The 109,541-nt window shown below is 46.7% G+C and overlaps 1 protein-coding gene across 1 annotated transcript; it reads right to left on the reverse strand.

Annotated features, from left to right (window-relative positions):
* Nucleotides 1–18,015: 18,015 nt before the first annotated feature.
* HEG1 (heart development protein with EGF like domains 1) lies at nucleotides 18,016–101,676 on the reverse strand. Its single transcript, XM_052645155.1, has 17 exons — nucleotides 101,400–101,676; nucleotides 79,617–79,904; nucleotides 77,599–77,898; nucleotides 71,352–71,705; nucleotides 70,066–70,413; nucleotides 63,683–65,041; nucleotides 61,589–61,708; nucleotides 60,845–60,964; nucleotides 55,568–55,671; nucleotides 52,641–52,699; nucleotides 52,159–52,319; nucleotides 48,037–48,171; nucleotides 41,999–42,041; nucleotides 41,826–41,863; nucleotides 30,520–30,607; nucleotides 26,419–26,593; nucleotides 18,016–23,019 (listed from the first exon to the last, which is right to left on the reverse strand). The coding sequence occupies exons 1-17, from the start codon at nucleotides 101,674–101,676 to the stop codon at nucleotides 22,870–22,872; spliced, it is 4,119 nt and encodes a 1,372-aa protein (XP_052501115.1). The 3' UTR covers nucleotides 18,016–22,869.
* Nucleotides 101,677–109,541: the final 7,865 nt, after the last annotated feature.

A 109,541-nucleotide genomic window follows, 5' to 3' on the forward strand; every position in this document is an offset into this window, starting at 1 on the left:
GGCTAATGCAATCTCTATATTGTGCCCCTTACCTTTCATTACTTCTCAAACAATTGGACAATGAGTGTATCTTGCTGGAGCTCTTTAAGTCTAAGGGTCTAAAATTATTTTTTTAGATGTTTACTAATGGCAAATCAAGTTCTGATACGGAGGTTCAAGATTCTCAGATGACCAGTCTTGCACTGGTTGTTGCAATGACCAACATTTTTGTAGGAAAGGCACTCAGGCCAGCTTGTAGGTGGACAGCAGGAAGTCGTGCCACTTTTAGTCCTAAACAGTTCCCAGGGGTGAGTGGGTATGGAAATGCAATGCTGTTTGCAGCATTATTTACAATAGAGAAAATATGGAAGCAACTTAAGTGTCCAATTGATATATGGATAAAGAAGATGTGGGGTGTATATACAGTGTATTATTATTCAGCCATAAAAAAGAAATACTGACATTTGTGACAACGTGGCTGGATCTAGAGGAAATTATGCTAAGTGAAATTAGCAATACAAAGACAAATATCACATCATCTCACTTATATATGGAATCAAAACAGCAATCACGCAAATAAAATGAAAAGAGACTCATATATACAGAGACTGAATAGGTGGTTGACAGAAAGGAATAGGGTGGAAGATGAAGGATACAAGTAAAAGGGATTAAGAGTTGCAAAACTCCAGTCACATAATGAGTAAGTCACAAAATAAGTAAGTCACAAGGATATAAGATACAGCATAAGGAATATGGTTAATAACATTGCATTAATAACTTTGTATGAGGACAAAGGATTGCTAGACTTACGGTTATCATTTTACCATGACTTAGCTAAGTCATTTCAGCTGTGTCTGACTTTTTGCAACCCCATGGACTGTAGCTTGCCAGGCTCCACTGTGCATGGGATTCTCCAGGTAAGAATATTGAAGTGGGTTGCCATGCCCTCCTCCAGGGGATCTTTCCAATCCAGGGATCAAACCCACATCTTCTGTGAATCCTGCATTGCAGGCAGATTCTTTACTGCAGAGCCACTGGGGAATGCAAATGTCAAATCATTATGAGGTACACCTGAAACTAACATAAGGTTGTACATCAATTATATTTCACAAAATGTCATAGTATTACTACATATGGCGTCTGAAATACTATTGGGTTATACCTGTATCACTATGGTGTTTAGTGTGCTGAGTAGCAGTGTGAAGTGATCAGAGTGTTGTCATGTCACCATAACCTCTTCGAGTAATCAACCCTGCAACTGTAGAGGTAAGCAGCTACAGACAACATACAAACAGATGAAGCTGGCTCTGTTCCAATAAGACCCTGTGACACTGAAATTTGGATTCCACATAATCTTTACATTTCACAAAATACGATTCTTCTTTTAATTTTTTCCAGTTTAAAAAAAATGTAAAAATCACTCTTAGCTTGTGGGTCCTACAAAATAGGCAGCTGACTGACTTCAGCCTAGGGCTGTAGTTGGCCAACCCGTGCTCATGAGTGCAGTCAGCCCACTGGGGACAGGTCCTCCCTCACAAGGTAGGAACATGACATATCCAAAAGCATTCTGAAGACGGACAGAGGGACGAGAGCTCGCTTTCAACCTCCTGGAAGGACCATGAGACCTGACCTCGATGAGGAGGGCACCAACCACCATCTTCCGGAGCTCTTTCCTGGTGCTGAGCTGAAATTACCTCCATTGCCTCTCTTAATTTGATTCTGTGAAGTCAAGTCTGTGGGCAAGTTTCTACAGACCAAACACTTGTATCTTAGAGAAGTTACATAACAAAGGGATATTTGGCAGTCCAGAGATTGAATTCCAAGTTTTAAAGGTCATGCTCAACTCACCTTACCACACTGTTTTTATTTCATCCAGATATTTGTCCAGCCTCGCCCCTTCACCCACCCATGCTTTCCAACTAGGCACCTCACAGAATCCCTGCTGGCTCTGCTACCACTGTGGAGCTCGGCCTTGTCAGTCACCATGGCTGGGCTCACTGTCCTCCCTGTCCCCCATACACTTCTGCAGTTCACACGCTCTGCTGACACACACTTTTGAAGACAACAAGTGCCCTGGAAATCTTAACGAGCTGCCTAGACCTTGGACCCTTATCCCAAGACCTGGCTGTTCCACTTTGGGAAAATTTTCTCCCTCTGGTCTTCAGTTTCCTGATACATAAAATCAGAGTGGAGCATGAGTGATACCACCATTTCCTGAGCTCCTTTCCAGTTGTAACTTTCTGTGAGTCAGCTGGCTTTCCATCATGCTTTTTTTACCCACATACTACCACATCCCTCTGTTAGCAATAGTTACGGAAAGCAATTACTGTTGATAGGCCCGGAGAGGCATGGACTCTGAACCTTGCTTTAAGGTACATGACACAAGAGCCCTTTAATAAACATAGCACTCCTGAAATGCACACTGGTTGGCACATACACGAGGATATCTACGAATAAATCAACTGAACAGAGACACCACTTCAGCCAAATGCACAGACAGACGAGGGTAGAGAATGGGGCATTATGGAGTGGGAAGCGGCTGAAATGACAGCCAATTTTATAAATATCTATGAGGCGTCTACTGTGTGAGTGTTCGCCATACGGAGTAGAGGAGGCTGTAAATCAGAGATAAGTAAAGCTGAAGTCCCTGCCCTTGGAGGTCACAATCCAGCGGGTGATAACTGAAGTGCTAATAATAGAAACTTAGGCTAATAGAAAAGTAGAAATCAATGGCAGTGAAGTCAGGGGGCCTTTGATCCGCCTGCCTCTGTAGAGAAGTGGGCTGAGAAAACTTCCTTTATTGTGATACCTATTAATCAAAGGACAGAGAGCTTCAGGGGACATTAATGGCCTCAAAGTTCCACTTTTCCTGAAGGTTAACTAGCTTAGTTCTTTGGATACAAGAACTAAGGGGTGACAAGGGAGCAAGAAGGATGTGCCTTTCTCCTCTTTTTGTCTTTGTATTGTATTGTTTTCTTGGTATAAATTACGAGGAATAAAATGACGAATTTAAGAGTAAAAATTTTAAGGCTCCTTGAAATCATTGGCCAAATTATGTTCTTAAAGATTTATATTAATTTACTGTCCAGTAGTTTTCTTTTCACCCAAGAGCACAAAATATTTTCAGTAGTAAAAAGTAGGCTTTATTCCTACCATGGTAGGTGAGAAATGCTATCTCAGTATTTAAATTCTCATTTCTTTGACCACTAATGAGATTGAACATTCTCCATATATTTGTTAGGTTATGTGTCGTTCCTGTCTATGATTTTTGTCTATTATTTCAGGGGGAGGGTTATTCATGATGTTCTAATAAAAATATGAATTTTTTACATATTTTTGTGGGTTAAAGATATTCACTGTTATCAGCCCTTCATTTTCACCCAGTCCTTCCTTCTTCTAAGTCCAGACCCACAGACATCATTTTTGGTAAAGTCCTCCAGCTGATATTCTCTCCTCTGGAGCCACCTGCCCAAACCTCAATTCTGGGTCCACTTGTTGGCCCCTTCTCTGCTCTAATACCTATTGCTGAGTTCTGCTAGAGAAAAAATTATTGTCAGGGTTGCTACTACCACAAGCTTATTGTTCTGCCTCTCTGTCCAGTGCTACCCCATGTCCTGAATCATCTTCCTGTCATTTCCCAAACAGCCACTTCAGATGGTTTTTCAGTTCCCATCACACACTTTTGTTCTTTTACAGGAGAAGACCTGGTTTTCTTTCCAACCAAGATATAATTGACAAATAACACTGTCTTTGTTTTAGGTGTACAATATAATGATTTGATATACGCCAAATTTAGTTAATATCCATCACCACACATAATTACAAAATAACTATTTTTCTTGCAGTGAGAACTTAAACTTACTCTCTTAGCAACTTTTGTTAGAATACCTCTCTCATTATAATGTGATTCTCAACTAGTTTCACTGTTTAGGAGGTTGTCAGGAATATAGTAATAAAAAAGTGACCTGGCAGTGTATGAAATCAGCTATATAAATCATGAAATCCAAGTCATAGTTTCATAAATTTGTTCTCCAGTTTGAACTCCAAAATGTTTTATGTTTAGCAAACATATAAGACTTACTACACATAAAATACTGGTGTAAATGTTTTATAGATAAAGACCCATTTCATCCTTAAGACAACTCTACGGGGTAGATTCCATTATGATTTTACCTGAGGAGCTGAGGCACAGAATGATTAAAAACAGCTTGCCCAGGACCTGAAACTAACACATTGTAAATCAACCATCCTTCAGTTAAAAAATAATAAGAACATAAATTGCAGCAAGATCTTTTCCCAATCACCTCCTAGAGTAATGAAAATTAAAAAAAAAATAAACAAATGGGACTTAATTTAAAGCTTTTTATAGCAAAGGAAACCATAAACAAAATGACGACAATCTCAGGGAGGGTTGTCTGGGAGGAAATATTTGCAAATGAAGCAACTGACAAGCGATTAATCTCCAAAATATACAAACAGCTCATGTAACTCAATGTAAAAAAAAACCAAACAACCCAATCAAAAAATGAGTGAAAGATCAAAATAGACATATCTCCAAAGAAGACATCGGTGGCCAAAAAGCATAAGAAAAGATGCTCAGCATCACTCATTGTTCAGTTCAGTTGCTTGGTCGTGTCCAACTCTTTGCGACCCCATGAATCACAGCACACCAGGCCTCCCTGTCCATCACCAACTCCTGGAGTTCACTCAGACTCATGTCCATCGAGTCAGTGATGCCATCCAGCCATCTCATCCTCTGTTGTCCCCTTCTCCTCCTGCCCACAATCCCTCCCAGAATCAGGGTCTTTTCCAATGAGTCAACTCTTCACATGAAGTGGCCAAAGTATTGGAGTTTCAGCTTTAGCATCAGTCCTTTCAAAGAACTCCCAGGACTGATCTCCTTTAGGATGGACTGGTTGGATCTCCTTGCAGTCCAAGGGAGTCTCAAGAGTCTTCTCCAATACCACAGTTCAAAAGCATCAATTCTTTGGTGCTCAGCCATTATTAGATTATTAATAATAATCACTCATTATTAGAGAAATGCAAATCAAAACTACAATGACGTTATCACAGGTCAGAATGACCATCATCAAAAAAATCTACAAACAATAGATGCTGGAGAGGGTGTGGAGAAAAGGGAATCCTCCTACACCGTTGGTGGGAATGTAAATTAGTATAGCTACTATGGCGAATAGTATGGAAGTTCTTTAAAAAACTAAAAAGAGAACTACCACATGATCCAGCAACCCTACTCTTGGGCATATATCCAGAGAAAGCCATAATTTGAAAAGATACAGGCACCCCAATGTTCATTGCAGCACTGTTTATAACAGCCAGGCCATGGAAGCAACTTAAATGTCCATCAACAGATGAATGGATAAAGAGGATATGGTACATATATACATGGGCTATTTCTCAATTAGAAAAAATAATGAAATAATGCCATTTGCAGTAACATGAACTTAGAGATTGTCATAGTGAGTGAAGTAAGTCAGATGAAGATGAATATCATATATCGCTTGCATGTGGAATCTAAAAAAATGGTACAAATGAACTTATCTACAAAATAGAAATAGAGTTACAGATGTAGAAAATAAACTTATGGTTACCAAGGGGAAAGAGAGCTAGGGGTAAACTGGAAAACTGGGATTGACATATACACACTACTATGTATATAAAATAGACAACTAATTAAGACCTATTAAACAGTAAAGGACGGAGAAGGCAATGGCACCCCACTCCGGTACGCTTGCCTGGAAAATCCCATGGGCAGAGGAGCCTGGTAGGCTTCAGTCTATGGGGTCGCTGAGGGTCAGACACGACGGAGGGACTTCACTTTCACTTTTCACTTTCATGCACTGGAGAAGGAAATGGCAACCCACTCCAGTGTTCTTGCCTGGAGAATCCCAGGGACAGCAGAGCCTGGTGGGCTGCCATCTATGGGGTCGCACAGAGTCGGACACAACTGAAGTGACTTAGCAGCAAACAGCAAAGGAAACTCTACTCAATACTCCATAATGGTCTATATGGGAAAAGATTCTAAAAAAACTATGTATATATATATAACAGATTCACTTTGCTATATAACAGAAACTAACATTGTAAATCAACTATACTCCAATAAAAATAAAAAAAAACAAGAGTATGTCCAGGGTCATAGAGCAAGTAAGTGAGGATGTGATCCCAGGAAGTGTGCATGAGTGGCCAGGGTCATCTCCCCTGTCTTACTATCTTGTCAACCTTTACCCTCCCCCTCCACATCTGCAAGGATGGCTAGAGAAAAGTTTGCAGAGACGAGCAAGAACCTCTTTCTCCTCACATTTTTTCCAAGAACTCCTGGGAGGTTGGTTGTGTCTCACCCAGAGCAGAGGACCCTGTGTCCCCAGTCACTGGTGTCTCTCTGTACCTAAGTGCACCCTGCCGTCATGCAGACCCTCCTCCTTAGCCTCAACCCCTCATCTCTCCTGCTTAGCTCTGCTCAAATCTATTCCTATACAGCCCTAACCTAAATCCAGTTCCTCCACCCTCCAAATTCCTTGCCACTCCCCAAATTATTCTTATCCAAGAAGAATGAAATAACTGGGTTGAAAATAGGGAGGAACTTTCCAGCAACTGGAGTTATTGAGATATGCAGGGGGCTTCCTCCAAGCAAATGAGCTCCCTGTTTCTGGGACATCTACTCAGATGAACAGGACTTCCCTGGTGGCTCAGATGGTAAAGTGTCTGCCTACAATGTGGGAGACCTGGGTTCAATCCCTGGGTTGGGAAGATCTCCTGGAGAAGGAAATGGCAACCCACTCCAGTATTCTTGTCTGGAAAATCCCATGGATGGAGGAACCTGGTAGGCTACAGTCCATGGGGTCTCAAAGAGTTGGACATGACTGAGCAACTTCACTCAGATGAGACAAATGGAAGTTTTGTTATCTTTTTTAAGAGTAGTTGTAATAAACAATGGCTAAAATAATTTCCAAACCTGAGATTCTGGGTTTCCATATTTTATGTTTTCTAGCACTGTTTTCGGAGAAGGCAATGGCACCCCACTCCAGTACTCTTGCCTGCAAAATTCCATGGACGGAGGAGCCTGGTAGGCTGCAGTCCATGGGGTCGTGAAGAGTTGGACACAGCTAAGCGACTTCACTTTCACTTTTCACTTTCATGCATTGGAGAAGGAAATGGCAACCCACTCCAGTGTTCTTGCCTGGAGAATCCCAGGGATGGGGGAGCCCGGTGGGCTGCCGTCTATGGGGTTGCACAGAGTTGGACACGACTGATACGACTTAGCAGCAGCAGCAGCACTGTTTTAATTTGTCTTTAATATTTATTAAAGCAAAAGGTCTCCACTCTGATGTCCTGAACCATCTCTCTTCTCCGACTGTATTAGTTCTACCTTTAATACTGATGCTTATCCCAAAGACACATGCACTTCACTTGGAGAGGGGTCTCTATATCTACCTTCCCCCATAACCACCGTCTTCAAAAATCCTGAACCCAATTTCCTCTCAGGCTAAGGCTTATTTTGGACATCTTTTTCTTATTATGTCCAGGTTAATACCAACTGTTGATAGCTCTGCCTCAGACACTGAATGCCACTGATTTCTAAGAAGCTGAATTCATAGACCTTTGTCATTCAAGGTCTTCCTTTAGGTCCAGGGCTTCAATTGACATAGTTCCTGAGGGCAGATTGAAGGCACACAAAGGCAGGAGTCACACAGGTAAAGGCTTAATTTTCAGTTCAGTTGCTCAGTCGTGTCCGACTCCTTGTGACCCCAAGAACTGCAGCACACCAGGCCTCCCTGTCCATCACCAACTCCTGGAGCTTGCTCAAACTCATGTCCATCAAGCTGGTGATGCCATCCAGCCATCTCATCCTCTGTCGTCCCCTTCTCCTCCTGCCCCAAATCCCTCCCAGCATCACGCAGGGTCTTTTCCAATAAGTTAGTGTTTTGCATCAGAGGGCCAAAAATTGGAGTTTCAGCTTCAACATCAGTCCTTCCAATGAACACCCAGGACTGATCTCCTTTAGGATGGACTGGTTGGATCTCCTTGCAGTCCAAGGGAATCTCAAGAGTCTTCTCCAACACCACAGTTCAAAAGCATCAGTTCTTCGGTGCTCAGCTTTCTTCACAGTTCAACTCTCACAGCCATACATGACTACTGGAAAAACCATAGCCTTGACTAGACGGACCTTTGTTGGTAACGTCCCTGCTTTTTAATATGCTATCCAGGTTGGTCATAACTTTCCTTTCAAGGAGTAAGCGTCTTTTAATTTCAAGGCTGCAATCACCATCTGCAGTGATTCTGGAGCCCAGAAAAACAAAGTCTGACACTGTTTCCACTGTTTCCCCATCTATTTCCCATGAAGTGATGGGACCAGATGCCATGATCTTCATTTTATGAATGTTGAGCTTTAAGCCAACTTTTTCACTCTCCTCTTTCACTTTCATCAAGAGGCTTTTTAGTTCCTCTTCACTTTCTGCCATAAGGGTGGTATCATCCACATATCTGAGGTTATTGATATTTCTCCCAGAAATCTTGATTCCAGCCCATGTTTCTTCCAGACCAGCGTTTCTCATGATGTACTCTGCATATAAGTTAAATAAGCAGGGTGACAATATGCAGCCTTGACATACTGCTTTTCTTATTTGGAACCAGTCTGTTGTTCCATGTCCAGTTCTAACTGTTGTTTCCTGACCTGCATACAGGTTTCTCAAGAGGCAGGTCAGGTGGTTTGGTATTCCCATCTCTCTCAGAATTTTCCACAGTTTATTGTGATCCACACAGTCACCTAGAGCCAGACATCCTGGAATGTGAAGTCAAGTGGGCCTTAGGAAGCATCACTACGAATAAAGCTAGTGGAGGTGATGGAATTCCAGTTGAGCTATTTCAAATCCTCAAAGATGATGCTGTGAAAGTGCTGCACTCAATACGCCAGAAAATTTGGAAAACTCAGCAGTGGTCACAGGACTGGAAAAGTCAGTTTTCATTCCAATCCCAAAGAAAGGCAATGCCAAAGAATGCTCAAACTACTGCACAATTGCACTCATCTTACACACTAGTAAAGTAATGCTCAAAATTCTCCAAGCCAGGCTTCAGGAATATGTGAACCGTGAACTTCCAGATGTTCAAGCTGGTTTTAGAAAAGTCAGAGGAACCAGAGATCAAATTGCCAACATCCGCTGGATCATTGAAAAAGAGAGTTCCAGAAAGCAACCCTCGCCCCCCACCAAAAAAAAGAAAAAACTCTATTCCTTTTTCAGCTAAGAACTGAGAGGTCTCTAATAATACTGTTTACACTGGATAAGGGGAGCCTTCTCTGAGGTTTTGGAATTTTATAGTGGTCCCTTGGTATCTGTAGGGAATTGTTTTAAAGACCCTACCCGCTACAGACACCAAAATCTGAGAATGCTCAAGTTTCTTATATAACAGTATTTTCATGTAACCTATAAGTACCCTCCCATATACTTAAAAAAATTTTTTTTTCTTTTGGCTGCACTGCATGGCTTGTGAGATCTTAATACTCCAACCAGGGAATGAACCAAGGTCCCTAACAGTAAATGCATCAAGTCCAAATCTCTGGAGCACCAGTGAACTTCCCCCTCTGATATACTTCAATTCATGTCTAGATTACTTATAATACCTAATACAATGTGTCAGGATCAAACAGGCGCCATGATAGGCTTCAGGGGGCCAAGGTAGGCCTAAGTCTCCTTCACAGAGGGGCTGAGTTATTGCCAAGGAGGAGCTGAGATCATCCTCTGCCAGCACCAGGACTCGACCAATCAGTGTACTCCCTGTAGCCTGGTTCAAGCTTATCAGGACGAGGATGAAACCCCCCTGAGAAAGCCCGCACACGTGAAAATCTAGCCAATTAGTAGACGCTAAGGAACCCTTGCAACCAATCCGCCCCTGCCAACTCCCTGTCTTTGTCTTAACCCTATAAATACTGCTGTAATTCAGGGCGCGGGGCCCTTGTTCCACTCCACTGCGTTGGATGAAACTTGGGCCCTGGCTTGAGCTAGCAATAAATTCCCTTTTGGCATTTGCATTGCTGTAGATGTCTTGTTCTCTCAGTTCTGGGGATTGGGACCTTGGGCATAACACAATGTAAATGCTATGAAAATAGCTGTGAATAGCATACTCCTCAGGCATATACACATACACACATTTGTCAGTGAACAGCGAATTCAAGTTTTGCTCTTTGGAACTTTCTGGAAATAAAAAATAAAATTTCAATCCATGGTTGGTTGAATTTCTGGATATGAAACCTGTGGATATGAAGGGGCTACTGTACATAAATATATTTTAGTAAATTAGCAGAACCTTTGAACAAGTAAGGAATATACAATAATTTTCAAGTGCTCTTGGAATCCTTTTAGTCTTTGGCTCACCAAGCTTCATAAGGGGTACTTGGGAGGTATGGTTGATAGAATTTACTCCATCTAAGGCTGCTCAGCATCTTTGATCCCCGCTGCCTGTATTTGCTGCTGCTGCTGCTAAGTTGCTTCAGTCGTGTCCGACTCTGTGAGACCCCCATAGACGGCAGCCCACCAGGCTCCCCCGTCCCTGGGATTCTCCAGGCAAGAACACTGGAGTGGGTTGCCATGTCCTTCTCCAATGCATGAAAGTGAAAAGTGAACGTGAAGTCGCTCAGTCAACTCTTCGCGACCCCATGGACTGCGGTCCACCAGGGTCCTCCATCCCTGGGATTTTCCAGGCAAGAGCACTGGAGTGGGGTGCCATCGCCTTCTCTGGCTTGTATTTGCAGATCTCTATCAAGTCCTGCTGCTCCAAGATAGACGCCAAGATCTTGCTTTCATAGCCGTTCTTGTCTTTGGGGTGCAGGCCTAGGACTTAGCACCATACATCAGAGGCTTCCTCACATGACTTATATTTAGAAGAGGAAATAAAAGGTACCAGCACCAGATGGAGGCAGAAACCTAAGGCACCAGCACTGTACCAGGGGGTGGTGGTGTAACCTGTGGCTCTGGGTGGAAGAGTGGTGGCTGGGGGTTGTCTCTGCTGGAGTTCTCACTCCCGCAGGATGGTCTGCTATTGTTCTTCCAAGGCCCTCCTGGAGATTCTGAGAGACACCTAAATTTCTTTAATAAACCAAATGGAGTGAATGCTCATGCCTGCAACCGAGAACCCCAACTAACACTGAAAATTACTACAGTCAGGATTTAAGGTTTTTCTCTTTCCAAGAAAACAATAATAATTGTACCTGGCACCTACTGAGTGCCTACAATATGCCAGGAACTGTTAGGATATCTATATCTAGAACCACACATATACATACACACATATACATTCTTTTGCTAGTTCTGAAAGTTACATATTCTTGTCCTCATTTCCCTTTTTTAATCATGATTTATTTTTGGCTGCGCTGGGCCTTTGTTGCTGCATGGACTTTTCCCTGATGCGGTGAGCAGTGCCACCCTCTAGCTGCAGTACACTGGCTTCTCACTGCTGTGGCTATGATGCACAAGCTCCCACAGTAGGGGCTCCGGGCTCCAGAGCACAGGCTCAATAGTTGTGGCGCACAGGCTTAGCTGTTCCATGGCACGTGGGATCTTCCCAGATTAGGAATTGAACCTGTGTCTCCTGCATTGGCAGGTAGATTCTTTACCACTGAGTTCCCAGGGAAGCCCCTCACTTTCTTTTTTAAATGAATAATTTTATTGTTCTTATTAAAATGACTCATGTTTGTTAAGATAAATTCAAGCAACATGGAAAAGTATAAAGAAGAAAGGAAAGGTACCTCTGATCTATAACCAGCATTAATATTTAGAGGACAACATGTGAGACACCTCTCTCCATGCACGGAGACTGGTAGTGGGGGAGAGAGAATCGCTGGAGAAAGATAGTTGAGTAGGTATAATTTTATAAGCATGATGTTGTAACATAGAAACTCTTTTCAACTGGAACAAGACATTTAGTTTTTCATTTGAATTAACAGAAGAACCAGCTGAAGTGAAAATGAAATAATTATTCAACTTAGAAAAGAAATGTGTCTTTACCATAAGCAATATTAATTCCAAGGATACTCCTCCAAGATTAAGAAAAAAAAATCATGAAAACTCATAATTAGATATGCCATTTTTATAAACTTCTTTAATTTTAAATAGTATTTTTTGATCTATCTGCTATGAAAAATAAGGAAAACAGCATCTTATTCTCCTATACCTCCTGTTTTTGTTACTTCCATTATTTTTACTTTCTATAACCTTTATATTCTATTTCAAAATCTTAATTCTTTCATTTTCTTAATTCCACGTCTTTATTCTCTAACCAGATCCAGTATGTATCCCTCGTAGTTGATCCATTTCCAAATTCAGTGTTTTGGTTTCTCACTTGGTGAGCAGGACTGCACTATGGGGTGCTTTTCTTGGATGATCTCTGTTGCTTTCATGATTAAGAGGATCACCTTGTAGATACTGCTCCATGCCTTCAAGTTTCACATGTTACTGTGAAGAAGTGTGGGACCAGTCCGATTTAACCCTTCTGAAGACGACTTCCTTTACATACCAAACATTAATCTGGTCTTAAAAATGGAAAAAAAAAAAAACCCAAAAACAAAAACGAAGAAACAAAAACCCACCATCCCTCCATGAACGGCATTTGTAAACCACTGCCAAGATGGACGTGCCGACAAGTTTCCCAGGCCTCACAGTCTATGGCACTATGCATGTGCGTTCAGCTGCTCCGTTGTGTCTGGCTCTTTGCAACCCATGGACTGCAGCCCACCGGGCTCCTCTGTCCATGGAATTTTCCAGGTAAGAATGCTGGACTGGGTTGCCATTTCCTCCTCCAGGGGATCTTCCCGACAACCCTGGACCAAACTCGTGTCTCCTGCATTGGCAGGTGGATTCTTTACCACTTGAGTCACCTGGGAAGCCCCTATGATATTATGAGAACCAGTGAAACCTGTCCTTATTTCCCCAGGTAGGATGACTATATCCCAGTTCCTTGGTCTTTAGAAAGGAATCAACCTCAATGTGAAATGGGGACAGCTGATAAGGAAGTGAGAGACAAGATAGATAGTCCACGGTGAGGGTGATGGGTGTGGAGAGTCAGGAAAGCTCAACCTTGTTCCTCAATTAACCTAGTTATCACTGAGCTAAATATAGATCAGGTTCTATGCAGATTATAAAGTTATAGCACATTTCCCCAAACAAGTTCTGTTTTCTTGATGGTATTAGTATCACTATGATAAGAACCTACAATAAAATTTAACTACTGTGAAGTAAGCAGGAGGAAAGGACGGAGGAAAAGATATTCTAGTTCTGTGTGAACAATAGGGTTTCCCAGGTGGCACTGGTGGTAAACAACCGGCCTGCCAACGCAGGAGACATAACCTCGGGTTCAGTCCCTGGGTGGGGAAAATTTCCTGGAGAAGGGAATGGCAATCCACTCCAGTATTCTTGCCTGGAGAACCCCAAGTCCAGAGGAACCTGGCAGGCTACAGCCCATAGTGTCACAAAGAGTTGAACACGACTGAAGTGACTTAGCACCGCACAGCACATCTGAACAACAAGATACCTGCTTCAAGGATGCCCACAACACACAATCAATGCCTGCTTCATCCCACGGTCGGAGCTAAGTGATGTATCCCAACACGGAGATACACTTTAGAGATATCCTACCATTCAATCTCTCAACACACCTCTGAATTAGGAACGAACTCTATTGCTATTTATGGAGGAGTAAACTCTGGATCAGATTAGTTAGGAAACCCATCAAGGGCACACAGCTAATAAACAGTAGTGATGAGTTTCAAATCTAGGTTCAGTTCAGTTCAGTTGCTCAGTCGTGTCCGACTCTTTGCGACCCCATGAATTGTAGCACACCAGGCCTCCCTGTCCATCACCAACTCCCGGAGTTCACTCAGACTCATGTCCATCAAGTTGGTGATGCCATCCAGACATCTTATCCTCTGGCGTCCCCTTCTCCTCCTGCCCCCAATCCCTCCCAGCATCAGAGTCTTTTCCAATGAGTCAACTCTTCGCATGAGGTGGCCAAAGTATTGGAGTTTCAGCTTCAACATCATTCCTTCCAAAGAACACCCAGGACTGATCTCCTTTAGAATGGACTGGTTGGATCTCCTTGCAGTCCAAGGGACTCTCAAGAGTCTTCTCCAACACCACAGTTCAAAACCATCAGTTCTTCGGCACTCAGCTTTCTTCACAGTCCAACTCTCACATCCATACATGACCACTGGGAAAACCACTAGACGGACCTTTGTTGGCAAAGTAATGTCTCTGTATTTGAATATGCTATCCAGGTTGGTCATAACTTTCCTTCCAAGGAGTAAGCGTTTTTTAATTTCATGGCTGCAATCACCATCTGCAGTGATTTTGGAGCCCCCAAAAATAAAGTCTGACACTGTTTCCACTGTTTCCCCATCTATTTCCTATGAAGTGATGGGACCAGATGCCATGATCTTAGTGTTCTGAATGTTGAGCTTTAAGCCAACTTTTTCACTCTCCTCTTTCACTTTCATCAAGAGGCTTTTTAGTTTCTCTTCATTTTCTGCCATAAGGGTGGTATCATCCGCCTATCTGAGGTTATTGATATTTCTCCCAGAAATCTTGATTCCAGCTTGTTCTTCTTCCAGCCCAGCATTTCTCATGATGTACTCTGCATATAAGTTAAATAAGCATGGTGACAATGTACAGCCTTGACATACTCTTTTTCCTATTTGGAATCAGTCTGTTGTTCCATGTCCAGTTCTAACTGTTGTTTCCTGACCTGCATACAGGTTTCTCAAGAGGCAGGTCAGGTGGTTTGGTATTCCCATCTCTTTCAGAATTTTCCACAGTTTATTGTGATCCACACAGTCACCTAGAGCCAGACATCCTGGAATGTGAAGTCAAGTGGGCCTTAGGAAGCATCACTACAAACAAAGCTAGTGGAGGTAATGGAATTCCAGTTGAGCTATTTTAAATCCTCAAAGATGATGCTGTGAAAGTGCTGCACTCAATATGCCAACAAATTTGGAAAACTCAGCAGTGGCCACAGGACTGGAAAAGGTCAGTTTTCATTCCAATCCCAAAGAAAGGCAACACCAAAGAATGTTCAAACTACCGCACAACTGCACTCATCTCACACGCTAGTAAAGTAATGCTCAAAATTCTCCAAGCCAGGCTTCAGCAATACATGAACCGTGAACTTCCAGATGTTCAAGCTGGTTTTAGAAAAGGCAGAGGAACCAGAGATCAAATTGCCAACATCTGCTGGATCATGGAAAAAGCAAGAGAGTTCTAGAAAAACATCTATTTCTGCTTTATTGACTATGCCAAAGCCTTTTTGTGGATCACCACAAACTGTGGAAAATTCTGAAAGAAATCTAGGTTATTCTGGTTCAAAATCTCACTCATATCACAAAGTCTCAATTGACAGTCTTGGGAAATATGAGCCACTCAGTAAGTGTTTCTGATTTGAATTTTTATAAAACAAACCTAAAAAACTTAGTTGAAGAACTGTAATGATAAAAATGTCCCGTGGCATTGAACAAAGAATCACATGAAGGGATTCACATGAAGGGTAGTAACCAGTGTTCCTTTCATTCTCATTAATGTCCAAGCCCAGTAAGCAAGAGGCTATGTTCCTCTTAGTCACTCAGAGTCCCAAGCCAATAGTAGCTGCATCTCAACATGTATTTCCACGACTGCTTAGGCTAGAGAAATGAACACCACACACAGCTCTTAAAGTGTTTTCCCAGACGTGACACATTTCACTTCCCTTCACATTTCTTTGGCCAAAACCAGTCACACAGCCATATTTCAAAGTGGGTGGGAAAGTGCAGTTACCACGTGCCTGGAAGGAAGAAAGCTGGAAGTATCTGGTGAATAGCAGAAAGTCCCTTCTGACCTCTAGGGAACCACTCACCTGTTTTCAGCCCCTTTGATCTTGTCTTTTTCCAGAATGAAACATAAATGGACACATACAGTGGGTAGCCAATTACAGATGGCTCTTTTCGCTCGCAGGATATTTGCGAGACCCATCCATGGTGCTGCCTGTTGAGGCAGTTGGTTCCTTCTATTTGGTGAGTGATATTTCATTGTCCAGTTGTTTCATAATTCATCAGGTGAAGGGCTTTCTAGCAGATCTTTAGTGTTTAGTCCACAAATGCCTGCTTGGGCCTTGTTTACTACCAGAGATTTTTGTTGAGTTCCCGTTCAGTTACATGTTATGGCCACATACTTACCTAACATTAGCTAGTCATCAACCTGCAGCTACTAGAGGGGTAGGTCTCCAGGAATTTTAACTTCCATATACTTCTTCTATTGAATGATTCATCCACCCACTCACCTGTTCTTTGTTTTACTGAATATCTGCTATTTGCCAGGCACTGAGCATATCACGTTGAAAGGTCAGTCTGGGTTCCTACTTGTATAGAACTTATACTTTTTAGCCCACTAATCCCTTCATGATAGGTGAAGCAGGCTGGAGGAGAGAAGGGGAAATGACAAGAACTCTTTGATGGCAAGTCCAAGGTCTTTGAAATGACACATTAATTTTGTAATTGTCTTTCTTTTGGTAACAAGATGGCCCTACTGAAGAGAACCCATCTGTGTATGTTTCTTTGTAGTTTACAGTGTTTTCATATGAATTCTCCCTTTTCATCCTCACAACTCTGGGAGAGGCAATACTTATTATCCCCACTTCCTCAATCAGGTCAAGTAACAGGCTCAGAGAGATGAGCAGACTCTTAGGCCTGACATCACCATCTGGAAAAAAACATCCAGGAAACTATTAGGGAGTATCTCGCACCAGCTTGTTGAGCCTAGGCCTTCTGGTGATGCTGTAAGTTTTTATGAGGTCTATAAATATCTACCTGCATTTCTTTTTCCTGGCATCTCTCTTGTATCTAACCTGAAGTTCATGTTTGTTTTGTCAGGTGGCTTCAGGCCAACACCTTCCAGTTATGAGGGTTTAAAAGTTGTCCTGGCTGATCAATATCAAGGCAGGAGGACTCTGGCTTATATAATCTCTGTATAGTGCCCCTTACCTTTCATTGCTTCCTAAACAATTGGAAAATGAGTGTGCCCTGCTGGAGTCATTTAAGTCTAAGGGTCTAAAAATATTTTCTAGGTTATTACTTACTGGCAAATCAAGTCCTGAGGTGAAGGTTCAACATGGCCACGTCAGAGGTATAGGCAGGACAAGCACTCAGGCTAGCATGTGGGTGGACAGCACCCAGGGGAGAGTGGGTGTGGACATGCCGTGATGTTTACAGTCTGGCTGAGCTGGTTCTGAATGTGAACAGGGTCAGTTAGCAGATTCTGCCAAGGTCTCATGGGGGATTAAATGATGGGACAGAAAGCAGTGTGCTCATTCCATTTAGAGATGTTTGGTGGGCTGCAACCCTGATCTAATCTGCCAAAAGGTCACCTTCATGTCCCAAGCTGCTATTACTGGCATCTCCTAATGCCAAGGTTACTGTCACAAAGCATCTGAAAGGCTCATCCATCCCTGTCATGAAGGGCCCTCAATAAGTAATTAATGAACGAACAATCAGCCAAGCTGCCACACTCATTGGCCATGTAAATATGAGGCCCACATCTCATCATCTTCAAGCTCCAACGTCTCTCCACCATAGAGCACAGATATGCTTACTTTACCTTCTCCTCTGAACCCTGCAGAGTGGGCACCTGGCGGCGGGAGGCATTCAGGAGGAAATTTTCTGTGTCCGAAGACTGGTTACCAACTCTCCAACACACAGAAAGAACAGCAAACAAAAGCAGGTGTTATGCCTGAAGTAGGCTTCTCATCCTTTAGGTCAATCCATCTGCCCATCCATCATCAAGAGCATATTTCCTCACCCACAGCACCGAGCACACAGAAATGACTCAGCCCCTGCTCTGCCGCAGTAGAGTTCATGGTGTAGCTCCATCGTTTAAATGATGCCCTCATGAAAACGAACCTGTTGTACTCTGAGGTGGTGTGTTTGTTATCACCAGAAAAACACAGTGAAAATGATATTGATTTTATTGCAATATTTTACTGACTAGAACGCCAGACTTAATTGTGGGTATAAGTATAAAAATAATCAAATTCTTACAAATAATATTTTGCTGCTACAGTACTGAATAATTAGTGAAGGTTGCAATTATAATACAACTTTAAATAACATTCTTATAATGGATTTAACACAATCAACCAGGGGCTAAGGTTTAAAGGTCTGCAAAGAGAAATTTGGAACAATGTGAAAACTCAAAAAGTTAATTTTCCAGCTACAGGCTTCATTTAACCAAAAACCCAACAACACAAACATTAACAAAACTCACAGCAACCCCTGATGAGAGGTCTTTTAAGAAACAGGCAAAATAATATAGAAACTTGGGTTAGTTTCCCAGGTAGACTGGTTCCATCCCATCCCTGTCTAGTCCCATCCTTCCTACCCAAAAACTCTGCACCTGAAATGCACTATTATGTATCCAAGAGAGAAAAAAGAAAAGATAAAGCCAGAACCTAACATACAATTTCTTTTAAATGTGCTCTTTACAACGCCTAGAATTCAGAGCCAGTATAAGATATGTCTCTTTTTAGACCTCAATTGTCCCCTTGAGTTGCACAGGGTTTTCTGTGAGCACTTTAAATCAAATAGGATGGATTATAACACGCTTGAAGATACTTTAGCACAACAAATTAACTGACATTTAATACTTTAATCTTTCTAGTAGTTTAAGCAATTCCTTTCTCTGGGGATTCAAGAAAAGAAAAAGAGTACATACTCAACAGCTAACTCTACAAAACTATCTGTTTCCAAGAATGCACACGAGAACCTCTGAATGACGCTTTGTCAAGAAGGAAGGAATGGAATGTCCCTTCTAATCCCCACAAAAGTTTCACACTTTCCACAGAGAGAAAAGAATCTCTCTGATATTAAAGGTGGTGTTCAATAAGACACAAAATACTGAGATACTGAACTTTGCATTCTTCCTCTCTCTAAAGAAGTGCTCTAGTTTTGAAATCAGTGTATCGTAGAACCATGGGTCAAAACCCTAATTTGGGGTGTATTTCACTTCACTTTTTTTCCTTCAACTAAACTAAGCCAGGAACAGTTGGCCTGAACACCACTCTCGCTTCTGCCAGCAGCATTCACAGTTAGAGAACCGGATGCCCCGACAGTGGGCAGGATGGCTTAACGGAGGCTCCAAAACATCACATGCGAGGACTGGCCCTGGTGTGTCTACTCTGGGAACTTTTATATCTGAATGAACATCACCCTTCAAAGATGTTTTCATGGGCAGCCGTCCCATCTTAACTTTGCAAAGATGCTGCCCTCTCATTTGGGCCAACATTAAGAACAACCTCTTCAAGAACTTAACAGTTACATCTTAGTTCTTGACCTCAAATGCTGATAAACCAGCTTGATTACATTCTCCACTCAGCAATTTTGGCTCTAAATGACTTAGCTACTTCTGAAAACAAACTTTTGTCAAAGGAGGAAGATTTGTCAGCATCTAAGACATTCAACTGAATACGTTCCAGACTCTGATAATATTCACAAAAACATGCTTCCAATATGTGGGAAACACAGCCTCACCACAGGAACAGGGCAAGGCAGCACTCAGAAGGATGACTAAGTCTGGCCACATCTGTCAAAAACCCAGGTCATCACCATACACTTCCTTCATCCAAAGCCACGTACCAATATGCTCCTTGCTAATAAGCATGAGCCAGCCACTATTAACAATGACCACAAGCATCCAAGCAATACATGTAAGGACCTGAAAGGACTTTTCAACATTTTGTTTTTGCACTTTATGACATTAGTTTAGCTTCTGCTTAACAATATTAAACACAACTTTTAAGCCCATTCTCTCAAGCTCTCTTTGATACTGTATGGTGAGGCATCTGCCAGGGAGATGAGGCAAGAGGTACAGTGGGAAGAGGGAGCCAGGCAGAGGGTATGGGTCCTGGCTCCCTAAGCCAAGGTACTAATCCCCTCTGAAGGTTCCCATGTCCGAGAAATGGGCCCTCTGGTGCCCACCTCACAAGGGTGTGGTGAAGCCAAGTACTCTGCACAGAGCCTGGCTTTGGTGGGAACACGTGAGATGCTCATTGGGACTATTTAGGCTTTCTAAAATGTCTTTAGCAAGGCTGGATCATGGCGCAAAAAATAAAAGACACCAGATTTCAGACCCTCTGGAGCTTCAGCAGACTCCACAGATGATGGTAGGCCCCAGAGAGCACTGCCCTGCTCTGAGAGTCACCACCCTCTGGCACGCCGCATGACACGGGGGTTCCATGCAGCCCCACACTTTCCTGAGGTCTGAGCGTCTTATGGGCAGCTTCCTCAAGTGGGGCCCCACACAGGACCATGGCATTTCTGTGAGCAGGAATCACTCCAGGTGCGTTGACTAACCTGAACCTGTGCCTGGGCTTCTGGTCACCAGGGGTGCATCCAGCCTGTCCCCTCAGTCCCAGGGCCGTTGCCCCACCAGCTGTTTCTCAGCTCAGGGAGGACCTTTCTCAAAGTATTTTAACCCCAGGCAGGAATGAAGCCGGCCTCTCCCTTCCTCACGCAGGCGGGCAGCCAGCACTGGCACCCTAAGCCCCCACCCCTGCGAGCCGCCTAGGAACTGCATATGTGATATGACCTCAGCCTTGCAGGGTGCCTCCCTTTTTCACAGTAAGAGAAAAAACAACACTCTCAATCCACTTCACATGCACAAAACCCACTCCCAGGAAATCCTCTTTGAAACTCACAGCACACTCTGTTCTGGATGTTGGGATTCTGCTTCAGAACACTCTGGGGACAGAACGCTTCATTCGGTGAAGAGTATAGCTTCTGGACCCGGGCACAGGAGATGACCTGCCAGCTGTGATGTCAGCTGCAGGTGGTGGGCTTGTATGCCTGGGGACGGCCCCCACTGCGGCCCTGGGTCCAGGGGGCCGGCAAGGCTCTGCAGCAGGAGCCTGGAAGCAGCAGCCTCCTCGCGGCCCGGCTTGCTGGCTCAGGTGAGCTGAGGCTAGAAGCTCGAGCTCTCCAGTTAGATGAGAGCCCACGAGGCACAGAAAGGCATGTCTGGTTGCACAGATAGAGGCAAGACCCAAGATCTCTAACAGGTGATGCTAAGTTAAGTTCGCACCCACTGACAAAAAGCAGGGTTCTTTCCTTGTGTCTCATGAGATGAATGATCACACCTGAAGAGTAACCTGGCTGCAGTGGGGTGATGGTGACTTGAGCAAACCACAGGACTCAGGAATTTGCACTCAAAACCGTTAGGATGAGGATCACACTAGGATCAGATTCCTTCTGAAGAGATTAGAGAACCCTGAAGGAACAACCATGCCTGGGCTAGAATGGTCTCCAAAGGCTGCACCATTTCCAGAAGTGTGGGTTATCACTGCACTCCAAGCTTTAGGATGGGAACAGTTATTCTACTTCTGTGTTCACTTCATCCCGAACCAGGATGTTCAAAAGAAGATGACAAAGATCATGGGTCCACAGCAGCAGGTAAAGGCGCAGCATTGGATATGCACCCCTGGCAGGACCCACGTCACAGCCTCATACAAATGCGTGGAGCCTCCTCCCCCCAGGAAGATGCTCCATTCCCTAAACAGCCAGCAGTCTTAGTTATCCAATGCTAACTTGAATTACACCCCTGTTTCAGGAGGGAACTCCGTAGTAGTTGAAAGAGTTACAAATTACTGTTTGAGAGAAAATAAGTTATTTCTTCAATGAATAAATAGCTTTGAGTGGTTGGCTGAACCAACCAACCAACACTGAGTTTGTGGACGAGATCAGGGCTTCTAGCAAAGATGCTGCACTGGTGGGTAAGCAGACCCGTGTGTGGTTCCAGCCCAGCTCCCCTTTCTTCCTTGGGAACCGCATACCTGGCTTCCCAAAGCACTGGCATCTCAGAAAATGGACACACCTATTCAGCCCATTTCCTGAACCACATTCAGCTGCTTTTCCATTAGTGGTGAAGTACCTACCAGCTTGGACCCAACCTGCATTCAGACTTCTGCTCCACACACAGCAGCCTCGGCCTCAAGGGTAGAGGTCTGAGCCCACACCCCGTGCAGTGCACCCAGGGCCAGCACCTTCCCCCAGGGTCCTTGCCCAGTGCCCATAGGGCTCACCGTGGGGCAGCTGGATGCCTCGAACTAGAATCAAATGAAACTTGTTTTGCTCTGATTCAGACACGAATGGTGACATGAGAAGTAACCGCAAAGGAATAATCCTAGATAAATGTGTCCCTTTGACTGAAGAAAACAAACTGGAGCTGTGTGCTCTGCCTCACAAGTTTCAGTTCCTCCATCTAGGGGTTTGTTTGGAAAACGTTGCACAAGACGACTTAGGAGCGTGTGAAAACGCTGCATGTTAACCTGCAGCAACTCCAAACACTAGTGGCATGTCCTTCAGCGTCTACTGTTCAGCACGCAGCTACTGGGCAGGGGGACAACGAAAGAGCGTTCCACTGTAATGAGTCACCGAATGGAGTCCTGTGGAAGTGTCTGAGGGGAAGAGGCCTTCTTTCTAGAGCAGTCTTGGAAAGAATCTGAAAGAAGGCCTCCCTCCCTCCTTCTGCATTTACTAAAGTGCAAACTGAGGAAAACCTGGGTTCCCGCACGGATGCCTAGTGATCAGCCCTAACTAACAGCCACTCCAGAGCTGTGGCCATGCTGCGGTCACACGGGGACTCGACTGGATTGGCCCGTGTTCACATTCACAGTAGCAATGAAGGTGCCAGGTGAGCAGCCTGCAGTTCCACCTCCAGGGGCTCCAGCTGTCCCCTCCACTGTGCTCACGTCCCCCCATGCCCATCCCCTTTCTGCTGGCTGCTCAGGGATGGCCCCACTAGTCCTGGGAGCGGCCCCTGGGCGGTGCTCCCCTGGTGCAGTCAGAGCAAGGGGCCCCTCTTTCTTCCGCATTTAGAAGTAGTCTCTCCTCCTGCTCTCGTCACTGATGAAAGAGGGGTTATACTGTCCGGGGAAGATGCAAGAGTGCCGTGACCCTGGGAGTCCAGTGTAGGCCGGGTAGAGTCCATTTCGTTCAAGTTCAGGATTCCTCACACTTGAGGGCTGGTGGCCAAAGAGGAAAGAAGAAAAGTCAATTTAATCTTAGGTTTAAATCTAATAGATAACAAAAAAAGAAACAACGAATGCTATATTTTGATGAATTTAAAATGGAGGCAGCTATACTTAGCATGAGAAACTCTGGGCAGGAAGCAGCAGAAGCTGGAATCAAGATTGCCGGGAGAAATATCAATAACTTCAGATATGCAGATGACACCACCCTTAGGCAGAAAGCAAAGAGGAACTAAAAAGCCTCGTGAAGAAAGTGAAAGAGATGAGCGAAAAATCTGGCTTAAAGCTCAACATTCAGAACACTAATATCATGGCATCTGGTCCCATCACTTCATGGGAAATAGACGGGGAAACAGTGGAAACAGTGTCAGACTTTATTTTTTGGGGCTCCAGAATCACTGCAGATGGTGATTGCAGCCATGAAATTAAACGATGCTTACTCCTTGGAAGGAAAGTTATGACCAACCTGGATAGCATATTCAAATACAGAGACATTACTTTGCCAACAAAGGTCCGTCTAGTCAAGGCTTATGGTTTTTCCAGTGGTCATGGATGGATGTGAGAGTTGGACTGTGAAGAAAGCTGAGTGCCGAAGAATTGATGCTTTTGAACTGTGGTGTTGGAGAAGACTCTTGAGAGTCCCTTGGACTGCAAGGAGATCCAATCAGTCCACCCTAAAGGAGACCAGGCCTGGGTGTTCACTGGAAGGACTGATCCTGAAGCTGAAACTCCAGTACTTTGGCCACCTCATGCGAAGAGTTGACTCATTGGAAAAGACTCTGATGCTGGGAGGGATTGGGGGCAGGAGAAGAAGGGGACACCAGAGGATGAGATGGCTGGATGGCATCACCGATTCGACAGACATGAGTTTGAGTGAACTCTGGGAGTTGGTGATGGACAGGGAGGCCTGGCATGCTGTGATTCATGGGGTCGCAAAGAGTCGGACATGACTGAGCGACTGAACTGAACTGAACTGAACTGATACTTAGCAGAGCAAGGTCTCACCTACAAGTCAGGACCTCCCAGATCGTCTCTTTATGGAACCTGGGATCCTTTGCCCATATTTTAAGGGCAGAGTTTTAGAAACATTATACAATCAAGAGCAGCCCAGCAACCCAGACCTGGGTTAATTATTCTCTTGATTATTATCAAAAGTAATGATTATCTGATTACTATTTTGACTTTCAAAAAGGTGTTTCTCTCTGGAGCACAAAGGCTTTACTTTTTTTCTTTATTTATTTATGGCTGTACTGGGGTCTTCGTTGCTGTGCAGGCTTCTCATTACAGCAGCTTATGTTATTGAAGAGCACGGGCTCTGGGGGCACTTGGGCTTCAGGAGTTGCAGCTCCCAGGCTCTAGAGCACGACAGGCGGAACAGTTGCGGCCTGCAGGCTGAGCCGTTTCTCAGCTTGTGGGGTGCTCCCTGGTCAGGGACTGAACCCAAGTCTCCTGCACTGGCAGGTGGACTCTTTACCACTGGGCCACCAGGGAAGCCCCGGCACAGTGGCTTTAGACCCTCGATGGCCTTTAGTGGTGCACTGCCATCCCAGCTGAGACAGGGGCCTGGCCTTTGCAAGGTTGTCTGGCCACCCATCGGAGGGAGTTAGGACCCCAAAGCAGGAGGCGAGCTGATTCTCAGGTGTCTCTCTGATCAAATCCCAGCTTAGTGGGTCGTGACTACCTACCTAATGCAAAAGGAGCCCCTAAACTTAGACTCTGCCTCTGCAGACTGCTCAGCCTACTGTCTGAAATGAAGACGGGGTTCATTTAAGTTCATGATTGCATCTCTGTAAGACAACTCTTCAGCTAATGGCCTGGGAACATGCAGCAAAGGTGGGTGTTGTGATGCTGCAGACCTGTCAGCTGCTCTGTCCTGGCGCTGCTCTGAGGAGCCTCTAGAGAAGGGTGTGAGGGTGCGGGCACCCCAGGAGAGATACTTGCTTAGTTTCAGCTGCAGTTATCAGAGGAGAAGAACTTGTCTGAAAAACCAAGGGGAAAGCAAAGCCCTTACGTGGAAATAGGGCTTCCCTGGTGACTCAGATGGTAAAGAATTTGCCCACAATGCAGGAGACCCAGGGTTCAATCCCTGGGTCTGGAAGATCCCCTAGAGAAGGGAAATGGCAACCCACTCTGATATTCTTGCCTGGACAATTCCATGGACAGAGGAGCCTGCTGGGATACAGTCCATGGGGTCACAAAGAGTCGGACACAACTGAGTGACTAAACTATGTGGAGATACCAACAGGAACATTTGAACTAGATTGAGCTTCGTATCTACGGTTATCTTTCCCCTTATTTCTTCTTGTTTTTCTTCTACACCAGGTTCAAATTTTTCAGTCTGTTGAAACTACAGCTTCCATAGCATGAATCGCCTCTCCCATCCAAAGTCTAAACCCACAGGTTAATCTCTAATAGCAGCCAGAGCGGTTGTGCTTTTAACAGGATTGCCTAAAGCGATTAAGTCCTCACGAGCAAGGTTTCATTGCTTTACCTCTAACGGCTTTGCACGGCTTTGTATCACCTGATGGCTGTTTATTTTCCAGTTCAGGTATCCCTGCCTGTGTTTGCTTTATGGCTGATGCAGTGTAACACAAAAGAACTGAGCAGGCATGGGAACATGATATGGGTTATTCAATGTGGGACACAAGAAACAAGGGTTCAAGGTGGTCTCTCATCTTTCCAAACGACCCAGTGCAGGGCCAGACATAGCAAATTATTAAAAAAACTATTGAATCTTCTAAATCTTTTGACAAGTGCTGGTTGAGGATGACAGTGAATTATTCTCTTTACACTTTTTCCTAGTCCCTCAGTTTCAACTACTGAACCGCATGACATAAAGCATGGCAGACAAGAGACAAAAATGAAAGGGTCAAAGACTAAATACCATTAAGTTCTTTCTCTATCTTTTAACTTCCAGTCCTGTAACTTAAAATCAAGTTCAGTGACAAGAAGTTTATCGGTACAACCTCATAAAGTACATACTGTGCTCTGTAGAAGTACTCGTCATATCTCAATGTCGAAACTAACAAATACTGTGCAGAGAGATAGTAAGTAAATTGAATATTAAATTGTATGAGTCAAAGGTATAGGCCACCATTCTCTCTTACCCTTAATAAGCTGGAGTCTTTTTACTACAAGAAAACAGAATCCCTTGGAAGTTCCCTGGTGGCCTGCTGGTTAGAACTCAGCGCTTTCACTACCAAGGCTCACATTTAATCCCTGGCCAGGAAACTAAGATTCTGCAAGTTGGAAACTAAGATCCTGCAAGTTGTGCATAGTGACCAAAAAACCAAACCAAAACAAACAGAAAAATCCCCAAACAGAAAAACAGAATCCCTTTAATTCTCCAAGGAAGTTGGAGCTGGGAGGTCACTTGGGCATGGGAATACACACCGAGTAATACACGTCTGTCATCTGGAGGAGGTTTTTGGTACTTCCATTCTCATGCATTTCAATAGCTTCTCGGCCCCATTCTTGTGAGCGAGGGTTCTTGGGGTACTCAGCATATGGGGACATCTGGAAATCCCCACTTTTGAAGATAAGTTTGCTTATGTCATTCTTATTCTTTCTGCATGGTTAAAAAAAAAATTGAAAAAAGTTCTGTGAGGAAATGATATTTGTGAAAATACCATCTAGCTTTTCAACAAGGGAAAATAGACCTAAAGATAACACTATATTCTTTTTGTAATTGCCCACTGAGAAATGTTGTTATTGTTGTTATTATTTTTAGTATTTACCTAAAAAATCCAACTGGATGTAAACAAAATATGCAAAAAGCTTCCAACCCAAATGGTCAGGTTACTGGGGGGAGAGAGGACAAAGACAGCTGCAGTGGAGCAGATTTAGACTCTACTGGGGCACAGAGATCACTGCACTGTGGGGGTGGCCAGGGAAACAGGCGTAAACTCACAAGGTGTTGGAGCTGGAAGGGCTTGATGGTTCTTTAGTCCAGGGGTTCCCAACCTGCTCCAGGAGCTCTGGGGGTGGGGCTTTGTGAAGGATATGACTTATCTTGGGGTAACAGTTTGCCTCTAGCAAAGCTGGGACTAGAATTCAGGCCTCCCAACTCCTCGGCCAGTGCTCTTCCACTTCATGAAGCTGTCAGGGGAAACAATGACAGAAACCGCCACCTGGCCAGGCAAAATAGTAGCCATTTGAGTGAGCTACCTTACAGCAGGAGGTCCTGGTAAGGAACTCAGAACTAATGAGCTACCCAACCGGAAGAACTTGGGAGAGGCCAAAAGGAGAGAGGAGACCCCAGTCCATATGTCCTACCGACCTCCCAGAATCCTCCTTGCTGGAGTCCATCTTGGTTGAGTCATGTGTGCACCACCCGGAAGGACACTGAGTCAGAATGATTGGCCAGAGACAACCTGGAAACTAACCCCCTCACCATAAAACCTGAGACTGCGAGCCACATGGTAGAGCAGTTCTCCTGGGCTCCCTTACCCTGCCCTTCTCTGCCCGAGCACCCCTTGCTTTATCAGCACGTGTGTCTCCTCAGACAGTTCATTTGCACATGTTAGCAAGAGCCCACTCTCAGGCCCTGGAAGGGGTCTCCCTTCCTACAATACAGCTACTTCACAAACCATGAAAATAGTATGTTGTGTTGGCAGAAATGCCCACCCATGTATATATCCGTATAAATCCTCATGTCAGCGGGGCAGGGAAACCCTAGCACAAGTTCCTTACCATTGAGAGTCCTCTGACTGCAAACTGTTGGAGGATGTATTATTCACCTTCTGTAATGGGCCTCAGATCAGACAGTAAGATAACCTGGTAAGTTTCCTCCCTCCACCTCACTTTGCTGTAAATGAACTTTCTAGGGAAGACACCACATCATTCAGAATCTTAAAATGTCCAGCATGGGCCTTAGGTGCTGTCTCTTTTTACAAGCTGAGAACAGATCTGCCTTTGTACTGCTCCCTGTGGGGTGGAGCATCTGGTCTCAAACAATGCCTCAGTGCTTCACAATGACCTTCTCCCAGGGACCAACCGTCACAAACTCTCTTTCCCCAGATGGCTGTATTACCTGACAGGGCACTTAGTAGACAGGCGGCTTCTGTGCCCTGCAGAACTCAAGGTCTGTCTCTCTAGCTCCTAGTCTCATACCCAGAACTTTATTTCTACTCGTGCGGTTTCTCTTGGATGCTCTGATGGCAACTTTGTAAACGACAGGTCAAGACTGAAGCCTGCGTCCCTGGATGGGAGCAGTGGGCCCTCTGCAGCCTTCCTAGGGACAAAGATTATCTTAAAATGCCCTTTGGGTCAATGGTCAAAAAGATGATTTGCTACTTTTGTAGGTCCCCTCCATCAGCCATGTCAGGGTAATTCCTGCCATTTATTACCATCTAAACCAAAGATCTGAGTTTTCCTTTAACTGGATAACCACAGAGAAAGGAACTGACTCCTTTTTCTTCCTTTTCTATTCAAAGCCCAGTCCCACTGCTATCCAGGAAGCCTAGAGCCAAGCTTACTACTGTCTGCTTATCTACATGCCTGCCACTTCTCCACTGCCAAATATTCAGGCAACCCCTTTCATCTTCGTTTGCTTCTTAATTTTCCCATTTAAAGTGTAAAAGTCAATGGCTGTTGGTATACTCAGGGTTATGCAGCCATCGGCTGTGCAATTTTAGAACAATTTCATCACCCCAGAAATAAACCCCACACTCTTAAGCCATTCCTCCCCAATTCTTCCCTTGCCCATCCAGCCCTGGGCAACTGCCAGTCTACTTTGTCTCCCTTTGATTTGCCTATTCTGGACATTCAAATGAATGGAATCATACAGGTGTGGTCTTTCGTGACTGGCTTAATGCACATAGCATACTGTTTTCAAGGTTTATCCATGTTATAGTGTGATGCAGTGTTTCATTCCTTTTTATGGCAAATAACACCCCAATGTATGGATATATCATGTTTTGTTTATCTATCCATCAGCTGATAGATACTGGGTTACTTTCACCTTTTGGCTATCATGAACAACTCTACTATGAAAACTTATGTACGTGTTTCTGTGTGAATACCTGTTTTTATTTCTTTTGATACAGGAGTGGAAATGCTGGGTCAAACGACAACTCTGCTTGACGTTCTGAGGAACTGCGACTTTTTCAGAGTGGCTACACCACTCTACGTTTTCACCAGCAGTGTATGAGTGTTCTACTTTCCCCACATTCTCACCAACACTTGTTATTTTCTGGTTTCTGTTTGTTTTAGTAACCATCTTAATGTTTGTGAAGTGGTATCTGATGCCGTCGGCTTTGATTGCATTTCCCTGCTAAAGACATTGAGCATGCTTCCATAGGTTTATTGGGTATTTGCATATCTTCTTTACAGAAATGACAATTCAAGTTCTCTGCCCAGTTTCAACTGAGTTACCTTTGATAGGGACAGAGCAAAGGAACAAAATAGGTGATTAAATAGTTAATCCCACGGAGGGATCATAAGTAAAGAAAAAAGTATGGGAGACCCCCTATAAGTTAATGGTCACTCTAGAAAGCAGGTTTGCTTAACCACAAAACCAAGCTGCCTTGCTTTGAAACAAAACCACGCCACACAAGCCCAAGACAAGCCCCCAAACAATAAAACAATGGTAAGACAAGACCCACATCCTGCCCAGTAAGGTCAGTAAGTTAATGATTCCCAAGACGTGTTCCCCTGTGCACACTAAAAACAAAACTACAGGGAAAAGAAAACATTATGCTCAAACCTGAGACGGTTTACCGTCTTTAGCAGAGGTCACCACCCTTCTGCTAATTTAAACAGTGCCATGATAGTCCTGGCTTGATCAAGCAGGAGTAAGAAAACTCCCCGCATGACAGGTAGAAGGAGCTGATGACGGAACCCTGACATCTGCTCAACAATGGCTGTCTCCCCTGCCCCATTCTTCCTTTGATTATAGAACTATGGCCCACTAAGTTCTTAGTGCAGCACCCTCCTGCCCACCTGCTTGTAAACCTCAAAAGCATCCTATTCTCATAAAGGACTTTTCATCCGTCACTTTGCTGAATTCTTTCTGCACCAAGACAGAAGAACCTACACGCTACCAAGTCCCAAAATGTGTTCTGTGGTTTCACCTTTTTATTACCCACTTGTAAGGATTCCTTATATATTCTAGATACAAGTCTTTTATTAGGCATATGATTTGCAAATACTTTCTCCCCTTCTGTATGTTGTCTTTTTTCACTTTCTTAATAGTGTTCTTTGAAGCGAAGAAGTTTTAATTTTAATGAAGTCCAATCCCTTTTCTTCTGTTGCTTGTGCTTTTGAATATTCTTTTTTTTGTTTTTTTTTTTAGTGAAAATCCCATTTGCTGTCCTTTTCTTTCCCCAGTGGCAATATCTATCATGAGTTTCCCTTTTCCCTTTTTTTAATGGTTCAGTCACACAATAGGATTTAATACTGTAAGCCACCCCACACATTCTTTTAAAAGGGTAAAAAATCGACCCTGGCTTAGCACAGGCAAACAGAATTAGACTGTGGACCCTTGGCACTCACCTGCAACAGGTAACAATCAGTGCGATGCCCAGGATGAGTAGAAGCCCACCTCCTGCAGCCGCGATCACCACAGTGATAAGCTGATAGGCTAAACAGGTTTAAAAAGGAGAAAAGTGGATTGGGAGCAGACAAAGAACAAACAAAGAAATGCCCCCAAATGGTCCCGTTCCCCAGCCCACGGCTACCCCATGCCTCAGCTGGTGACCACTTTTCATTTTCTGGGCCCCCAGCAAAAGCTACTTGGGCCAGTTCTGCATTTTCTCCATCAAAGAGGGAGGAGAATGAGCCAACCCAAAATATGTCTCTTTGGTATATTTATTATTTTGAGCTGATATTTTTGAGAAACTGCAGCATCGGAGAAGGTCTAAAAACTGAGTATTGATAGTTACCCTTTTGTAAGGGAAATGTACATTAGAAAGAGACTTGTACCAGGAAGAAAGCTAATATCAGAGAGAACTTTTTCACCTGACTTATCTGCTTGGCACACAACCTTTGTTTCCCGAACATTTCCTCTTCTCACTTTCCTATAAACTGCACTTTCCCCTTTGAAACCCTAGACACCTGGCCTTTTCTTCAGCTCAGGAGGGTATGTGAGCCTCAATCATCTGGCTGCCTTTTGAGTCTCACATCTTTGTGGGGTCCCCGTGTGTATTCACAGAATTAAAATAGTTTTTTCTCCTGTTACTCTGGCTTTTAATGGGGGTAGGGATGTCTCAGCCAAGAATCTGGAAGGGTAGAGGGAAAATGACTTTTCCTCCCCCAAACTATTTTGAGAAGAGTTCCCCATTCTTAGCCCCTCCTAGAACAGGGGCTCCCAGATTCTACCTGAAGACCAGCCTAATGGCACTGTTACCAATTCATGGTCAGATGAGAAAAATAAGAGATGCATGCATGTATTTTTCAAAACCTAAACTTTTTTTTTTTCTTAGTTTTAATACTTTCTAAAATTTGGTCCTTCTTACTTTTTTCCCTCACTTAATATAGATGCATTTTTAAATGTGTAAATTATGCCTCTAGTAAAGCTGGTTTTTAAAAAGTAATTGGGAGAAAAAGATAGTATTTTCTTGGTTACTTCCCATTCTTTGGAGTTTTTTGAAATTTTTGAATTTATGGTGATATAAAAAATTTTAAATACAGTTTTAGGTTCTTACTTGGTAAAATTAAAAGAAGGCAACCACAATTTTATAAGCATCACTGCATAACCTTGGATAGGAATTGGATAGTCTCAACACACACATACACATTGAATTTAATTATCAGAAATTAGCAGTCATATAAACAAGCACTTATCATGTATAATAAACAATATAAATTTTAATTAATTGATTTCATACCTGTGTATTTCTGGGAAAATCATATTTTCAATATAATCTATTAAATATTCAGGTTATTTTTTGCTGTGGAAATACGATTATAATTGTGCTTTCAGGCTGTAAGGTCCAGTATGAAAAAAAAAGAGCCAATAACTGGATTTTCTATAGTAAATTAGGATGGAACCATGCTCTCTAGGTATTTAGGTAAAGTCAAAGGATAATGCATAGAGGTGACAATGGGCAGATAGTGAGAGAGGAGCAAATACAAGAGCAATACAAATATCCCCAACCATTCACCTGTCTTTTCTTGAAATAACTAGCACAGAAACCTGATTACTATGAAAAATCATCAGTATTAAGATACCCAGGAAACAAAGTCAAACCAAGAAATGAGTTAATTCTCTCCCTCACCTCCTGACACACGTGGTCAAGCTTCATTTTTTAAAAGTGAGGACAAAAGACAAACCTCATGCATGTGTCGGCTTCTCTTTATCTCCACCAACACAACCTAGGCCCCCGCTTACCCTTGACCCGACAAATGTAATGTAAGCACCTCCCAACTCATCTTTCTGAGCCCAGGGTTGCCCACTCAATTGAAAAACCAGACCTAAGCACACCACTTCCCTGCTTCGAAACACCTTGAGTGGCACCCTCTGCTCCCAAGCAGAGACCCAAGTCTAGCTCCTGCTCTGCTTATCCCTCCACACCAAGTCCATGCTTTCTCACTTCCAGCAAAACAAGCACGCATTTGTCTTGGAAGTGACCCTTGCAAGTGGCTGCGATTGTAGCAGGCTCCCCTTTGCAACAAGCACCCTAAAAGCCCCCTTTGTGTCTGAAAAGAGACAAAGACAGTGGAGACCAGTGCTTCCCAAACCATCCATGGTCAAGGGCCAGTTTTTTTGGCTTGTGCTTTTGGATATTATTTTTAAATGAAGAAAATAAAGTCTCATTTGTTCCTTTGTCTTTTCCCCTGGGCACCAGCTCTCATGGATTGCTTTCTCTCCTTTTTATTTTTAAAGAGTCTACTGCAGACCAATACTAAAATACAATGAGGCTATTCACCTTACAAAGGACCCCACGCTTGGGTGTCCTAGCCGCGCTCCTGTAAAGGACTCTAAGTGCTCACTTATTGTTTCTGTGCCACCTTGTAACTGTCTTGTCTCCATTCACAGCCCCCTCCGCCACTTTGAGGGGCGCTGTGTTATGAGGTGGTTCTATATGACTTCAGGTCCCCTTGACTGTGACAAAAATGAAGTTGTTTTTAAGAATGAAGCTATTGGGGGAGCTCCCTGGAGGTCCAGTGGTTAGCACTCTGTGCTCTGATTGCCAGGGCCCAAGTTCAATCCCTGGTCGGGGAACTAAGACCCTGCGAGGCAGGTGCATGCCAAAACAAAACAACAAAAGAAATTACTGTTTTGCTATAAAAGTGAAAACATGTTTTAGGATGTCATCACCCACATCTACGGCTGCCCACAGCTCTTAATAACACAGCTGGGAGCTTATCAATAGGAGCCTATGAAGAAGCACCATGAGTGAGGGAACACACAGATTCTATACACTCAAGAGTTTGTGAGGCCTCTCTAAAAGCATCCAGTCTGGAGAAGGCTATCCTTTGCTGATCTAAACAGCTTTCTGAAGACCTTGGGACACCAGTTCCTCCCACCTCCCAAGGTAAAGGAGACTCTTCTACCAGCAGTGCTGGAAGTCGTGCAGCAGTTTAGCCCCATGAAGATCATCTTGCTTGCCAACCCAAGTGTTTTGGTTCCCTAGAAACCTGCTCTGGAAACAAGACCTCTGGCTTTTGTGCTGACAACTGGAGATCAGCTGAACCGTCTCTCCTGGGAACCAACTTGTTGAAAGGAAACCTCAGTTAAGTTTAGACTTTACTCCTTTCATCTGCCCTTTCCTGGAACAGCAGTGTAATTAATAAATATGTCATTAGTTTGGACTGTTATCTCCTTATCGACTTACTAAGAAACATTATCCCGTATGCTATAGGCCAGTGCTTCTCCAACTTTTCCTGTCCATCTGAATCACCCAGTTCAGTTCAGTCGCTCAGTTGTGTCCGACTCTGCGACCCCATGAATCGCAGCACGCCAGGCCTCCCTGTCCATCACCAACTCCCGGAGTTCACTCAAACTCACGTCCATTGAGTCAGTGATGCCATCCAGCCATCTCATCCTCTGTCGTCCCCTTCTCCTCCTGCCCCCAATCCCTCCCAGCATCAGTCTTTTCCAATGAGGATATGTGAAATCTCTGGTCCCCACCAGAGGCGGGGGGGGGGCGGGGCCTGGTCCCCACCCCCAAGAGATTTGATTCAGCAGGTCTGGGCAAGGTCCAAGAAGTTGTATCTCTGGTAAGCTTCTGGGGGATGGAAATGCTATCAACCTGCAGGCCAGACCTTGGGTGGCACTGGCTTAAATTATGCAGGAGAGGAAAGAACACAGGACTGAAAGCCAGAAGACCTCTGTGCATGTGAGCTCAGAGAAAGCGTCTGGGAGGGAACTCACAAAAATGTTCAGACATCAGTGCCACCTCGGGTACTGATGGACTGGTACTTTCTTCGTGTTTTTCTGCCTCCCAAACTTTATTCATGTCTTTCTATATACATAGAGACACACACAACCTTCTCTAAATCCAGAAATTAAATGTGTATATGTGTACCTATATAATTTACTTCATACACATACATTTTTAAAAAGTCATTTGATGTTCTCTGGCAGCTATTTCACTGGAAGCTTGTAATAAGCTTGTAGATAATGTAGTCACAGATCTTTCTTCTCATGTTGCTGTTGTTCGGTCGCTAAGTCATGTCCAATGCTTTGTGACCCCAAGGACTGTGGCATGCCAGGCTTCCCTGTCCTCCACCCACTATCTCCCAGAGCTTGCTCAAGTTCATGTCTATTGAGTTGGTGACGTTATCCAGCCATCTCATCCTTTGCTGCCCTCTTCTCTTTTTGCCTTCAATTCTTCCCAGCATCAGGGTCTTTTCTAATGAGTCAGCTTTTCACATCAGGTGGCCAAAGTATTGGTGCTTCAGCTTCAGCAACAGTCCTTCCAATTAATATTTAGGGTTGGTTTCCTTTAGGATTGACTAGTTTGATCTCCTTGCTGTCCAAGGAACTCTCAAGAATCTTCTCTAGTACTTTTTTCTCATACCTGCAGTCAAGTCAGCTCAGGAACTGCAACTGATCTTTCACGTTTAAGGACTGATTTAGATTTACGATGAGGTCACACAATGATTACAGTGCATGGGATTTATATCAACGCCTACTATAATGTTCACTAATCCTGTAGGTTTCCTGCATGTTCAGGTGAGAGTGAAGGTCATGGGTGTTGTCTTAGGGTGGTCTGTTCTATCCTTCCTCCTTTGAAGAGATCCTGCAGAATGATGATCCTGGAATTCTTTGTTTTCCTTTGTCTTCCACATTTGTTGACATTTCTTTATTCTTCTTGTGGTTTGATCACCAGTTCAGTCCAGTTCAGTCGCTCAGTTGTGTCCGACTCTTTGTGACCCCATGAATCACAGCACACCAGGCCTCCCTGTCCATCACCAACTCCCAGAGTTCACTCAGACTCACATTCACCAAGTCAGTGATGCCATCCAGCCATCTCATCCTCTGTCGTTCCCTTCTCCTCCTGCCCCCAATCCCTCCCAGCATCAGAGTCTTTTCCAATGAGTCAATTCTTCGCATGAGGTGGCCAAAGTACTGGAGGTTCAGCTTTAGCATCATTCCTTCCAAAGAAATCCCAGGACTGATCTCCTTCAGAATGGACTGGTTGGATCTCCTTGCAGTCCAAGGGACTCTCAAGAGTCTTCTCCAACACCACAGTTCAAAAGCATCAATTCTGCTCAGCCTTCTTCACAGTCCATCTCTCACATCCATACATGACCACAGGCAAAACCATAGCCTTGACTAGACAGACCTTAGTCGGCAAAGTAATGTCTCTGCTTTTGAATATGCTATCTAGGTTGGTCATAACTTTTCTTCCAAGGAGTAAGTGTCTTTTAATTTCATGGCATAGGTTTCTGTTTTGTCATTGCTGTTGCCATTTTTCATTAAGCCAACCCACTCTGGGCCTTAGTCTTTCCTATAAGCCGTATTTGTCCTTGCTTATATGGTTATTTGGAATCTATAGGACTGTCTGCTTAGCCAACCCCCTCCTGGGAACTATCCACTCCCTTCCACATGCAGGGTTCAGTGGGGCAGTCATGCTTGTACTTTAACACCATCCCAAGCCACAAAAGTTTGGTCTGGGAGTAAACACAAGATCCCAACTGGATCAATTAGTTCTTCCCAGGAATCTCATTTTGGGAGACAGAACCTTTTATTTAAAAATGACCAAGGTACTGACACACACTCGAAGCTGTCTGCTGAGCCTATTCTCCATTGTGAGGCAGCGAGTTTGTGCACAGACCCACAGTAAGAGCCAGGACAGAGATGAAGATGGCTCCATGTTAACATGTGCCCTGAAAAGAAGGTACCGACCTCTGCTGAGACTCCCCACAACGCCCTGATTCTTGCCACTCCTGAAGCTGGAATTTCATGATTTCCAATAATCCGTCTTCATTGTTCAAGCTAGCTACATTTATTTACCCCAGAAGAATCTTAGCCAATTGTGATACTGATTTATAAGAAATAATTTTTATCTGTTCCCCATCCTTGTTCCAGGCATAGCTCCTAAAACTCTAGGAATTTCCTAAGCTTGCAGAGCAATGGTGTCTTTTTGTACATTAGTGACAGCTGGATAGCCCTTAGGTAACTCTTGGATGGATGTTTGCTGCCAGGGAAACCAGTTTGTGATTAGCCCATTAGAACTTTCGATCCTACCGCCAACCTTCTGGGAAGGAAGAGGGGCTAGAGACTGAATTCAATCACCAATGGCCAGTGATTTAATCAACTGTGCCTGGGTAATGAAGCCTCCCATAAAACCCCAAAAGGACAGGGTTCAGAGAACTCCAGGTTGGTGAAGGTTGGGAAATGAGGGGAGGATGGGAGGGCTGGGAGAGGGCACAACATTCCCGGCCCTTCCCCTAACTTGGCCTTGTGCATCTCTTCCATCCAGCTGTTCAGGAATTCTCTCCTTTTATAATAAGCTGAAAAGAAAAGTGAAAGTCGCTCAGTCATGTCTGACTCTTTGCGACCCCATGGACTGTCCATGGAATTCTCCAGTATTTGCCAGAATACTGGAGTGGGTAGCCTTTCCTTTTTCCAGGGGAATCTTCCCAATCCAGGGATGAAACCCAGGTCTCCTACACTGCAGGCAGATTCTTTACCAGCTGAGCCACAAGGGAAGCCCATGAATACTCGAGTGGGGAGCCTATCGCTTCTCCAGCAGATCTGCCCAACCCAGGAATCGAACTGGCGTCTCCTGCATTGCAGGCAGCTTCTTTACCAACTGAGCTATCAGGGAAGCCAATAGCTCAGAACTCAAACTAGTGGAAATGCTATGTGTGGCAGGAGTCACTCATAACACACTGCTCAGGAGGAGGACGAGATCATTAGTCACCCAGCAGTGAGCTTGAAGTCTCGTGCATCTGTTAATAAGCTGGCATCTAGTAAAATCTTTCCTGAGTTCTGTGAGCCAGTACAGCAAATCAATGGGCCCTAGGGAGGAGGCCACTGGAACCTCTGATCTACAGCCAGTTGGCCAGAAGCACAGGTGACAGCCTGGATGCGGGACTGGGGTCTGCTGGGGAGGGGTGTGGGGTGGGAAAGTCAGCGGACCCAGCCCTTAAGCTGTGGGATGCACCTGGAGACAGTGTCAGAACTGAGATAACTGGCTTAGTGATGTGGAAAAAAATACATCGGAATTGATGTCAGAACCGTACCAACCCATATCCCTTCCTTTAAACTCAGGCCTCGTTACAGACCTTTCTAGGTGGCCACATTCGCTTCATTTTAAAATTCATTCAGTTCTCCCACTTGCCTCTCACTGTGTTCATTAGTGACGTGTGGTTAGGGTTCTGCCGTTTAAATCTTTCCACTCCTCTTACATCATCTCTCCTTTAGAACTCTGTTCACAGCGTTCTTTTTTTTTCCTTTTGAAATTTCCCTTTCTCGCATCTACAGACTGTAAACGTGGCCGTAACACACAAGAGTAGGGAGAGTTGCAATCCCCTCTTCCAGGGCTGCTTCCTTTCAGTTCTGACACCAAGTGAGAGGTTTGCTGTTAGCTGCATGAGACTTCCAGCTGACTGCTGGATAACTAATGATCTCTTCCTCCTTCTGAGCAGTGTTACAAGTGACTCCTGCTGACACATAGCATTTCCACTGGTTTGAGTTCTGCTGCTGCTGCTAAGTTGCTTCAGTCGTGTCCGACTCTGTGCGACCCCATAGACGGCAGCCCACCAGGCTCCCCCGTCCCTGGGATTCTCCAGGCAAGAACACTGGAGTGGGTTGCCATTTCCTTCTCCAACGCATGAAAGTGAAAAGTGAAAAGGAAGTCGCTCAGTCGTGTCCGACTCTTCGCGACCCCATGGACTGCAGCCCACCAGGCTCCTCCGCCGCCCAATGTAACTACAAGGTGAAGACTTCATACACCTGCCACCAGGCTGTGGGTTGAGGTGGGAAGACAAGGCAGAAAGATCTGTCAGCTGAATGTTTGGTTTCAGTGGAAGAGGAAGACACCACCAAGACATGCGGGAAACAGACTCCACATCCTCCTGGCTGCTCAGGAAGCCTGGCAGGGAAGGAGTCTCCACTGGAGAGATGCAGGGCATTGGAATGGAAAGGGTGCCTTACAAAAGGATGTGTCATGGATAAAGAGAAGGGATGGATTAAAATGTCTGCAGCCAGAAAAAAGTAATCTAGGAAAATTATCTGACGATGTTCTATCCTCACCAAGTGACAGTGACCCCAAACAGAAGAATGGCAATACAAAGAAGAAAAAAGATTTTAAATTGATAATAAGAGGGGATGGTTAAGTAAATTATGATATATACAGAGCAGAATTTAACAGAACTGTCTAAAGTCACGTTATAAATTTATGCCAATGAAAACACTGCACAGTTTACTAAGTTCAAAGGCAGGTTACAAAACAGTATCTTCTGTGAGATCCAATTTCTGTTAAACAGACACATACAAACCTCTGGTATACTGGTTCTTAAACTGTGAGATGTATGCAAATCTGCCTATTAACTGAATCCAGGAGTCTGGTTAAAATTCTGATTCTAATTCAGTAGGTCCAAAGTGAAGAGGTTTGAAATCCTGCATTTCTAACAAGGTCCTGGGTGCTGTTGGTGGTCCTGTCCACCACATGTCATAACAGGGATATACAGCAGGGTATTAGCAGTGAGGTTTAATGGGTGATGAGACTTTAGTTTTCTTCTTCCCTTGTATCTCTGCTAATTAATTTGGATTACAGAAGGAAAATTAAGGTACAAGTTTTTTTTTTAATGTTATGAAAAGACAAAATTCACCTACTTTAAAAAGAGAAAAACAGGTGCAGCAAACCATGTGGTCATGAGAGATATAATAAAATTGCGAGAAGGAGCCTCTATAAAATTCACGCAAAGAAGGAAATGTGCCTGCCTGAGAAAGGCTGGGAGGGGGACAAGGGGAAGTGAGGACACTCTGACAACCACTCTGTAAGAATTCTAGAGCCACAGGACAGCGGCACAAGAAAACAGAACTGCTGGGATCTGTGGTATAAACACATACTTCATATGGAAAGGAAACTAAAAGGGGAGCAGTGATGAGACAGGCGCAGCCCTGCCCTGCCCGGCGCGGGTGCACATGGGGACCAAGGGATGTGAGAGGAGAGCTTGTTCTGCCCTCTCCAGTCTGAAGGACGTTCTCTATGGGAGCGACACGTGACATCTGGGTGCAACTAGAAAGCTAAAAGGCTGCAGAAAGGCAGGTCAGAGGCTGTGCCTAAAGCCTGAATACAGTAGAGCTGGCTGATTCCCAGGAACGCAGGTGTGAGGGAGCCACAGGGCCACGTGCACGGTTGGACAGAGCAGGGTGCCCTATCTCACAGGGCTTGGGCAGCAGAGCACGTGTCCCCAGAAGGCTGCAGAGAGCAGTGGTTCTTTTCTACAAAAGGTCCAGCCTGAGTCCGACCCCTGACAAGGCATTTAAACTGTCTTTGGTGGCGACAGCAGAATGACAGGGGTGGGTGGTTATCTCTGTTATTTGGCACAAAACACCAGGTGACAAGTCACAGACCTCACAAGGCATTAGCCATCAGCATAGGTGGGGGTGCTGACCGGAGATGGCATGTGCTGATTATTATCAGTGACTATTAATTGCTTTGTGACACTGACATGCAAACAGATGTCAAAGTCATAAAGTGGTATTCACGCCATCAGAGTTAACCAGAGTCCCCAACAAAGCGTGGCCCAACGAAAGGGGGCAGAGAGCTAGCCATCCAGACCAGAGTCTGCCCTCTGCTGGAAATGACTGTGATGACTCCGACAAAAGGGAGGAAAAGGAAATCTCAGGAACAGAGAGAGATCCTGCTGCTTCCAAGGCCCCACCCACATCATGCGGAGACACAGTAACTCACAGAACGGTCCGTGGAAGTGGCGTACATCATCTCCACATACGTGGTATTTAATGATCTCTGAAAAGCAAATCACTAACTGCCATCAAGAGCAACGCGCTACTCCCTTCTCTTTCAACCCTTTTGAGGGTTTTTCACTGATCCATTTTTGCTCTTCCACTCACAGAGGAATAGGAAGCATTGTCTAGTGAAACCTAGTCAGGGAGCTGTTTGACTACAAGCAAGTGAGAAGTACTGGCTCATCCTACGAGGGGCTGAGGAGCCCCAGGAGGACAGGCAAGTGGGTCCTGCTCCCGGCTCAGCCCCAGCTGGCTACATCTCTCCATGCATCGTCGAGTCTCACTCACACTCTTACTAAACCAAGTACCCCTGTGATATCATGCTATAAGAAAGATCTACCTAGTCTTCACCCTCCTCCCCTGTTTCTTCCATGAGAGCTTTAAAAACACTTGGAATGTATGACTGATGCGGTAAGGGGAGCATCTCTTGTTAAATAAAGTCATGTCTACTTGTGGGAGAGTAAACTTAAGACTATGGACTGCTGGCAGATTCTACAGAACGAGGGACAAAGCTATCCTAAAATGCTGACTGTTATTATTCCTTCTTCATCCTATACCCTAGAATTTCTTTCAGTAGTTTTGCAGGTCACTTAAACTTCTTAGGTCTCAGGATAAGAAAATGTCAGTGAAAGTGATCTGAAATGAATCCCAACTGCTTTTCTCAGAGAAGTAAATTGAGTATGAAAATGCCACATGGACGGTCAGTGCCCCTCGACCACTGTACTCCAGGGGCGCAGACGGCAGCTAAGATCAGGGGCCTCTGCAGTCTGCGTCCAGCCATGACCCCCACCCTGACGACACTGGTCTAAATGGCCCCATGCCCTCTGTCCTCCTTACTGCCTCCTGACTTGATTTTCTTGATCAAAAATGCCTTCCTGCTCTAAGACTTGCTAGTTCTACAGAGGCTACTGACTAGAGTCTAATTTCTCAGGCTCTATCAAAAACCCCAAGAATTTGATCCTCACATACTCTGCCAACCTAATCCTTCACTCTCTACCTTCCTCTCTGTCCTCAGCCACACCTGCTTACACGTTGTCCCCCAAAATCACAGGCCCAGGCTGGCCCAAGACCTTTGTTCAGGTTGTTCCCTCTGCCTGGATTCCTTCTCCCTCCATACCAGTCACTGCCAGTCTTCCTCCAGTTCCAGCCCCTCTAAGAAGTACCCAGGAGGCTCTTCTATTCTCCTGGGGGTGGTCCCTCCCTCCCAGCCTCATTTATTGACTGATACTCCTCTGTCCAGCCATCTAGGAAATTTACCTAGGTAAATAAATAAATGTTTACCTCCCCTACAAACTTTCAGCCCTGGTGAGCACTCTGCTCTCCAGGCAGCTGGGAAGACAGCAGATGTGACCTGAGGGTGAGGGGAGGGGACAGACATATGTCAAAAGCCCTGCCCACATGGAACTCGGGACGCCAGCACACTTACGGTTTCCACAGTTGAGACCTCCAAGGCCAAATGGGCAACTGCAAGTTGACAGGAAAAAAAAAGAACAAGAATTAGTTTCAAATATCAGAAGAAACTACTGAGGCAATTTACCTACATAACTTCTAAAGAAGGTTTGGAACAAATTCGTCACAATAAATGAACATGCTGCCTACCTCATACAGGTTTCATTTTCAAGCCTATATCCATCTTCACAGGCTGAAAGAGAAAACGAAAACCCATGATCATGTCTATTAACTTATCTTGGCCCAGCTGATGGTTAATAAAACCAGCCACCCTAAAGTTCACAAGAATATTCTAGAACCAAAAGGCTACAAAATAGCTTTGTTGTAGGTTATTTAGTTGCTGAGTCATGTCTGACTGCAACCCTATGGACTGTATGCCAGGCTCCTCTGTCCATGAGATTTTCCAGGCAATAATACTGGAGTGGGTTGCCATTTCCTTATCCAGAGGATCTTCCTGAGCCAGGGATCGAACCTGTGTCTCCTGCATTGGCAGGTGGATTCTTCACCACAGAGCCACCTGGGAAGCCCACAAATAACTTTAGAATTATCCAAAACCTGGCCTAAATACTGCTGCCAGCTCAATCTTTCATTTCATCAAAAAGACCCCCAAAACTTAACCTCGTAGTGATTCTAGCTTCTCAGCTATAAAAAAAGGGATAATAATAATTTCTTATAGTTTCTTGGAGGGGATTAAGGAAAATGAGGCATGCAAGTGCCTTCCCACAGCACCCAGCATACAGTAATCACTACCTGTAACTGTGATCATTATCTAACATTTGCAGTTATTTCTGGAAGTTCCCTGTGGTCCCTGAGTAACTTCCTTCCATAAACACAAAGGTAAATGCCTCACCGTCTTTAATGGAAGTCAAGCCTTCTGTAACCTGCCATTGGCTCCGTTAGCAACCGTCCTTCAGGAAATGAGAAAGCCATGGTCCATGGCCAGTGTCCTGAGAGAATGCTCACCCTGCAGTCTGTGTAGTGGATTCTGGACATACCTAGCTGAGCCCTAATCAGCACACCACACAAGACTACAGCTTTGAGCCCTCTGGCACTGCGGCTTATAGACCACTGCTTCACTGCAGGCTATGGGCCAGCCATTCCCCTGCATCAGCAGTTCCTGCCCTGCCCTGATCACCGAACAGTTTCAGCACTACAATAAGCTGATAGAACATCACAAGCTGTAATGTGTGCTTGGATGAAAGTAGATAATAAAAAATAGCCTCTCAGATAAATTCATTGGTGCAAGGAATGACAGAAATTTGACTCATGGTTAATGTATGATATACGCTGCACACAAGAATCACAGTTAAGTAAAGGTACATAGCACAGAGCAGTAATCTCTAGACAGACAGCACACACTGATAGCAACGTTTGAGTGCCAGCAGCACATGGGTCAAAGGCTGCAGGCCCCACAGACTGGGAGATTGCTCACAGGCTTCCCTTCAAGAATCAGCACGTAATAACATTTAACTACGTGGGCTTCCCAGGCGGTGCTAGTGGTAAAGAACCCGCCTGCCAATGCAGGAGACACCGATTTCTGGATCGGGAAGATCCCCTGGAGAAGCCCAAGGCAACCCACCCCAGTATTCTTGCCTGGAGAATCCCACGGACAGAGGAGCCTGGCGGGGCTACAGTCCACAGGGTCGCAAAGAGTCGGACACGACTGAGCGACTGGGCGCGCACACATGCCGACGTGCTTGATGTCGTTCTATTTTTCACTGTTGGACACTGAATGATTCTAGCATCTATTTTTTTGTCATAGACTACTGACATGTCACTAGAGTCTTGCAGAATGGTGTGGTGAATACTGTTCTAAATAACCTAAATTCTCTCACAGCAGATCATGAGCGCTGTGAGCCTGCACTGCACTGTTTCAGCTCCCCTGGATTCACTTCTCCTGAGCTACACTTGCTTTATTAAAGGCAATCTCTTAGTAGCAGCAGCCCCAGGCATGGCCTAGGGTATTTATCACAGGCTATCATGGAACACATTGCCAGAATACCACTCAGTAACCTCGTGATGCGGACTTTCCAGAGAAACTTCTCTTGGGTCCCAGGATCTAGAAGAATGGGGATGGTCCTAAAGAACTATTCTTTATTTTATGGTTACTATTTTTTTCCCCAAAATCACATTCTCTCTTTGCCTTAGCGTCCCAGATGCTTAGAACTTGAGTGAGTGCCTATCTTTACCAAACAAGTGAGAACTTAGGGTATATCTTTTTGTATGTTCACATTCCTTCTAGCCTCAACAAAGTAGTCATTGTATTTCTCCTTCAACCTTATTTACCTTTTAAATTAACCTCATTTTGTTACAGTGAATTTTCATCAGGTGCTTCAAATCATTTTTGCGACAAGGTAGAGTATGATCATCGGAGAAGGCAATGGCACCCCACTCCAGTACTCTTGCCTGGAAAATCCCATGGATGGAGAAGCCTGGAAGCCTGCAGTCCATGGGGTCACTGAGGGTCGGACACGACTGAGTGACTTCACTTTCACACACTGGAGAAGGAAATGGCAACCCACTCCAGTGTTCTTGCCTGGAGAATCCCAGGGACGGGGAGCCTGGTGGGCTGCCGTCTATGGGGTCACACAGAGTCAGACACGACTGAAGTGACTTAGCAGCAGCAGCAGCAGAGTATGATCATACCCCATTTCCGGAAGGAGGAACCAGGCCCTGCTCCCAAATCTTTGATGACTTTGAGTAGGCCTCACATAGGGGTGGGTAGGTGTGGGTGTGAGTGTGTTGCTCAGTTGTGTCTGACTCTTTGCAACCCCATGGACTATAGCCCACCAGGCTCCTCAGTCCAAGGAATTCTTCAGGCAGGAATACTGGAGTGGGCAGCCATTCTCTTTTCTAGAGCATCTTCCCCACCCAGGGATCAAACCCGAGTCTCTTATGCCCTCTGCATTTCAGGTAGATTCTTTACCATCTGAGCCACCAGGGAAGCCCTTACTCAGGTGGGACCTTCTCTAAGGAACACGCAGAGCACTCCTGTCTCCCTGGAGTGGAAGTGCCATGCCTGGCGGTCCCCACACTACAGCTGGGTCATGGGAGCAGGGAAAGCTGCCCTTGGGTGACCCTCGGCTCTGACTGCAGGGCGGCCACACAGGGACTGCAGGTGCCCCAGTGACCCATCCCCACCCATCTCAGCCCCAGGACAGGTTGATGTCACACTAGTCTGTTCTATTCTGAACATTTCTTCCTGGAAATGATTTTATATCAGATCTACCCACTCAACCCTCATTTGCTGGGTAGGAGCTTTCCACGCCACGGCTGTCATCCACCCAGATGTAAGGTCCATGTGTTGTCCTGCCTGTGAGCTGATGCGCTGGGCTGTTTTCACATAGCTTCAGAAGTGGCCTGGCTTCCTGGTATAATGATATTTCCTTAGTTCAGATGGGCCCATTCAGTCATTCATCAAAGACCGACTGCTACCATGGGCCTGGTACCATGGGCTACCATGGGCTGCTCTCGGGCTCTGGGAGGGAAGCCTTGTCACAGGGCACTCCAGTGGGCCTGAGGACCCAGCTCCTCATCTCCATACCCTAGAGGGACCCTGACCCACACAGCACTGAAGATGAAATCAATGTGGCAGTATTCGTATATGCCCAAAGTGGGCTCCCCCTATTGATATGAACATAAGCAAACTCAGGCCTTCTGGCCTTTTAAAATAAAATCAGTACATGGTAGAATCTTTAGGCTTTTTTGCTCCCTTGCAGGAAACCAAATCAAGACCTGCCAACCTTGTCCTATCATATTTGCTGCCCATCATCCATTTGTTCCTTCAACAGACATTTGTGGAACCCCACAATGTACAAACATATTCTACAGACAGGCACCCACTTCCCTGGTGGCTCAGACGGGAATGAATCTGTCTGCAATGCAAGAGATCTGGGTTTGATCCCTGGGTTGGGAAGATCCCCTGGAGAAGGGAAAGGCTACTCACTCCAGTACTCTTGCCTGGAGAATGCCATGGAAGCGTGCTGAGCAGCGCTGTGGGCTTCAGACATCAGCCTAGACGTGAAGTATTAGTCACTTAGTAGTGTTCAACTCTTTGGGACCCCGTGGACTGTAGCCTGCCAGGCTCCTCTGTCCAAGTATCTGCAGTCTAGTCAGAGGAAGAGACTTGCTAACAGGTGGTTGGGATTCATCAGGACGTCTGCACGATGGAAGGAAGCTACAAGACCTCTATTGGAAGGACACCTGCTTTAATTTTACATGATGCTTTGAAAGTCTGGTAAAGACATTTTATGTGAGATAGTAGGAAGCGTGTGTGTGTGTGTGTACAACAAAAAGCAATATGCAGTTACTAATATGCAGCCGTTAATTGTAGAGATTTAGAAAACACACCCACATGCCTTTATCCTCAGTTTACACCAGGGATTTACCCACATTTGAGGTGTCCTAAAGAGTACTCCTTTTAACCATCCCTGTGCTCTAGCACCAATGGCCAGAAGATGTCACTGTAACCCCTCAGAACCCAGCCACGGGTCTGTGGCCCAAGGAGCTCCAGGATCCGTTCATGGAGCCCTGATGGTCACGGATGAAAATCTAACCAACAGGATGCCGCAGAAACCAGGCTAAGCAGGGCCTTGGCCGTAAGCCCAAAAGCTAACCACGGCTTCCTTATTCCGATTCTTGGGTCACTACTTCATGCACATAACGTTGCTTGTGCCTGTGTCCCTGTGTCTGGTAAATCTTCAGCAGCTCTGCTATTGCTAACGCTAGTCTGTAAGCGACACAATTAGGAAACTGTGGACTTGCCGAGAGAGGTAAATGACTTAGGCTAGTCAGAAGCAGAGGTGGCAAGGCTACACTTGAGACCACCTGAAACTGCACAGGCCCTGCGTACTGAACCCACCACTCCCCAGCCCCCCAGGGGCCACACAGCCCCCAGCACACGTGGATGTCAGCAGAGGTCCCCTGCCCGCCCGAGGTGGGCTCAGTGCCCTAGTTAAGACTGGCCAGGAGCACTCTGCATGAAACCAGGTAAGAAGGAACTAGGAAGCCCCATCTCCACATCAGAGTGGTAGGCTGACGGGGTGCTGAGCAGTGCCATGAGTTTCAGCATAAGGCCCGCTGCCCCAGCGTGGGCCCCTCTCTCCAAACCCCGCCCAGGGCTGCATGCAGAGCCGAGAAGGTGCACTTTTAAAGCACCTAAGTCAGAGGGTCCAAGCTCAGGATACAGCACTGCCCTGAAATGTATTTTTACCCTCTCCTCTAACAGGAAGTCTTGACAGAAATAAGCGGCACGTCACCTTTCCCTAGGACACCGTTTTCACTCAGATTCCAGGACATCTGTCGCTGGCAGGTGTTGACTGAGCAGGGAAACTGGGCCACACACGTTCTCATGTGATGCGAGGCCTAAGGCTACACGACACCTTTATGTTGCCAGTGTTCCTGCGACTGTGCATGGCAGCAGGCTTTTATAAGTCAGGGCATCCAGTGCTCTGGATTTTAATTCATTTTACTTTAAAGCAGTATTCGTGCACTGTGTTCACTGAACAGCTGATATCTGAAACTAGATGAATTTAATCTTCACCCAAGAGGTTAGCAGAATCAGATTTCTGACATAAAATCTTTAAAACCAGAACCCACTGGTTCAACAATAACCTGGGTAAAACACAAGAGCAAATGCGATGGCTTACAAAGTACCTCCATAACCACTGCCTCTTTAATTCCTAGAATATCTGATGAAGTCTCACTGCACCCATTGCACAGAAGAGGGAACTCGGGCTCAGCAAAGCTAAGTGCCTTGCCCGAGATGACAGAGGATGGGCAGGCAGAAGAGGGTTCTGACTCAGGTCTCCTGAGCTGCCAGCTACTGCTAAAGGGCACACCCTTGCCTTCATGCTGGTATTTCCATTTTAAAAGATTAGCAGACAATAGAATAAAGCTTTAGGAATTAAAACAGTAATTTTTCTAACTTCCTCTAAGTAGGAAAAAAAAGAAAAGGCCTGGCCACCCCAGGCATTCCATTCTCTTTTCTTTTCCTTTGAATCTGATTGGCCAGACTAGTGCGAACCAGTCAGAGATAATGCTATTATTCCAAGGAGATAACAGATTCAACCCCGCTGGGAGCCAAACAACCAGGACCAGTCACCCCCGGATTAGAACGGTCACCCCCAGAGCAGAGAGAAGCCCCTCCCCCACCCCTCGGGCCCCCGGGGCCCCAGGCCTGCCGCTACCTCGGCAGGAGTGGTCCATCTTGTTGAACTGGAAGTAACCAGACTTGCACTGGCACAGCGCGACCCCGTCCAGATCGGTGCAGATGGAGGTCTCCTTGTCACATTCTGGAGTCTTCCGCTTGCACAAGCTGCCCGCTGAAATGGAAAAACAAGACAGTGAAACAAAACAAAACCTCCTCCATGTCAAACATTTAGATGCGTGAACTTGCTATTTCAAGAGGCTCAGAGAACAGTTTCCAAAAGAGCCTGCGTGAAGCGCACTCCTCTCAGGGGGCCCTTCTGCGCTGCCTTCTTCCACTCCTTCCCCGGGGCTGGCCCAGCCTGTTACTAAAAGTTTACCCAGCGTGCCACAGGGAAAAAGCAAACCCTGAAGAAATGGGGTGGCATCCCCAACTCCAGCGTCCCCTGCAAACACAGCCCCCAGTAGGTGGGGTCCTCTGCACCTTCTCACTCAAGGGCTGCAGTGGAGAACCGGCCCAAACCCAGAAAGCATGCCCCTGCCCTCTCAGGAAAGAAGACCTGTCTCAGCCCGCTGCTGCCGAGCAGACTCAAGGAGTGGAATGTAACCTGGGTGTCTGGCTCCGTCACTGTCCGCCTCCCCACCGCCAGGGGCCGGCTCGGCTCTGGGTGGCCAGCGCCTGGCAGGGCTGGTCCACACTCAGGCTTGACACACACATGCTGAGGGCGGCACTCGACAACCAGTTACCGGGCCGAGAGGGCGCTCACCCTTCCCTGCTCTGCCCCCTCACTTTAGAGCCTCACTTCTACCACGTGTGCATATCCACCTGGCTTTGTCCAGCCCTGGGCGTGTGGGCCATGCTCATTTCAAGGATGACAAAGAACTCTTTCATGATCATCACAGAGCGTTCACTGTGGCGCATGTGGCCCTCTCTGAGGTTGCACACAGTGAATCCTCGCTTGGGCTGTATATAGCAGGCCCTCTGTGAGGTTGTAAACAGCAGGCCCTCTCAGAGGTTGTATACAGCAGGCCCTCTCTGAGGCTGTAAACAGTGACCCCTCTTTCGGGTTGAATGGGTTGTATATAGCAGGCCTTCACGAGGCATGAAACAGCAGGCCCTTTCTGAGGTTGTACACAGCGGACACAATGAGGGTGCTTTTACCACCTAAGATAGGGCTGAAGAAAAAAACACACATAATTGGGATCTGCAGACAACAGAACAGAAACATGAATGGAGGGATAGTGGAGAGTATCTTATTTACACCATTTACAGACTGAGGTACATCATTGTTTTTGGTGGGTGTGAACAAGTTCAGGGTGGGGACAGAGCTGAGGAAGGGCCACGGGTGCACACCGGGCAGTGAGGTTTGGGCTCCCTTCTCCCACCCTAAGGACACCACCACCTGATGCAAAAACCCAAACCAGGTGCCTGCTCTTCACATGGCAAAACTGCGCCCCCCTCCCAACCTCAGGCAGGCTCATGTGACCGCAGCAGACACCCCCCAGGGGCCCCGGCATCCGCCCCCTTGTCTGAGTCCTGAGAGCTGGGGGTCTATGGGTGGCTTGCTCACAGGGAGGTTAGTTTAGGACACAGCTTCAGCTCTCAGTGGTGAATTTCCTGTCTTTATCAGTGGAAGCTGGCGTGCTAAATCAGAACCCTATTTGTGTGTGTGATAGAATTTCCTTTGTTTATTGTGAAAGGTTTGTATTTAAGGGAGAAAAATGAAAAATGGAAAATCTCACCAAGCAAACTGTGAAGCTGGCACAGAGGGCGTACTAAAAGGCCACAATCTCTCATCTAAACTTTTTGAAGTCTTAATATAAAGAAATACCTCCAGCACAAAAGGCCGTCCAGGCCAGTACTAGTTTGTGCAGCAGCCAGTCTGAGCTGCCTGGCCTGATTAGATATTTTCTGGAAGCCAATATCACGTTTTTCCTCTGCCCTGCCCACAAAGCCCGCCTGTGGGCAAATACCACTTGCCTTGCTGAAGCAACTCTGCCGTCAATCGAAGCAGATTCCCTCGAAGACAGGGGAAGCTGGCCTTGCCTTTGTGACAGAGGGGTTGCTGTCCTCCAGATTCTTAATATTTTGTCATCAATCCATCAAACGGAACCACATATAATGCAGTTTTCATTTTAAGCCTGGCGATGTGATTATTCTGCACCCACAATTCCCATGGTCTTTCCTGGGCATAACATCCGCCAAACAGACAATGAGCACTGATGTAAATCTATGGCTGGGGTGCTCCTCTGGGGGATTTCCAAGGACTCGAAGCCTCTGGAGAGATGAGAGCTACAGTTCTTTGAAAGGCAAGGAAGTGGATGTTTTGTGAATTGAAAGGGAAAATCCCGCCCGTCCAAAGGCAGCATCCAGAGTAGCCGGCGGCCTCTCATATGCTGGGAACAACCAGATGTCAAAACCTGACCACTTCTGCTCATCTAGCCCAACTCTCTAGCACTCAGAGAGGTGAGTGAGACACCAAACACACGCTGGCAAAACCTGGAGAAGCCCTGGGAGGGAAAACAGAGAAGGGAGGCCGGGTTCAGCCAGGAGGCACGACTGTCTTTGATCTCAGGGGCTAGCAAAGCAGAGTCAAAGAATGGGCACCAGCCCCTGTGTGGGCAGGAATATATGGGAAATCTCTATATCTTCCTCTCAATTTTTCTATGAAACTAACACTGCTCTAAAATTTTCTTTAAGTCTTTAAAAAATAAAAAGCATGGGACTTTGGCAAGGAAGCAAGGGAAGACAGGAGCTTTCCCACAAGGAGGGCCACAGCATGAGCAGGGCAGCCATCGGCAGGGCCTTACAAACCCAAATATATGGCCACTTGATTGGCAAGACATGAAATGTGTTTACTAAGGACAAAGTAGTAACCTGATATAATGTTGACCATGCAGAACACACAGCATACGTGTTTTATGAACTGAAAGGTGCCCTTTGCCCTTTCTGGAAAGGAAAAAGCGGGACCTCTGCATCACTGGCAAGAAAAAGAAAGCCAAATCAAAGAGTTCCTGCCTCAAAAGGTAGAGTACAGTATGAAGGGGCAGGGACTTTTTAGCTAATTCCCCAATGAAGCTGAATGATAGCAACTTCAACTCCAGAATGTTGGCCTCTTTTCTTTTTCCTTCAAGTGAATAACTAGCCCTGAAATGGGCCAAAGCTCTAGCATTTATCCCAGAACAAAAGGTGAGCTCCCGGCTCTACAGAGCACAGTCCAGAAGGAGGGCTTTCAGGACCAGCTCTTACAGAGCTCTGGCCCACCGGGAAGGTCCAGGATCTGCTCGCAGACAGAGACCAAACCTGCTACCTACAGTTGAGCATCTGGGCACCAGATGGGGAGGCTGACTCTGACTCTACACTTCTCACCAGTCCTGTGTGAGTAAAATGAGCCAACCAGAGCCAGCTCAGACCACTTACGAGACGCAGCGGGGGCAGGCCCCCCTGCATGAGGAAGCACTTTTGATTCCAGCAGAATTTTCCCATCCCAGAGGCGAAACCTCCCTTCCAAGACCCAAATATGCCTTCCAAACTTGTTTCTAATCCCTTTATTCATCTGTTTCACACCAGATGCTCTGTAGAAGCTTTTGACAAAAACAGATAAAGAACAAGAAAAGAGAAATCACGGACGGCACCATGAGCTATCTGGCCTCCAATCTTCATCTTGTTTCTGCGCATTTAGAATCTGCAAACAAATACACAGGAGGATGGGAGACACTGCACGTGCTTTATTTACCTAATGGCATGTCATGATGAAGGTTTCGGGCCATTGACAAGTGTTGTACATTCTGTGTGTGAATTCTACCTCCCCAGAGGGAGGGAGCCTTTCAAGGGAAAGAAGAGTGATTTCTGCTTCATTACATCTGCTCCTATATCCCTTCCAATACCAAGGCTGTAGAGGAGAAACAGAAAAAGCATGCCAAGGACTGGGAGACTTCAATGCCGTGTGTACAGGATCGTGTGTGTGTGTGCGTGCAGGTGTGGGTCAGTGCACATACACACAAAGATATACACACACAAACCCCTTGTGGTTAATGCCCATTTCAAAGACAGGCCAGCTCTATGACAAGTTTCTTGGACCTGCGTCCAGAAGGCCTTACACTTCTACCCTAGGTCTGTGCGTAACTGGATGGGGGGTCTTCCCAGAGGGCCCCTCTCTTACCTCTAAAGATCCGCCTCTGAGACCCCAAGAGCTGGCAGACCTCAGCAGAGGCCCAGCAGGAGTTGACGCATTTCTGCATCCTGTCGGCCAGGTCGAACAGCGTCACATTGGAGGCCAGGGAAAAGGTGGCTTGCAGTGACATCACCACAACACTGGACTCCCTACAGGCAAAGTATACATATTTTAATTGTCCTAAACTGATATGTGGGTCTCAGAATTTTTGGAAAATGAGTGTCCTCCCCATTCTCCAGTAAGGGCCTGGGAGAGCATGAAGGTTCTGTGACCTTGGCCTGGGATCACCCCTCGTAGCCTACAATGAACTGACCTAACTCACAGATAGGTCCTCTTCCAAAAGGTTCTCCATGAGAAATTACATCACAGGCAAAACAGGGGCCAGTGTTGTTGCCATCACACTTGTTAGAATACCCTCCCCTTTCTATAGGACTGGTCCACAAACAAGTACATATAATCCTGCTACTTACCTAGAAACATGAGCTGTGGATCGGGTATAACCAGGTAATGTTGAGAAACACACATTTAACTGAAAGGAAGAAGTTTATCATTAACTGTGAGTCAGACAAAAAAGCCTTGAACCTAGAACCAATTTCCTATTTTCAAGATCAAACAGGCATTTTCCAGTCATCGAGTTATCAGCAGGCAGCCTCACACAGAGTGGTGTCCTTTTTTTTGTTCCTTTCTTAAATGCCTTTCTGCTCTTATTCTGTTGTTCCATGAGCACAAAGGGAGAGAGGCAGATAGTAAATCAGTGGGGTGAAATCTTGGCAGGAAATGATGCTCAGAATAGCACCCTTGGATGCAAAACCTCTTCAAAGGAGCAGATCTCGTCTAAGATCTGCTCCAGGGTTTCAAACAACCTCAGAGGCAACTGTTTATTTGGACTTTGCACAGTGAACAAGGCTTCCTGAAAAGGCTGGGTTCCTTTCAGCTCCCTCAGGTCTGGCAGGCCTTACACAGACCCTTCATAATCTACAATGAGTTGACCTAACTCACAGATAGATCCTCTTCAAAAAGGCTCTCCATAGGAAATTACATTACATGGGTCAAGAGCCCTTTTGTTGAGAGCAAATTAAGAGTGACTCCCTGTGTTTGCCTTGTGCCCTTGGAAAGAGCAGAAAACCCCTGTGGGGCATGATGTACCACGCCTGCTTCCCCATTCTGCCCATAGCACGAACTGGGGCTTGGGGCTTCCTCTCATGCAGCTGAGGGTCTCAATATCCTGACCAATGCAATCTACCTGTCTTCAAAGCCTGTGTGTCAGACATATCTCATCCTTCGCAGGATGCTATCAAACCTTTTTTGTCTTTGTATTAACATTGCTTTATATTCATAAGGCAATGATTTATTATGATTAAACTTTCTTTTTCCCCAGGAAAAAACAGAAATAGCACATTTCAGAACAGAAGAGCATCTTGGGAAAGGCCATTTGAGTCACAGCCTAAGTCCTCTCTAGTCATAACCTACATTTTCGCTATTTCTTGGGGGTGGGGATGTCACATCACTAATAAATTATATGTTGACACTGGGTGTGTGTGCGTGTGTGCTGTTGCTTCAGTCATGTCCCACTCTTTGCGACCCTATGGACTGCAGCCCACCAGGTTCCTCTGTCCGTGGGATTTTCCAGGCAAGAATACTGGAGTGGGTTGCCATGCCTGGGTTGCGCAGCAATCAAATCTGTGTCTCTTGCATCTCCTGCATTGACAGGTGGATTCTTCACCACTGAGCCACCAGGGAAGCCAGCTGATATTGGGTAAAACTGAGCAAAGCAGATGGGTCACTGAAGACCATCTAATGGGAAGGACTATATCTCTGCAGGAGGTTCTCAGCCCCTGTACTATCTAAGAAGGAAATATTGACCTACAGCCCAGCAAAGAGGCAGCTGCAGTGGGGTGCCAAGAACACTCACTATAGGGTTAGTAGACATAAAACCCTGCCATTTAGCAAAGAATTTGACTTTAACCAAAGAGAGGTCCAGCCCTTGACTCCTGGAAGGTAATCTCTAATCCTTTGCAATGTCCTGCCTTTATAGACCTCGAAGCCCTGGCCACTCCAGATAGTCTAACAGTATGATTTATGCTGGGGGTTTTGAGTTACAAGGTACCAGCTGGACCTCCAGAGGGGCTAGAGACTCAGGTCAGGATTACAGGCAACTATCTGTGTTTTGGCTCCAGACACCAAGGCTCGGTGAGTCTGCCTGGCTGGCGATGCGCCATGAAAACTGTATACATCACTGCTGAGAGGAGTTAACCGTGTCTATGACCTCACAAAGAGAGGACGACTGGAGTGAATCTGAAACCCTTCCGGACTCTGCCTCATGCACCTCCTCCCTTGGCTGTCCCCTGGCTCTTCCCACTGTAATAAGCCCTAATGTTGGATTTCACAGCTCTCAGTGAGATTTCTGAGTACTTCTAGCACGTTACCAAAGCTGCCTCTCGGAGATTCCGAAGCGACAGTGGCCTAGTGGATTGGTTCCTAACTTTGCACCTGCTCTGTGTAATCTCAGGCAATGTCATTAACTTCCAGAGCCCTCCAGGCTTTCATCTGTCAAGGTGTTGGCAATACCTCTTACAGGAGGTAAACTGCCTGTTACAGAGTAGATGCTCATACAGAAAGGGAAATGGAATCTAATTTTTACACAAATCAAACTCATGGTCTTATAAAATCTTATAGGTTTTGGCTAACATACTCTTACCCATAAAGAACAAGTAAAATTAAAATCAGAAATCAATCTCTAAAACTTATTTTAATGGCAAATTTCAAGTTTCTGAGCATTAACTCTTAGACTCTGGTAGCAGCTAAGAAGCAAAATACTGTCTGAGCTTCATTTCTGACTCTTCTCCCTTCTTCTCCATTTGTACTTTTTTCCTGACAAAAAGGAGGCGAGGAGGGAAAGAAGAAGAATCAAAGGCCCCCAGATAATCCATTCAGTGAATTCTCAACCCTGGATAATGGGATTAACTTCCACCTTTGTCATTCCCTTGAGAAAAAAGCATCATTCTCCCCAAGTTCTGAGACACACACAAAAAAGTCACATAGCAGGTCAACAGCAGATGGGACGGCAGGGCTCTCTGGGTCTTTCCTCTTTACCAATAGCTCTTCCTGGTGCATGTCACCTAAGTGTGTGACATGGAAAAGGAAAAAATGCCAAGGCATTGATAAAAGCAGTTCAGGAAGACACATTAGAAGAAATGCTCCTACCAGCATCACTAATTCTCAACACCTCCCTACTATTTCTGAGAGGCCTTTACTTTTACCCTGACATTCGCCTTCCAAGTATGATAGAAATGAACAGTCTGGGAGATACAGGTGATCCTCAGGAGGCTCCCACTCCGGAGAAAATCTGTTCTAGAAAACAAAGGACTAGCAGGGAGATGCCTCTTGGGACACTTACCATTTTGGTGATCTCATTTTCAGCTTCACGGAGGTCTGAACGTTTTTCCACGGTGGTATTAAAAAATGTTTTCTTTAGTTTAAACTCTGTCACGAAGGTTCTAACTGAAAATGAAAACATAACCTGTTAGACCTCACAAGGTCAACCTGCACAAGTGTGAGCATCTGTAAATCTCAGGGCACCCAGCTTTCCTCCACCTCCCAGGATGCTCTCCAAACATTTCTTTCTCCTGGAGGGCAGAGACCACCTCTCTCTCCTCAAGGTTCGTCTAGCAAAGTGAGCACCTACTCAGTTGAGCTGAAGGCTCAGACTGAGCAGACCTTTGGGTGAGAGGCTCCAAGGAGCCTTTAGCCTACGTGAGCATGAGCCCTTCCTCACCTCTCCAATGGGCTCTCACATCTTGGATGCTCAGTGAAGCTGTGACAGAGAAGAGAGGTGAGCTAAGGACACAGTTCAAGGAGGAGGAGAGGGAGACCTGGGGCTAGAAAGACTTGTCAACCCCTGTAAAGCTTTGGATGAAGGAAAGTTCTTGCTTTCTAGGTCTTTTATGAAGTTAGTTAGCAAGCCCTAACTTCAAGGGTGTGCTCTGATTTCCTCTTCTCATTAGTCACCTCTATCCAATCCCTATTCCTCTTGCTCAGAGGAAATGTCTGTTCTATCATTGATAAAAGAGGCTTCCAGAAGCTGGGTTACCTCCCAGGATCACCCAGCTCCCAAGGGCCAAAATTAACATTTAACATCACGTGAGTCCATCTTTCAAGGCCTTCTACCCCCTAAACCCGCAGACCCCTGAGGAATCTGACAGTCTAAGGGCAACTAAGTGGCTGCAGAGAAAGGTGTCAAACATCCGCAGCAGGGCCCCACTCTAGGGAGCTGTCAGACTCCATGACGATAAGCTGTTTGTGAAAACAACCCATATTCAAGATACCGCTGGGTTCAGACACAAAAGGATGTAGCCCCATTTTCCAAGGTCCATTTCACTCCTAAAATAAAATTCTAGTTAACATCAATTTGTGCTGATTGGGCCTGAGGGGAATGGAACTTACAAATGGGTAGGCAATCAAAAATTAGGGTGGCCTGCCGTATATCTGGCTCTTATCTTCCTTAAGATTAAATTCTTATCTCTCCCTCTGGACAAGAAAAAAAAAAATCTCAACACAGAAACCCATGAAGCTGCTCTTTCACAGAAAGCTTGCCTGCTGAATTAAGAAAAAGGCCCACAAATGAGCCAGGGAAAACATTTAACATCTTATACTTACTGTCTAAAGCCCTTAATCCTTATTTAACATCTTTTTGCTTGTTCTACAGTTCAGTGAAGCCAGCTGCTTAGGACTCTTTCTGAGCAGCAGGGAGCTCTTTGAAAACATTCTTGGCCAAATGAAAGCGTTTCAGCACACTCTAATTTGCATGTTCCTCTGATGTTTATGAACAATGAAGCTAAATGACTTGAAAAGGGAAAGATGATTGTTAACACAGTAAGCGGCTCTCCTCCTGATCCATGGTGCCTGTGGGACACTCCACACACAGGCTTCCAGAACAGTCCCCCCACTCCTTCATCCTCAGGTCTAGGTCTGCACCCAGACCCTCTGTGCAGAAACACACACATGGTAATCGGCAAGTACAGATCTCTTCTGAATCCGCGCAGTAAACATGGCCTCTGCATCCGTGTGAATATGAATAAGGCTCCACAGGGTCCCCCAGGCACAGTCTTCCCACTGCAGTTACATCATCTGGCTTTAGGGCAACTTTTTCGCTGGTGATTTACATATTATCTAAATGATTCTTAAAAGATCCATAATCATTGCTCTGTATTCAGCGTAGTTTATCACTTTCATTGCTTTCAGTCCTGGTCCAAGAGATTAGAAACCTTATGTCACAGGATACCTCCCATCTGAAGAATCCTACCACTTTCCAAGCTTGCTCAAATACATTATTTTATTTGATCTTCATAATATCCTCGAGTGGGAAGAAGAGCAGGTGGTAATCTGATTTTACAGATGAGGAAATTGAGGCTCAGGGAGTCAGTGTGCTGTACATGCTGACCCTGGAACTGGAAACCTGGCATTTGAGCCTCTGGGCAAGTATACTTTTCCATACTGTTCCAAAATCATTTCTGTCTCCATTCTTAAACGGAAAACTCCTCGCTTATTTTTTACAGGGTGCAGCTAAATGGAATAGGTTACCAGGATGTCTTAACTTTGACTGATGTTTATATTCTCAGATTTTTTTTCCTTAAAAAATAACACTTTGACTTGATCCCTGTATTTTAAACAATTTTCAAATTCGACCCTTATTTTAGTAGGGTACAAGTTGTTGAAATACATTTCTAGCCCCAAGATGGAGCTATACCTGCCTGGGGTACCACACCAGCAAGTTCAACTTTCAAGTTCCTAAAAATGCTCCCCTTGATTAGTAACTCAGTGCATCAGTCAGCCCAACTTCAACAGTGAAGCCAACTCTGGGCTCTATACTTCTTTCTAAATAAGGTCAGATAATTGGAGAAGGAAATGGCAATCCACTCCAGTACTACTGCCTGGAAAATACCATGGACAGAGGAGCCTGGTAGGCTACAGTCCATGGGGTCGCAAAGAGTCGGACACAACTGAGTGACTTCACATGCAACCCCAGACCATCATGCCCTGTTTCCCCATTGCTGCTTCTATGTTCTATAAAACTCAGTTCAGTTCAGTTGCTCAGTCATGTCCAACTCTTTGCAACCTCATGGACTGCAGCATGCCAGGCTTCCCTGTCCATCACCAACTCCCACCGCTTGCTCAAACTCATGTCCGTTGAGTAGGTAATGCTATCCAGCCATCTCATCCTTTGTCATCTTCTTCTCCTCCTGCCTTCAATCTTTCTCAGCATCAGGGTCTTTTCAAATGAGTCAGCTCTTCGCATCAGGTGGCCAAAGTATTGGAGTTTCAGCTTCAGCATCGGTCCTTCCAATGAATATCCATGACTGATTTCTTTAGGATTGACTGGTTGGATCTCCTTGCAGTCCAAGGGACTCTCAAGAGTCTTCTCCAGCAGCACAGTTCAAAAACATCAATTCTTTGGCACTCAGCTTTCTTTTGGTCCAACTCGCACATCCATACATGACTCCTGGAAAAACCATAGCCTTGACTAGACGGACCTTGGTCAGCAAAGTAATGTCTCTGCTTTTTAATATGCTGTCTAGGTTGGTCATAGCTTTTCTTCCAAGGGGCAACCCATCTTTTAATTTCATGGCTGCAATCACCATCTGCAGTGAGTTTAGAGCCCAAGAAAAGAGTCTGTCACTGTTTCCATTTTTTTCCCATCTATTTCCCATGAAGTGATGGGACCAGATGCCATGATCTTAGTTTTCTGAATGTTGAGTTTTAAGCCAACTTTTTCACTCTCCTCTTTCACTTTCATCAAGAGGCTTTTTAGTTCCTCTTCACTTTCTGCCATAAGGATGGTGCCACCTGCATGTCTGAGGTTATTGATATTTCTCCCGGCAATCTTGATTCCAGCTTGTGCTTCTTCCAGCCCAGCATTTCCCATGATGTACTCTGCATATAAGTTAAATAATCAGAGTGACAATATACAGCCTTGACGTACTCCTTTCTCGGTTTGAAATTGTTCCATGTCCAGTTCTAACTGTTACTTCTTGACCTGCATACAGATTTCTCAGGAGGCAGGTAAGGTGGTCTGGTATTCCTATCTCTTTCAGAATTTTCCACAGTTTGTTGTGATCCACACAGTCAAAGGCTTTGGCGTAGTCAATAAAGCAGAAGATGCTTTTCTGGAACTCTCTTGCTTTTTCAATGATCCAATGGATGCTGGCAATTTGATCTCTGGTTCTCTGCCTTTTCTAAATCCAGCTTGAACATCTGGAAGTTCATGGTTCATGTCATGTTGAAGCCTGGCTTGGAGAATTTTGAGCATTACTTTGCTAGCATGTGAGATGAGTACAGTTGTGCAGTAGTTTGAACATTCTTTGGCACTGCCTTTCTCTGGGATTCGAATGAAAACTGACCTTTTCCAGTCCTGTGGCCACTGCTGAGTTTTCCAAATTTGCTGGCATATTGAGTGCAGCACTTTAACACTCAGTAAAACTCACTCTTGCCCAAAATGGCTCCGAAAGAGTGTTCCTCCCATGGTTTGCAAGGCCCTGTACTTCCCCAGTCCATGAATTACTTTCCCTTTAATAAAGGACACCAAACTCATTACCTAATTGTCTTAGTTTTGTCACTTGACACCACCTTCTTAAAAAGTCTTGATGATCCTCCTCAGCTCATGGGCAGTAGAAATCATGCAAATAACAATTTCAAAGGATACAGACATTTGTTCTCTCAAAAAAACATTTACTAAGAACTTTTTCTGTGTTAAACAGCACAATAAGAGATTTAAGATGATCCCAAGCTGTGTCACTGTACCTGACAGTTCCCTGATCCATCTTAGATAACCCCATTCCTCACTTCTAATTTCTTCTTCACTGAACTTGGCATTCTAACACAGGTTACACGCCCTGGGTGCAAGAGAGTTCTTAGGACAAACACAGCCTTATGTGATGGAAGAATGGTGGGCTGCAACCCTGGCCTCTCACAAAGCAGTTACGGAAGCTGCACCACTAGCTACTGGGTCAGGGCCTTAGTTTTCATTTGGGTTGTTGGCTTTTTAACCTGTAAAATGGAGATTATATCTAAAACCAACCAGCTTCATGGACTCTATTAAATTCAAGGTCAAAATGTGACAAATTGTATGATACAATTTTGGCAGTAGCTTTGTAAAAATGTATCTACCTGTGGACAAGAACATGAAGATAGTTTTTAAAAATGAAAAGTATGTGCGAATATGGTAGGACATCAGGGTTTTATTCTCTTTTTTCTCTCCCTATTTTTTTTTTTTTTTTTTACTCTTTGGTTGAACTATCCTTTTGATCTTTTTTTCCCCCTAACTGTAGGGTAGAACGTTAAGCAAATAGTGTTTGCATAAATGATGGCATACTTATGCAGTCACTACAAAGTTTATATAATATTTTTAATAACATGAAAAATGTTTAAGATATAAAGTTTGTACAAATACCATATGACTTCCAACTGTATAAAAATATAATGTACACTAAAAAAAGACTGCAAATAGAGTGCTATGTCTCCGAGTGGTGGAATAATAGTATCGTCTACTCCTTCTATATTCCTTCAATTTATACCTTGGGCAAATATTGATTTTGATTAGGGAGGAAAAACAATAAATGTTATTTTGCAAAACACATTGTAGTGCAGAGAAAACTCCAAGACAGACGAACTCTCTTACCCAAATTGCATATCCCTTTTTCCAGCTGGTACCCCACTGGGCATCTGCAGGTGAAGGATCCCTGAGTATTGTTGCACATGGCTAGGGGTGGGCAGGGGTTCGAGAGGCATTCGTTCACATCTGTGGAAGAGGGAACACAGGACCACAGTGAATCTGCAGCGGGCAGCACACTCACAGTCTGGTATAAGGAGCACTTCTAAGAGCCAAATGGCACCGGGTGTGGAGAAGACCAGAACGAGTGGGCACCGCACTTGCTCTCAAGGGGCTACCAGTCTACTGAGCGTGGGGACAGCCAGGGGTACAAATAAACATGAATGTAAGGCAGGATTTGAAAGTACAGAGGAAGTAAAGAAGGTAGTTATTTTGATGGGAGAGAGAATTAAGGACTGTTTCAAATAACACCTGGACAAAGACTGGAAGGACTTTAATAAGCAGATGTGGGTAGGGGGATTCTAGGCTGAAGCACCAGCACAGCGAAGGTCAGATCAGTAAATTGTGGGAGTTTTCAGGGAGCCGTGGGTGGTCCAGGAATGCAGAGTCCACAGAAGGCAGCCGGATCATGGGGGCCTGTCAATGTCACTGTCTGACATTACTCTGCAGGCAATGCATAAGCATGTTAACCTTCAAGTAAGCAGGGCATGAATTTAAAATCTTGCTGCCCTATGTTTTGGAGGAAAAGGAGTCTATTGCCTGCCTCAGTGTGGCACTATATTATGGACCGTCGCAGACGACTTTTCTTCTTACCCACACTGCAGTTGTCCCCTTGCCAGGAAGGTGAGCACACACATCGGTACCCAGGATGTGTGGTGGGATCCACAATGCACTTCCCATCATGAAGACAAGGGTGAGTGGTGCAGCTGTTAACTGAAAACACATTTCCAGAATAGAGCAGTTAATCACACAGCAAACGTAAAAAGGCAGCTCTAGGTAAATATTTAATTCTCCCAGCTAATATTTGATTCTTGCTTATTTCTGTGTACTTGCCCTGAAAAGGCCATACTACGAAATAGAATGGGTTCCCGGAGGTGCAGAAGAGAAGCATGGGGACTGGATGTCGGCACTGGCTGTGTACACACAGGCATATCAACAGCTGGATCCCTGAATACAGGAGCTGGTTCAAATCCGAATGCTGCTTACAGATTCCTGAGCCTGGAAATGATGACACTGCCTTGGGATACTTAACAAATTCTACTTGAAGCAATGCCTATTTAAAACACACATTAAGGGGGAAATGACACTTAATCAATTATCCTCCTTGCTCCAAGTTTTCTCTTTTCCAAAGATCTCACACTGTAAATGGGTCTCCAAATAACCATGCAGTTGTTCAGAAAAAAGCCCACAAGTGAGCACTCTCTTCACACGGTGTGACCATGAGCCCATCTGACTCCGCCAGGCCCTGGCGAGGCCCAGGCACCACTGTCCTCTTGGACTGCCGGCTCCTGGGGCAATGACCACACTCTCTGTTTTGGTCTCTATAACTGGTCTTGTCACACTCCATTTATACCATAACTGCCTAATAAAGGTTTCTGACACACATTGAGAAAAATCCAAACTCTTAACAGAAGGAGAAAAGTCATCTCCAAGGAGAAAAGTCAGTGGTAGAACGAGAAAAAGAAGACAAAAATAGAGAGTTCTAGCTCCAGAATTACCCTGAAGACAAATAGGCTAAACCTGAAGATGGTGTCCTTGCTCCTCACGGCTACTTGGGATATATCTGAACGTGTGCACAACACCTATATAACCAACACTGCACCCACGGGCTCTGTCACAAGACATAGCAACAGCCAATATCAATCCTCCTCCTACTGGTCTACAGTTATCACTGCAGGGGCTGAAATCGGCTTTAAGGGACACTTGTGAATTATGTTCTATCTAATATTGGAATATACTTGGCATCTGGAAACGAAACCTGTGAGTCCTGAAGCAGGACTGCAAACTTGCCAGAAGCAGCAGCCAGCTTCCGTCTCCGAGCGGCACGCAGGCCACTGGCACAAAGCGGGCACTGATGCATCAGGGCTCTCGGGCTGCATGGGCTCTATGGCTGGACCACAAGCTGGACGATGGCTGCCTAGTCGGACCTGCCTCCAATGCCCTCCCCTTCTTCCCTCTTTCCTTCAGTCTCCATTACACTTTTTTTATCAATAGAGTTTTCCTTGCCTGAGTCTAGACAAACTAAATATCCAGCAAATCTTGGCCCTGATATTAAAGGAGGTAGCATCCTACTCCCTACTACCTGTCCTTAAGTGACAAAGAATCATGTGGATGATTTTATTTCTCTTGTCCCAGCAACTTTTACATGGATAGAGAGATACATAACCTCAAGTGCAATGTCACACAGTCACTATGGGAAAGGTCAGTTCATCGTCCTCTCATTGAACATGTCCCTTCACCCGCATTTATCAGCCAGCGCCATAGTCTTAGGGAAATCTCAGGGGATCAAGAGATGCTTCCCTGGTGACTGGGGCACCAGCTGACTAACCCAGAAGCTTGGGATTCTGATCTGGAAGCAGGCACTTGCTCACTCTGTGTCTCAGACAGGTCACATAAAGCTTCTTGACTTGTTTCCCACCCTTCAGTCTCACTTCACTACCCCACTCTGGCCTTGTTAAAGGCATGCTCGAAAAGGTCGTGCAATCACAGGGCACTACAAGCTACTCACTACTAGTGTCAACACGGCCAATGGCATCTTCTCCTGTCTGCCCTCTGTAACTCAGGGGTGAGAAAAGGGTGAGAAAATGGCCACTGGGGCATTCTCTCCTGCTTTAAGTGCTTCGAGAAAGCATTGAGATCACACCAGAGCCCTGCGCAATCCTCGGCACGTCCACAGCCGCGTCCTACCTGCAGCGGGAGACGACGGTGCTGTGGGTGACCGGGTGCTCCTCCGCGCAGGGGAGGTGGTCGGCGGAGGAGTTAACACCTTAGCTGTAGAGACAGGCGTGGTTCCGGGGGGAGGAGATGTTCTGAGGAAAGATGAAGCCAGGCTGTCGTCTTCTGTAGGGCCAGGTCCTGTTGTCGACTCTTCAGTCAGGGGGAACAATCTGGTGGCAGCATCTCTATCCACAGGGCTCTCTTCTGTGGCGACAGCACCTGCCGTTGTGACTTGGACCACAAGAATTTCAGGACTGGTTGGCGAGAGCTGAACCACTGTCTGTACTGTTTCTCTGGCCACCGTCTGTCCTGTTGTGGGGCCACCCGTCAGAGCTGCTGTGCTTGACGGGAGGCTAGGGCTGGCCATGGGAGAATGAGAGGTCTCGAGGGTGGTGGCTGCCGAAGCTGGAGACGTGTGGGCTAAGTCGGTGCTCGTGGCTGGAAGGGCTTGCTCAGTGTCTGTAGAGGTGGAGTAGTCTGTGAAGGCCAGGGGTGAAGGGGTCCCCAGAGTAGACATCACTGTTACAGCTTCCGTGGCCTCCGCGGGCAGAGTCTGCAGGCTTGGTGGCTTCGATTCTGTAACGATGTTCTCGAGGTATGGGCTACTCTGGTTCTTAGGGCCTGCTGTCTGACTGCTAGGAACAGACGATGCAACTGCTGGCGTCCGAACTGAAGTCGCGGGAGCATCCCTTGCCCTGGGCAGGACTGGGGTAACAGGTGCAGGTGGGAGGGCTGTCTGTGAGTCAGACAGCGAGGTGGGGGCAGACGCCGTCGGGGGCAGTGACGAGGGGGGAGGCAAGGAGGACAAAGGAGGGGGTGCATCAGGGCTGGACGGCAGGGGATGAGCGGAGGCCCCAGCAGATGGCAAGGCTGACGAGAATGACTGGTAGGACTGCGACACTGAGGGCAGGGGCAAGGGCAGCTCCGAGGAAGATGATAATGCGTCACCAACAGATCTGGCATCGGCATCCGGAGGAACCAGAGTGGTTGGCGTATTAAGGGTGGGTGTGTGAGACGGAGAGTTGGCCGTGGGCAGAACCAGCGCCTCAGGGGAAGGCTGAGCATGTTCTCCTTGGTGGGATGAGACATTACTCCTCTCGGTCTGAGCCTGAGAAGAGGGAGAAGAGTCTGAACTCAAAGAGCTTGAGATCTTAACGGAAGAGGTCGAAGTCTCCCTTCCATCCAGGGATGAACTGTGGTCTGTAATGGACAGCAGTGCCCGCTCCCCTTTGGTGAAAGGAGACGAAGCACAGGTGTAGTTGGTGTGTTCACCGGAGGTCCCGCAATCAGGGTCCGTGCTGCTCGCTCCATCGTAGCTAATCCCAGGGACTGCTGAGGGAAAACTACAGTTAGGCCCATCAGACAGGCATCTGCGAACCTGCACTCTGAGACAGACTTTCAGTGTCCGGCCCGTGAACTGCCCCCCGGGGGAGAGACACTTTCTCTGGAGAGACTGTACAGGGAGGCAGGCAGGGTTTGCATGACCTGCCCTCCTGTGAAGAGCACAGCAGCAGCCCTGGAAGCGGTAATAAAAGAGAAGTGGGGCCCCAAATAATAGGGAACAGGTCCAGATTCCTTCCACAGACCTTTTTTTTGATAAAAGCAAATGAGTATCTGAAAAGCTCTTAAGACCCCAAATAGAACAATTGTTGTGCCTAAATGGAAAAAGGAAAACCCTCCCAACTTTCCATTCTGTATAATGAGATATTTCTTTCCCAGGAGATCGGCCTCAGCCACAACCCGGCTGGGCTCCTTGATTGCAAGCATCCTGGCTCACAACAGTGCCAGTGTCTCGGGTAAGCGCGGGGGAGGATGGGGGTGGGGGAGGTGGGAAAACCCAGACAGTGCTCTCCACAGGGAGCTGGTAAGACACTTGGGTTGACAGCAAACTCATTCTAGAAAGTGAAAGTGAAAATGTCATGTCAGACATGTCACTCAGTCATATCTGACACTTTATGACCCCATGGACTACAGCCCACTGGGCTCCTCTGTCCACGGAATTCCCCAGGCAAGAATACTGGAGTGGGTTGCCATTTCCTTCTCCCAGGGATCTTCCCGACCCAGGTCTCCTGCACTGCAGGCAGATTCTTTACCATCTGAGCCACCTGGGAAGCCAAAACCAGCCTAGCACCACAAGCAAATTGACAGATACGCTGAGGAAACATGCAGAGAGACCCTGCCCATCACCTCCACGCCCTCCGAAGGTCCTTGTGGCCGCCGGTGAACCCGAGACCGGGCGGGCGTCCCCAGTCACCGTCGTGTTTCCCAGCTGTGTGGCACTCTCCACTTCTCCAGCGGCCGCCGATCGCCCCGCATCCCCAGGAGTTGTGCCGCCATTGGTGAGAGACCGCAGTGTGTGCTCCCCAACTCCAGCGAACGCAGCCAAAGCGTGCGGGTTGTGAGTGCGGACCCCTGGCGCTCCCCAGGAAGCCCCCTCCTCAGCTTTGGTACCAACACCCAGCTCAGGACTGTCTTCGGTGGCTACAAGAGGACAGGAAAGGGGAGGGCTGGTCAGTGCAGTGTACAGCGGGGCCGTGTGAGCCACAACGCTGTCCTCTGCCTTCTCAGGGTCTTTGTCTGAAACTGACGAGGTGAAAACCCCACCTGTGCGTCTTCCTGCTAACATAGCAGTGACTGAATCCTCCAGAGGCAGTGCGAGATCAGCGCTGCTGTTCAGGTGGCTTGGATTTACGATAAGTTTCATTACTCCAGTGAACAGGATCAACACAATATTTCTTCTTGGCGACACATAATAAATAGTGTTTATGTCAGGGAAATTGGTGGCGGTGGTGGGCGGAAGTGAAAGTGAAAGTCGCTTAGCCATGTCCGACCCTTTGCAACCCCATGGACAGTACAGTCCGTGGATTTCTCCAGGCCAAAATACTGGAGTGGGTAGCCTTTCCCTTCTCCAGGGGATCTTCCCAACCGAGGGATAGAACCCAAGTCTCCCATATTGCAGGCAGATTCTTTACCAGCCGTGTCACCAGTGAAGACCTAAGTGGGCAAAAAACTAATACCCCTGCTGGAGCTTTCCACCTGACAAGACCGGGGAGGGAGGCTGGTATTACCCTAAAGGCTTTTACCTCCAGGTGGGACCAGCGACAGCTGATGGACACAGGGCCCGCCATTCTATAGTGTCTGTTATTCTACAGTGTAGCTCTCCACGCTAGCCCCTCAGTGAGAAATGGCATCATGGTTAGAGGTTACAGGAGAGCTTGTTGTTTTTTTTTCTTGGTGGGACTGAATAGGAGTAGGTGACACATGAATAAATATCCTTTTCCTTTTTTCTTGGGTATATATTTCATGCTATAAACTTAAAGAATCTTAGATTATTATCAAATAAATCCTTCTTTTCAGAAATGAGGGAAATGAGGACCAATTCTTCTTGGCCTAACTGCTTCATAATCTGGATCTAATGCGAAAAACAGGCTCTTTTCTGATTCTTATTCCAATTCCTGTCAGTTTAGTCCTTGAGAGACCTACCTTGGTGGAAAATGGATGTAAAGCTGAGTATGAGGTCAGTTCACTTCCTATGCGAGTGCTAAGTGGCTTTAGTCGTACCCAACTCTTTGCAACCCCATGGACTGTGGCCCCCCAGGCTCCTCTGTCCAAGGGATTCTCCAGGCAAGAATACTGGCGTGGGCTGCAGCGCCCTCCTCCAGGGGCTCTTTCCAACCCAGGGACGGAATCCACATCTTTTACACCTCCCGCAAAGGTAGGTGGGTTTGTTACCACTCATGTCACCCGGGAAGCCCTCACTCCATGACAGGTGTGTGTTAGCTGACCGGCAGGGATGAGCAGGGGCACAGGCACACACAGGGAGCTGGGACGGCGCCAGGAAAGCCAGGACCTGGTCGCAGATGCGATCTGACCCTCGCGGGGGGACTTAAGAGAGGCCCACGCAAAGTCCACCTGGAGAAGCTGGAGAGCTGAGCGTACCTGACCACAATTTCCCTGACAAAGAGGACAGGCCTGTGATGATGCAGGCCGACCACCCCTCTCAGGCTGGTAGACAACACAGGGGACAGCATCCCCTGAAACAGAGGGGCTGCATCTGAACCCAGAGGAAGGGATGACCCAAGAAACCTGAAAGCTGTACGGCAGGAGCTGTGAGCTGTGGGTGACTCCAGGGAAAAGAGAGCAAGCGTCATGCAATCCCAGACCAGGTGGTTTCAGGAACATGGCTCTTCCTCATCTGGTGCCTCAGAACCCCACGTGCCACTCACACTGAAGCCACATTGTCCCCGCACACCAATTGCACCCTGACTGAAGAGTGTAGGTACTGAAGAGATGGAAGAGGGAAACGCTATGGGATGTAAACTCCAGGCCTGCGAAGGTGAAACTTCTGAGACCACAGGGGCAGGGCAGAAAAGGATGCCTCGTGTTTAAGTGACAGAAAGAGTGTGTTTTCCATGCCTGGACGTAAAACAGCACAAATTGTCTCCACCCACACATGTGGAATTCTTTACAACAAAGCATATGCTTTTCCATATCACATCAGTAGTAAATAACAAATGCTAATTTTACTCATTAAGTAGAGAACTCATAGCAGGGAAAAGAGCTTCCACTGTTAGTGGTAGAGAGGTAAGAACTCAAACCTATTATAAGCTTAAATGATAAGTTCCTGTATTTTTGGTTTATCAACATGCAATTTACTTTGATAAGGCTGATGAGAATTGTTCTCAAAATATTTTCCAAAAACATTCTTAAAAAGGAACATCAAAGGAAAAGTTTTCTTAAAGCAACAGACTAGAATTCATCAAAATTAAAAGATTCGTGCTGTTCATGGGATAACAGCAAGAAAGTTAGAAGACAACCCATAGAATAAGAGAAAATGACTGCAAATCATCTTTCTGTTGAAGGACAAGTATCCAGAATATATAAAGAACTCTCACAACTCAATTAAAGAAAGATAAACAACCCGATTTTAAAAGGGTCAAAAGATCTAAACAGACGTTTCCGAAGAATATATACAAATGGTCAATGAGCACATGAAAAGATGCTCACCATCATTAGTCAGCTGGGAAAACTGCAATCCAATACCACTTAAGACGCCACTTAACCTCCACTACAATTGCTGTTATTGTTGCTCAACTGCTAAGTCATGTTCAACTCTTTGCGACCCCATGAACTGCAGCATACCAGGCGCCCTCGTGCTTCACTATCTCCTGGAGTTTCCTCAAATTCACATCCATCGAGTCGGTGATGTTATCTAACCACCTCATCGTCTGCTGCCCCCTTCTTCTTCTGCCCTCAATCTTTCCCAGTATCAGGGTCTTTTCCAATGAGTCAGCTCACTAGAATTAAAAGAGCTCGACAACAACAAATGGTGTTCAAGGTGCTAAGAAACTAAAACCCTCCTACTTTGCTGGTGGGAATACAAAATGGTGCAGCCCCTCTGGAAAATAGTTTGGTAGTTCCTCAAAGGTCAGAAACAGAGCTGCCATCTAACCTGGCAATTCCAAGGCAATTCCAAGAAAACATATGTGCACACAAAAACATGTACTTGAATGTTCACAAGAGTACTAGTCATAATAACCAAGAGGTGGGAACAACCCACATATCCAGTAACTGATAAAAGTACAAATTAAAACATAGCACATCCATACAACGGAACAGCATTTGGCAACACTAAGGGAGGAAGCCCAGACACACGCCACAGCATGGATGAACCTTGGAAATCTGATGCTAAGTGAAAAACACAAAAGGCCACACATGCTATGGTTCCATTTATAAGCAACGTCTCCAGTAGGCAAGTCTATAGAGGCAGAAAGTAAATTCATGGCTGCTGTCAGAGGCCCAGAAGAGCAGAGAGTGGGAGAGATCACAGTGAGCAGTTTCTTTTTGGGGTGATGAAAACATTCTGGAATCAGACGGTAGTGATGGTGGCCCAACTCTGTGAATATACCCAAACCACCACTGAATTGTACATTTTAAATGGGTGAACTGTACAGAATGTGAAATATAGCACAATAAGGCTGTTTAAACGGGGGAAAGGAGAATGTCTCTTGATGGAAGCCCAGACCTGGTGTGAACAACCACTCACGAGGAGGTGATACTCTCACCTTCCAGAAGCTGTGTGACAGTGGCAGCGTGGGGGTGTGGAGTGAGCTCTAAGGGCTGGAAGGACACTGCGGAGAAGTCCCCAAGCTGTGTGTGGCAAGTGATAACAGCAGCATCTTGGAGACATTACAGAAAAATTGGGGGATATGCAGGTTTATGGATATCAACCAGCTAGAAGGATGGCCTGGAGATACTGAGAGGCCTGCAGAACCATTTCATTATCGCTGAAGATCAAGCTCAGGCAGCCCCCCACCCTCCTCGGGGGTGCGGTTCCGCGGATGGAGACTCACTGGAGCGCTCCCCGCGAGGTGCCGAGAAGCCCAGACTTTCTGAGGAGAATGAAGACAAGGACTCGGTGGCCAGCTCAGAGTAGCTCATTTCATACAGCGCTGAGTGGCTTCCTCGAGACTGCGGGGCGGAGGCTGAGAAGCGGGTCAGAACTGAAGCCTTCACAACCTCAGGATGGGAAGTGGAGCTTCCTGCCGCACCTGCGAAGGGCTCGCTGCCGGCTGAAAACCAGACAGCGGTGCTCTCTCCACCTCCGACTGGCGGGAGGGATCGAGAGGAGGCTTCTGTCTGAGACACAGGGCTGCCATTCCCTGCACCAGAGCCACTGGCCGGCTGGGGTCCTCCGGAGGCTGCAAGGTGTCAGACACAAAAGGCCATTACGTGGATGTAAGAGAGATCCCTCCACAACTAAGACACGAGTCTTCCCTAAGAGAAGGTGCCCTTTGCAAGGACCTCCTACAGTGTTTACTATACACGTGACCTGACGTACGCTTTCATGTTCTAAACAATTATTTCAAAACTATTCAGTGTCAATAAGAGAGCAATACCAAAAACTGGTCAAGAGCAGAGCTTTTAAACAGTATGTGCAAAGTCTCAGAGTCACTTACAGGCCTGAGTGTTTTATTCTTTCCCCTAAAACACGGGGTAGTGTGAGCCAGTGGGTATGCTGCTACACCATCAAATACAACGTGCCCAAATATGATGCTTAGTCAGTATTTTCCTAAGGCAGTTCTATTATTAATAAAGATTATTCTAATTCTGAAATACAGCAAAAAAAAAATCAACTATGGGGCTCACTAAAACCATGAACTTGAGGAGTATATTTATATACTCTGCACATTTTATTTGTGAAGATGATCTGTACATAAGATAACTGAAGCTGGCTTTAAAGAGCGGCCAAGAGCGGCCAGCTCTGAGTCTGAAGTTAAAGCTACAGAGCCACAAGATACATCAGCACCAGGAGCTCAGAGGTGGGAGTCTCAGCGCTGCGGTGAGTTGAGATAAAGATCAGGCACTCACTACTTAAACCAGCTGAGCCTCAGTTTCCTCATCTACAAGAAAGCAGGAGGAAGGAATGATGCCTGTTTGACTAATTTCACAACACTGTCATGCTGAAAATCAAAATGTGATAATGTGGTCTACCAGATAAAAGAGACAGTGTTATCCAAGAACACAGTTGTCGTCTTTTTTTTTTTTAAAGATTACAAATGGTCTTGAAGTGACCCCTTGAGAAAATTCAACAATTTTTAAATGGCCATAATAAATCAAATAGAGATTGAAGACTTACTTGGAGAATCATTTTGCCAAAATTCCCTTGAGACGTTGGGAGATGTAGGACGAAACGCACTTTCTGTGGACAGCGCTGTGAATGCCCCATCCCCTGGGCTCCCGAATACTCCACTGCTTCTTCTCAAGTCTGCCTCCGAGGGGGAAGGATGGACTGATGATGAAGTTATGGCAATATCAGAGTCCTCAGGGAAACGTTCTGTCTCACTCAGAGGTCGCAGACTGATGGCTGAAGAGTGGGGCGTCCTTCGGACACTGTTGGGGAACATGGTGGCAACACGGACACTCTTTGTCCCACTCACCAAGGAGCTGTGGACAGCAGTAGAGCTGTTTAAATCCTCTATGCTTCCAGAAGCTAGAACGGAAGAAAACATGCTTTAAGACTAGCCAGGGTGTATCTGGATGCAAATGATGTTAATTACATTGTGATAGATGAATATATGTAATGTGGATCTAAAAGATAAACACAGCTAACACACTCATTCTCCCTCTTTTCACAGCGCCAAGTGGAGAAGCATGAGGTCCTTTGCTGAGCACAACGAAAGCTTCAGATCAAGCTAAGAGGAAGACAGCAGAAAGCCTCTAGACCCGACTTGTGTCAGTCTATATAGAAGAAGCTAAAAACGTCTGTTCTTGAGTTCCACCTCGTAACATATATAGGACAGACCACTGTGACACAGTCTGTGTTTTGTTTTCTTTTAGCCACATAAGCCTTTTGTTCAAATGCTATTACAGATTAAAGCCTATACCTAAAAATGCATAAAAGTGGGTGCATTACAGGGGACCCAGCCACCAGCGAGGGGGCCTTGGGCTTTGCATCCACAGTCAGAACAATGGTGGCCTAGAACAGTCATTCCCAGCCTTGCCACCATCGACAGTTCTTTACTACTTGCCACCTCAGGGCCACTGTAAAACTGACGTTTCGAAAGACCATTAACCAAGCTGCATTTATTAAGTAACAGAGCTTCTAATCAGCAGGAGATACTCATCATTACCCCACTGATTTGATTTAATTCCACCCAAAAGCAACAGGCTCCATCCCTGGAGTTAACCTCATGAAGCTCTGGGGACTGGCTCACACAGTACTCCAGCGGGTCCCAAGGACTCCAGGTTGGGAACAATGTTTCTGATGAAATGGATGGCAGACACTGGATCAGTTGTCAAGAGCCTCCAGAACTGAATAACACACCATCGGCCCAAGTGGACAGTCTGCTCTACAGAAGCTCAGTGGCTCGCTGGTGGTTCCCTTCCACAAAGAACTTTCCAAAGGACACCCCGAGAAAAGACCTCCAGAAGGGTACACGGAAAGCCTCATGCCAAACAGGAATAAACTGCAGGGAAGCATGGTGAGTGGGCAAGAAGACCCAGAGGCAAGAAGGAAGAGTGCCTTTTTTCTCTTTTTAAGCCAAATTTTTAAAAAAAGGTACTCTGTATACCTATAAAATGAAATGCTTCAAATTGTTAATTATGACCCAGGAAAGGAAAAAATAAAGTCCTCATTATAAACATTTCTTTGAAGACCAGTCCAATACGCAGTCGTAACAAAAGCACAAATAAAAGTTAAATATATACATAGAGAGTGAGCACAGGAAACAAAAAGGCTCCTTTCACTTTTGTACAAAACCACAGAACCAGGTACACCTAGAACACAGGCTGTGGCTCGGGTTGCTGGACCTTCAGGGAGACAAGGAAGATGCAGGCAATCCGTAAAACTAGTAATTAAATCAAACAGAGAGACCTGGAAACAAAAATAGTTGCAGTCTATAGCCATCCCTTCAGTTCAGTTCAGTCGCTCAGTCGTGTCCGACTCTTTGCGACCCCATGAATCGCAGCACGCCAGGCCTCCCTGTCCATCACCAACTCCCGGAGTTCACTCAGACTCACGTCCATCGAGTCCATGATGCCATCCAGCCATCTCATCCTCAGTCGTCCCCTTCTCCTCCTGCCCCCAATCCCTCCCAGCATCAGAGTCTTTTCCAATGAGTCAACTCTTTGCATGAGGTGGCCAAAGTACTGGAGTTACTTAAGAACAAAAACAAATGGACCTGGGGTTTTTGAGCACAAGCATCCATTCTCCTTGCTTAACCCTGAAATAAACCTTTCTCTGCTACAAACTAACAAAAAAGGTTCAGTATTTAAAAAAAAAAAAAAAAAGCACAACACAGACATGTCCCAAATCCTCACTCACCTACTTAGCTTCTTGGGCCTAACTTCATTAGCGTCACTATCTATATCCACCAATTACAGCCCCATCGGATTCCTGAGTGCTCTTTCAAAACACTTTTCTTCCCAGTAAATTGCATTATTTCATTGACTCAGTGCACAGTGACAGTTTTATTGGACTCAGCCTGAATACCTGTCCAGCAAAGCAAATGGCCTCAGAAATACACCCGTAAACATCACAACCACTGAAAGTCACAAAAGGAAAATGGCTAGGTTTTCCCTGACCCTAAGGCTCCATGGAACACTGTTTCACCGTTTCATTATCATCAGTATTACAAGCTGCCTTTTCAACTAATAACAATATGCCACTACTTTACGTACACCTCCACAGATTGTGCTACCTAAGACTTTATTTGTATAATCTCATTCAATGCTCACAGTAAAGCTACTAAGCAGTGTGGATACTTCTGTAGAGTTGGTGCTTCTTAATAAAAGGAGAAAAGCTTGGTCAAACTAACCTACAATCACCACTTATGTTACCAAATGAGCACCTGCTGAATACATCTAGGGGGAAATGTACCATGTTTCTAATCAGCAGACCAGCACTACTGATTATTTAATAATTGCCCTTCCTTGCTCATTTTCTACCCTTGAAGCAGCCATTCAAAAATGAGAAGACCATCCATTTGGGAGCAGAAACAAGCTAAGTTCCCTAATATTTATAATAAGAGGTGAAAAGAACGCCTGCTCTTCTGGGGAAAGAACATGGGTCCCTCTCCCATTACAACACAATGTACTGGAGCCTCAGGCACATATTAGGATGCTTGCCCTTGACTTGGCTGTGATCCAGAACTTGCCAAAAATCTTGCTGAAGCAGCTGATATTTGGGAAAGGTATTGCTAAACCTACAACCTTCTGAGTTATTTATATCCTCTTCCTCTACAAAGTGAAATCACCACAAAGCAATTTACCTGGACCATATCAACTCAGCGGCCCACAGAAACACTTTCATGAGTTGAGATCCATTACTACACCCTCCGTTCCTATTGAGTATATATAGAAAACATCACCTTTTAAAGAACATTAGCACAATTTCCACAAAACAGCAGCTGAAGGTATTTTCTAGTATGATCCTCAATATTCATTATATAAAATTCCTCTTAGAAGGTACTGCCCCCAAAACACTGAAGCCTATGGATGAAATTGTATTACTCACTTTATCTGACAATATATCACACCCCACCCAGTTTCACTTTGTGCCCTGGTTTCCAGGAAGCTCGGTACTAAATTTAGTGCTCAACTGTAGCCACTCTCACATAATTCAACATACACATATCTCTTTTCACCTTTAAAAGAGATCTTTTTTCCCTATTAGTTGCTTTGCTTACTTTTCCCCCTAATTATCAAATAGTACATGGTCATTCGAGAAAATATAAAAAGTAGAGAAGGAAAAAAAAAAGCAGGAAGCAAAACAATTTCAAATGGCTTCCGATCTCTTTTTTTGAAATCTGAGTTAGCTGTCTAGGCCTATACTTGATTTAACGCATATATTTATTAGCGTGTAATTTATTTTTGGAAGCAGGCAACTCCTGGCTACCCAAGTCTCAGAAAGGCTATGTTGTGTGTACATCTGTGTGCAGCAGAATGAAAAGTGAAAAGAGTCACAGAATACAAAGGCTGATGTGTCTGGAATAACAGACGCTGGGACTAGAAGGATCTTCAGGATCAGCTGCTCTAATCCCTTCATGTTTCAAATAAGGACCCCCATCCTCCCCAAGCCATGTTACTGGCTGGCCATCCTAGCGCTCACCTAGTGAGCAGCATCAGTCCTCTGACTGATCCAAGTGCTAGGACTTTCACAGGGTCACATTCACTAGTGACAAAGCAGCCAAGTGTCACAAAGTACACGCCCCCGCCACACTCCCTCTTGGCTTCGATTCCCCACGGAGAGGCCAGCTGGGTTGGGTGACTCCCAGTCTGGGTCTGCCAAGTCCTGCTGGCTTTCTCAGCACTCTTGCCTGCATGCCTGGAACTCCTAGATCCCACAGTCAGGAAATCTACATCTCAAAATTCAGGTTTCAGGGGAGGTAGAAGATACACTAGAGCTCTGGTTAGCAGGCCAGCAGGGACCAGCCCAGCACTCAAAATAAAGCAGAGCTTTGGGACTTCCCTGGTAGCCCAGTGGTTAGGAGTCTGCCTTGCAACAAGGGGGATGCAGGTTCAATCCCTGGTCAGGGTACAGAGATCCCACACGCTGAGGGGCAACTAAGCCCATGGGCCACAACTAGAGAAGCTCACACGCTACAACGAGGACCCAGCACAAAACACAAAATAAACAAAATAATAAAGCAGAGCTTCGTCTCCACATGGGCTCAGGCCCTTGTTCATGGCCCCTGTACATCCCTGCAGCAGGATGGGGCTAGCAGGCTAGATCCAGACGGTTGGCAGTCACATCCTGAATGCCTGGGTCTCCCTGCATTGAACAGCACCCAAAGTCCCCTCCAGTATCTAAGAGGGAGGTGGGACTCTACCTGGCACAGAACAACTGGTTCACTAAGAAGGAAGAGCAACGCTCAGCGAAGCATTTAAGGAAGAGGAACGATATGGTAGACCACTTCAAAAATTAAAAGTATGAGGTTCTAAAAGAATGAAGGAATTGGAGGGCTAAACACTTTTCTGAAAGTACAGATGACTACAGTCAAGGCCAGTAGTTGGAAACACAGACTGATTTTCAAATATACCACAATAAATATACCACAGCAGTGAGCTGAATTTAAAGTATAAATATTAAATGACCCTGACCAGAGTCAAGTTTAGCTTCCTAGAAAATACTTCCTTTCCACCATTTCGTAAAGTGGTTCTTAAACCACCGAACCACAGGACTTTGAAGCCGGAAAGGATCGCAGCTTTTATCCAATCTAACCAACGTTTAAGAATAATTTTAAAAGCAATCCCCTAAAACTATGAATCATAAATTATATACATACCCAGTTGGCAGGAAACTATATAGAGTATATGAAAGGGGAATGGGTTGCTTTCAACAGGTATTCCAGAGGGGGTCTCCGTTTTCACTTTGATGACATAAACCCGAACCCCTAGTCCTGTAAAGTGTTTCTAACATCCTCTGAAATGGCAACGTCTGAAGCCATCTAAGCTCCATTTCCCAAGGATTCTTCCAACCCTCTGGGCCCTGCTCCCTACGGCATCCAGATGAAAACATAAGTAGCATGCACAGGCTCAGAATGAAACCTCATAGAAGAGAAATGGTGGGCGAAGTTTCCAGCACTGGCCTGTGGCCAGATGAACCCTGTAATATCTGGCACATGCTCATTCCCTTCCTTATCAACTGCACCTCGCTGTGGGGCAGGGGGACCTAAGAGAAGTAACAGACACAGTCTGTGTCCTCAGAGGATTACAGTGCAGCTGGGTAGAAGGCTAAGATGGATAAGGATAAGCTAGTGTGACCTGGTGCATGGCTCAGAGGGTAGATGAAAGGCTCAGTGGAGGTGGGACACCTACATGGAGACTTAACTGATGACCAGGGGTTGGAACACAAAGGGCCCAGTGATCCACCGCTACAACCTTGCAAACACCTGCCTGTATGGGTTTTCTTGAAATGATAACTGTGTATTATCTTTGCCATTGAAAGAAACATTTTTGCAATAATAAGGAAATACAAATATAACTCTCTATCGAATGGCACAATGTTCACCATTTTATTCACCCTGGAACTGGTCTCTAATGCAAGAACACATACTGCCACGCTCAGCCTTGGTTGTGTGTGTATGTGTGTATGTAGGGGAAAGGGGAAAAAGCAGGGCCTAGTGGAGAGAAAGGTCTGGAGCAGCTACCAGACCAACTATTATTTTCTTCCTTTTACAAGTAAAGAAAACACATTTTAAAAATGAACTTCAGCACTGAGATAAATTGTGCAGTTTGTACTTTTAACCCCCAATACGTTGCACTGGTGCTTAAAGTCTTTCCCCGTAGCCCCTGTGGTGAGTATGTAACTGGCTGGACATTCAGGGCTATTTATTTCTATTCTGCATGACTTCAGAGGGTGAAGCTGGGACAGAAGCACTCACATGAGGGATGGTCCGAGGGAGGGGAGTAAGCCGATGTCCTGGAGAGAGGCGGCCCGGAGGGCTCTGTTCCTGAGGAATTTCTCTGCCTGGGGAGTGCGGTCTCTTCTCCCCCCTCCACAGCAGGGAGAGAAGACTGGCTCAAAACTGAAGTGGCAGCCATTTGGGTGTGCACAGTCACTTCTTCGGGGAGCCCCTGTCCCCCGGCCGGGGAACCCCAGGATGTTCCACTCTCCATGGAAAGAGGGGCAGTTCTTGCTTCTGACCCTGAACTGCTGGATGGCGGTTGACGCTTTCCCCAGGCTGAAAGTAGACAGACACAATTAAAATTCCACCAGCAGACTTCCAAACGTCTGAACCATCTTTGAGTGAGCTCACCTCTGACCTCTATAAAACAGACACGAGAAGAAATTAGGAGCAACTGTTCATTCTTTGAAAAATTTCCTCCTGAAGCAGAGACCACAGACCCACACAAAGGCTGTTTTCAGATCTTGCAAACAAAGGCTCTGCATTTTATGGTAAAATTATCAACAAAGGAGCACAAAGAAGCTAAATATCAGACGACATGGAACCAGAGGTCGGTTTTGGATCACGACACATCACCCACATTCCACAAAGCTGGTCCCAGAATTTACTTAAATTTAACACAAAATTTCCACGATCTGAATGACCAACAAACCCAGGCAGCATCACACACAGTTTCTAAGCTCTATATCCATCACTCACAAATGGAATGTGAAATACTGCCCAATATACCCTTTACAGAACTGAGTCCCCCAACCAGACCTCCCATCGCTCGGGTGGGATGGTGTCGTCTTTGATGGTTTCAGCCTCTTCCTTTAGGTCATCACCAAAGTGTACCAGTTTTCCTTTGTGAAGAGTCTTCACTGATTCCTTCCACGCCATCCCCAGAGCCACCAGACCGAACGTTAACACCAGGCCATACATTAGCACCTGGCATCCGGCTTTCTGTGTCTACCTGGGTGCTCCCTGGGACTCCAGCTTACCTCTGCTCCATCTCCCACCCCAGACATCGTCTACCCATCTGCCAGATGTACCTGCCCAAGTTCACTTCAATCATGTGACTGCCTTGTTCAAAAATCTTCCGTGCATTCCCCATCCCACCAAATCAAAACTGCTTGGCTTTCAAAGTGTTGGATAATTGTGCCTAACCCCACCCACATGACTGTTCTATCCATTGCTCCTCTTCTGTGTGTGTGACTTACGTCCTCCCCAAGGGAGGCTGCTGGCCTCACCACCCACAAAGAGGCCACATTCTCTTCCTTCCTCTGTATCTTTGCTCACATGATCCAGGCATTGCACTCCTCAGCCACCCCTCCCACCCTGCCCAGATACACAGGCTTAGGCTCAAATCTCAGCTCTGAAATCTGTTAACTGTCTGACCTGCACACATTGGACTGATGGATTTCTCTAGCTTCAGTTTCCAAATTCCTAAAATGAGAGTAATGTGACCTCATCACTTGCTGTGAGAACAGAGAGACGAAATATGTTAGTACTGAGTGGGTATCTAGTCGGTGCTAGCCTTCTTTGTCTTCGCTTCTTCAATCAAATCTTGCTCATCCAGCCTGAGCTCCTTATTGAAATCCTTTGCTAAAATTGGCAAAACTTTTTGTGCTGTGCCAACTGGCACGAGAACAACCATCTGAGCTACATCAACACAAACAACACAGCCCAGCAGTCTAGCAGACCTGGTACCTTGGAGACGGCTGAGTGTGGCAGGACAGCCAATATGGTGTGGATTTGGTATGGCCATGGAATGTAGATTCCACAGGATTGGTCAGGCCACTCAGCAAATCTGCACCTTCCCCTGGTCTATACTTACAACTCAACTAACCACAGTGAGCCACAGGTGGAGCCTAAGGAACAGCGTGGTCCTCTCTGTCCCAGGACCCTTGGCTGAGCATCGTGACTCAGGATGCGGGAAGGCAAAGACCATCAGACATTTGGTTTCCCAGGACTGGACATGCATGCATGAAATAGTGTCATTAGCATAAACTCACCGAAGGTGCTGCTCTGAGAAGTCAGAGTCGTTGTTCTTCCAGGCCCATAGCGGGGAACGGTGAAATCTGTTCTCCTTAGAGAGTCATTTATTCCTCTAGCAGCTGCTGTTTCAGTTTGTAAGGTGATGTTTTCTGGAGCATCCAAAGAAGGATGGCTCTTCCTGGGGGTCTGCACCATGACGCCCTCTTTGGAGACCACTGTTGAAAAGTCCACTTGATTCTGATCAAAGGTAACGTTTTCTATTTGGGGTTCAGTGTTGCTTTCTAGCCAGTGGTTTTTTACAACAGCTGAAACAAGAGGAAAACGAATCAGTGAGAACTTATTGCTTTCTGAAAAGAGCACTAAACCTTCAGAAAACGTACATAAGCACATACATCAATGGAGAAGAGGGTTCAAGGAGAATAATTTCACCTTTCTTTTTCTCCAACAGTAATTATTCTTGCAATCCAGGGGAAGAAATTAGAAAGCAACAATATTATATAGGATTAAATTTTATAATAAACAGAATAAGTGACGAAAATTGATAGAAAGAGACCAATTTGAAGTTATTGCTGACCACATGGCTCCTTGAAAAAACCATTTTTATGTTCCCATTTGGGAATGATATTTTTCTTTCTGCTTAGGATTGAGGGTGGTGTTGAGAAAGCTTTGCAGGGATGAATGAAGTCACTTCTACCTATATGAGTCAGACAAAAATGGCCAACCATTGGATCAGCAAATGTTGCAGGCAGAACCTACAGTTCAACTCAAAATATCACACACACACCCCAAAGGAGCAAGTTATCTTCTAGATCAGCCCCGTCTAAGAGGTATATAAAGTAAGCCACAAATACAAGCCACATAAGTAACTTTAAAACTTATAGTAGCCACATTTTTAAAAGAAATGGGTGAAAACAATTTTAACAAATATTTTATTTACTCCAACATATCCAAAATAATACTTCAATATGTAATTGATATAAAACTGTTGAGATATTTTACATTCTTTTTTTGGAATTAAACCTTTAAAGTCCAGAGAGTAATTTGCCAGCCACACTTCAAGGGCACAGTAGCCACATGAGGCCATATAGACAGTGCAATTCTAGAGCAGAGGTTTTCGATATTGCCCCACTCTGACCCACTCCTACCTGAAGCAATGACGCACAGACTGGAGTTGGAGGGGTGCTCATTATAAATTCTTCCATAAAGAGATTCTGATGACCTTTCCTAAGGGAATCATTTCCTCCCCAACCCCCTTGAGAATTGCTTTTTCCATGCTTCCTATTCTGTTTCCTGTAACTGATAATTAACAGAAGCTTCCTAAGGAGGAGGGCGTTTCCTAGGCATCTGAGCTCCCCTGGGGCCTAGCCCCAGACAGGCAAGGTCCACACTCAGCTAGAAATGGGATATGGAGTGGTGTTTCCAGGGCAGCCGCCAAGTACATAAGTTCAACGTGGAACTCTAGGGTTATGGACAGCAGTGAGTGACCCACACAGCATGTAAACTTTGTTCTTCCTCTCTGAGCTGCAAAGGCCAGCTGACCTCCCAAGAGGACAGAAAGGATCTGAAAATGCCTTCCCTACCCTCTTGGTCAACTTGGCACAATGAGATAAGTTATTCTCAAAAGAAGCCAGAAAAAAGTGATTGTCAGGAGGCAGAAGGGACTTAAAAACCCCTGCTCCAAAACTGGCAAGCCATGAGCAAAGAGAAGGAAATGAAGTTAGCTCTATTTACAGCCTGCAGATGAGTCTGAGGCTTGACCAATGGTCAGCATGGCTGAGCTTCTGGAAGCAGCAACGTCTTCTTCAGGGAGCAAGAGACGGGCGCCCCAAGATCCAATCAGCTCAAGGAATTCCAGTCTTCAAACGGAAAAGAATGGCCACATGAAGACAGGACATGGCTATCACTGAACCATGCTGTCTCCCTGGAGCGCTGACTAAAAACAGAAGGCAGGAAAAATGCACACTATAAACAAAACTAAAAGGTAGACTATTGTCCTGCAGTATCCTGAATAACCCTGCCACGAACAACAACTAAAAACGCTGAATAAAATGCTTTTTAAAAAATACTTCTAAACGCATTGCTGAGTTAGCAAGCAAATCTGGTGAGGTCAAAAATGAACCGAGAGCTGGAATTCAGAGAGGTGAGCTAACTCCAAAGCTGGCAGCTGCTCTGGGGCACCTGCTCATCATTTGTGACCTTCAACTTCTGTCCTGATGGCCACAGGGATGCAGGAGATAGGAGGGAGCCTGAGAGGAAACTCCTATATGAAGTCGGGACCAGGGCTATACCTTGGATGTAGGGCAAGTAGAAACAAACCTGCCCTGCCGAAGAGGAGAGCAAGAAATCTGGCCCCTCAATCTTGGTTTCAGGTGGAAGAAAAATAATAACTCACCCAAGAATTGATAACCATAAAGCTAGCCCTTATGTGGGTGTGCAGCGCATACAACACCTGTGTGGTCTAAACCTCAAGCCAAGGGTATATTTTAAAGTGATCCTACAGAGATTATGATGCCAAGTGAAGGAAGGCAGTCAGAGAAAGACAAATATCATATGATATCACTCATAGCTAGAATCTAATTTTTAAACATGATACAAATGAACTTATTCACGAAACAGTCTTACAGATATCAGAAGCAAACTTACAGTTACCAAAGGGGAAACATAGTGGGAAGGGATAAATCACTAGTACAAATAAGATAGGCAACCAACAAGAACATATTGCATAGCACAGGGGACTCTACCCAATATTCTGTGATAACCTATAGGAGAAAATAATCCAATAAAGAATGAATATTTGTGCAACTGAATCTCTTTGCTCTACACCTGAAACTAACGACATTGTAAATCAACGATACACCAAGAAAATTATTACAGATATGTTTTAAAAAGTGGTCCTGAACCTTGTGGATATACTAGAAACCACTGAATTATATATAGGCATACCTCATTTTATCGTAACTCACAAATATTGCACTTTTTTACAAATTCAAAGTCTGTGGTAATCCTGTGTCAATCAAGTCTATTGGTACCGAAAGCATTATTTTTAACTAAAATATGTACATTGTGCTTTTTAGACATAATGCTATTGTACACTTAACAGACTACAGTATATTTTAGACATAACTTTTAAATGCACTGCAAAACCAAACATTTCATGTGACTTGCTTTACTGTGATATTCACTTTATTGCAGTGGTCTGGAATTAAACCCACAATATCTCAGAGGTATGCCTGTACTTTAAAATGCTGAATTTTATGGTATGTAAATTATATCACAAACCACACACACACACTGTTAATGGGGAGGAAAAAGTGGTGCTGATATACAGTGTCTCTGAGTACTTGGGAGGAACAAATGTGAATGATCTTTAGGTGAACATACCTTCACCTTATTTTTATTTTATTATTTAAAATTGGATAAAATCCTATTTTATAAAATTGGATAAAATTCTAAGGAATAAGAAATCACAGTAACAAAAAAAATCACAAAATAAACAAGAAAAAGGCATTTGTGGGCAAAAGCCAGCAAACTAGACAAGCAAAGACTTCAACTACTGGAATTATCAGACAAAGAATGTAAGTATATAAAACTCCATGAAGATAAATAAGAAAAAATTGAAAATGAGAGAAAAAGACTATAAATAATGGCTAAAAATTGAAAGACATCTGCATGGAAACTCTAGAAATGAAAAAATAATAATTAGGAAACTCAACAGCAGATTAGATACAGCTGAAAAGAGAATTAAGAATTACAAGACAGATGACAAGAGAATGCTGAGACATGAAGAGACAGAAAATATGAAAAAGAGGTGAAGAGACAAGAAGATACAGTGAGAAAGTACAACAGATATCTGACTGGAGTTCTAGGAGGGGAAACGGGAGAAGGCAATGGCACCCCACTCCAGTACTCTCGCCTGGCAAACCCCATGGACGGAGGAGCCTGGTGGGCTACGGTCCATGGGGTCGCTAGGAGTCGGACACGACTGAGCGACCTCACTTTCACTTTTCCCTTTCATGCACTGGAGAAGGAAATGGCAACCCACTCCAGTGTTCTTGCCTGGAGAATCCCAGGGACGGGGGAGCCTGGTGGGCTGCCGTCTGTGGGGTCGCACAGAGTCGGACACGACTGAAGTGACTTAGCAGCAGCAGGAGGGGAGATGAGAAAAAAGAAGAATAGTAATATTCAAAAAGGTAATGGCTAAGAATTTTTCAGAACTGATAAAAAGTATATGTCTTCAGACTAAGGGAGTCCAACAAATCCTTAGGAAGCTAAATAAAAAAAATATATAAGCCCATATCACAGAGAAAGGGCAGAAAAATCACAAACACTAGGTCTTAAAAACAACCAGGAGGAAAAAATGACAAAGCAGCTAGGGAAGATGATAATTCAAATAACAGTTGACTTCTCAATAGCAACAATGGAGGCCACTGTGGATAGATATTTGTAATGTGCTGAGAGAGAAAAAACTGGAATTGTATACTCGACAGAATTATATTTGAAAACTGTCTTGAAACTATCTTTCAAAACAGAAACATTTTCAGTCAGATTTGGGTTAGTCAACTACGTCCACTAAAGGAAATGACGGAGAATTTATTTCAAGTAGCAAAAAAAGCAATTTTAGGTGAAAGCTATAAGGTGCAAGAAAAAAATAATGAGCAAAGCAAATGGTAAATAACTGCGTAAAACCAAAGAAGCACTGAATTTATAAAACAGCAATTTCTCATTTGTCGGATTAAGAAGACAAGACAGAGTAAACATAACACATAAGTCAGGCGGGACGATCAGAATCATGTTGTGAATCATGTCGTGTAGGAGAAAGGTAACTTTAAGCTGTGTCGAAATGCATTTTAAAGCTGACCCTAAAGAGTAAAACTGGTAGAGCTTGGAATGATATAAAATTTCCACCAAGAGAAATCAATGACTATAGCCTAAAACCAAAACCAAAAAAAAAAAAAATCAATAAACAGGGACATAAGCATGCTACTTAGAGATATGGACATAATTCCTAAAAAAATCAGTTAAAAGGGCTGAAAGTAGGAAGCAGAGAATAATAATGGTAGGAGTGGTCAGTGTTTTTTATAATAGCCGTATAAAACGTACTCAATCTTTAAACCACGCATAATTTTGATAAAAATAAAAATAAAATTTTATAAAACAAGCCCCTGATGGCCCTGGCCTGGAATTCCCAAAGAACAGTATCCCACTGCCTCCCCACCCCTTAACTCTGGAGGTATCTCTACTCCTTTTATTGCAGATGAACTATTTCTCAGAAAAGGGACTCACTAACCACGTGGTGGGGGCAGGCAGAGCCCAGCCCACCCTCTCTGCTATTCAAGGTCTTGATTGTGACTGTTAAGTGCTTTGCACCATTCCAGGCTCTATCTCAGGAAAAGGAATCAGTCAAGTGCTGAAATATTTACTGACGTCCAAGGATGACTCCTTACAGAAGCCCTGGGTTGTTTAGGGTTCCTGTGGCTAAATTTTGCCTGAGGTGTGCTCCTTTTTTCAGCGCAGGTGTAAAAACCTCAGTGGGAGAACGATTCAGGGTAAAGTGAACAGGACTCTACAGGAAACCACCACATGCAGGGGCAGGTATCCGGAAAGCTGCTCTTCTTGGTGGAGAAGAGGAATCGGCTCTCGAGAAACAGAGGAGAAGGTATGCCTCAGGCCGCGGAGCCTGGGCCAGCCAGCCAGTGAGCAGAAGAGGCTTGCCCCACCAGAGGCACGGGTGCAGCCTCTGGGTGGGAAGGGGCGTCCCGAGGCGCAGGGGGGCTGGCACTCCTCACCTCACCCATCTCTCTTCCTGGGGGGGTCAGAGGCGATTACTCAAACCCCACTCACATCCTGTGGCAACTGAGCCACACGACCAGCCTCATAACAGAGTTTAGATGGCCATTTCCCAGGTGTCTCTAGAACTGGAAATTACCATCCTTCCCTCTGTGCTCAGCTCCTGGTGTCCGGCCACCACTTTCCCTTGTACCATGAATGGAGATTACATTAACAAGAGAGCTTTACTGCTTTGCCTGTGTTACTTTTTTTCCAAGTTGACAACTTCTACTTCTGTAATGTCTTAATGTTCCGAAACATCTGTTTGTGAACCAGCATCGTCAGGGGTGCTAGCACTGCCTGCGAGTAGCATTTCCTAATTAGCAGCTGCTACAGAGTCGACTCCTCGCCCCCCAACCCCCTGATCTGAGCGTTTTTGGCTCCCACTGCTCCTGAGCAGCAGAGTGGGGGTGTGTGGAGAGCCTGCCGTGTCATCCACAGAGGCAATTTCCTCCAGGCAGCCCGGCCACCCCCGCCCCCGAGGCACCACCTACCGCTGCGGCCGCCCCAAGTCAAGTGTTGCCAGCTACACCCTCTGCTTCTGGGGCACAGAGTTGAAGCACAAGTGCTTTATGTTCATTTCCCTCCACTTAGATTCAGATCTCATGCCACGGTGCTAAGTGTTTTCACCTGTGTTAGCTCACTCAACACACGTGACAGCTGGTCAGGCGGGGGTCATGGCACATGAGGGGGACTAAGGGGTAAAGATTGATTGTTCAAGGTCACAGCTCAACAGCAGAGAGAAAACAATCAACGCAGGTCTCCTTCCATCACACCTCAGCCTATTCGGTGACACTGGGCCTTCGAGGCACTAACCAACGAGCAGGGCCAGAGGAAGTCTCACCAGCCTCCAAACTGCAGCCTTCAGCCCAGCTGCACTCCCAGCTTCTAAAAGCAGTGAGACAGTGCCTATCACGTGGGCTCTGGAATCGGACAGACTTGGCCTGGCAGCAGCTGCGTGTTATTAGCTGGAAGACTGAACAAGAGGACATCTAAATTAGCTTCTAACTCAAGAGATGAATGTCACGAGTAATGAAGAGGATGACAATAAAGAAGGAGTAGTGGTGAGATGGAGGATGAATTTATCCCAGGAGGAAGGGCAAAGGGGCGGCAGGTGAAGGGGAAAGCAGGGCAAGGACTGAATTGAGCGGAGAACTAGATATTGGGTGGGAGGAGAAGAGCCAGTGAAAGAGACACAGATGACAAGGGAAGGACAGGATGACATTGAAAGCAGGAGTCAGGAAGGCCGTGTGTGCAGAGATACAGCAGAGAGAAGCCACAGACAGCAGGGCTGCAAAAAGGCCAGAGTCAACTGAAGTTCCCAGGACTTTGGTGAGTGTTGCTTAGAAGATGGAAGGTGAAGGTCAGAGGGCTAGGGGTTTAAAGCTCCCCAGGGAGAGGCTCTGCGAGGTCAATAAGACACTGAGCCCTGACCGCAGTCAGCTGTGGGATTCCCCATTCCTGCCACCTTTTCTGGGATTCTCAACCTGGGAACGCTCTTCAGAGCACTGCGGAGCTGGGTGCCTGTTGTCTGCACGGTTGCATGTGCCAACGTGGCTTCTTAAAACTATGATAGCAGTTTCTTCGTAATTTTCAAAGACTTTCCTAAAATTCAATTGCTCACACAGGGAGGGAAGAAATGAGACTTTATCAGAGAGAGACTGTGAGTCCCTTCTCTTTTTAATTCCTTTGGCTGGAAACCACAAGAGGAGGAGGATATTGTTCACAAGAACTTTAAGGGAGAAGGAAACTAGGCTCCTATTCTCAGAGGTGTTATCAAGAAATCTCATACATTCACAATCTGCAAAGTACGTTTTATGGGATAACTTTGGGGGAGGGGGCTAAATTATCCTATTAGAGCCTGACACTGAGTGCAGTAGGATAGGAATTGTTACCCCATTTTACAGAAGAAAAGGCTGAGGCTCAGTATCAGGGTCACTTGCCCAGAATAACCCAGACAATAAGTGTCAGAGTAGAGACGAGAGGCCAGCTCTTTCATTCCAGTCTTTCCTAATTAACGCACCTACGTGCACACCAGTCACGACAGAGAGCAGCTCAGCCAGCTCTTCCCAAACTATGTAATGTCTGGTGTGTGACCTGTTTCACTAGCTAGCACCCAAGGGCTTCTATTTGTTCTGGGCAGTTGGGAATTCGGCTGTGTGGTCTTTGGTGCCCTCATCCCTCTTCAGAGGTGATCTCTGTCCTCAGGGACCCCAGCAACCAACTACTCTGGCCCTCACATGACAGGACTGAGGCCCAAGAGGGGCAGTAACAGTTCTAAGTCCACAATTCAGTCAGTGCCATTTATGAGCTTTTAAAAATATGTTGACTTTCACACTCAATAGGATAGACATTATCCAAACAAAATGAAAAACAAGAAGTGTTAGCAAGGATATGGAGACATTGGGATCCTTGGTGCTTTGCTGGAGGGAATATAAAAGGGTATAGCTACTGTGGAAAATGGTTTGGTGATTCCTCAAAAACGGAGACATATAATTATCATACGACCCAGCAGTTCCACTGCTAGGCATCCATACAAAAGAACTGAAAGCAGGGAATCAAGATGCCAGATACGTGTACACCCATGTTCCCAGCAGCGTTATTCACGGTAGCCAGAATGTGGAAGCAGACCAAGGGCCCGTCATCAGGTAGACGGATAAACGAACGTGGTGCACGCATGCGACGGTATATTACTCAGCCTTACAAGGGATGGAAACTCTGACACACGTCACACCATGGTGAAACCTGAAAACATTCTGGTAAGTGAAATGAGCCAAACTCAAAACGACAAATACTACATAATTCTGCTTCTTTGTGGTACCTAGAATAGATAAAGTCATACAGAGAGAAAGTAGAATAGAGGTTAGTAGGGGCTGGAGGGAGGGAGGAATAGGAAGTTAATACTTGAGTTTCTGTTTAGAAAATGAAAAGGTTCTGGGAATGAGTGGTAGTGATGGCTGTACACCACTGTGAATGTGATGAACGGCACACTTAAAACGGTCAATTTTATACTACGAATGGTGTGCGTGCTCAGTCACTCAGTCGTGTCCGACTCTGCAACCCCAGGGCCTGTAGCCCACCAGGCTCCTCTGTCCATGGGATTCTCCAGGCAAGAATGCTGGCGTGAGGAGCCATTTCTTCTTCCAGGGGATCTTCCCGGCCTAGGGATCGAACCCACGTCTCCTGCATCTCCTGCACTGGCAGGTGAATTCTTTATCACTGAGCCACTGGGAAGTCACATGACATATTTTTTCACAATAAAAAAAATACATATGTTTACTGAGCATCAACCACACACAAGACACTGGAATCTTGCGTCAAGGAGCTTCAAGAAAGCTGAACTATGGAAATAAATCCCTCTGGTGCTGCTGAGATGATGGCCCAGTGAGGCAGAGCGGGTACTGGGGGAGTTTGGAAGGTGCGGAGCTAAGACCAGAACCCCACTCTCCCTCCCCAGCTGCTGCCCCCTCCTCCAATCCCGGGCCTTCCACAGCAGGGCCCTGGTGGCCTCATGGCCTGCACCCCAGGAATCCTCCAGATGAGGGGGATTTCAGGCCGGATGGCCAGTGGCGGGATGCTCTGGGACCGGCAGGAACCTTGGGGGTGTGGGGGGAGGGTGGCTGCAATCTCACCAGCAAGGCAGCCGCCTGCTCAGCTGGGACACTCTGGGCAGTGTTTTGAAATGCTGCTGCGGATGTAATGATTCTGGGTGGAGGACGTTTAGGAGCCAAATGAGTTTGTGTGAACAAAAGACTCAGCTCTCAATCTGGACTGTCCAGGGCTCTCGGGGAGTTTCGTTTCCTTCCTTGTTCTTACCCTGAAAGGAGCAGCCCCAAGAAAAACCATACACATTGAGAAGTGTTTGGACTCAAGATCCGATGATGTGATTTTTTTAAAAGATTCCCCTGGAAAGGCCTCCTGTCATGAGAAGCATGAACTTTACAAGGCACATTATCCTCCCCTCCCAGTGAAAGAGTCAGCTTTTGTCCAGCTGACCATCCTCCGGGGACAAAGGCAGGCCTGCGGGACTGACCAGGAGTCCGCCTGACCTGGAGCCCACCCGGGACTGGGATCAGGCTTCCAGAGAGGGAATCGCCCCTGAGGTGGCCTCGGGGGGTGCTAAGGAAAGAGGCTGCCTATCTATGCAGGAATGAAAGATGAAGGACCTTGGTGTGACCTCATGCTCCTTGCTTTAAAAATAATTCTATAGGTTTAAGGGGGGACCAAGACCTTTAGAAGGACAAAGGTCAGAAGATTCCCACTGATTATATAAGTAAACAAAAGGCTTTCTGCAGGGAGCCTGTATACCTTGTGCCTTGGTGTTCTTTGTCCCGCTTTACCCTCTGAAAAATAAACATGCACAGAGGAGCTGAAATGGAGGCTCCTTAGCAAAGATGCCGTTTTGAGAAAGAGGCAGAAGCAAGCGGCGCCTGGAGGCGAAGGTTCGGGGTGGGGAGCCGGCCTCCTTGCCTCCCGCGTGGTCACTCTGCCATTCGCTCACACCCAGAGAGGAAGCCTGGTGGCAGGGCTCCACCAAAGGAGGCCTGCCAGGTTAGCGAAACAATAAAGAGGCAAGGAAAACATCCTGGTTCCGAGGAGGAAGGGGGAGAGGCACGGGGAGGGGGCAGGAAGCCTGGGCGCTACCGGGGCGGCAGGCGGACTGAGCCAGACGCCGGTGCCTTTACACAGTCTGCAGTCCCGTCACTCCACCGGCCTACGAGAGGTGGTCAGGCCTCCGAGGAAACCAGAGAAGCATCATTTGTCTGGAAAGTTTACAGGGTTAGAAAATGTACACATCAGACCCACGTTGGGGCCTGGACTGCAGAAGAGAAGAGGTGGTTGCCGTGGTCACTGCCTCTCATGGGACCAGGGTGGGGGGCTCAGCGTGGGCCCACTGGGAGCCGGCAGGGGCAAAGGAAAACCAATTTGGGGAGATAAATTAAAAGTTTACTAACAGCCTTTTAAAATTAAGGTTGAGAAACCTGACACTCGATTCAAATAAAACCAATACTTGAAAAATCACCTGCCATAGCCAGTGAAAACCAAAGTAAAATGGAGAAGAAAGGAATGGGGCTGAAGAGAGAAATAAGACAAAGGGGAGAAACTTACAGAGGGAGGGAGAGATAAACCCAGGGGGAATTTTTTTAAAAGACGCCCACCGGAGTAGGGTAATTATTGGTTATTATTACGGCAGCCCAGATGAGGGGAGCACTGGCTTCCAGCAGGCACGTGCCAGCACTTCACAGGGACCATCCCAGCTAATCCTCTTGGCAGCCCTGGGAGGTAGGCACCGTTAATATCCCTGTTTTCTGATAAAGACACTGAGGCGCAGTGAGATAAGTAAACTGGCCAAGGTTACATGGCAAATAGAATCCCTAGACATCAACCCAGGTCTGTCCAACTCCAAAGAAAGACTGATTAAAACAATGGAAATAAAGATTGAAGGTTAGAAAAGGAAGAAGCGAAACAAAGACACCTGTGAATGGGAAAGCGGGAAAGGGCTGAGGCAGACCTCCTGCTTCCAGGACGTCCGCCAAGGGACCCGGGCTCCACACTGCAGCTTCACTACCCAAATGGGATGACACACCACGACAGCTTGGGTCGCCCACCATCAGAATGGAGTTATGTGAACTTAATTCCATCTGATTAACAAGTGATGGGATTCAGGAGGAGGAAGGAAGAAAGGGACGATGGGAGGATGGGAGGAAAGAAGGGAGGGAAGAGTCCACAATGATTACCCATGAGTGAGGAAAGGCAGCGAAACAAAGATGACGGGGGTTTTCAACGTGCATTGGAGAGATTAACAGGACCATTATCAGGCAAAGGGAGGCCAGGTCTAGGGAAGCAAAAGGGCGACATGTCTGCGTTTATGACTGCTATCTGAGGTGTTAGAAGTGAAGCAGGATAAATGTGTGAATGTCTGACTGCTGGCTGAAGGCATGGAACTGGGTTTCTGCAGAGAAGACGGGTTGTATGGGAACCACCCCCTCAGTGAAAACAGGTGAAGCCCTGCTGTCTCCTCTCCAAGCCTTCCTTCCTGCCATCCTCCTATCTAGAATACCCTGCTCTCTTGCCCTTGGCTTTCTGGCAAAAGCTGACTCATTTCTCATGCCCAGCCCAGAGACTGCCACCTCCAAGAAGCCTTCCCAAAGACAACTCTCTCCCTCAACACTACTGTTTTACTTTTTTATACAATTAGTAACTTACATGATCCCATTTCTGTGTCCCCTGTGAGAGACTGTGGCTAACAAGAGATGCTCGATAAATGTTCACTGCACTGAGCTGGAGGGAAAAGCCCAAGGGCAGGGCTGTGAGGGATACCCCATTTGGTGGGAGAGGCAAAGACGAGGAGAAGCTATTCAGCCAGTTCCAGCTTAGAGGATAGACAGAGGCTTGAAAAAGGCCACCGAGATTTTCTAGAATGTTCTTCCTCCCTCTACCTCCTCTCCACCTTCCCCTTCTCCTCTCACATCTACCTTCTCCATGGAGCCCCACCTCACTTAAGAGTAGTAACAATGTCCGATGTGTTCCCCTGAAGCATCAATGACTGACTCACACGCAGCACACACATCTACAAAGCTCATCCACAAGGATGGATCCACTTCACCCCCTACAACCACACTGTGCGGCAGACACAACTGGTGTTATCACCTCCGTTTTACAGATACGGACACAGGCTCAGAGATAAAAAGTCCTGCCCAAGGTCCCCGTCAGTTCATTATATTATGACTCATTACTTGATATGTCTATATTTAAATATGCTTTCACAGTCATAATTATATTTGCTTCTCCTCAAAAGCCTTGTTAGGGAAGCATTAATAGACATTATTATCTTCATTTTTAATCTAAGGACAGTAAGACCCAGAGACATTAGGTGTCTGCCCAGTGCCCCATACCTAGAAAGACCTAGAAAGTGAGGGGTTAAGAGCAGAAGTTCTCTGACCCCGTCAGAGCACTTGAGCGACCACTGGTATCTGTCTTTCCAGCCCTCCCAGCGGCTAGAGACAGCGGCACTCTATCACCGCAAGGCGTGACGATACTATAAATAATTCCTAGCAAACCACAAGAATTCACCTCCCCAGAGGCGGGTCCCCTGCAAGGAGGTCCCATCGAGACCACACTTATTCCAACAGTGCTGCCACTGCTCGCGCTCTTCTCTAAAATTCCCTCATTTTCAACAGAGCCTGCAGAATATTCTCTGGAGTTTCCTAGATAACAGCAATTTTTCATCCCTTGATAAAGGGGTTAGATTATTTTAGGAACAGACACAAATTCAAGGCCCATTCTAATATAAGAGATGGAGATAAGTTGAACCCATTTTGGATCTGGGAGAAGGTATAACTGCAAAAATAAAACAAACCAGCAGCCAGTTGCTCGTGCCCCGCAAACCAGCTCTGAAGTGGCCCCCAACTCCTTCAAACACTTTGGAGGCGTGTGTCAGTAACGTCCAAAGGTTCTGACCTGAAGAAGAGCACTCACGGGCCACAGAGGCCCAACTATGACTGACTTTCAAAGGCTTAAGGTTTTGGAGTCATGTACACCTTGCATACTGTTTTTGTTGAATCCTAACTGCTTCGTGTGCGTTAACCTGGTCTCCTCAGATGACTATGAGCAAGGACTGTCGCACTGAGTTTTTCCAGCTTCAAATCTTGCTCTTTCCTCTCTGCATCTGAAGCTACGGATGGAGAGAGAGAGTTCTAGAAGACCACAGGTGAGAGTGGCAGGGGTTCGGGGTGAGAGAGAATCAGGTAACAGAGGTCCTTGGAAGGAGCCTTGAATCTGGAGGTGAAGGCCTCCAGTGGCAGGCCACCAGTACAACGGTCGGTGTGAACAGGCCTGGGCTTAGGGAGTGTCATCATGGCCAATACTTACAGAGCTCTCCTGCCCAGGCACCCACATCTGCTCTCTAGGGTATTATGACACTCTGTTCCCCGAGCAGGGGCCTATTAATGGCCCATTTGACAAATGAGAAACTGAAGGCACACAGAGGCTGAGTAACACAGCAAGGCCCCACAGCTGGCTAGTGGCCCTGTTAGGGTTTGGACTGAGTCTGTCTGACCTCCAAGCCAGGACCTCCCCAGGTCCATGACTGCAAAGCCGGCAAGGCTCTCATCCACACCCTGGCAAAAGATGATCCCAGAAAAAGTCTCACCTGGAGGGAGTGGTGGTCCCAGAGAACAGAAGTAAAACTCATTCCCACATTGAAGCTGGGGACGGGAAACAGTGGTTGTCAATACTGGCCTGACACTCGGTAATCACCAGTCAGGACCTCACCCAAAGAACAACATCCCACCAGATTACAACCGGGTGTCTCTCCTCCAGATTCTTGCTGCTCCTTCCTCCTGTGTGAGCCTCTGTTCAGACGCCCGGGATGGCGCAGGGCCAGCTGGAGAGCTTGACCTCGGCCTCTGCCCTCCTCTCGTCACCCGTCTTCCTCCCTGGTCTTCATCTCCCAACTTATCAAAGACATTAAGCAGAAACTTGTCAAACGTAACAAATCCACCTCCTTGCCTCCAGCAGCCCAGCTCCTTCCCTGCCCAGAGATTGGGGGTGGCTCTTATTCAGAGTCTCCAGTGAATTCAGAGCCCCCTCTCCAGCGCCCCCGCCCCAACAACCCCAGGAGCTGAGAACAGAGAGCCTTACCTGCTGCCTACACCATCTGACCTTAAGCCTTCCTCAGACATGCTTACACGGCAGAATGACAACATGACGCTCAAGTGCCCCAAACCGAAATCCAGCTCAAAGGCGTGTGTCCCTCTTGAGCAGCCTCTGGGGGCCTGCTGGCTCCTTAAGAGATCTTACAAGAGGGGCCCTGGAGCGTGCGGCGGCACGAGTGCTGCCACCGTAGCACTGGGGCAGAGGGTGGCCTAAGGCCAGGCAGATGCTCCCTGTGCCAGGGCCCACGCTGGGCACTAGGGAACAAACGCGAGCAAAATCTACACTTCCTCCCACGGAGCAGCAGCTCACGTGGGCTCACAAGTGCACACTCAGAGCCACTGGCTCCCCACAGTCTATTCTCCACATCACTCCTCTGCTTAACACCCCTTCTGGCGCCTCGAAGACAGTCTGCCCTCCTCACCGCCCTCCCGTGGCCCCATGTGCCCTGGGCCACTGTGGCCTCCCGTCTCTCCATCCTGAAACAGGCAGCAGCTCCTTCTGGCCTTGGGGCCTCTGCACAGGCTGCTCCCTCTGCCTGCAAGGCAGGCACCATTATAGCTGGAGACACCTGCGCCTCGTCTCCAGGACAGGAAGGGGCTGGCTGTGTACAGTGATCTGAGGGTTAGGACAGGAGTGGTGTGAGAAGAAGCCGGAGAGCTGGTGGGGTCAGACCTGCGGATCTTGGGTTCTACCAGGAGGTGTAAATTTATTCTCAGCACAACAGAAAGCCCATGGAGGGTTGAGAGTGAGGGGTTCAGCCCATGAGTGAGGTTACCAGAAGTACGTTTTAAGGAAATTGCTGGCTCCTGGGAGCGCAGAGCAGAGGGAGAGCCTGAGCAGACGCAGGGAGGACAGAAGAACAGCAGAGATGAAGAAGGCGGATCGGGGACATAGTCCTGAGACAGAAGAACAGCAGAGATGAAGAAGGCGGATTGGGGATATAGTCCTGAAACAGAAGAACAGCAGAGACGAAGAAGGCAGATGGGGGACATAGTCCTGAAACAGAAGAACAGCAGAGATGAAGAAGGCGGATCTGGGATATAGTTCTGAAACAAAAGCAGCTGGAGTTGCCCCCCATCACTGCACACACACACCAAAACGTAGAGGGTCAGGACAAAGAGGATGGAGGGCGGCTTCTCAGCTTCTCTTTTATGTAACTAGGTGGACGGTATCACCAACTCCTGCCTCGGTAGGATGGGGCAGTCAACGATGATTTGGGGTGGGAATCAAGGGCCCCAGGTCTCTGATCTTCCTCTTTGCCCAGGGAGGCCAACATCTGCCTTCTTCCCTCAGACCTCATTCTCCCCATCACCCTTTTCCTTCCAACTGAAACAGTGTACAGACGAGACAAGACTCAGCAACTAAAGTCAGCTTACGTGTTCCTTCACAGCTTTGTATGCCCACAGTGGGCACTGACTCAAATCACCTGCCCTTCCACAGCCAGCCCCAAGCTGCCCAGCCCTCACGCTGCCCTCAGGCCTGCCTGGCCCCTTGCCAAGTGCTGCTTCCTTCTCGCCACCTACGCTGGACGTTCTCCATCAGGTCAGAGCTGGCTTTCTCTTCTTCCAGGGTGTTCACTGCTGCTCAGCCTGCCAGGCTGAATCAGCCCTAAACTCACCTGAGCTCAGTTCTGCATTCTCAGTCTGCGGAAGACACCCACAGGGGCAGGCTACAGTCTTGACAGCAAAGGCGCTTCAGCTGATGGAAACCAGCTCCTCTCTTCCCTGTACTCCCATCATCCCTGCAGCCAGGTGGTCACCAGGCTCTCCTGCATGGGTTCTTGCATCGCTTCCTTTCAATTTCCACTCACTCCATTCTAGCCCTGCTCAGCCTTTCCCTCCCAGCCTCTGGATATACTGCCCATCAACATTCCAGTATCTCTGACATGGCTGCTGGGCTGTAGTATGGGCAGACGCGTATGTGATACACCCATGGGCCCCAGCACCAAGCGTGTGTGAACACTCAACAAGAAAACAATACTGCTCCTTCCTCGCAAGCCCTCAGGGGGCTCCTCACTGTGGATGAGACAAACACAGACGCCTTCAAGAGGCCTTGAAAGCCTTCCCAACATGACCCAGTCCTCCTTTCTAGTCCTGTCTTCAATGACTCCAGTTATACTAGAGTCTAACTAGTCTCCCCAGGTCCTCTCTCCCATCTTCTTGGCTGTTAAGAAGCTGCATTAAAAAAAATAAATAATAAAAACTTCAATGTTTCAATATTTGGGATTTTGCTGATGTTAATAGCCTCCCCATCTGTCTATCCATATTCAGGCAACTCCTTCCCTCTCTCTATCGTGTCCCCCCGGACGGCCCACATCAGCTGTCTCTCCACCTCTGCAAGTTGCAGGCTGTCTTCATCCACAGCATACCTAAGGGTCAGTATGACTGTCCCGTGACGATGCGTGAGCCATGAGTCACTCCTGCACCATCATTTCGCCTTTTAGACATCGGTATTTGCACTCCAACAAGCCTGCATGTACCCCAGGTGCACGCACCCTCCCTATGGCCTGCCGGAGTTCCTCACACAGAGAGAGGGCTCTGTACATATTTTCTGATCTACAGATCCATCAAATGTGACGCACACAGTCACATACCACACTCCAACGAAAGAAGAGGGAGAAGATAGGACAGAAACATCTTTGTTTTGGTCTAAGCAAGATGTATGGTAAGTGGGTAGAAGAGGGCATAGATGTGAAAAAAGAAACAATTCTACAGCCTTGAATGGGGTAACATTTGATGTCTCCTCCTACTGAATGGGTATTCATAACACGGCCTCAGAGTATCAGCCTTGTTCCTGGAGAGCCCGTTAAGAACATCACCAATTCATTTCAGTTTGGTTGCTATCGAATGTAGCTACCTCTAGCACCAATACCCTATGGACTGGCATATAAGCAGGGTGTAATTCACATTCTGTATATAAAATACCATCTCATACGTGTAGAAAGGTTCATGGTCCCACTCTCTTTCATTAGAATCTCTACTCTGCAGGTTGTCCCCATTACCCCTGCCATCTCCTCATCCCAATCCTAGTCCCTATTCTCTAAAAAAGGGTGAGAGCAAGCAACCAGGAAAGAAGGATGATATGCTGGAGAGGATCTTAGTGATCGAGACAACTCTCACCCCATTTTACTGATGAGAAAACAGGCTACATGATAATTGTGGAAAGAGCAAATGGATCTGGTCAGATCGATTTAAATTCTTCCTCCTCCCTTTATATGTCTTATCTAACATCACCAGGCTTCAGTTTCCACAACTGTAAAAGGGCAATAATATCCCTCGTGGGGGTTATTTTGAGAATTAAATGGGATGAGGAATGCAAAAGTTCCCACCACACAGATGCTCAAAGACTAGAAGTCAAAGAGGGAGTGAAACTGTCTTTCCTGTTGCTTCCTTCCCCAGGATTCTTGAAAGGAGGGACATTTACTTCAGCTGAAACCTCTGTTCACACAAAAGCGGGTGGGGCAGAGGGCAGCCGCTGAAGGACACACCGAGGACTCAGAAACTGCAGCTGCCATAGGGGCTTTGCTTTCCTTCTGAGCGGCTGAGACAACACACCAGTTCCGAGAAGGCCGTTTTCAGCCAGCTGGGCAGGGCTGCCGGAAGGCAGAGGGGAATCACTGGGAGGGCACAGGCTCCTCCCGGCCCCCGCTCCAGGACCATGGGTGCAGTAACTGCCCAGCTGGGCAGCAAACACCTTTCATTCTCACTCTGCCCACACCACTGGGGCAGGAAACGGCAGTTTAGCATTTGCACGCATGAGGTTAAAAGGATGTGGTTTTTAAACACACACAGGCCAGGGTGAGCCCCTTTTCCCACACCTCTCCTTCTATTTGGGGTACCCCCCATCAAAGCAATAGGGCTGCTCAGGAATCCCCACCACCACCACCAGTCCCAGCCAGGACGGTTCTGAAGGGAAGCCCCTCTCTCTTCCCTGGGGGCTGCCTCCTGCCTAGCTCGGGTCCTCACTGCACTATGCAAGGGTTCCCCCCAGCTAAAGCTGAGTGACCAGCTGGCCCGCAAAGTTACAGCCACTCAGGCGACAGCTCTGTAACAGCCCAGAAGGGGCTGGGCTCGCTGTGCTTCCTTTACTCTAGGGAACTGCATTTTTCTATGATTATTATTCCTTGGGTTGGCTGCTCAGCTCCTCAGCGTCATTTCCCCTTTGGGTGGGAAAGTTCTTTCCTTCTGCATTGATTTTCATTATGACTTAAGCCTCCTCCCCCAACCCCCACTCTCATTTGCGGATCTCACAATTAAAGCCTGGCATACGGACTGCAAAAGTCAGTGTATGAACGTAAGCACTCCGCTTAAAACTGTGGCTTGGAAACCCCAAGTTGTTAAAAAAAAAAGAAAAGCAAGGGAAAGGAAACCTCGAGGACTTGGCATCCTATCTCCGCTGGCTGAAACACCAGCAACAAATTGAGCTGAACAGCCTGCGGGTGACAGGTGGGCGCAAAAGTTTAACAAAGGCCACACAAACGGGAAGCAGGGCAGAGCTGCTGGGCAGGGACTTGTAGTCTAAGGCAGGCTAACAACCCACAGAATGCAAGCCCAATCACTCAACAGTGAGAACCTTGAACTCTGCCAAGAGGACAGGGCTAGAAATGGCCCTGGGGAAGAAAAGGGCATCTCTGGTCCCTCTGTTGACACCGTATTTGGAAGCCCAGGCCATGAGGACCAGGCACTGACCACCAACATCCCCACAACACAAGGGGCTGTAGGCAGTTTCCCCAACAATCCAACGAAGCACCTTATTTGTAAGACTCAGGGCTCATAACCAGCAGCAGCAAGCATCTCCCCAAAGACAAGAGCACTGGTGCAGATACTGGCTGTCCATCTGTCAGGGGTGCAGAGAGGGCAGACGTCCAAATGGGATCCTGTGTGGACCACAGGGCCTCCAGAGGCCCTTCCAGCATTGAGACGTGGCTGCCTTGGAAATAACTGATTGTACCTTGTGTTACACAGTGGCCGATCAAAAAACGTCCAAAGAAAATCTCAGAGGTTACTAGGAAACTCAAACTCACTGAACATCACTTGATGCAAATTTCTTGTTCATTGTTTCTTTTTTCCCTCTAAGTGACATTGTCTGAGCCACCACCAGAGAAGAAGCACAAGTCCTGCCTGAATCCTCAGCTGCATCAGTAGCTTCTATTAGTTTTCAACACGTAATCAATTTCCTCTCTTCTACTCTCACCTTCCTTACATTCCACCTGAGAGCCAGCCTGAGCTCAACTGAAGCCAAGACACTCCTCGGGTGGTCTCTGTGGAGGGGTGGGAGGAACAGGGGAGATCCTCTCAGGTCAGAGAAGTTTGAGATGCCCCCAGCTCCTGCCTAGCTGCTCTCTGTGGCTCTCATGTGCGTGTCTCTAGAGCCACCACGCACCTGAAACCTCCTTTGCTCTCACCTCCCCAAAGGAATCTTTGCAACTGGAGAGGTTGCAAAGTCAAGACTAGCAGAGTTACCCGCCACGCCTGTGAGGAAGCATGGATCATCTACGGTGGCAGGGGTCCCTGACCAGCAAGGGAGATCAGCCCCAGCTCTCACCTGCTGAGTCCCCTAAGCCAGCTGCCTCCACTGTCCCTCTCTTGCAACATCGAGCTCTGTGTGATATGTGAGGATTCTCAGCCACAAGAGAAGGAAGGAGACCTCTGTACCAGTCTCATCCATTCAGGTCCCTCGCAAGTCAGCATCCCTCCCACCCATCCATGAACAAGACCAGACCCTACAGCTAAGAAAGCCTGACTTCCAGCCATAGAAAGCTGCTTTCAGTTCCCGTACTCCACTTTCATTTAGAGGACTGATACGTTTCTGCACAGTATTCTTGGTTACTTTCCTTGTGTGCGAAAACCAGGAAATGTTCTCTTTTATGTTCTTGATTCCTTTCCGTGGAACTTAAAACAATGTGCACTGTAAGTCACCTAGAGTTGGAGTCACGGTGAGTATCTCTCTCAGGTCTCTGGAAGCTTCTTTCCCCTCTCTCTTCCCTTTACAGTTTCTCAGTCTTGTGCCTGTGATGGAGAAGTTCACAAGGGCAAGGCATTTGCAATGATGAGAGTACTAATGAATGTGAAATTGAGTTTTTACTTGAGGATTTGATTGTTTTTAAAGCTTTTTGCTTATTTAGTTAGAGGAAGCATTCCTAGGTGCAATGAAGTAAGCTAATTCCTATCCCAGGAAGTTTGTGTGATATGAGAGACTTAAATGAAGTATCCACTAGGAAGATGAAACCTGTCTTCAGCCTTCACCTAAACTCTAAGACAGTATCTAGCGCTCCAAGTGACCTGGCTTCTCTGGGTAACCCAGGAGAACAGATGCCTTGTGTCACTCATGGGAAGGCAGTGGTTTAATACCACTGCATTGCTGGCTTTGTTCAAAGCACTTTCCACTTATTTTTACTTTCATTTTGTCCCATCATCACCAAGAGGCTGGGAAGAGCTAGAGTCATTACTTCCATTTCACAGATGGAGAGACCGAGATCAAAAGAGGTGACATTCCCGGGGTCACAATGGTACTATGGTTGGAATTCCACTTGGCCCTTAGCATGTCTTCCAGACCCAAAGAAGGAACTGGATACAAAGGTCTGGAGGAGAGCAGGCAGATCCCTCCCTGAGTGGACCAGCGGTGGCTGTGTATGGAGCCACAGCTCATCAGGAAAAGAAAAGGGAGGAAAGGCTGGGGGACAGTCCTGTGTTGGGGTCTGCCGTACAGGGCTTCACCCTGGAACCCCTACCTCCACACAGTCCCTGGATCTCTCTGCTTTACAGCCAGCCAGTGGAGTGTTTGGTTTCCAACTACATCCTTTGTCTTTTACAAATATCCTTAGGGCTAGAACCCTTTTTTAAAAACTCAGTTATTTAAATTCGAAAGTCAGACTCTGTACCGAGAGGGGCCTATTTCTGCATCCATAGGAAAAAAAAAAAGAAATGGAACTGGGGAATGGGCTGGCCGGATGTTATCACCTCCGAAGTGGGAGAAGTGCTTTTTGTGAGGTTTGGGTTTTTCCTTTTATTTTTAAGGTGGGTGTATACAGGATCCCGGGTCCACCATGGGAGATAAGTTTTCTTCCAAGGGGTTGGGGGGACAACAGGATGGTCACACCCCCCAGGCCAGCCTCCCGCGAAAGCGTCTAGGAAACCACTCTTCCTGGCTCGCTGCCCTCCCTCCGGGTCCACCCGCAGAGTCCCGGCGCGCCCGGCCAAGCGGAGCCCCCACGGGGGTGAGCGTCGCCCGGGCCTAGGGCGAGGGGATGCGGCCCCGGGCGCGCCCACGCCCCCAGCCCGAGGCTCGCGCGGCGCTCGGCCCCCGCTCTCACTCACCCGCGCTCGCGCCTTGGGGGGCCCGGCTCGAGGGTCCCGGCCGCCTCGCGGCGCCCGGCGCAGGGGCGGTCTGGCGGTGGCCGGGGGATGCGGGCCCGCGGCGCTCCGGGGGCGGCGTGGGCGACGGCGGCAGCTCGCGACCCGGGCTGGACTCGGTCGGCCACGCCGGCCCCGCGCCTGCCGGGGAGGGCGGCTGGCCCCGCGTCCCGGGGGCGGCCGGCGGCGGCAGCAGCAGCGGCAGCAGCAGCAGCAGCAGCAGGAGCGGCGGCGAGGCCATGGTGGCGGCGCCCGCCCGCGCTCACATGCCCGGCGCGCGGGGCGGGCGCGGGGCGGCCGCGGGTGCGAGGGACGCGGGCGGCGGGTGCCGCGCGGGGCCGGGGAAGTGAGCGAAGTGAGGCTGCGAGCGCGGTCCCCGCCTCAAAAGTTGTGGGGAGCCGGGGGAGGGAGGCCGGGGGCCGGGCGGGCGCGGCGGAGGCGGCCTCGGCGCCGCTCCATGCTGATTAGCCCGGGCGGGTCGCGGGGCGGGCGGCTCCTCCTCGGGTTGACATCACCGACCGAGCGCGGCCGGGCCGGCCGGGGCGGGGAGAGGGCAGGAAGGGGGCGGGGGCCGGGCCGCGAGCGCCGGCCTGGGACCGCGGGGGGAGGTCCTCGGAAAGGGCAACCTTCGGCGCGCGCACACACACGGACACGCACACACAGACACACACATGCTCACACGCCCTCCCTTCCCCAATTAGAATTGCCTTGCCAAGTGCAGAAAATTTAGAAAACCCGAGTCTTCCAAATCCGGAACCAGAATTTCCCAACTCCTTAAATGCACAATCAATCGGTGAGAAGCAGGTATGGGTAATGTGATTAGCACTAACTAGATCCTACAAAGTGCTTTGATATGCAAATAGTGGTGAAGTCAGGACAGGAAAGCTAGGCCCCCACCCTCATTAATCTGAAGTGTCCCCACCACCCACCACCACTTCTCCTCCAGGCCCCCAGGGCTGGGGCTGAGTTGGCGGTGGCCAAGCCTTAACACCTCACCCTTCAGCCAACTGGAGAGTCATCCTACCCAGCTCCCCGCGCCCTCTCAAGCCTGGATTCCATCTCCACCCCACCACTGCCTTTGGCTCACATCAAAGTTCTGCAGAAATGTCATGGCCAGGACACCCAAACAGGCTGCAGGGAAAAGAAAACTGTGAATTCAGACAGGCCTATCCAGAAAAGGGCTGTAGATCTCTCATTAAACAGAATAAAGCACAGGGATCCCTAAATTTTAAACGGATACCTTCAGGGGAAAGAGTCAAAGGTTTCATGCAAACAGACTTTCTTGGTAAATAAAGGATAAAATGGCCGTAAAATTTTAAGACTAAGCCTCTGTATTTCTAGGTGAAGAAAGAAAGGCTCAAAATAAGAGAATACTTTGCTCAAGATTCTGAAGCTAGACCCAAAGATGAAGTGATTTATCTGTGAATGACCATGTGGCGTCATTAATTCTGGTCCCACAATTTTGAATTTGCAATAATCCAGACAATGTCTCAACTGAAATGAATGCTGGAGCTCCTTGGGAGTCTCGTCAGTTCTACTGGGGACCCTGTCTGACCACCAGATGCTTGGGAAGCTATGAGTGTGGACTTCCCTCTCAGGCCTGTCTCCACCCTGATTCTCTGCTCCTCTCAATGGCCGTCCCTGAGCCCCATGACCCACCTTGAGGGTAATGAGCAGATCATGGTATCCAGGACAGCTACAGATGGACCCAGACCCACTCTCTGGTGATTCAGTCAAAGTGAGTCACTTAGAAAACATAAAGGATGCTCTGTATATACAAGCTCACCTTAAACTGTGGAGTGAGAAGTTAACAACTTGGTTTTATTTTGATTTTAAAGAACCACAAAACAAACCCAGCTTTCCAGGGCTCTCGTGTGGAATTACCAGGCCTTTCCAAGAAAGTGTCATATCATCACACTCCTATAGGAAACTTGGTTTGCCCTCCTGGCCCCAGTTCAACTTCTTGGATCCTGCTCTCATAGTAACAGGCTGCCCAGAGTTCTGATATAATCAGTTGCCCAGAGGCAGCCAGACAAACCCCAACAAGCCAAGACACTATGAGTTTCAGAGGTTCTGGTCACTGCCATTCCCTTCCTTCCTCGGAGAACATTCCACATAACCCAGTTGCCCTGCTGGGGAACCAGTGACATGTAAGGACTTAATGACTCTCAGGCTTCAGAGAGGATTCAGAGAGGTCTTCACCATCAAAGCCTGGGGCCCAAACATGCACCTGTCACACATGCCTCCCCTTTAGGCACAGATTCACCATCTCTGATCTTCTCTCCACTTTCTACGAGAAGGACCTATTTCAGGTCAGCTGGGTAAGGCTTAAACTGTGGGTGAGGGGCAGGGTGGGAAACACAGGAGAACCTAGAAAGACTGATCACAGTGAAGATGGATCCCAGCATAATTTCATCTCCTCCCAGGACAGAACAAGAGAAAAGAGCAAGAGCGAGCTGGAGGCAGAGAACCCTGGAGAGAGCAGTCATATTGGTTTTAGGGGCCTAGCTTTCTGTCCTGACTTCACCACTATTTGTATGATCTGGGCCTGTTTCCTCATCTGTGAAACAAAGATTGTCCTGATGATTGCTAAGACTACTCCAGCTCTGCTATTTTAGTGTTCAGTAAAAAAAACAAAAACAAAAAAACTTCTGACACAGTAGCAAGGAAGTATAAAACAGGTGTCTAAGGAATTTGGAGTGTTTCCTTCCTAGGGATATAAAAATCCAGACAAGATTTTTGGTCATCTCAGATGGCTTAGAAGAGGCCTGTCCAGAGCCAAGGAGATAAATCAGATGACATTCCTAGGTCCATTCCAGATCTAGAGTTAAACAGGTTGGAAACCCATTCAGACCAAACTCCTGGACTGAGTAGGTTAAGAGTCAGACATTCCTAACCTCTCTACGGGTGGGAGTGGGACCACTCCAGAGTGGTTGACTGTGAAATCAGCAGTGAGCCTGGCATCTCCAGTACTGTACATAGTCAGAGCTTTTGCAGGGGCTTTCCTGCTCTACCTACAGGAGTTGGATTAGCTTTTGGCTAGGCAGCAGCTTTACGTGGTAGATATTCTATTCTCCCCGTTCACTTAACAGACTGAGGCACTGATGTTCAGGTCATGGGGGTGGCTCTCCCCAGCTTGTTTATCGGGCTCCACACTGTGGCATCTCTGCCGTTCTCTAATGCATAGCTTCCAAAGTTGCCCTTGGAATTGACATCCCAATCAGCCAGAGGTGAAAAAGAACATGAAGATGTGAGGATGGGAGGTTTGGATAGGCCAGGCTTCACTTCCTCTTATATCCCACTAGAGAGAACATAATCACATGGCTCACCAAACTGCAAAGGAATCTGGAAAATATAGTCTAGCCATACAGGCTAGAAGGGGAGAAGGAATTTGGGTAAACAGCTGGCAGTCTCTACCCCACCACTTGCTATCAGTAGGGCAGGGAAAGGAAAGGGAGGAGAAAGGAGATTCATATCTCTGGCCTCAGTTTCCTCCTTCATAAAACAAGGGTGTTGAATCAGAGGATCTGTCAGGGCCCATCTGTTTTAACATTCTGTGGTTCCAAGAGGTGATGAAATGTCCTTCTGCACCAAAGTAAACAAGCCTGCAGGCTCCTGCGGCAGGCTGTGCACGGCCTGTGGACTCCTCCTCTGCCAATCGTCTGGAGGGTGGACCCTGCAGAGAGGGCCTTGGGTTCTCTCCAAGTTCTGTTCCTGAGCTGTTCTCACTCCTTGGCCAAGAAAAGTGATCTCCACTGACCTCAGTCTCCCCAGCTGTACAGTGGGGAGAAAAAAATCATTACCCTTTGCTGCCTCTTGGGGTTGATCTGAGGATATGATGAGATCACTGTCCAGAAGCCATCAGGAGCCCACTGGACTTAAAGTGCTGCACATGATTCTCTGATTTTAACCAGAGCCTTTAATAACACTGCCTTCAGAACCGGCCCAGAGTGTGCCTGTTCCTGAGGATAGTGTCGCAGTAGGGTGACTGCATATCAGTAACATCAGGGGACTAGAGACCCTGAGGGCTGAGAAGCCCGTCAACAGACTCCTGGATTGAGTGTCACCTGGGGGTGGGATGCTGGGCCTGCTCCTCTGCTGTGGGTTCATCACATTTTTACACCCTGGGAGTATTTACTCATCCTCTCACCTGCTTGTCCCTTCCACCCCTCATCTGTGAATTGCTTTCTGAGAAGTCCTGAACTCAGCATAGTGCCTTCTTTCTCTCATTTAGTCATTCAACAGATATTTACTAAGTGACTCCTCTGTGCCTGGCACTGTGCTGGGTGCTATGTTGTGCTGGCACTGTGTCTGACACTATCTGTTGGGTGAGTCTCTCAGACCTCACAGAGCTTAAAGATTTGGAGGAGACAGATAGCAATCAAAAGAAAGCAATGTAAACTTGTCACTGTGGAAAGTGCCCTGGAGGAAGAGACATGGTGTGAGGTTTCCCTGTAAACATGATACTGAGCTACTATCTGGAAGCTCTGGAAGCAATTAACATGCAGGCTACTAATCAGGCAAATGAGCGTGGGGAGCAAAAACCCTGAGGCAGGAAGGATTGAGATAAATGGAAAGGACCAAAGCAAGCCAACCTGGTTAGAACACAGAGAGTGAGGAAGAACATGGAGGGAAGTGAGGCTGGAGACTTTCAGAGCAGATCCTGACAGCCCCTTTTTAAGATTTTCTGCTCTATCTTAATAATTCAGAGAAGTCATTTTAAGGTTTTAGGTTAGTGAGGTGGAGATGGAAAGTATCATTCCAGCTGTGACCAGGGGAATGATTTAGAAAGAGACAAGTGCTGATGCCTGAACTTTCGGAGCTCATGTGAGAAATGAAAATTCTTGGACAAGGATGATAGAAACGGGTTCAGAGAAGAAAACAGACTTGAGACTGCAGGAGGTAAAATCCATGAGATACACAGATAGATACAGAGGGCAAGGAAAAGAGGTCAAAGATTTCCCGAGTTTCTGCTTTCATGACTGGATGGCTAGTGGAGTCACACAAGGAAGGGGAACAGAGGATGAGAACTAGATCACTGAGGTCAAGGCCATTACATTTGTCTTGGACTTGGGAGCTTCTGAGATGCCCACGTGGCCATGCCAAGTGTGCCTCTGCAGACCTGGACCTGAGAGGAGAGGTCCAAGTCTGAGGTCTAGATCTGCGTAACAGGGAGTGAGGTCATCTAGAGAGGGCTGTAGTAAGCGAAGGAAGCCTAGAAATGAGCCCCGAGGACACACCGTGAAATGGCTGGGGAGAGGGACTGTGCCAGAAAGGAGACTGGGAAGGAGCCATGGAGACGTGGGAGGAAATCCAGGAAAAGCTGTGTCACTGGAGCAAGGGAAGGAGATCATGGTTAACCGCATGTAACTCAGCTGAAAGGTCAAGTAAGGTAAAGACCTGGAAATCCACTGGTTTTACCAACATGGAAGTAACCAGCGACCATAGTAAGAAAGGTGTCAAGGGAGCTGGAGGGACAGTGGGGCGAGTCGGGAAGGATGGGAAGTGGTGAGACCAAGCTGGTCGATGTAACTTCAAGAGTTCGGCTTTGGGCTTTCCTGGTGGTCGAGTAGTTAAGAATTCGCCTGCCAATGCAGGGGACATGGGTTCGATTTCTGGTCCAGGAAGATGCCACATGCCTGGGAATAACTGAGCCTGTGGGCCACAACTGCTGAGCCAGCGCTCTAGAGCCCATATGCCACAACTTCTGAAGGCCACTCTTCAAGAACTCCTACTCCGCAACAAGAGAAGGCACCGCAATAGGAAGCCCACGCACCACAACAAAGAGTAGCCCTGCTCGCCGCAACTAGAAAAAGTCCATATGCAGCAACGAAGACCCAGCACAGCCAAAAGAAATAAATGAATAAATCTTTTTTTTAAAAAAAAAAAGGAGCTTGGCTTTGAAGGGGAAAGTGTGTTAGGAGAGTGACTACAGGGCAGTGGAGGGGCCCGGGAGTTTTTGTTGATTTTAGTGGGAGAATGTGGTCATAGAAAGGGTCTGCTTGGGAGAGAGAAAAATCGAAGGTTAAAAAAGAGAAAAGATGAGTGACAAAATAGGGCTTCTGAGAAGCAGGAAAAGAGAATCCATAGCACAGGCGGAAGGACCAGCCTTGGGAGAAGGGAGAGAGGAGAAAGTTGATGGGGTTTGGATTTCTCTCTGAGGACTTGAAATTTTTTGTAAAATAGCAAATACAAGGCTATTTGTTAAGAGTTGGGGGACTGAAGGGGTGGGGCCTCTGAATTTGAAATTTGGGGGAACATCAACACATTCATTTCCTAGGCTTGCTGTAAAACAAAGTACCTACAAACTTGGTGGCTTAAAACAACAGTTTATCCTCTCACAGACCCGAAGGCTGGAAGTCCAGAGTCAAGATGCCAGCAGGGCCGTGCTCCCTGTGAGAGTTCCAGGAGAGAATTCTCCCTTGCCACTTCCTAATTCCTGGTGGCTGCCAGCCGTCAGTGGTGTTCCTTGGCTTGCAGACATATCGCTTCAGTCTCTGCCTCTGTCACCACATGGCCTTCTTCCTTCTGTATCTTCACCTGGCCTTCTTATAAGGACACCAGTCATTGGATTTACAGCCCAACCTAATTCAGTCTGATCTCATTTTAACTTGATTACATCTGCAAAGATCTTTTCAAATAATGTCACATTCACAAGTACCAGTGGTTAGGGTTTGAACATTTCTTTCTGGAGACACAGTTCTACCCACCAGAATGAAGAAGTTTAGAAAGCTGTAGAGTGTGAGACCAATGTACCAGTAGACCCACCCTGTTCAGGGCTCCCAGAGCTTAGTGGACAGTGTCCAGCATTCCCAGCTCTTTCCAGGGTGCTCCTCTCTGCTAATCTGCACCCAGCATCCTTAGCCTGAGCTGGGGCGTGTCAGCTCTCTCCCATTTCAGGGTAGATTCCTTCCCACCAGGAACAAAGACTTCCGTCCTGCCTTGACCCCTCCTCCTCTCCGGTCTCTGTCTCATCTCTGCATTCCACCCCATCCTTTCCTCTGCCAGTGGTGCATCAAGAACCCCCGCAGACAGAAGCTGCTGAGCCAGGCCTGACAGCACTAGGGCTGTAACAGAAGGGAGAGGATGCAGGCCCCCAGGGAACACTTGCTACCCCTGCACTGCTTTGTTCAGAGTTCCAGGAAGTGGAATGCCTTGGGATTTTGACAAGAGGGCTGAAGGAATAAACACATCTCCTTATTTTTGACCCCCCAGAAGATGCCTAACTGTCCTTTTCTGGTATGTCAGGAATGGTTTCGTTTTGTCCAGGCCAAGCTGGGCTGCTCTCCGCCTGCTGGTGCTCCAGAGGCATTTGCCTTGGATGGCCAAGGTGAGAACATAAACACGGCAAGGCAAACGCACTGCAAACGGGCTGGGACCTCCTCCAGGGAGGAAGGCTTGTTCACGGCTTGGCCAAGCTCCCAAGCATCATGTACAGCAACCCTGAGTTCCAACTTCGACAGCTCGGGATGGGTCCTCGAATGACCTTCCGTTTCTTGTCTGCCCATCTGAGAGGACCGTTCCTTTCCAAACAACATTCCTCCGATAAAATCGGTTACACACTGGAAACGTCAAGGAGCCAGGAACATTCTCCAGCGCAACGGGACTCTGATAAAGTGGTCTGATTTTGCCAGGCCTTCTAGCATGAAAAATCCTCCCCAGAGCAGGCAGAGAAATTCCTGGGATGCCAGGACACAGGGCAGAGTGGCCTGGGCCCTAAGGAAAGAGCAGAAAACCCAGAATGACATTCCTGCCATGGGCAGAGAGGCCTGCGTTTGCAGGCATCATCTCATTCACCAGTCAACACATAGTTGACAAGGACTCTCCCAAGTGTCAGGCCCTGATCCGGAGTCACTGGGAAGGTGGTATCTTCATGTGACAGCTCAGCATCCCTGTCTTTCAAAGAGCAGCAATAACTTGGTCCCCACACACAGCCCAGGTTAGCAATCAGGAGCAAGTCTGTGGCTTCACCTCCATGGGTCTCCTCCGTGCGCGTGCTTCTTCAAATATCACTTTGCATCACTGAGTACTCCCAGTTCGCCAATTTCTCTGTGTCTCCATCAGACTCTCTTTTCCTGCCTTTCCTCTAATCAAACTCTTCTTTTC

This window comes from Budorcas taxicolor, chromosome 1 (genome assembly GCF_023091745.1).
Source record: "Budorcas taxicolor isolate Tak-1 chromosome 1, Takin1.1, whole genome shotgun sequence".
In the NCBI taxonomy this organism is placed as follows: domain Eukaryota; kingdom Metazoa; phylum Chordata; class Mammalia; order Artiodactyla; family Bovidae; genus Budorcas; species Budorcas taxicolor.

What these genes read in the sequence shown, in the direction of transcription:
- HEG1 (XM_052645155.1), bottom strand. Translation starts at nt 101,676, where the DNA reads ATGGCCTCGCCGCCGCTCCTGCTGCTGCTGCTGCTGCTGCCGCTGCTG. An exon ending in CCCCCAAGGCGCGAGCGCGG is followed by an intron (nt 79,905 to 101,399) that starts GTGAGTGAGAGC and finishes CTCTTGTTTCAG; the next exon opens with CTGTTGTAAAAAACCACTGG. An exon ending in TCCACAGCTCATGTTTCTAG is followed by an intron (nt 52,320 to 52,640) that starts GTAAGTAGCAGG and finishes CTTTGCCTGTAG; the next exon opens with GGAGTCCAGTGTTGTGGTGA.